The sequence below is a fragment of the Lytechinus pictus genome, chromosome 1, assembly GCF_037042905.1.
Source record: "Lytechinus pictus isolate F3 Inbred chromosome 1, Lp3.0, whole genome shotgun sequence".
In the NCBI taxonomy this organism is placed as follows: Eukaryota; Metazoa; Echinodermata; class Echinoidea; order Temnopleuroida; family Toxopneustidae; genus Lytechinus; species Lytechinus pictus.
Genome location: NC_087245.1, coordinates 42,603,726 through 42,747,904, shown reverse-complemented (window position 1 = coordinate 42,747,904; position 144,179 = coordinate 42,603,726). Strand labels below are relative to the sequence as shown.

Below are 144,179 nucleotides of genomic sequence, written 5' to 3'. Positions count from 1 at the left end.
TTAAAATGTATAACGTTTAAACAGAAGTTTTTCTTGAGATTGTTCAATGAACGTAGTTTTGATATCCCAAAAACATTTTTTTCCAAGTTAGACTTTTGGGTTAAACCAAAATTTAACATGAATATAATATGGTAAAGATAAAAGTAGCTTATTATCAAGAATCAACTTTGCATTCAGTCTTTCAAACAAATAAGCATTTAATTCATGTGAACCATGAATACAAATGGACCTAAAATGTTTCACTGAGGAACATCGCATGTTGTTATGAATATTCGCTTAATACATATGCATTTTCTTGTCTATGATAATAGAACAGATACATTTCAATCCTTTTGAATATTTTTTTTTTATCAAAATGAACATTTTTATATCCATGGTAAACATAAATTCCGTTTTGATGTTTGTGCCAGCTGGAGCTGAGGACATGTGGCACAAACTAATGTAAATGAAAATTCAATTCAGACATCTTCAGTACTTCAACAGAGGCCTAAGTCCACCTAACGTCTATTTTTCTTACCCATGATATCAAGGAGTAGCAGTGAAATAAAACCCATTATTTGCCAAAATTGGGGTTCACTGCTACGTTAAAAGTAAATACATGTTTATCAGTTTATCGCGATGGTATTGAGTTGTACCGTGGTTGTGGAGGCGGCAAAAAAAAATAAACTAGAAAAAAAAATAGGGGCACAACATGGCGTATGTGACGAAATGTGATGAAATCATTTCGCCATAGATTTTGGCTAAATGTTAAAAAGATAATATAGATAATCATATTCCACCTTTTTTCTTTTCCTTTTCTTTCCTCCCCCCCCCTTTTTTTTTGGGGGGGGCGGAGGCTTGGTCGTGGAACTTAGGCCCTGTTCCCTGTTCCCTTTTTGGGAGGACTGGTGGGACTGGAAGAGATGTAGTGGAGGAGAACTGCTTCAAGCAAGTTCATCTATTGCACATGCATGTTCTTCATGCTTTATGTCCACTTTCATCCGTATATACCTCTATCAATCTTTGCTCAAATCATTTTTACATCTCAAAAGTATCTGGTGCTCATTCAAGTGAAGGCTATTTTTAACATTCCCGATCTTGGGATATGCGTCACTGTCCAAATCCCTGAACAAAATTGTCCCATGTGCCTCCCGGTGGTGTGAGCATTTCTTCTGCAACAGAGGATGGCTAATTACGCCACGGCTTATAGGGTATCAACTTTGCCCTTGCCCAGTAGTGGAATACCTGGGGTGAGCAAATTAACCATTGCCGGAGTCGCTAACTCGGATGATCTAACTGAATTGGCAAGAGTTACAGGAACAATCGGAAACCCAAGGTAACCCATACGTCAAACACCGGTGATTTTAGGCGGGATCGAGGGAATATTGGGAAAAGATGTTCAGCGCTCTCTCCCTCTCCTTGATGTTTGTTTTGGCGAGACTTTGAGATGGACGTTGTGCTTATTTTCCCGCCCGTGCTCGTTGCTAAAATCTACACGAATGATGCCGAGTGATTCGTGTGGTTTTTCTTTCGTTTTCTTTTTGGCTGACGACTGAATTTGGTGCTGATGTGTGAAGTGGAATGTTTATGGATGTGTTTCGGTTTATTGCGATGATTAAACCGCTCCTGGAGATAAAGCCACCTTTGTGCTTCGTCGATTGATTACTTGGATATGAAGATCAGGTTCGTTCCATCATTGTTCGTGCTGCTGAGTCATCGGAAAGGTCGAAAAACTACATAACTCCAATTTTACAAGATATATCTTTCATCCGAACCATTGAACAAATGTTATTTTCTGCATGGATGATAATGAACTCTCTTGAGACGAAAATATCGATATGATCTCCGTTTTCTGAAATGAATAAACAGGATCGTAACTGACGAAAATCAAATTCAACTGGCTCTATAAATAGCGTCACATGTAGATTGAGTCGGTAACAATCTCGAGACAATAGAAAGGGATGCCCCTTCAGTGACTTAATGATGATCTCTTTCGAAAGTTTTAATTTGGCGGGAATCGATGACTTCGAATACGTAGATAGTTTCCGAACAAAATTTGTGTGTGCAAGCCGCTGATCTCACTGCAATATGATGCGAGAAGGTAGGTGAATGATTTCGTCTCTTACTAAAATCATTTTGTCTAATAACGTTTTATGTGAATGATAATTATGTCACTTTTTTGTATCCCTACCATAAATGAGTGCCCCCAAACCATGAATGATAATTAAGGAGTAACTAGCAATCAACTACATGTTGAAAAATTCACGCTTAAAATGTTTATTTTCCACGTGCTATCTTTTGTCTATAATCATCTGTGACATGCTCCTAATCAACGAATTCTCGGTGCTTTAAGTGCAATAAAGAAAACTAATAAAACTAATTATTTCAGCTCGGGCTTTGCGCTCGCAATATTCTGTATAATGATGTCCAGGAGATATCCCATGCAGGATTATGACATGTGCTTAAGATGTTCTGTTTCCAGGTCAATGTATCTCAGTTTTTAACTCGCGCGATTCGCACTTTCGCATTATTTCGTTTAATAGCATGTCCCGGAAACATGTTTAATGTTCACAATGAAAAATTACGCTTATCAAAATGTCCCGCTCACAAATTTGAGCTCTTATCAATTGTTTAATGTACATGTTCCGGAGATACGTTTCATGTTCACGATTTAAAAAATGTCAATTTTACAGATCGAATTATCCAAAAATGTCTGCTCGCGCTTCGCGCTTGCACTATCAATTTATTGAGATACGTATTGAGTCCATAATTTCTGCGAATTGTCCCTAAAAATGTCCCATCTTGAGGTCAATATGTTACAAAAATTCAGCTTGCGTTTCGTGCTCGGATTATTTATTTAGTGAAATCATGTTAATGAATTTCAAATCATACCGTACCACTTTACATTTCCCTTTGATGGACTGAACTATATTGTGTGTCCTATGGCATTACTTGTGTCATATATACGATCTAATTAACTAATTTATATGACTCGCTTTTGGGTGTAAATTTATTTTCAGTAATCATAAAGAAAGTCATATTGGGGGAAATCAAAACTCGCATTTGTTAGTCATTTTAACTAGAAAAATATATATATAATATACTTTTTTAATTGCAGAAGGACCATCATCATGAACGTCGGGATCTGATGAATCTAAATCTTCATCATGCTTTGGGAGGTATGGCATTTTTTATGCGGTTTATTTCTCTGCAGAACACGCAGTTATAAAGTCAAAATTTTAATGGATTTATTTATATTATCAAACTTCTAAAGTTGCCATTAAAAAATATGTCAAATGTTGGTAAATATAAAACTACTTGTTTTCAAAGTTTGAATCCAATGTTAAATGAAATGAAAGCGTATTCTGTTAACTATTTTATTTCATTTCCTTTTTCATTTCATTTATTTTCATATTTTTATTTTGACATTTCATTCAAATCAAAAAAGCAGCAACAATAATGCCTAACTATTAATGCAGATAACATGACATGGCGATACGAGATAAAAAGTTAAAGCTTGATTCAAGTCACTGGCGTAAATCCCGGGGGGGTGGGGGGATATATCCCCCCCCCCCACTTTTCGAGGAGGGGGGGTGGCCTGTAAAAACACCCCCCCCCCCACTTTTTACGAAATAAATGATAAAAAAATCACAAGAGATAATTGTTTTATTGGTGAAAATTCTTCCTAAAATACCGCTTAACAAATGAAACAATATTATTGAATCATAAAATGCAAATAAAGAGCCAGTTCACCATTTCCAAACGAAATACTTATGTCCTTATTATAACGTTGAAGAGAAACCCCCGTTTCTTCCAATTCATCAATGTTGGGTTCTTTGGGAAGGGATTATAATGGAATGTCAAAAGAATTTGAATATAATCTCTAATAAAACCATTAAACCATCATGGGGTAAAAAAGATAATAATATTGGAGGGGTATTTGCCATATGGACATACAGTGGCGTAACTACGGGGGGAGGGGGCATGGGGGACACACACAAAAACGGGGAAAAGGAGAAAAGAGGAAGAAAGGAAGAGAAACGTAGTGGGAAAGAAGAAAATATTATTTATTATAATGTTATATTATATTATAATTATGTTATGTTACATTACATAACAAACATTTTTACCATAACTTTATGAAACACAATTTGCCCAGGGCCAACGTCTTTATTGTTCCTGGTGCTCGCATTGTCTTTTTAACGAGATATATAATCCTGTTGTACTAAAACATCCCGTTTTCAAGTCAATATAAACCAAATATATTTCCTAGCACTTGAGTTATCATTGTTTTATGTAGTGACATATGCTTCTTTTACATGACTCAAAAAGTGGTTGCCCCATGTTAAGGTATTCGTATATATATGAAACATTTTCTGTCCGTGTTTACGTTCGCATTAGTGGATTGGTGAGATATGTCTGCTCTTCATAAATTCCTAAATTCAGTCCTTAAAATGTCCCTTCTTCTGATCTGAATATCAAAAATTTTCAGCTCGCGCTTCGCGCTCGCATCATTTGGTTAATGAAATACGTATGGTCCTAGTTAATTCCTACAAAGAAACCTTAGAATGCCCCACTTCAGGTCTGAATTATCTAAATTTTCAGCTCGCACTTCGCGCTCGCAATATTTGATTAGTGAGATGCGTATGATAATCATGATTGCAATTACTACAAAAAGTGTTTCATGTGTTCAGATATAATTCTAATAAAATCAGCAAGCGCTTGGCACTCGCATTAGATGACTATGATGAGATATGCATACTCTTAATGGATTCCTAAAATATATTCCTTAAAATCTCGCTGTTTGGGGTCAAAATATACGAAAATTTCAGCTCGCGCTTTCGCGCTCGCATTGTTTAGCGAGACAGGTACCTATCATGATTACACAAATTTGATTATAATGTCCCTTTTTAGGTGTGAATATAAAAAAAATTCACCTCGCGCTTCGCGCTCGCATTATTTGATCAGTGAGATACATATCCGTTTAATGACATTGTCCCTAAAATGTCTCTATTAGGTCAGCATAACTGGCAACTGAGCGCGCTCACTCAGTGATTCAAAAATGTATTTGCTGGTAAATGCCGTGACCCACGGTACGCCACTGTGGACATATCAATGACAATTCCTTGCATATCTAAAAATATGATTGCAAAAAAATGCCAAAATATTTCAGTCACCCCCCCCCCCCCACCCATCAACACGGATTTACGCCAGTGATTCAAGTCAAAGAAATGATGGGACCTACAAAAAAAACTGCGGGTCCTGGTGCGACCAACAAACAGTATCAAAATATAAATACAAAGATTGGGTCCTCGATTTATGTCTCTTCATCAACATAAACATTACCAAATCAGTGGCTATAGCCTTTAAAGCCATCAGGCCACATCATCTTTGATATATAGCAACGGCCCAAAATGGGGCCCTGAATATTGAAAGGGATATATTTGGAAGTTTTCACTGGTGAAAGTGAAAATTTTTAATCTTCGAAATTGTCTATAGGCAGATAAGACATCGTAGTGAACGGACGCTCGGATGTTTACGCGTACGAAAAAGCGTAGCGACCAAGAAAATATACCGTTTCTCCTTTGAATATATGATTTTGAACACACACGGTGTAAATTAAAAAGGGGGCTCAAGTGAAATGCCGTTCGTGAGTTTATACCAGTGAAAATCAGCTTGTTGAACCCACAAATTGATTTAAGAAATTCCAGATAATAAGAGATGTCTTCGCGCGAGGCAGCATAACGACTAAACAAGAACATTTGATATTTTCACCAGTAAAGCTTGGCATTGTGAAGTTTGCTTACGTCAATGGTAGTAGACCAAACAAGAGCGTTTCTTGGTATTAACACCACAGACCTAGGTCTTTGGTATAACATTCCAAAACAGTGACTGTTGCACGAATATGACTGCAACGCACATATTTGGGCTACATTATACTCGAGACAATATATGCTAGAGAATGATGAAAGAAGAGAAAGTATAATCATGTAAAATATTATACACACATGACATTATAAATGCTTGGTGCATATTTTAAGAATAATTATACTAAAAAGGGACACTGAAGAAACAGAGAGAAAGAAATAGAGAGGGGGGAAGGGGTAGACAAGACAGACAGAGCAGAGACAGAAGTTCAGGTGCGAAAGAATGTAAAATTGTTTTCGTTATGTCCCGTAGCTAGGCATAATTTCTTCGGAAAAGAAATAGACCATGCACACATCATAGGGACTCACCTGTAAGCTTAAAGGGAAACACTGTCGGTCTTTCTTTTGACTTTCGACACAAAACTAAAACGGAAGACCTGTGGTGCTAGCACTGATACTCTACTTCTACGTGCCTTGGTTGACAAATGCAATTAAATGCAATCAACAATTTTTTTGTTGAATAGATGAAAAAAAAATCTTTGGAAGAGCCTCACCAATAATTAGAGACGGCCAATGCTACACTATGGTATTTTAGGCGGTGAATTTTCGGCGTTGTGCACTATGATTTGCGAGAAAGCGCAGCGAGCCAAAATGTGCTATTTCTTAATTTCATGAATAATTTCATGGCGAAATTCGCGCTAAAAAGCTAATTGAATCAGTCCAAAATATAAAGGAAATTTGAAATTTCCTTAAATCAGTTTTGTGGAAAAAAAGAAGAAGAGGGGTAGATGCTTTCTGAAACACACCACCATTATACTCCGGCAACGACAGCATATTTCTAGGTAGTAATAACAAAAATCTAGAGCTGGAGTTATGTTTTGAATAATATTAATGTTTACATTGTACATGTTGTACAAGCCGTTCTTGTACGTTGCTTCGAGACTTACTGGAATATTGCTGGGAAATGCGAAAGGGAATTGACCAGTCTCGGATCATTCAAATAGTTCGTGCAGTTTAAACGTTTATTGCTTTTATTGATAAGTCCAACAGTTTGCTTGGATGAAGAAAGAGTAAGACACTACAAAACACCATTATTAATCTAACACCAGCCCGGTATCTAAAAAGAAAATTACCAGTTAAGAATCAAATCAATGTTGTTTTAACACTGATTGGTGTTGTTTAAACGCTCATCTGGAGTGGGCCCAAAGCAAAACCGGTGTTTGCTTTAACACTTCTCTGGCATGTCTGGTCTTTTCCTGTATTGATATCGGGCTGGTGTTAAATTAAAGGACAAGTCCACCCCAACAAAAAGTTGATTTGAATAAAAAGAGAAAAATCCAACAAGCATAACACTGAAAATTTCATCAAAATCAGATGTAATATAAGAAAGTTATGACATTTTAAAGTTTCGCTCATTTTCACAAAACAGTTACATGCACTTCCTGGTCGGTATGCAAATGAGGAGACTATGACGTCATCCACTCACTATTTCTTTTGTATTTTATTACATGAAAAATGAAATATTCTAATTTTCTTCTCATTGTCAAGTGCTACAACGATTAATTCTTCCCTGAACAAGTGGAATTAGCATTGTTTAATACTTTATGGTTCAGTCAAGTTGGTCCTTATCGTCAAACCTATAAAAAAATGAAATATTGTATAATTCAAACAATAAAAAACAAAAGAAATAGTTAGTGATGGACATCATCGACTGACTCACCTAGTTGTGCATATCACTGTTTTGTGAAAAATAAGCGAAACTTTAAAATGTCATAACTTTCTTAATTTACATCCGATTTTGATAAAATTTTAAGCACTATGCTAGTTTGATTTTTTTCTATTTATTCAATTAAGCATTTTCCTTGAGTAGACTTGACCTTTAACAACGCTGTTTTGCAGTGTATAACTTACAAGGAATTGACAGGCCTCGATGCCACTATATTAACCTGAACGTCATAGATGGCTAGTCCCCATTGGCGTATAGACTTTTTTGAGGGGGCTTGGGGCGCTTGCTCCCCCCCCCCCAAAAAAAAAAAAAAAAAATCAACGATTAAGAAGAAAAGAGAAAAAAGGAAAGAACATGAAAGGTAGAATAGTGAAATATGATATTCTTTACTGAATATTTCATGAGTCAAAATCTATCACAATTTTGTAATAAGAATGTCGAAATTCTTGCTCGCTCACTTCGCTCGCTCGCAACTTTTTATAAATTTTGCCCGATACGCCATTTCTGACTTCCTCAAAAATTTGAACTCATTACGCCACTGCTAGTCCCTTTAAAACATGAAGGAGCAGTCATGTCAATGTCAATTTGGAGCCCCTGTCTGACCTGTGGTGAAACTGTTGCCTGCATGGATGTCCCAGTCATATCACGGAAACCAAACCCACCCGTGGTATATTGAAAAATAAGGTAATAGTTGTAAATCAGTCTGGATCAGTTTGTTGAGTGTGACTGCGACATGACAATGATCATCCTCCGCACGTCTGACATAAGAACTTTGGAACAACAACTGTCTGGCACAGGCCACAAAGTGCAAGTTCAAACTTTTTTTTTATAACATGACTAAATGACAGTCAGCTTGTATGTACCTCAAGGTCTTCCCGGAAACAAGAAAACTCGTATTTATTTAATTTGGTTCAAATCATCTTTTAACATGATTAATCGACTGTCAGCGTATACACATCAAGATCGTCCCGGAAACAGGAAAATATTATTTGTTTCTTAAATTCGAAACCTTTTGAAAGATGATTAAAGAACTGCCAGCTTATTACATGTCAAGATTGCCCCGGAAACAAGAAGGAAATAAATTCAATACATCATAATCAAACATTAACCGCCTATCTCACCAAACATGCCAATCGTACACAATGTTGTCAGGTCCAAGCTGAACAAATTCACCAAACCACTTGCAGATGATTTTTTTAAGCAGTACGTTAACCGCAAATCCCACAATTTTCACTTTAGATCACGGGTTTTTTTTTACTCTTTCTTTTATTATTCTTATTGTGTTTTCTATCTTCCAGTGACATAATGAGCTAGCATTCTGTATGCAGTGTAATTACTTATAATGAGAGTGAGCGAAGCGAGTGGAAAAAACAAACAAACGACTGTCAGCGTATCAAGATCGTCCCGGAAACAGGAAAGTGTTTTTTTTTTCTTGTATCCAAAATCTTTTTAAAAGAAGATTAAAGAACTGTCATCTTATTCCATGTCAAGATCGTCCTAGAAACAAGAAGAAAATAAATATTAACCGCCTATCTCACCAATCGTACACAGTGTTGTCAGGTCCAAGCTGAACAAATTCACCAAACCCCTTGCAGATGATTTCTTATTTTAAGCAGATAACCTCAAATCACACAATTTTCACTTTAGATCATATCCTCTTTTCTTATTATTCTACACTCTAAAAACATCGAGTAAAAAATTCCCCAATTTTGGGTAAAAAAAAGGGAACATGCATGTTTGCTGGGTATTTTTCCCTCCAATATTGGGTAAAATGCATGTTTTAAGGGTAAACGTCATCGCAACATTGCGTAAAATTTACTGATATATTTTTACCCAACAAACATTCATGTTCCCATTTTACCCAATATTGGATAATTTTTGTTTAAGTGTAAAGTGTGTTTTCTATCTTCCAGTGGCACAATGAGCTAACATTCTGTATGTAGTATAATTACTGAAAATGAGAGTGAGCGAAGCGAGTGAACAAAAAACGACATCTTTTTCTCCAAGCACTGTGATTTTGTCAAAAATCTGAGGAGCGTTTCATAAACAGGATGAAGGAACTTGTCGGATGTAGGAAATGTGCTTCTCAATTAATCAATATAAAAGGAATTTGTCGGATCTGATAACTTGTCAGACGACAATTACGTTGAAGAAATGCCATCGAAACATTCAGTCGATAGTTTTATCGATAAAAAGGGTTTGAATTTTGATATTTTTTTTATACCAAAAGTTAAACCACTTCAACAAACGCAAACAACTATCACTAAATGTGCCTTTTTCACCATTAGATTCTTCATTGGTCACCTTAAGCATGTTAAGACTAACCTACTCCGATTCGAAAATGACAAACGTGGTGACAAGGATCACCAGATGGCAACACAAGGCAAGATTGTCGAAAACAAATGATCTACCAAATGTCAAAATTTGCAATCGTAAAATTGTATTTAACACGAGATACCATTATTTTCATGACTCTTTTATCGACCGCTTAATTTTTTTTGAATGAATATGAATTAAGGAATTAATAATTGGCAACTTAATCGAAATCGGATAAAAAATAACGAATTTGAGGCATTTTTAAATAAATCATTTCGGTGAAGCAGTTGTGATCATATTACCATGGTTGTACTACGAAAGCTATAACCCCACTTCGTTGGATTTTGATATTGAAATTACAGTCATTAAAATTGTCTACACCAAGTAAATCTGGATTTACTCCGAAATAATCAGGATAATGTATAAGGTCCCGATTTTGTTGCAGGGAGATATTATTTACAAACAAGCGTAAAAAGGAGTTTCAACGATTTTCAAAGGGAAAGTTCATCCTAAGAATTTTTTTGGGGTAAAAAAGAAAAGAAAAAAAAACATTGTTAAAGGTTTGAGTAAGAGAGTTATTACAACTTTAAGTTTTGAATTTGTGACGTCATAAACGAGCATGCAGCTGCCCGATATGTTATGTAATATAAATTTGCATAAATTTCAAAATTTTGATGGTTCTTGATGACTTATTTTTGTTTTCTTTTTAGGAAAGGGTGTGAAATAATTTGCCTATTGATAAACTGAAGGTACAGTAATTTAAACCATTTTCATTTTTCTGAGAAAATGACATTTCATTGATTTTTTACCATACGATATGTAGGAAAGCTGCTCGCATATGACGTCACAAATAAAATGATTAAAATCATAATAACTTTTTTATTCTTTGATGGATGTTTCTCAAACCTTCGGCATTTTTAAAATTATTTTTCTGCTATTTTTCAATAAACTTTTTGTCAGGGTGTGCTTCCCCTTTAATACACAAGACGAAGTGTTGGCGGCATCATCGACCTATACACTCCCTGCCTAATTATGCAGGGGGAGTATCGGTTCCACCACAATAATGCAACATTTGCTAATTGTGTTATTTTTTTATGCGATTTCTATTTAAAAAAAGTAACATTTTCAATTTATTTGATTAAGCTATTTTTATTCATTTCGTTTCCATATCAGGCATGAGTACCCCGATGACGGAACGCAGAATTTTTCGGGGAGGGGGATTGGACAAGAGGCATACAAATTATCGAAGACATTCTCTGCAGCCCCGTCTCCCTGCGTTATAACCTCAAACTGATCCCCCAATTTTTCCTGGTTCGGTGAAACTCTCCCTCGAATTTCTTCACATTGCATCACCTAATAATATATAGGTTATTGTTGATCAATGCTGACAAGCTAAATCATGTTAGAGTTTACGGTCCCTTCAAACGACAAGTCCACCCCAAAAAAAAGTTTATTTCAATTTGAATAGAAAGTCAAACATTGAATATCACTGTGTTATGAATTCAAATATTAAAAAAAAAAATAGGCAAAAATTGTAATAATAGGCCAAAAAGATTTATTCATCATTTCTTATGAGCGTCATTTATCATACTTATCGCTATTTCATAATCCGAAATTGTGTTCGTTATCCTTAAACTTTAGACACTTTGGGTCACTAATCATAACGACCATAATTCATAATCGTATAAGAATTTACGCCAAAATTAATGGTATTACCAATTAAGGTTGATCAAATAGCAATTAAACTAGGGCAATCTATGCTTTTGGATAAAATGATCCGTAATATAAACAATCATTCTTTCCTGTGACAGTGTGATGCAGGCTCAGGGACCATTTACTGAATGGTTTTCCCTTATCTTGTAATGTTTTCGTTTTTTATCAAATGATTACTCAATCATACGATAAAGTCTAAAGTTACGAGTCCATTGTTATTGCTATGTCAGTCAATCAAGGAAGTAACCTTTTCAGATGGAAACGGAATTTGTGCTAAAGGAAGAAAAACAATAATTTAGTCTGGGAACATGATTTACCATTGACTCATCTTTCTGAGCTCATTTGGTCTGAACCTTAAAATAATATCTATGTCTCAGGAAACGTCTATCAGCTGGCCCCCTCGAGAACGCCCCTTTCGAAAACGCCCCTCCGGTACTATAATCTACCCTTTTCAACCAAGATAAATAAAATGACAAAATATAGGTGTACATTTAACAAAAATATAAGCTTACACGTTAAGTAGCCGCTGACGCTTCTACAAAATGGAAAGGCCCAAAAAAATATATAAACGATGTAAATAAATATATAAATATGATTACAAAATAAATGAATAGTAATTTACCGGGGCTTATAGACATTTCTCAAAATGAACCATACAAGTGTAGTTTTATTATAATCTAGTTCATGGGTCGGACACTACCATTCGGGGTTTATGGGGGTTGCGCTCCCCCCCCCCCCCCCCCTTGGAAAAGCCTTATTTTAATGAAGAAACATTCTGACTGATTTTGTCCACTAGAAGCTAATTTTGAAAAAGTGAGCACCCTCCAGAAAAGCTTATACAAGCTCCTGTCATATCGAAAGATATTAAAGTTCATGGGGGGCACAGCTATAAACACCCTCAAAAATGGCAACGGATCCCGCTCCCATAAGAAAAAAAAACCAAATCCCCTGGTCACGAGGTATAGAGGAGGGGGTGGGTCTTATATTGTGTTAGTCGGCATATCAGGTGGATGTTTCATAAAGCTGTTCGTATAAGTTAAGTGCGACTTGAAGAACGACTGGTGAACCTTTCTTACGCGCTAAACTATCGCCAATGGACATCTTGGTGTTATCACACTTACCACAAAAAAAAAGGATTACCAGTCGTTCTTAAAGTCGCTTTTAACTTACGAACAGCTTCATGAAACGGCCCCTGGGTGAAGAGATAAAGCAGTTGGATGGGGAGGCTTTTTTCGTCAGCCTATGTCGCTTAAATTTTTTTTTTAGTTTTGATTGCCTGAGAACCACATGGGTACGACTCTTGTAATAATAAACGTTGGCTAATGCTTGATAACCTGTCAGTGATGATATCTGTCATAAAACAGTCCCCGGTTTTTCATGCTTATGCCATTGGTTGTGACGTATAACCCGAGTGAACATTTCATTTAATCAAGGAGTATATGCGGATGTTTCGATTCATTGTATAGAACAGAAAGTGGCTAGTTCTCATTTAGTATAGAATGGTAGATGCCAAGATAAAAACATTGCATTGTCCATCAGAGTAGTCCTCTGATAACTGGGTCGATCCTAAGTGTAAGCAGGCACGAAATTTGCGTGGCTGTACGTTGCACGGAATGATATACATACAAGCAGACACTCATATCCTTCAGTAGGGAAATGCCTTGCGAATTCAAAATTTTGTGCCTGTTATTACACTAAGGATGAACCGATAACTGAATAAACTTGTGCTCTATTATATACTATACTAGATATCAATTTCGTTTCTATTTTTGTTTCTCCCTGGATGCATATAGCGCCCTCTACAGGTATTGGTGATCATGGCAACATACTCTCTCATTTTCTCTCTCGTCTATGTCACCCTCATTTACAAACCGACCGGAGAATTGACCGAACCCGCCTCCAACGACCGATCACGTTCCATGCGACAAAAGCTTGAATCCCGACGAAAACATAGAAATAACAATCCAATCTTGGGGACAAACTCAACATCGAATTCAGACCCGATTCCTCAGAAAGTCAAACCGGCTCCTGAGAGGTTTCGCAGGGCTCAGCATGAGGGATATATTGACATATTGTCAGGGGAGGTAATGAATTGAAGATTTGATTTGTTCTTATTAAAGTAATGCAGTATCATTCCCAGTACCTTCAAATCTCCAGTCACACAATAGGGGGGTTCGCAATCACGACGGAGACGGATTCTATACAACACAGAAAACATCTTGTCAAAAGCCCTTCATGACAAAGCAGTCTTTGTCGAAATCGATGAATCAAATCAGCAGTTTCGACCTGGACTCCCGGGAGGACCACTTCCATTGACGAGTGGATACCATTCGCGACCATGGGGTCTCGAAAAGCACCCTAAATAAGTATTTTCCATATTCTGAAAATGCACCCGTTAACATGTATTGACGTGTAAAACCCCACCCGTAACAAGTATTGGAATTAAAACGACACCCTTGGGAAGTATTCCTTGAATTGATCCCCTAATCAAGTACAGCGATGTTTTTTTTAATGAAAATGACGTTCTTTTTATGTGTTTTTTTTTTTTTGTTTTTTTTTTGGGGGGGGGGGGGTCGCGAATGGTATCCAATCGTCAATGTAAGTGGCCCCCGGGCCTGGACTCTGGACAAACGATATATTTGCAATTTTTCGTCAGCTGAGAATCTTACAATGAAGAGCTCTCCCGGTTTACCAGTTCTCGACAAAGTTTTCGTCGCTGTTCATTGTGATTTGATGGGCATTGTCAATAGATTTTTTATGTTGTAAAAACCCCTCTCCGTCGTGATTGCAAAAACTCGCTATAAGCTTAGATACGCGTACCTTTTAAACCATTATGCTCTATATGCCGCCATGAAAATACACCAAGCTTCTGTGTGCCAGATCTTCCTTTCAGATGAATAAATAAATAAAATCTCATACAAGTACAAAGCAAAGGCCATAACCTAATATGAGGCATTGTTCATTGGGAAAATCAAGGGCGAGACTACAGGGCCCTAGATTTTTTAAGTAGTGAAAAAAATAAAGGAAGAAAAGGAAAGAGGTATGGCTGTTTTTGTAACTATACATTACCAATGTGATTCATGTCAGGAAGAAAAAAAAACCGATCCTCTTCCCCCTTCTCCACCCATGAAACTATACCCTTGTGGAGAAAATAATGGTAATGGTATTAGTGGTGATGAATTTTAACATCTTTCCCCGATCTTGTTACTTCTTGGGGGTGGGCCGGGGGCTAGTTGTTCACGCGAAACGAAGTATGACTCATATTATGATTATGATTATTATTATATCGTGTTATAGCCACTCCGACTCTTCTGCAGTTCATGTGCTGTGGTATCCAGCTCGGGCCATCTCCTCAACACTAGCTCGGGATCCGAGATCGATGCGACCGAGTGTGTCTTCCGAATGAACAATGCTCCCGTGAGGGGGTTCGAAAACGACGTCGGTACCAGGACGACACTCAGGTCGATCGCCCACGTCAATCTGGTGAGGTCGTTTGAGAAGACGGACAAGGCGCGTAAAGAGTTGCTCCAAGACGTGGACACCAAAAGTGATTACTTATTGATAAATTGGATGAACAGGGTAAGAACATTGCAAAACACCGATGTTAAGTGTAGGGGAAGGCGGGATAAGTTGTGACACTTTTTGCATTTTGCATGTTAGAATTGATATGACTAGTAATATTGTAGAAATAAGTACCTTGCCTTTAAATTTGGTTCTTGGGAAATATTTTTCACCTATATATAACTTTCTACCCCCACACTAAAAATCGTTGTGACCTTTGAAAAAATTGATGTCAAATGGCTCAACTTGCCCCATCTGTGGGGTAAGTTGTGCCACCGCCTGGGGTAAGTTGAGCTACAAAAACTATGTACAAAATGTATGCGGGAGAACCAGGATGTCAATTTTTCATTTAAAGTCTTTTCACTTGCTAATTCTCTATAAATACTAACATGTTCTAAAAGTAAAAGAACTGTCATGTGAATTTGCTCCTTTCTGCCTGCATAACAATGGCTTTTTATGTTTTTTTTTTTTATATATTATATATTACCATAAGAGTTACCATGGCTCAACTTGCCCCATGTTGGTTGGCTTAAATTAGCCCCGTCAGAACTTTTTGCGATATTTCACATCCACACATTTCTTATGCATCCATCATGTAAAAGACTATGACAAGAGTGAGAATCCATACCTGGACTAAAAATATTGTTCTAATTTCTATAATATATTTAAAGACGTGTGTGGGTAAAAAGCACTTATCTATTTCACACCCTTTTTTACTTTTTTGGCTGAAATTTGTATTTTTCCCTCTAAAAAAGTACTTTTTGTTTCAAAGTTGAAAACAATGTGGTGGGGTTGAGGGTTATGCAATTGGTCATCAATAAATGACACCAACACAATGTCTGACTCATGCATTATTAGCCTGGGGGTGGTGGCTCAACTTGCCCCTATGCTCAACTTACCCCGCCTTCCCCTACCGTTTGGGTCCCGTAAGCATGGCAAGACAAAGCTTAGTAATCATCGTTGAAAATTTTTTTACGATTGATTGTATTGACTTCAATGTACAATTAATCAGGAAAAAAAAAAGCTTACGACTAATCGTTGACCTTTGTGTTACGGGACCCACATGACCACTGACACCATAGAAGTGTTAAAACGACGCGAGTTTGAAGCTGGTCTGCCACAACGAAACAGTTAGTTTTAAAACAAAATCAGGTTGATTCTAAACTGGTACTGTTCCAGCACCTCTCTGGTGTGGTCATCTAGTGTTAAAATTGACACTGGCGTCGTTTACAGCGTATAAGCATTAGAATTGTCTGTATGTTAATTCATAAAAAGAATATTCACGCCTTCAGCAGCTTTGTCAAAATTCGACATGATATTAATCATTTCTTTCTCAATTGGCAAGCAATAAACAGATCCCATGCAGAGACAGATCTGAAGCAACAAATTTTCATCTTCAGATTCGTACCTTTTCAGTGTCCTAACATTTTTTTAGTTAATACTGAAATGTCTCAAGTCTCAACATGTCATAAAAAAGAGGCAAACAAAAAGTGTTATTTGTCACCAATGTTATGCCTACAAATTTTAAAAGGCCTAAATACCGATAGGTACACTATTTTCATATCTACTTTTTTATTCAAACAAACTTCTGCATCTAAACAGACTTAAAATCAGTAACAACAAGGAATACCAATAAATAAAATATGTATTATTTAAATACTATGTTTATAGGTGAATGTAAGGAAACTACAAGACCGTGAATACCGCTATGCCGTGCTACTTGCACACCTATACCCCGGAGTGAAGTTTTATGCTTTCAATTCAGATCAGATGAGATACGCAGAGAAGGTCTTCAGAGACGAGACAGGACTCACAAGGTAGCAATTTGGCGTATTTTTTCGTTGTAAATCTGTATACATTTTTTTTTTTGTAAATTCACATTTCCTTCTAGGAGAGGAATTAGACATGAGTGCACGATTTAAAGAGTTATGGTAATATGTTTTGGTTACAGTATAGCGCTTAGAGAGAAAGTAAGTGTAAAGCGCTATATAAGTCGTCGTCTTTGATCGTCATCCGTTCGTCTCAAAAGCGCCGTAGCACTAGGTGATACATTTTCTTAAGTGGCCTTATATAGAGTCCCATTATCAAATGGCAGTACCTCGAGCAATTTGTGCAGATGAAGGAGGCAGGCGCTGCTGAGAGCGATATGCTGATAAAAATGCTGCCCTCGCCTTTCTCCTAGCTCTTTGGTCTGCCAATTGAGCATTCCGGTGTAATATCCACCGTCTATCTTACAACTACGTCACTAACAGTAGCTCTCCATTAGATGACGGCTATCGGCTACATCTTCCCATGTGTTAGTGTTAGGGGCAGCTGGCTGTTGCTCTAAACTCCCCCTTTTTTGTTTGGAAAAAGTGCCCTAATAATATATCTACCCATGTAAGCCTTCACTAGAGTTTTGTCTTTTTTTTCCAAAGTTGTTATGTATATATTTTTTTTTATTGAAACTGTTTATTTGCAGGCAACAAGCCAACACGTGGTTGAGTACTGGTTGGTTTACCATGCTTGCTGCTATGGATATCTGCAATGAAATTAATGTCTATGGAATGGCTAATGATGATTACTGCTCATCTACCAGGTGAAGGTCAGAACACTGCAAAAACTCCGGTGTTGATTTAACACCAGCCCGGAATCTATATATGTCCACACCAGAGAGGTATTGAAACAAGTTTGGAATCAAACCGATGCTGTTTTAATACTAATTGGTGTTGTATAAACACCTATCTGGTGTTAGACCAAAACGAAACTGGTGTTGTTTAACACTTCTCTGGTGTGGACATATATAGATTCCGGGCTGGTGTTAAATCAACACCAGAGTTTTTGCAGTGTATTCTTAACTCCGGTTCAACTCAGGCCATTATTCTGCATGTATCTGTGCTTAGAATTTAGACCTTAGATGCCATTTTCAGAATTTTATTAACTTCGTATGTCTCTTATATAATACTGCGCCCTTTCTTCATACAGTATATAATTAAATGGTGAGGGAAAATGACTTAGTTATAATTGTCAGACATTCGAATACTCAAGCTTATAATTGATTTTAGTATCGATTGAACCGATAAGTTGCTGTTAGAGATTTGTGTCATAATTGACTGTCCATATCAAAACCGAGTTTGGACTCAAGAGTTCACCTTTTATTCACATCAACTCAGTTTTCAAGAGAAGATTTATTGGAATTTTATTGTAATTTTAGTAGAATATAGGCCTCGAAAGAGAAGTATTTCGGGATTTTTTCATTGATCTGCTGACACAATTTAGTGTACTGTAAGCCTGTCTCAAACATAGAGAGTCAGAACTCTTGGAATAAAACAGTCATATTTTTTAATAGAATCGGGCATCTTTTGCTCCAGGTCATTATAATTCCTGATCAATAATTACTATATAAAGCTTGTAATATATTTACATTATTCTTCCTTTTTTCTTGTCGGCTTATAAATAGCAATGAATCAATCCCTTACCATTATTACGAACCAATGGGAATAAAGGAGTGCACCTACTACAATGTGAGTGAAACGCGCCTTGACGGGGGACATCTTTTCATCACAGAGAAAGCTGTTTTCAAACGATGGGCAACGAAACATCGACTTTCTTTCAAGTAATTTCTATCAATCATTACCATGTTTACTATGAATTTACTATGAATTACAGTTTAAGCCAAAAGTTTACATACACCAAGGAAATTCAAAGAAAAGTTGACACTCGCCAATCATCATAAAATTTACTGTATCTTATAAAATATTTGTGCTATCATGACGAAAAGAGTACGTCATGCCCATTCATCACATTGCTTTGTCATCAGGAGCTGAAAAATATTTACGTGTCATTTTTCCCAAAAATATTCATATTTTAGACAAATTAAAATTAAAAACTTGACAAAAGTATTTCATATTTGTGCTAGTTACGTCTCAACACAAACATTTCAGATTACACTCTTTTGTTCAGTGGTGACATATCATATAAATCATAGATTTGACATTTATATATTTCTATGAAATGATGTTTGAAATGATATTACTTTTTCTTCAAAAAAAAAACTCCACCTGAAATATACTTCAATTCCAATAGCATCCCAATCATATGAAAGAGCTTGATACAAGATTCGTCATGGTAGTATTTATATTTCTGAAGATCGTAAATTTTATTTTGTTTGTAAAGCGAACAAATTTCACTGAATTCCATGGGTGTTTGTAAACTTTTGGCCTCAACTGTATATTAGATGCCTTCTAATGTAAACGTCACATGTATTGGGAATGAAATGTATGTAGAAAACCAAGTTAAATGGAAGGACTGAGTTAACCTCAATAGGCCTACGCAAAAAGGACAAAGTACAATTTGGGATTTTATCCGATAATTTGTCTTTCCCCCTGTGTGCACTTTCCCTTCTAAAAGTCTATTTGTGTGAAATCAATTTTCTCTCTCTCAATTTCCAACTGTTCATGAGTGGAAATGTGGAAGGAGTGACTGTGGCAGGAGTGTGTTAATTGTAAAAGTGTGTGAGCAATGCGAAAGGTGTGTAAGCACAGTGTGAAAGGAGTGTTGTAATTGTGAAATGTGTGTGATCACAATATAAAAGGTGTATGAGCATAGTAAGAAAGGAGTATATTAGTATGAAAGGTATATGAGGACAGTATGGGAGGTGTGTGTGAGCACAGTATGGTAGGTGTGTGAGTACAGTACGGAAGATGTATGAGTACAGTATGGAAGATGTGTGAGTTCAGCATGGTAGGTGTGTGAGTACAGTATAGAAGATGTGTGAGTACAGCATGGTAGGTGTGTGAGTACAGTATGGTAGATGTGTGAGCACAGTACGGAAGATGTGTGAGTACAGTATGGTAGATGTGTGAGTACAGTATGGAAGATGTGTGAGTACAGCATGGTTGGTGTGCGAGTACAGTATGGTAGATGTGTGAGCACAGTACGGAAGATGTGTGAGTACAGTATGGAAGATGTGCGAGTACAGTATGGAAGGTGTGTGTGCACAGCATGGTAGGTGTGTGAGTACACCCTGGTAGGTATGTGAGCAAGCATGCTAGGTGTGTGAGCACAGTATGGAAGGAGTGTGAGAGCACTTAATGGTAGGTGGGTGACCACAGTATGGTAGATGTGAGTACAGTATGTTAGGTATGAGAGCACAGTACGGAAGATGTGTGAGTACAGTATGAAATATGTGTGAGTACAGTATGGAAGGTGTGTGAGTTCGGTATGGAAGATGTGTGAGTACAGCATGGTAGGTGTGTGAGTACAGTATGGTAGATGTGTGAGCACATTACGGAAGATGTGTGAGTACAGTATGGAAGATGTGTGAGTACAGTATGGAAGGTGTGTGAGCACAGCATGGTAGGTGTGTGAGTACACCCTGGTAGGTGTGTGAGCACAGCATGGTAGGTGTGTGAGCACAGTATGTTAGGTATGAGAGCACAGTACGGAAGATGTGTGAGTACAGCATGGTAGGTGTGTGAGTACAGTATGGAAGATGTGTGAGTACAGTATGGAAGGTGTGTGAGAGCACTTAATGGTAGGTGGGTGACCACAGTATGGTAGGTGTGTGAGTACAGTATGTTAGGTATGAGAGCACAGTACGGAAGATGTGTGAGTACAGTATGAAATATGTGTGAGTACAGTATGGAAGGTGTGTGAGTTCGGTATGGAAGATGTGTGAGTACAGCATGGTAGGTATGTGAGTACAGTATGGTAGATGTGTGAGCACATTACGGAAGATGTGTGAGTACAGTATGGAAGATGTGTGAGTACAGTATGGAAGGTGTGTGAGCACAGCATGGTAGGTGTGTGAGTACACCCTGGTAGGTATGTGAGCAAGCATGCTAGGTGTGTGAGCACAGTATGGAAGCAGTGTGAGAGCACTTTATGGTAGGTGGGTGACCACAGTATGGTAGATGTGAGTACAGTATGTTAGGTATGAGAGCACAGTACGGAAGATGTGTGAGTACAGTATGAAATATGTGTGAGTACAGTATGGAAGGTGTGTGAGTTCGGTATGGAAGATGTGTGAGTACAGCATGGCAGGTGTGTGAGTACAGTATGGTAGATGTGTGAGCACATTACGGAAGATGTGTGAGTACAGTATGGAAGATGTGTGAGTACAGTATGGAAGGTGTGTGAGCACAGCATGGTAGGTGTGTGAGTACACCCTGGTAGGTGTGTGAGCACAGCATGGTAGGTGTGTGAGCACAGTATGTTAGGTATGAGAGCACAGTACGGAAGATGTGTGAGTACAGCATGGTAGGTGTGTGAGTACAGTATGGAAGATGTGTGAGTACAGTATGGAAGGTGTGTGAGAGCACTTAATGGTAGGTGGGTGACCACAGTATGGTAGGTGTGTGAGTACAGTATGTTAGGTATGAGAGCACAGTACGGAAGATGTGTGAGTACAGTATGAAATATGTGTGAGTACAGTATGGAAGGTGTGTGAGTTCGGTATGGAAGATGTGTGAGTACAGCATGGTAGGTGTGTGAGTACAGTATGGTAGATGTGTGAGCACATTACGGAAGATGTGTGAGTACAGTATGGAAGATGTGTGAGTACAGTATGGAAGGTGTGTGAGCACAGCATGGTAGGTGTGTGAGTACACCCTGGTAGGTGTGTGAGCACAGCATGGTAGGTGTGTGAGCACAGTATGTTAGGTATGAGAGCACAGTACGGAAGATGTGTGAGTACAGCATGGTAGGTGTGTGAGTACAGTATGGAAGATGTGTGAGTACAGTATGGAAGGTGTGTGAGCACAGCATGGTAGGTGGGTGACCACAGTATGGTAGGTGTGTGAGTACAGTATGGAAGATGTGTGAGTACAGTATGGAAGGTGTGTGAGCACAGCATGGTAGGTGTGTGAGTACACCCTGGTAGGTGTGTGAGCACAGTATGGTAGGTGTGTGAGCACAGTATGGAAGGAGTGTGAGAGCACTTAATGGTAGGTGTGTGAGTACAGTATGTTAGGTATGAGAGCACAGTACGGAAGATGTGTGAGTACAGCATGGTAGGTGTGTGAGTACAGTATGGAAGATGTGTGAGTACAGTATGGAAGGTGTGTGAGCACAGCATGGTAGGTGTGTGAGTACACCCTGGTAGGTGTGTGAGCACAGTATGGTAGGTGTGTGAGCACAGTATGGAAGGAGTGTGAGAGCACTTAATGGTAGGTGTGTGAGTACAGTATGTTAGGTATGAGAGCACAGTACGGAAGATGTGTGAGTACAGCATGGTAGGTATGTGAGTACAGTATGGAAGATGTGTGAGTACAGTATGGAAGGTGTGTGAGCACAGCATGGTAGGTGTGTGAGTACACCCTGGTAGGTGTGTGAGCACAGTATGGTAGGTGTGTGAGCACAGTATGGAAGGAGTGTGAGAGCACTTAATGGTAGGTGTGTGAGTACAGTATGGTAGGTGTGTGAGTACAGTACGGAAGATATGTGAGTACAGCATGGTAGGTGTGTGAGTACAGTATGGAAGATGTGTGAGTACAGTATGGAAGGTGTGTGAGCACAGCATGGTAGGTGTGTGAGTACACCCTGGTAGGTGTGTGAGCACAGTATGGTAGGTGTGTGAGCACAGTATGGAAGGTGTGTGAGCACAGCATGGTAGGTGTGTGAGTACACCCTGGTAGGTGTGTGAGCACAGCATGGTAGGTGTGTGAGCACAGTATGTTAGGTATGAGAGCACAGTATGGTAGGTGTGTGAGCACAGTATGGAAGGAGTGTGAGAGCACTTAATGGTAGGTGGGTGACCACAGTATGGAAGGAGTGTGAGCAAAGTGTGAAAGAATGTGAGCACATTATGTATGAAAGGTGTGAGCACAATATGGATGGTGTAAAAGTAGTGTGTGTAGGAGTGTGTTAAAGGAAAGTGTGAAATGTGTATTAACACAGTGTGGATCGAAGAATTAATTCAGAGCACGGCATATAAGTGGATGAGCAGTGTGGAGTGAGAGTGAGTATAGCAGTGAGTGAGAGCAGTGTCGAAGGAGGGTGAACACGGTCATTGGAACGTGAGTGAGTAGTGTGAATGAAGTGAGAGCATCGTGAAATGTGTGTGGGCACAGCATGAAGGTTGTACGCACAGTGAGGGTGTGTTAGCACAGCATAAGTGAGAGCATTGTGAAAGGTGTGTGTCCATGAAATAAGTGTGAACAACACGAGAGCTTAAGTTTCACGGATCTTCCGAGAAAGAAATGCGAAAATATAAAAAGCTCTTCACGGGGATAAAATGTGTCATAATCTGCATTTGGCTTTTCTACTTTATGTTTGTATTTTTCTGTAGGCTCTATTTTATGTTAACTCCTTCCTTAACAGTGAGATAAATCAAAGTTTTATTTTTCTTTGCCTTCCCAGGCATCCATCATGGGAAATAGGCCCAGAATCGGACGAACCACTAGATTCTCCCTTTTTAAGGAAGTATCACCAGTTGATGAAAGAAACCAACTACGCCATCCGGAGTGTAAGGGACTACATGAAGCTGGAGCGCGAAGCTCGTCGCAGAGTCCAAACAGAGGATCGACTGGTTGAACTGAAACGCGGGAATGAGACCTTCATTATTGAGAAGGAACAGTTAATGCAGAAAGTCCTGGAACTAGTTCCCGGGGCCAGGCCCATCCCGCATAAAAATACCAAGTCAAGAATGGAGGCGAAGGCCCGGAAAAGAGATGCTGCATTTCATAAAAATAGAGACCGAGATAAGAGAAATAAATCGAGAAAGAAACAGAGGGATGACACAAAAGAGAAAGTACGAAACAATAACGGCCAAAGGAAGCACGAGGAAAATGTTAAAAGATAACAGCAGCTGACACCGTACAATCGTTAAACTGAACAGTTCTACTCCGTTTTATTATATACAGGGGCCGCGGAACGGTTTTCAAAGTGGGGGGCTGAGCCAAAAGTGGGGGGGGGGCTGACCATGCAAAAAATCACAATCATATGGTCATTTTTACGTTTTTGTACATGGTTTTGGAAAAAAGTGGGGGGGGGGCTGAAGCCTCCCCCCTCCCCCCCCCCCCCCCCGCTTCCGCGGCTCCTGATATACCCAGAGACCTATAAACATGATAAACTATATGATAGTTTGCCTGCTCTTTCGCAACAACAAAAAATACCGTACAGAAAGGGAGCTTGGGGGCCTTGCGCCCCCATAAAAAGTTCACGACCAAGAAATAAAAAAGGAAAAGGAGAGGAAAGGAAAGGGGAAATGATGAAATAGGGTATCGTGTACTGTGTTCTGACTATTATGTCAAAATCTATCATTGAAACATAATATTTTTGTGTTAAACAAGTGAAAACCTTTGGCGCATTTGAGAAATTTTGTTCTAACGTCATCCCTGGCCGCATACATTCGTAATTCCGACGCTTCGCTATTGCGAAGGTTCCAGTATTCCGAAGATTCGTTTTATTCCGAAAGTTCGTAATTCCGAAGGTTCGTTAGTCCGAAAACGAAATGAGGTTCGTAACAGCGGCGTAACAGGGGTCGGTGGCCAGGGGGGGGGGGGGGGGCAAGAGCCAAAAATTTCCCGGTCATATCATGGAACAGGCAATGGCGTCATAAGGCAAAAATTTTGAGGGGGCGATATGGCGTATCGGGCATATATATATATATATATAAGCGAGCGAACGAAGCGAGCGAGCAAAAATTTTCTGACATTTTTATTGCAAAAATCAAATTTTGTGATAAATATTCACCCTCCTCTCTTTCCTTTTTTCTCTCTTTTTTTGTACGCCACGGTGAACACGATTTTTGTTATGATTGTGAGCATCGGGGCGAAGCTCTATATGCTCGAGGGGGCCGAGTATGGCGCTTCTGGCAAGAAGTAGCTTAATATAGGTCCCGAGCGAGCGTAACGAGCGAGATTTAAAAAAAATCACATTTTCATGAGAATCTAACATGAAGATAGATTTTAACGTGATATTCAGAAAAATATAATACACTTTTCTTTCTTTCCCCATTTTTGTTTGTTTGGTTGTAGAACTTTTGGGGGCCATGGTCTAAACTCATCCATATAACACTGCTCTATGGGTGGGGTCCAGGGTAGAGCCCCGGAACCTCTTGATATCAAAGCCATTTAAACCTTACAGATGGCCACTTATTTTAATCAAATTGCGTGTATATTTATATAGCTTTAACACAACACATAAATTCAATGCAGTTGTGTATCGTAATCATCCAAATATTGTGAGGGGCACACCATAGCAAATGTGGGAAAATTTGTAAAAAGTCGCCAGCGAGCGAAGCGAGCAAGGAAAAAAATGGCCTGTTAAAATGAAATTCTAATTATGTGATAGATTTTTACATCATTGTAGCAAATATCATGTCATATATATTTTTTTCATTCATCTCATTTCGCTGCCTCCTTTATTTTCTTTTATTTCCTTGGCTGTGGAACCACCCCCCGGTACGCCAGTCCTTCAACGTAAAGCTTAATGCAGGAAGGGTCCATATAGGGGCCCGTTATAGAACCCATTAAAGGTTACAGATGAAGAGCCCCCACTGCACGGGGTCTTGGCTCTTGGACAGAGCCTTTGGAGATTTAGCAAGTTTATGATAGACTTTCATACGACATTATGCTATATACCATCCATTTTTCTTCCCACTCGTTATCTCAATCCTCGGCAGCCCGGTAGTGTACGTTATCTTGTCCCTATTCTTTATTTCCAATTTAGATTTTGGCTAATTCCATTCTGCCTTTATTTCCCGCTTTTGTTTGCCTTTTTGTCATCTTTAATTTATTTCCCTGTCTTACTAATCATGCTAATGGATTTGTATATCGGGCCGAATTGTTCTTTCTCACATGTTCTTTTTTCCTCCCTTTTCCCGTTGTCTTTCCGTTTTCCCTTTGTTATGTTTTTTCTTAGTTTTCTTTTCCCTTTCCCTTTCTTCCCCCCCTTTTTTTTCTTTTTCCCGTTTTTTTTTATTTTCCCGGTGAGCTCCGCCAGGGGGGGGGGGGGGGCAGCTTGCCCCCCCTGCCCCCCCCCCCCGCCTGTTACGCCACTGGTTCGTAATTCCGAAGGTTCGTTAGTCCGAAAACGAAATAAGGTTCGCAATTCCGAAGGTTCGTTAGTCCGAAAACGAAATAAGGTTCGTAATTCCGAAGGATCGTTAGTCCGAAAACGAAATGAGGTTCGTTAATCCGAAAATGTAAAAAAAAAGCCCAAAAGGGGTCTTTATCACCCCTATTCTGGTCCAAACAATCACCCCCCCCCCCCGTGCAGAGCGATTTTTTAAAATTAGGTTTACAAGTGGTAAACATTTAATCAAGAATGGATCTTTTAGTAGACATTTTGAACTTTTACAAAACAATTTCAAAATGCATCAACGCGCCCCTATCGAGATATGATTCGATGACTTCTATCTGCTCTTATACTGGTTTTCGTTAATAGGTTAATAGTAGTTTTCTCGTTGAATGCATTTTATTTGTTTGATGTTCTGTAGCCTGTGTTTTAAGTTGTACTTATCGTATACATGTTCAGTTTGGTCCTTGTGCCTTTGTATCATGTACATTTATTTATGTTTAAACCGGATAAATGAAATGAACAATCAAATAAATTTGCAGGTCTAGCAATGAGAGAAAAACATGAACTAGACTCATAAGCCTATGATCATTCCTTTGAGACATTTTTGCGTACGTAAACGCCCCTGGTAACGATAGATCAACCCTTTCCCACAGGGGCGGTGAAAGTGGATGGGGGGGGGGGTGGCAGGGGGCACTTGCACCCTCCCTCCCCCCCCCAAAAAAAAAATGAATAATAATAATAATGATAATAATAATAATCCCGTAGGAACGAAATACTATTTTCCTAATAGGGAAATTCCCTTTGTTTTTTCAAAATAAAATGTGCCGTTTTTCAAAATGACATACCCTTTTTAAAGTATACATGTTAGATTAGAAAATCCAAATTTTTTGGTTATTGTTATAATTTATTGTTTAGTAAGGTACTCACCGTTTCCGGTTATAAAAAGGCTTAGAATGTCCAGTTTTCAGACTGGAATATTTTTTTAGCTCGCGCTTCGCACTCGCATTATTCGATGTATCCTATTCATGAGTCACTAAACGCAGTCCTTAACAGGTTCCTTTTCTGGTCAGTATATTTCAGCTCGCACTTCGCGCTCGTGTTAATTCGTCAGTTAGATGCACATCTTTTTAATGATTGCAAAAACTGCTCAAAATGTTTTATTTTCATTTCTTATTGAAATGTCCAAAAGTTTGAGCTTGCGATTCACGCTCGCAACACCTTCAAAGGATGCCCTATTGGCAGTTGACCAAAAAACGAGTTTTACAACATCAGCTTTGAAATTATTGGGTGCAGTGGCGGACCGTGACCCGGACGAGACAATTGATTGGAGGGGCACTGTATTGTTTGTGAACAATGCTGTGCCCCTCCAATGCTTTGTCTCCTCCGGGTCACGGTCAGCCACTGATTGGGTGTATATATTAAAACAGTTGTTGCTGCAATAATGCTAAAGAAAATGATGTTCATAATGTTAGTAATATCAACACTAAAAGATTGCATAATATCGATCCATCTTTCAACTCTCATATGGTCTATGAATTGACAAACATAGTGAAATGATAAACAATATACGACAAGTTAAAGGGCATGTCCACCCCGATAAAATGTTTATTTGAATGAAAAGAGAAAAATTAGAGAAGCAGAACCTTGAAAAAATCATCAAAATCGGATGTTATTTTTTTTAATGGTGATGTTCTAAAATTTTGCTTATTTTCACAAAACAGATATAATGCACATCCTGGTCATTGTGTAAATGAAGGAACCGATAACGTCACCCATTCGGTATTTTTTTTTTCATCAAAGGAAACTATGAAATGTTTAAATTCCCCCTCATTGTATTGTGACTCAAATTTGGATTAAAAAGTCCTGCTTGATCATGTGGATTGGCAATTATTCTGATTTGATGAAGGGTCTCCATTATTATCAAAGCTGCAAAAAAAATTAAAGTAAATTTCAAAAAATGAAGACACAAAAGATATAGTTGGTGAGTGACATCATCAACTTTTAAAATGGCCTAAAGCCTTCCATTTTCTTTATTTTTTCCAGTGATATCATTCTATTGAAAATATTCCAGAATATTTCAATTTGCAAACTGGAAAACAGGAAAATGAACGAAATGTTCGACTGTCGTCAGGCAAACGGCTGAAATATCTGTCCACATAAAATTACGTCATAGCATTGCAGCTGGTGAGTTGCGCAAGATTACGATGTTTTGAATTTGCCCGTTTCTATTATTATGGAAATCTGTGAAAATGCATTAACCCTGTTTAACTTGTTTTTCATCGGTGTTTGATTAATCAATTAAATTTTGTTCGTCGCTTCCAATAAAGTCTTTTTAAAAGTATACATTTAGTCGAGTGTCTTTGCGGCAATAGTGAGATTGGGATTTTTTATAATAATAATGTATGATTTAGAAGCCCCCCACTTTTTTCCAAAACCGTGTACAAAAAAGTAAAAATGACCATATGATTGTGATTTTTTGCATGGTCAGCCCCCCCCCCCCACTTTGAAAACCGTTCCGCGGCCCCTGCCTAAAAATTTGAATGCATAACTTTATGTAAAGTAGTAAAATTTACCGATTTTAAATGACCCGGTAGTGGATTTAGCTCCTTTTGGAATAAAACTGTTTCGGATTTAGCTCTTAATTTTTACCAATCTTCCCAGATTTTTTTTTCAAATGCGATATGGTGCATTTGATTCCCAGGTCTAAGATACATATTTGTATACAAAAAGCAATTTTGGTCAAAACTGGATTTAGCTCCATTGGAATCAAGCTCTTCATATATTTAACAATTTTACGTTTTAATTATGAAACGCTACATGTAAATAGATTGTTTTTTTTAATACTTAGCAGAATGTTTGTGTTTCTTTGTATTATTGTTGTAATAACACATTACACATAATGATCTCTTTAGTAATTTAGTGGTTTTAAAGATTTCAATGGTGGGTATTTCCCCTGATGAAGAAATATGAATGTTTGTTAGTATGAAATCAGGGAATCGTTGGCATTAGATAATCTCTGAGGCATTGGGTAATGATACAGTGCTTTGAGAAATTGTGAATTTCATTACAGGAATAAAGTACGCCAAATGTAGGGAACGAGTCATTGTAAATTTGAGTAAATACTCTTTTAAAATTGAAAAGAACATTTTTAATTGTAAATAAGTTGACCTGGGCCCAGCTGCATAAAAGTTACTATTATGGTTACTCTGCCTTGTAACGTTGATCAACAGCCAATCAAAATCAAGAATTCCATGCAAACTACCATTGCATGGCATAGTTACCATAACGTAACTTTTATGTTACGGGCACTGAAATGGCGCCCAAGGTCCCGTTGCATAAAATAGTTGTTTAAATGCAAATCGAATATTAATTCAAAGTCCGGTGACAGTTTACACTCATTATGTGACCTGGGTCCCGTAAGCTTGACAGACGCCATTCCATTAAAATTCAACAGTATGATTACAGTGCAGTGGTCGTACACAGCCAGGGGGCTTCGCAGAAATTTTGAAAATGTACATTCTTTAATTGGAAATTTTCAGGAAAGAGTGAGCAATAACTTTCAATTTCACTTATGAAAATTCAAAAGCCCCAGATGACGAGACAAGATCGGATTCACCTAGTACTCATAGAGATCACCCTCACCCCTCCCTAAACTTAATGTTCTTCAGTACTCCCGCAACCAGACCCTTTCCTCCGCCACTTGTTCTTCTTTGGTTATCCCCCTTCCCCTCTGACAAGCCACTTCATACACAAGCACCCTTCTCAAAACATGATCATTATCCCCCATCAACACATGACCATACCAACGTTCTTCCTTCGCTATCTATTAAACATCTGGATCAAAACCTCAGTCTTTTTCCGTTTCATCAGCTTCACACCACAAATCGCCCTCGCAATTGGTTTCTCATCAGCCCTTCTCAAAATTCCCATCTCTTTTTCACTCAAACACCACATTTATCCAATCTCGCTAATCTCACATATTACAAAAATTCAAATGGTACAAATAATAAGACATTCAATCATATTCAGATTTCTTTTACCCCAAATGTAATAAAAAAATCTCTTCTATGTAGCAATATTTACAAAAGCATTTCATCAACACGACATTAAATATTCAGATTCAATTCGATTCATTAGCATGTACAACCGTGTACATAACTAATTACCACACACAATACATCTTGGCAGTAGACTCGTGCCATTATGACACAACTCTATGCTGACATCAATAATCATTTAAAGCTTATTCCAGTACTATGCAAATAAATCTTTGATAAAAACAAAACAAATAGGTATGACATGTTAGGAATTGTGACAGAAACACAGAGAATGTTCATGAAATTTAAATCTTTATCAGAAATAATATGATACTGACCAAGTTTAAATGGGAATAAAAGCCCATTTAAATTCAAAACGTCATGGCCTAATGAAATTACCAAATGTAATGATCAATAATTGAAATAAGAATGTGGTTTTCTATACTTAATGCAACAAATATTGAATACATATAGGTAAGTACATAACTTTACACAGATAACAAACTGGCAAAGTAAGATTCGCATATGGAAGATTGCTGAAGCTTGCTAAAGGCATGATATGCCGTTTTATTTTGGTCAAAACATAAATCGTTTATGTTCAATATTAATGGATGGAACATAATTCACAATTAAAAGCCTATCGGCTTTGTGTAAGCACTGTTCATGCACATACATATTTCTAAGATTGCAGAAATCCACAGCTTAATTTTACATAGAAGGCAACAAAAATAATCAGCTGGCAAAGAAATCAGTTTTGAAAATGGCAAAAAATCCATGAAAAGAAGAAAGTAGACACATAAAATCACCAAGTAATTTTCCATGACATATATTATGCTCAGAATGAGGCAATACATGTATGTAATTTGAAAGATAATGCGGAAAATCTGAAAAATTGTGTACAGAACAATCGGAGAGTTGTCCACAAAATCAGCCATTTTGAAGCATGTTTACCAATTTGAGGATCCCATAGAAAGTACAACAAGACCTTTTAAAAGTCCATAACTTGCTTATTTCACAACCGATTTTGATGAAACATTTCACTTTTTTCCAATAAGATTGCTTCTCTTCTTGGGTTTTGGTTTCCTTTAAGAACTAGGAATAAATGCTAAAAGGGCTTGCTATATGCCGTATGTCGCTGAGCGAAAATTTGCTAATGATGATTCATTAGAGATAGCAATTGCTGTGCATAGCACCCCACCACTTTAAAAGCAATGGCACGACATAAAAACAAGATTTAAATGATTACGGACTCATATACAGGAGGGCAATTGATGGGCATAAGTTTATGGGCATCGGGGCCCTTTTTCATCAAACTTTTTAAACAATAATATGCAATAACAGTTTAACCCTATCTAGGCCGGGGGGGGGGGGGGGCCTCCGAGGCCCCCCTCAAAGAAATTGCGCGATATTTTTCTGACCGCGCCGCTCGCTGACTATTTACTTTCAAGTCTTGCGCAACTTTTGAGACCAATTTTGCGTCACCCGGGTCCGTGGTTCCGAAATTACGCAACATTATGTAAGTGCATGACAGACCAAAAATTGCTCAAAAACGTGGTTTGTGTAAAAAGTCAATGCAAATTGTGTTTTTCAACTAAAATTCATAAATGTATGATTATTTTTAGTTTTGCTGGTCTAAATGTATTTATTTTATGTTTTTTATGATCTCAGAAGAATCCCCAACAAATTCCATTGAAAAAACAATGAAAAAAAAAGGTCCAAAAAACAAGGAAATACATAAGAAATTGCAAAAAACAATATAATACATAAGAAAATGATTTGATATTGCAATTTTTTTTCATGTACACTTGCTAAGAACACCACAAAGAGTTTCTATACCAAGTATTAGAACATTTGGAGCTTTATTTAGGGAGTTAGAGGAAAAAGTATGATTTCGCATACTAATTACCCATAAATTAGCATAATCACTTTATAGCGATTCGCATGAAATAAATTACTATACAATTTAGTAGATTATGTCCCAGGCAACCCGCGTGCCAATTTTCCACACGACCGCGCGGTCGACGGCCATATGAACTCCCAAAATACCCCGGCTGATAGAAATTTTGTATATTGAAATTATGCCTTTGTTATTATAACCATATTTTATGCAATGAGCAATGAGACCCCCCCCCAAAAAAAAAAAAAAAAAAAACCAATATAAACATTGAAATACTCTAATTCTTTTTCAACAAGGAAAAAAACCAACCATTGCAACAAATAATCAAAGTTATGTTTGATGTATGGCACTCATCCACTCAAAATTAACACTTGAAACTTCATGTCTTTGTATTAAAGCTAAACCCCCAAAACAATGAAGGATGTGTGTAGCAAAAATTGAGAGGGTTTCCCCCTACCCCGTCAAATTAATAAATTGAAGTGGAGTGAATGAATTACACTGTTTTCAGAAAACATTGCAGTATTTTGAGCCTATACCTGTTATTCATAATAACACATTATGTTCATTTTTTTGGACTTGACATTAAACAGTGAAGGGAATATGAGAAAGACTGATCACATTACAAGATAAACTAAAAAAGAAGTTGTAAGGATCAAAGAATTGGAAACATATGGATAAAATTGAGCAAACTACATGACTTGTGGAGTTTAGCGCCTAATGTGGAAAGCCTGATTTCAGTACAGCTAATTGAATTATAAAATTTGTACGCGAAAAAAAGTAATATGGAAAATGGAAATGAAATAATTTTACTGATAAAACATTACAAGGAGCAAATCACATGTGGAATTTAAACCCCATGTTGAACCCTGATTTCAGTGTTATGCAAAAATAACTCATTAAATTCTAAGTTATATCTTAGGAAATCAACAAAGGCAAACAAAAATATATCATCAAGAAAACAAAATTCAGAAGTGCTTTGACATGTATATATCGACTCGTCTTAACCAACAAAATATACAACACTTTTCGATAGATGGACACTTACAAAATTTACACAACGGCATATTAAACTGGCTAGTCACCATGTTAACACCATACACCAATAATTGCACTTATAAGGGTCACAAACAGCATAAAGATATTTGGTTTCTTTTGCAACAATGACAATAACCAATCTTTTACTAAAAAGAGTCATAAATATATTCAATTTCATTCTTTACATTGCTATTTGTTTATGCCAGCCTCCAAATGATTTAAGTTAGTTTACTAATTGCACCTAATTTGCATGATTTCAAAGCAGTTATTAAGCCAAGTCAATTTTCTTCAATTATTTACAAATCATGTTCCATTTTTCATGCAAATAGTTTGTATAGTCTTACTGAATATGTCAAGTGAGAATTTGTGATATAAAAGGATACATCAAAAAGGATACAAAGTGATCTATGATTTTGCTGGCAGCATGGCTACAATTTCAGACATAATAGAGTGCAGGATTTACTATATGGATAGGGGGAAATAAACAATGGCATCATGCACAGAAGACATATTGGGAAAATAGGCAGTACACATTAATACTAATTCTGTTAAAATTTTATAGATAAATATGTGAAATTTTACATTATATAATAGAATTTGATTTTTTTTTAATAGGCACCACCCCCAAAGTCAAATAAAGAAAATGCTGGAATGCTATTGGAAATCTTAAATGATCAACTTGCACATTCATTAACCCTAAAATGGCCAGGGGGGGGGGGTTGAATCAACCCCCCCTCAACATTTTCTGCGATCATTCCGCCGCGCGAATTTTTTTGACCGCGCCACTCGCAGAGTTTATACTTTTAAGTCTTGCGCATCTTTTGAGACCAAATTTACGACGCCCGGGTACGCAGTTCCGAAATTACGCAACATTTTGTAAGTGCATGTCAGACGAAAAATTGTTCCAAAACGTGATTTTGTGTACAAAGTCAATGCAAATTGAGTTTTCTTATCTTATTCATAAAGATATGATTATTTTTACTTCAAACAGCTGAAAGCAATTGATTTTAGCATAATTATGCTTCAAAAAGGTTGTGCAATAAATCTGGTGAAAAAAACAAAGAAAAACAAAAGGTTGAAAAACAAAGAAATACATAAGAAATTCATAAAACAATAAAATACATAAGAAATTGATTTCCAAACCGAAGTTTTTTTCAATTGCCATTGTTAAGAATGCTACAAGGAATATTTTTACCAAAAATTAGCATTCTAGGAGCTTTATTTAGTGAATTAGAGCAAAAAGTATGATTTATGCATAAATTAGCATAATTAATTCATATAAAATAAAATCTCATTATTTTGGAAAATTTTACCATACAGCCTTGTAGATTACATCGCACACTACCAGCGTGCAAATTTTTGCGGCGCTCGCGCGATCGGCGGCCGAGATCTCAGGGGGGGGTTGAATCAACCCCCCCCCCCCCCGGCCACAGAACAGCCAAAAAAGCCCGGCCTAGTTACATGTAGGGTTAAAGTATGCCTGATTACAGATATATTTGATTATACTTTCAATAGAATGATTGTCAGATTTGGGTGGATATTCAAATTGTCTTTTGCAAATTATGATTGATTTTATCATTCAATTAGGGTAGAATCCACGGAAGTTATATCTCTTTGGACTACAAAATCTGCACAACTTTTGAAAAATTCAAGTCAGGCAATGTACATGTATATGACAGGTTTGCATATTCTGGTTTGGAAAATGCTTAGACTTTGGTGATTATTGGAATTTTGGAAGGTCGACTTAAGGCTTGGTCCCAACCGGCCGTACTTGCACGTGCGTGCCGTCTATTTGCAAAAATGTGAGAAAAATTTTGGGATTCGTACATGGCGAGTACCGCCTCTATACAAATTTGGGAACACGCAGACACGACATAGCACTTTTACTGTATGAGGAACTTTCACTAAAGTGCAGTAAGTGTGGATGACACGCACACCCTCTACTGCCAATGTTCATTGCACTTGGATGCACTTACAACTTGCGAGTGAGCTAGGACACCGTACGTGAGAAGCATGTACTTCCGAAGGATAACATGGCAATCGCAAGTTGATTGAACATTGTAAGCAGGTACAACTCACTTACCAAATGCAAAGTACAATGCATGCAACCGCTCACAGCCGTGCAAGTGACATACGTAGGCCTCCTCCTTCCCTACTCTTGCCACTCTCTCCTCACCTTTTTCAGAAAAACATGGAGGCCATAGCCTCAATATGCACGGCAGATTGCGACCGAGGTTATATGCGGACTCTACTGTAAGTCTACCGGATTGGGTTAACAATGCAAATCAGCAAAGGCAAATAAATAAAGAATATTCAATGGGGGGGGGGGTAAAATCTTCATTAAAAAGGGGGGGGGTCAGCATTTGCTTCCCTTGAACTACTGCTAGTGTCTCTGGAGTGTGTTCATTGACAAACTTTTGCTTTATGATCTAGAACAAGATTGCATTTCACTTCATCTAATTTACCAGTTCATTTCCAAGAGTTATATTCCATATTATGGCACAATACTTATGCAACATTAAATAATCTCATTACTGTATAATTTTTTGTGTAAGTACATCAAGCCTCCTTTAAAGAGTGAATACGTCATGAAATTGGAACAAAACATTTTTTTTTTTTAGAGAATAAGAACTATTATAAAGATATCAAGAGATATCAAATTGTGCTGATAGTGTATTCAGGCAAAATCAAGTCGACAGTTTGGGAGCGTTAAATTAAATTCTGTAATAGTACAATCATAGAGCAGCAGTACAAGTAAAGAGATACCATCGCTTGCCATATATATGTAACATGTATATCAAAATTAGAGCTTTTCTACCTAATTCAATCAATTGCTTGCATGAAAATTTGTTGCATGAGCCATGTTGAGGTAACCATTGAAATACATGGTCCTGTTTGACAAAGCTAATTCTCATAGGCTACTGAAACCATGCATTTTGACTGGCCAATAAAACATCTGTCATTAACATTTAGCAGTATTGTAATCAACAAGATCTATAGAATGCATCTAGACATTTGTGACTATAAAACTGATTGAAACAGTAAGAGATTTGTCAAAATCCATTTGTTATCCTATGAAGAGGGCAAGACAGACAATTAGTCACATTCCTATTTCAAGGATTCCACCAAAAATATGAAAGGATACGGGATATTTTAAAATGCTATAAAACAAAATTAATGATCATTAGTGGAAAGAAAAAGTAACATAAAAAGAATTTAAAACCATGATTGTCTCAGTGCATGATGTTTGACAATGTAACAGAGTATAAATGTTGGGGACAGTTTCATGAATTTAATAGAAATTAACATGGAAAGAAAATTATAAGAACAGCTTAAAGAATAAAGTAGATTTGCAAGGTCTTAAAATTGGACAAAATAAATATTACAAAAGACTGAAAATCTTCCTTTTTACAATTATCAAAATGAGGCTACAAGGCAAACCGGAAAACAGAAGAAAAGAAGGAAAAAACAAGAGAGGATGAACAGAATGAAAAATGGAAATGAGGAGGATAAGAAGAGAGAGAAAGAAATGTAAGAGAAGCAGAAGGAGAGGGAAAATGAGAAGAGGGAGAGATGAAGAATAAGAAAGGGGAGGACACCAAGATCACATGAAAAAAAAATTGTAATCAAATAACATATCGTGTTAGCATTTGATAGTCAACAGTAAGGAACCATTTCTGATGCCAAGATCAGTTTAGGTAACACAACAATATACAATTAATAATAAAAGTAAAATGTAATCTGACAGCAAAGAGAATGTTACAACCAGACATTTATAAATCCCTTTGGCAAAATGAAAATTATACACTGCAATGACTTCAAAAGCAATGTATAGAACACTACTAACTTCTTAAGATACATGTATGTAAGTTCCAATGACGTCGTCAAAATTTCTGTTCTTGGCAAACCCACTTCGGTTTGATAAAAATTGGTTGGTCCTCAACTAAAGAACAGACTTCATTTGCATAAATGGGTTCAGAAAGGCTGCAGGAACCAAAAGTCAAATACATATCATCAACATCACCCCCTCCGCGTAACCCTTTCCCCCTTTGGTCCAATGGCACATCCCAACTCTCACTGGATGAGTGTACAGGAGTGGAAGAATCTATTCCTGGTACAGGGGGTGGAGTATGGAAGGATAGATCATTTTGTTCATTTTCATCATTGGTTGCATCCCTGCCAGCCTCTAGTGGACCATTCCAGCTATGACTTGTTCTCAGGATGGTCCTGGGATGTTCCATTTCCTGGGAGGGGAGATACACTAGGCGATCATCTGTAGCACTTCCATCACAAGACAAATCACCTCTGAGAAATGGATTCTTCCTCCCAACACTAGGCTCTGCAGACCGGTTCAGTGCTGTAGTTACATCACTATGGAAGACATCACTTTTTGGAGGGGTGGATTTGGCATCGGTAGCTGCGTGGGGCGGTTCCGAACGACGTCTATTTATCTTCTCTTCACTCATCTTTATTGCACGATGCCTCTTCTGAACATAATAAAGAGTTTTTGCCTGCAGGGGTTACAAAAAAATCAAAGAGAAATTGTAATTTGAAACATATCTGCACAACTGAAGGCATAGATATAATCGATTTAATCAGTAAATAACGATAAATAACCATATGTATGTACAAATTTTGTCAGGAAACATAATTTAACTTTACAAGAAATCCCACCATTGAGAATATCTCATGTGTAGATACAACACAGTGAAAAGCTTTGGGACCGATGGCAAGGCATCATTAATTTTGTCTTAAAAACATGCTGAATATTTCAAATCAAAATGCCATGAATTGCTTCCACAGGATTAATTATTATGAGAAACATCGGGGGGGGGGGGGGGGGTCATATTTCATTACACAGATTAATGAGGAAGTTCTCCCTCACATAAAACTAGTTTTAATAAAAGAAGAATAATGATAGAAACACAAAAATCATGGATAGGTGAAATTCTTCAAAGAATAAGAGAAGAATAGATTTTTTTTAATTCCACAAAATGCCATTTTCTCAGAAAATGTGAAATTATTCTATAGATCTGTGCATTCACCGGCAGATACACTATTTTATACATGCTTCTGTTAGAAAATATATTTTCAGTCATTACAAGCCATTAAAGAATGAGAATTCATATGACATTAAAATTGGGCTGCTTGCATCATATGCCATTACAAATTCATAACTTAAACAAGAGCGTCACTAAGGCGAGCACATAATACGCCCGCCTGAAACATGGAAAATGGAGTTATTGGTCAAGCAAGAAAAGTGGAAGGTGGAGACTTCACCTTTGACCTTCAGACCTCAAAATCAATAGAATTGCTGGAATCTATGCTAGTACCATACACACCAAATTATATGAGCCTAGGTTAAGTTCAACTTAAGTTATCGCGTTAACCAGGACTTCAGAAGGGCAAGATGAAAACATGTCACTGATCTTGACCTTTTGACCTCAAAATCAATAGGCTTCCTGGAATCCATGCTAGTATCATATACACCAAATTATCGCGTTTACAAGGGCTGCAGAAAGGCAAGATGAAAATATGTCACTGTGACCTTGACCTTTGACCTCAAAATCTACAGGTTTCCTGCAATCCATGCTAGTACCCTACATGTACACACTAAATTATATGAGCCTCGCTTAACTTTAACTAAAGTTATTGCTTTTACAAGGACTTCAGAACGGTAAGATGAAAACATGTCACTATGACCTTGAAATTTGACCTTTTGACCTCAAAATCGATAGGTTTCAAAGGATCCATGCTAGTATCATACAAACCAAATTATATGAGCCTACATGTACATGAAGGTTAAGTCAAACTAAAGTTATCGCATTTACAAGGAAAAGTTAACGGACGGACAGATAGACAGACAGACGGACGGGCGGACACCGAGCGTGATACCATAATACGTCCCGTCTAGGACGGGCGTATAAAAAAGTAATTAACAATGTCATTCTTTGATAGCTGGATTTTCATCAAACTTTCTGTAAATATGTTCCTCTCATTTTTCCTACATTTATCAGAATCAGCTTACTGACTCGGTGGACTTGCCCTTTAGCATTTAATAGTCACATCAAACAAACCTCTGTTTTCACTGAAATTGATATTAGTAATGAAAGCATAAAACCTTGTTAATACATACCAATAAAATGGTACAGTGAGTGTGTGTTATAGGGGCAAGCTCCTCCTTGGCTGTGATTGGTTAGAAGAGCAAAGGAAGGAAACCAAAATGAATGAATAAAACAACTCCAAAAACACTGCAAACATAACAACAAATACCTTTAATACAGGAGCCATAGAATCAGGAATCTAGGGGGGGGGGGAGATAGCAGCCTCCACTTTTTTTCAGTTAACATGTACAAGAAATATGAAAAATACCAAATTGTGATTTTTTTTTGTGTATGGGTGGGTGGGGGGTTGAGTGAACAGCCCCCATTTTTCCCGAGTAAACATGTACAAAAACATGAAAGTTACAGACTAATTGATTTTTTGTATGTTTACCCCCCCCCCCCCCCACTTTCCATATCATTCTGAGGCCCCCGAATTAAAAACATTTTAGATAGGTGCAACAATAACAAAACCAACAGCAAAATTCTGAATTGTATCTAAAGTATGACTGGATCATTTCCAAACTGTAACTCGGTAATGGAGCTTTGGACTTGTTTCAAATGAAATGAGAGTTCAACCAATGTTGGATAGTAAGATCAGGTAAGGGGTAAAATTTGTATGGTGTATTTATTTGACACCATTTCACAAGCCATCCCAAGAGAAAGAATGAAATTTCTGTGATTTAAAGACTATTTAGGGGGCTTAAAATTTGTAATCAAAATGAAATATTCAAATCATGACAGGACAATACATGTACAGTGTATCTACCGAATAATCTAGAACAGATTTTTTTTTCCAAATTAAAGGGATTCACCAGTCCAGTTCAAATACATGTGCATGTATAGGAAAAACAGATCATTCATTGATTTTTCATAATTTTTTCCCCCTCCTCTGAAATTTTGTAAAAATAATAATGAATTTCTGAATAAAAATGTTAAGAGGGTTGCACAAACAAGGAAACAAACAAACAATATAAAAATACACATTCATAAAGAAAACTGATTAGTATAACACTGCAAACTTTAACACATAAATTTGAAATTAGGAAAAAGTCTTGAATGTCTTATACACAAATTGTTGTTGAAACTATAGAAAATGCATCATCAAGATAGTACATGTTCTTTAAGAACAATAAAACTAGAATGAGAAGATTTTTCACTAAAAGTAGCATTTGAGCAATTCATTTGCTGTTTGGTCACTGTTGAATCCAAACAGTAATGATTTAAATGAGCTACATCAATAACATATGCTGCACTTGTACCATATGTACTGAAACTAGAGCTCATTTATACTAATATTATGCATTAATATGTCAAAGCTTTTTTCAAACAGTAGCTGATACTGGGGAAAACATGGGGTGTCCCCCCCCCCCCCCCCCTCCTCTAAAATAAAGCTGAAATTGTGTCATCCTTTTGGTTATTGCTTGGCAACATGACTATTTCAGGACCAAGTCTGAAGACTTCCTGGGAAATAAATCAATGCTTTTGTTAATGAAGGAACTTCATTTCTGCATTTAAAAAACCCTTTAGGAACATGCGAATCAAAGAACGTATAAGGCTGAATAAATCCTGCAACACTTAAAAAAATTCTTCAGAAAATTAAATCCAAGAAAAGTTTGATAAAATTTGATGCAGATCGAGAGCTAGGTTATGTAGGATTAGGATCAGGGGGAGTTTCACAAAGGTTTTAAGTATGACTTGGAGTCATGCTTAAATGCCTTTTAGCGTGCGGTATAAAAAGCATGACCGCATTGGTCAGATCATACCAAGAGGTCATGCACTATTGCGTATTGATCAATAAGATTGCATGTTGCATATCATGTACACATCAGTATTTAAGTGCCACTCTGAATCATACTTAAATCTTTGTGAAACACCCACCACAAGGACTGTAAATGAGTTTTAGTTAAAGGTCAGGTTAAGATGTAATGTCGGGCCAAGGAAATGAAGCTAAAATTGGGGAAGGCCGTTAAAAATAGCCATTTGTTTGCAATAACAGTGGAAGCAAATTAGGGTTGGTGCCAAATGAAAGGCCATTTTTTTTTGTGTGTGTGGAAGGTACTCCTCTCTATCGAGCCATATAGTATGCAAAATGAACATGAATGGAGATCAAGGGTCATCTTGACTGTGTCATTCGCCAGTTTTCTAAACTTTATTGTAAAAAAGAACTTTTAAAAAAATAGTAAAGTTAGGGTTAGTCAGAACATATATATTTTTTCCCAAAACTGAATTAAAAGATTAAATTTGAAAAGCAGTTTATGCTGTCGGGGAAAATATATAACCTAGTTCTGTACAGTACTTTAAAAAAGCCTGATATACAAGTCAATATGAGTTGCGTGAAAAATAGGTTTGAAAATTGAAATGGGATACCTGAAAATTATTCCTTGTTTAATGAATTATATGAGCTGGGTTTTACACTTTCAAATTTCATGCATTCGACACCGAAAAGATTTAGTCACCTCGATCCAGTGATTTCACTCGCCTAACAGTTGTGAAATACAAGGTTATGTAATCCAAAATATAAGATATTAACCAGAATTAAACGACTATCTTACTTCCATCTTAGGTGCTGACCTAGCCGCCCTGGACTCCTCTTGGACTGGTCTAAGCTGCTTACCCCCGGGAGACTTGCCAGTACTGGATCTCCTTGGATTGGCCGTCCCCATGGACGGGAGCAAGGGGCTCATGGAGGGTAGTATGGGACCCCCGGAAGGGTGGACTCCACCCATCAACGGGTGCGCCGTGGAAGTCATCCCTGGATGGGCGTGGCTCATGTTTGGATGGGACGGGCTAGCGCCCGGGCTGGAATTGAACTGCATGCTTCCGGGGGAGCTGCAGTAGTCGCTGGTTTCCGATTTGGAGTCGGAGGAAGACACCTGGAGCGTTCTGGGGCGGGATGTGGCCTTGCTATACACCACCGGACTCCCGGCACTTCCTGGAAGGGTTGGTGAACTTGGAGGTCCAAGGTTTCGCAGACTCTCCCAACGCAGTATCTATTACAGAGGATTTTTCAATATTTTTTTTCAGTTCATCATTCAAGCATATTTACGACTACAGTAGATAGAAAAGAATAATACATTTGTGCACAATGTACAGGTGGTTGGGCACATGAAGGCATGCGTTGGTAGCAAGGTTACATCTAGTAAAAAAACCCATACAGGGGTAACTATCGTTCAAAACAATATTGGTGAAAGTGGTGAATCGAAACCAACAAAGGCGACATTACATTGATGAGTACACAAATGTACAAATCACAGCTTTTGACAGTTATAAATTATAGTTATATCGAAAGACAATAACACAATTGAATACAATATTTTTCATCAAAAGATAGGTGCATGCACAGTATGGTTCGTTAGATAAATTAAAATCAAAGGAACAATTAGAATTTTTCACAAATTAAAAAATATATATTGATGGGAAACAATTGGGGAAAAATGAGTGTTTGATATTCAATAATGATATTACGCAGTGTTTTGTTGACAGTATATACCAATGGCGTTTAGATTTAATGCAAAACAAATTCAACAAATAAACAGTTCATACATTTATAAATTACAAGATACTTAAATCAACAAATGGTTACAATGATCAAGGATATCACAAATATAATACATGTAGATATAAACATTATGCCACACATACATGTTTGCAATCACAGAATATTGAAAATGTACAATAACCATTCAAAAAAATAAAACAGTAAAAATAATATCACCGGACAAACCAATTTGACATCATGTGTTTAGTAGGAAAGAATTTGGAAATAAAGTAAAAAGCCATTAGAAATTGGAAATTTCATGAACTGAAGATTCACAAGCAAAGCCCCTATTCTTTCCTAAGCAATGAATGGATAAACAAAAAATAAGACTTTTAATTCTACATGTAATTTTTTTAATAACACTTATCCCTCTTCATATATTTTGAAATAAATATGAATGTTGATCTTGTTTAACCTAACATTTTGTCTTTATTGACCTAACATTTGATCTTGTTTGACCTAACATTTGATTTTGGTTGACCTTTGACCTATTCACATGCAAGCTTTGATGTAGAGCTATGTATATGGGAGTGGGGGGGGGGGGTAAGTTCGTTTATGCCTGGTCAAAATTCCAGAAGAATTGACCTTTCATGATTTTGAGTTCTGGGGCCCGTTGCATAAAAGTAACCATTATAGTAACTTTGCCATCCAATGGTAACTTCCCTGAAACCCTTGATTCTGACTAAATGTTGAGCATTGTTGCCATGGAAGTTACTATCATTGGATGGCAAAGTTACTATAATAGTCACATGTCTGCAACGGGCCCCGGGATGAGGGGGGGGGGTGAGGAATGATTCTTTTACAGCCTAAATCAATATCAAATGAGATAAAAGCAAATTTATGTACCTAAAATCTCATCGCTCTACAGCTTTTAAAAAGAAAAGTTTCACTGTTAGTCAATTATCCCCGTACAGAGCAATATCTGACATTTCCAAGAAGGTTTTCTTGTCCACCATACCACAACTCATTATAAAAGCTTACTTTTTGAATGCTTGAATTGTTCTCTGGCTGAGGCAGATAGTGCTGAGTCTGGGAATTGTGACTGGTAGTGTATTTTATCTCTAAACAATTTTGTATTAATGATAATTCTGATTTTAAATGTTATTGAATTCACTCATTACTGTACATTACCCAAGTTTCTCTTTTATCTATTATGTATATATTGTTATTTTATGTTAACAGGACCAGGCTGAAAAACAGTTAATCTGAGCCTGTTATCCTGTATAAAGATATTTTAATAAATAAAAATAAATAAATAAATAAATAAAAATTGTATTACTCTCTGTTTGAATGATGTCAAGTGTTACTTTTAAGACATGAACTATTGTACATGTACTGAATCAATAAAATAAAAATAATGAAGGATGAGATGTGCCTACCCTGAAATCTTCGTCGAGGCAGTCCATGGATCGACTCATGTCAAGGTTGCGTGAAATGGAGCCCTGCATGGAATCATGGGATAGCAATGGAGGAGGAAAAAAACTCAAGGTGAAATGGATGCAATATGAATGATGAAACAAGAATGTATTGGATAATGGAAAATTATATCGTTGATTGAACTTCAAAATGCATCTTCGTTGAGATATTGAAATGAAATTTGCGGATCAGTTGACGAAGGCAAATGGGGTACATTGGTATGGACATGTATTGAGGAGGGATAATGGGTATGTTTTAACGGCTTTTGAGTTTGAGGAGGATGGGGGAGGGGGCAGTCAAAAAAGAAAAGCAAGTAGAGAGTAAGAGTGTTGGGTTGATGGAGGAGGATGCAGGGGGTAAGGGCGATTGCTGTAAGTATGGGGGTGAGTTCGGCCATCCCGCTAAACAGGGACAAAAGCGGACTTAAAACTCCTGCCTGACTCACATGATAGGTTATCACACAGAGATGCATAGACCCAAAATTTTAACATGCCTTTTTCGTCATCTTATTCTTAGACTTTTATCTGATTGAACAGAGATCAGCCTAGATAATAAATTGTGCAAACATGATTGGACATTAAATAGATAGTACATGGCATAAACAATGCATATTTCCCATACATACTTGTTAGCATACAACAAAAGAATGAAGAATATAGAGGATTCTGTTTTATTTCATTCAGGCAGAGCATTTATCATAATGAACAATTTAATAATACAGCATTATACACAAGGCAAACTAAAACATCAAAGAAATGTATGGAAGGTAAATTTCTCCCTCTTTTTCACTGTATTTTGATAGTTCTTAATAAAATGTGTAAAACATATGGAAATAGCTCTTTGTTTTAGTTATAAATTATTAATAATTTCATGTCATTCCCATTTCTAATCAGAAATTGCTCAAATATTTTAAACCAATGGGCAATTCCATAAAATATGTACATGTATGTCCGACCCCTTATATGTGGGACCTTCATGAAATTTTCTGTCTCTGATTTCTGGTTCTTATGACAGTCTGTAATGCTCAGAAATTATCATGACTTGGTCAGTTTATAAAATGAAGTAAAACTTGAGAAAAATGGGGGTGGGATGTACAAAAATGTTGATCATTTTATCGATTTGCCCCAATGTAACATCAGGAAGGACTTTCTCTTTTCAAGATGAAACTGTACTTAGACCTCAAGTGTTTCATCATAACATGATAATGGATTTAGAATGTTATAAATGAAAGCCAAATATTTAATTCTTTATTCTTTAATTCTGTTAACACATGTCATGAAAGGCAATTCACATTACATAATTACCGTATGTATATCATGCAAATACACTCCATGACATAAAGCTTTGGATATACATATGTTGGCATTAAATAGATTTAATTTGTAAATGAAAAAAATAACGGCCATGGAATACAAAAAAGTTAGAGTGTTTGATTATCATGAATAGATACATGTACATAATAGAGATGTAATTGTGAAGTAAGCAAGATTGGAAAAGAAAATCTAAAGACTTACATCTTTATTTGAATAGTAGAATACTGGCTATAATTCAGTAATAAGGAAACACATTTCAATTTCCAAGATAAAATAACTGTTGTAATATAAATATACAATAGAGAAGAATCCCACTTAAAACAAAAAACAAAAAACAATCACAAAACTTGAGCAAGCACACACTGTATGATCCATTTTGCAATCCATTTTTGGAGAAATTTTTGATAACATTTGAATTATAAAGTCATAACAATCAAAATTACAGTGGTATAAATATTACTTCCAGTCAATTGCGAGTCTCCGGTAAAGAAAAAGCAAATCACATTTCAACTCCTGGTGACATCATAGCATATTGGCCATGATTTGAAGCTGATTCTACTCCTACCACAAGGCTTGCAGGATAGCAGAATTTTTAAATTTTAGTATTCCTAGTAAGCACTATTCCAAACTTCAAAATGTGATGAGTTTACTTGATTAAATTTTCATATCTGATACAACATTCTATCTGTTACAATTTTGGGCCACAGCTGGATGTAGCAGGCTTCACATTGACAAGTATATTTCTTCTGTCATGTGTTTACTTTGAATAGTAAAACACATATAAAATACACTACATACATATACATGTATAACTGAGGGTAAGGAGAGAAATATTGCGAGGGACCAATGAAGAAAGAGACAGAGAGTGGAAGGGGAAGGAGCAAGGGAGGATTGGAGAGAGAAAGGAAGAGAAGGAAAAGGAAACGGAAGAAAGGAGCAGCAGCAGAATGGAGTGATTGGGGAGAGGACAGACTTCAAAGTAAATTGTAAGGAAGGATGATCGAAAGATATTAACATAGGCACAATTTACAAACAAGAGTGTTGCTAAGGCGAGCACATGACACGCACGCCTGTAACGCGGAAAATGGAGTTATTGGTCAAGCAAGAAAAGTGGGAGGTGGCGACTTCATCTTTGACCTTCTGACCTCAATTTCGTTAGAATTCCTGGGATCTATGCTAGTATCACACACACCAAATTATATGAGCCAAGGTTAAGTTGAACTAAAGTCATCGCATTAACAAGGACTTCAGAAGGGTAAGATGGAAACATGTCACTGTGATCTTGACCTTTGACCTTTTGATCTCTAAATCAAAAGGCATCTTGGCATCCATGCTATTATCATACACACCAAATTATATGAGCCTAGGTTAAGTTAAACTGAAGTTATCGCGTTTACAAGGACTTGAGAAGGGTAAGATGAAAGCATGTCACTGTGACCTTGATCTTTGGACCTCAAAATCAACAGGCTTTCTGGGATCCATGTTAGTATCATACTCACCACATTATATGAGCCTAGGTTAAGTTAAAACCACGTCACTGTAACCTTGACCTTTGACCTTTTGACCTCAAAATCAATAGGCTTCCTAGGATCCATGCTAGTATTATACACACCAAATTATATGAGCCTAGGTTAAGTCAAATGGACGGACGGACACCGAGCGTGATACCATAATACGTCCCGTCTAGGACGGACGTATAAAAATTACAGAACGAGAAAAATATACTTACAGGTATGTTTGGTACACTGGACGTCTTCCTCAAATTGCGCCCCCTACTGGCCAACTTCTCCTTGATGATGACCTCCTGCCGTAACCTATCAAGTGCTAGGATACTCTCGACGGCGGAGACCCCTCTTGTGTACTTCTCAATGTAAGTTTCCCCATCTCCAGTACTGCCGTTCTCTTCCGCTCCGGCTGCAGCCATCAAGGCCAAGGATTCCCGGTCTTCAGGGTCTTCTGATGCCTGTTAAACATTGAAGAGGATTCTTAATTTGGTAAATGAATATTAAATACCCCTTTACCTCATAACGTAAGATTTTCAATTTCCGTTTAATAGTCTGTCCTTTTTTTCTTCATGTTTTGCAGGTATATCAAACAGCAATGAGTGCATGTGTGCAGTACACTAACGGAAAAGTTTTTGGTAGTTGATAGGTTGTTGGAAAAAAAGTTGAGGGGGAAGGGATTACTTATTAAACATTTATTAGGCATAATAATAATAATAATAAAAATAGCTATTTTTTTATATAACGATTTCCCATGATGGCCCAAAGCGTTTTACACAATATTATTACCCTGGTCATCGGATCCTTGCATGCCTGCATACAATGTATGCAACTTCTCCACTCCCTGGGGAGCATTCTAACAAGAGTTTCAAGACTCAATTGCTAGGCATACTACATGTAGATCATCCTACAGGGTACCCATTTAGCACCTGGGTCGAGAGTGGCAAAGTGTAGATTTACGCCTTGCCAAAGGACGCTAGACCGCAGTGGGATTCAAACACACGACCCTCTGTTTTCAAGGCGAGAGTCAGAACCACTATACCACGGCTCTTCCACACATACAGGCAAAGACTTGAAAGCTATACTTGTCAAATCTGCCGATGCTTCCATTTGCAGACAAGTGTCAAGTGTGAATTCATATGGCAGAGTTCTATATGGAGTAAGAAGTTATGATTGTTCTCAACAGTGTTCTCCATGTATTCAAGTTTAAATCAGTATTCAATTACCTGTTTAAAATACACAATGTGTGTGTGTGGGGGGGGGGTGTAATTGGGTCTCATATGTGTATAGAGACTTACATGTACCTTAAACACAAAAATAAAAAAGATTGACCCTCGGATCTATACTTTATTGTCTTAACATTCACTACTAGCTGTTTACAGATGCATACAGCAATGCCCCACAAGAAGTTATAATGAATATTAAATGCCAGATTTAATATCCACCTGAACTGAACCTTTTATAGTATACTGACACAAGTGACCATTTACCTTTGGAATGTTTGAGACAATCTCATAGGTCACACCACAGGAATGAACTGTGTCCTGAAAGAGAAAAAAATCAGAAGAAATATTATACAAGGATTACTGACCATAAAATGCCATTTGCATAATTAGATGGCTTCTCAACTGCACACATGAAATTCTTCAAGGTTTCATGTTTCAGCATGTATTCAATAGAATCTTCTGCCAAACACTGAATGTCATTTGCAATTAATGTCCATACACTATGAATTAATAGCTTATGATTGAGTTTGATGTGATTCACATTCGTTAGTTCAAATTAAAGATAATCAAATGTCACTCAAAGATACTGTACCATCATCAAATACAACCTACCCCTTTCCCCAGCCGTCTCCTGAATGCCGTTGCAAAACCTTGTTTCTTGTAGATATTGACACAGATGCGTTTCCTGACAACCAATTCCATGGTTGCCGGGTGACTAAGCTGAACCACCGCCTTAACGATGAGATAGATGCGCTCGTTAGGGTTGGTATTTCTGTTCAGGTACGGTGAGTCATGGAGGGAGGAGTCCCATGACGCACAGGCACACACCTAATACAATGTATGAGGAGTAGAAAATAAAACAATAGAAAGAGAATATAGATAGGAGTGTGGCCTTGTCAATTAAACACTATATTTTGGCAGTCCTTGACACTCCTGGTATCCATACCTGCCAGCCCTGACAGAAATGGAAACAAATTACTAGGCAATTTCCAGATTTATCAACCTTATAAAATTTCCTTTTCAGCAATACAGAAAAGTTTTCAAAGAAATAGAAACACACAGGTTTAGTTGCCAACTTTCTTTTCCCAAAAATAAAAATATTCCTATTTAATAGGAACTCAAGGCATGTATTGATATCCCAAGTTAAGAGACTTTACCCAACCATATTGGTATATGAAATTACCGGTAGTGTCATATGACTTCTTAGAAAATTCTGGGATGGACACTCAGTTGACCAATATCATTTATAAAATGGTTAGTTGTTGTATGGCACTTTAAAGTGTTTCATTTGACACAGAAAAGCTTTGACTCAAAACATGATCTTATTCTATAGCAATGAAGTAACTTACATCTTTTTCATAGTACTTGATAATGGGTAGATTGACCATCTTAGTTCCAAGTTCCTTTGGTAGGATGGAGTGATAACCAGCTGCATGGATTCCTTCTAGTAAACCTGATGTACCCATCTCATCAGCTAAACAAAACAAAATAGAACAAAAATCAGTAAATGATTGCAATGCAATATGTAGGAAGCAGTGCTTCTTTTTATTGTGAGAATCATGGAGGTCACTCGCCGTTGGAAAGTAACCATATTGAATTTTACTTTCAAAGTGCATACATGTAATAATAATATTCCGCATTTATATAGCGCTTAACACATGGGAACGACGTCTCTAAGCGCTTTACAGATATATTATTACCCCGGTCATCGGATCCTTGCATGCCCGCATACAATGTATGCACCTTCTCCACTCCCTGGGGAGCATTCCAACAAGAGTTCTAAGACTCAATTGCTAGGCATACTACATAGGCTTTCGCATCCTACCGGGTACCCATTTAACACCTGGGTGGAGAGTGGCAAATTGTGGATTGACGCCTTGCCAAAGGACGCTAGGCCATGGTGGGAGACGAACACACGACCCTCTGATTACAAGGCGAGAGTCAGAACCACTACACCATGGCGCTTCCACCTCCAGATATTCTGTCATCATATATACACTCCTCAAACAATGGGTGAAGTTGGTTCAACTCACTTTCAATATCAAGGAATAGTACTGGTATATGTGTCTCCATGCCCGCGGGAGGGTTCCAGTTAGCAGGTGCCCCTGGTACCCCGCTTTCTGGGGCTGGGACCAAGACAGCATTCCTCTCCTCCGTGAGGGAGACCCACTGGTTGATCAGGCTGGCTTCTCTCTCAGTGTCTTTCTGTGTTCTCCCTGTGAGTTCAGATGAGAACAGAGAATAATGATATAAAGAGAAATTCCATACAATAATCAACCCTTTTTGTACATCTTACCCCACATTTTACTCGTTTTTAACTTCACTTCACAATCTGCTAAAGTCATGATTACTTCAAAGCTTTTCAACTTATATACAAAGTAGAAAACAGAGACCTATGATTTCCAGAAAGTCCCGCATATACATGCAGATGGGTCAGAGTAATTAAAATACTTTATGGAATTACCCTATTATGATATTTTGTATTATTTTATAGAGTGCATATCACATTTATCTATCCAAGGTCAAGTGTGGCAAATGTAAATCAATGCCTTGACAAATGAACAATATTGCTCCAGTAGCCAAACTTGGAATTCATAAAAATATATGCACAAAATGTAAATTTAAAATTTAGTCATTTGCATATTTCTAAAAATTATTCCATCCCCATATAACCCTCTTGACAACAGTCCCTATTACAACTGAGGAAATATAAATGAAGGTGATGAATGTTTTTGCCCTATGATGACTATATTGTCATAATATACCGTTACCCTAGCAATATAGTTTCCAACACATTCAATACATGCTTTTTTGCATGTCTTCACTCAAAGAAACATATGTGTCATGAGCATCAGTTGAAAACTGAGGCACTAGTTCTTACCCGGTTTATGCATAATTTTATGAATCTGTTCATCAAGATACTCTCTCCTCTTCATCAGGGCGTCCGACCATCTCTCCCTCAGCCTGGTCAGGTCTCCGTCTTGGTAGCTATCTAGACCCTTCTGGAGCTTGGAGCGAGCGCAGATGCTACCAACGGAGATCGACGTAATGGCTTCACAGATGATTGGTAGTGTCCCAGAGTTCTGGACTGGTTTTACCCTCACTAGTATCCTCCGAGAGTGACCCTGATAAACAAACAATTTCCATAAATAATAATATTGATAATGATAGTGGTCTTGCCAGTTAAATAGAACACTCCATAGTGGCATTCCACAATTATTACCAGGAGGCATTTCATATAGCTTTATAACTTAATGCACAATTGGAAATCCTTTCTTGTGCTAAATCATTTCATAAAACCAAATTGTAATATTAAAAAAAGATTTAAGCTTCTAAACTCATTTGATTTGATTGGCTGATTTTTTATCAGAAATTGTGAATTTGTATTATAACAAGCCTTTATGAAACAGGACCCCAAAAACCAAACATTTCTGTTTAAATACTATAGCACTGAATTTTCTATCATTCCTTTAATACCGAATACTTATATGCTTTTCAACAATGAGATATTAATCTACATGTATACATATCAGAATTCAACTTGAGCTGATGAAAAAACAAGTTATGAAAACATGATTTAGAACAATGAAATGGTCACCAGTCACTAATACAAACAGTTTATGGAATATCCATCACATCACCAGATCATGTGTTAAGTAATGCATAAGCTACAATAATAATAATATACTAATTTATATAGCGCAGAATCTATGTGCATATATTCTACTGCGCTGCAATTAAGAGCTTGTCAAATGCTTGAGAACAGATCTAAAAAATGTACATGTATGGGAATTATTTGAACAGATAGGTTTTAGTCTAAGTTTGAACGTTTCTACTGATGGACAGGATCTTATTGCATATGGCAAACCATTCCATCATTTTGGGGCTGCACAGGCGAAACTACAATCTCCCAAAGTTATCTTTGTATTACGAGTGGGGATGTGAAGGAGCAAATTATCATGAGAACTGCGCAGGTTGTGACAGTGTCTGTGAACTTTTCTTTGTAAAAGCTCAGAAATATAGCTGGGGGCTCGGCCACTTAGTGCCTTGTATACGATTAACAAAAACAGTTTTATGAAACACTAGCCTGATTTGATCTTCTTACCTGTCTGATTTGGAAGATGCCTCCGGTTAGAACCTCAGGCTTGGTATGGCTCTCGACAGGTACGTATTCACCTTGTTCATTCAATTCATGTATCTCAACCCAAAGCTCAATCTTCCTTATTAACTCAGTCCATCTACAAAGTGAATGAAATGTAGAGAGACGGTCACAAAAATATCCAAATATAATTTCTCAAATTCACCAAATGTTGTATGCATTCTGATATGAACAGAACTGTCAAACTTCAATCTCCCTAAATATTGGACCTTCCTAACATGGGTTGCCTCTGTTTTGAGTCCACATGAAAAGTTGAACATATCTCAACATTTCTCGGATTAGTTTTTTTAGCCCAGGGTTAAAACTGAAAGTTCAATAAAAAACAGAAGGAAATGTCAAAGACTCTTGAAGGCAGGGAAAGGGGGGGGGGGGTTAGATGAAGTATAGATTGGTGATTTGAAGAACCAGCGATGGCATTATGAGAATTAATTACCTCTGTAACAAATCTATTCTTGCAATAAGGTCTTGTGAAAACCATTTCAACAAATAGAGTACATCACTTATTATCTACTGAGAATTTTCATTTCATCTCAAAGTTATTTGTTATCATCATATCATTATAGAAACAAAGCATATTCCAGAAAAAGTCACTTCAAATGCTATGCCATGTGGATCAACAGCTAAATCTGCAGTGTATTAGAATGCGCAGTGAATCACACAATGTTATGAACTCCATTTATAAGCATATGAATATTGTTGGCAGTTCTATAGAACAAGTGCAGATTAACTCAGGTGTACTGCTAAGGCATCAGGTATATCAAATTTTATTTTCAAGATAGATTTGATACTACAACAAACTTCTAAACTATCTCACATATTTGAATAAAGCTGTAGTGTGGTTAATTATGCATAAAGTATACCATATTCTACATATCAAACTTTACATTCTATATTTTCAAGTTTACAAATTTCTACAATAAATTGATTCTGCCCCCCCCCCCCCCCCCAGTTGCAAGATATTTTGGATGTCAGACATTGCAAGACAATATGGAAAGAAAAAACACACATCACACCATACTCTAAAGTTCCCTTTTTCAATCATTGTAACCAAATAAATGTTGGAAGTAAACAAAATAATCAGCAGTGATCTAAGTTGCACTAGAATAATTACATATTAGATTAAGAAACATTCAGTGATATTACATGTTGAGATAATTAGTCATCATCCAAAACTAATTAAAGTGTTTAAATTTTTTTACAAAAAGTTAACATTGTTAGAATACTGAAAACTGTGATGAAATAATTTTTAAAATCCCTCAACATTTGCTTCTTTACAATAACCAAAACTAGTTAGCATTGTATGACTTCTGAGGACATGTATATACTTGGAGAAATGTGAAAATAGTGAGAATGAATTAATATTGCAATGTTAGTATCCACATGCTGTTAGTATCTCTATCTTTGTGCTGGTGCAAAATCTAATTATCTGCACGAATCAACTCATTGGATACTTACCCAAAACTTTCATACTCAGCCACTGGTCTAATAATTTGAGAAATCATGCAGGAATTTACAAAAAAACAAAAACATCAAGATTGGTCGCATGCTCAATTTAATGGAGGAAACATGTAGGAATGAGCAAAGCAGTACAGACCAGTTTTCACAGAGCAAAACAATCAAAGGAGCAATTGTACAAAGATTGAAAAGTCCAACATCTATTTATAAATCACCCAAAATCATAAATATGTGTTGTGGTCAAGAAGCACTGCCAAATATCCATGTACTTTTTATAGTAATAATATTTTTTAATAGTTCAAGAAATTTCTGTGAATAATTATTGCAGAGGCACCAGAACAATATCTGGCAATGCCTTCAAACCAAAATAATTTTATAGCCCCTTTGAAATGATTCAGAGCTTATTAATTCATTTTGAATAATTACATCCCTGTGCGACTGTGAAAACTAGTCATTATACATATAACATAACTACATAAATGCAGACAAAAGGAAATGATTGTTTTAACCTGGCTCACAAAAAGTTATAATCAATTCTAAACTTAAACTGGAGGGAGACTCCTTATTTGGTCATCTATCCACTTCAATCCTATGAGATGATATGGGTTTTAATATTGTATGATTGATGCAATTTCACCGGCTGAATGTATGCACAGCACTTTTTTTTGTATGATTGAAAACCTTAATTTTGACATGCTTCAAAGCTTGTACAACTATCCAAGGCAATTATACACACCAGTTAGAACCTGTGTGTGCGTCTCCATGTTTGTTATGATAGTATGAAATACAAAAGACTTTTGCCAACAATACGTTTTTCAGAAAACAACCAACATTGCTAAATTTTTTAATACATACATGTATTAACTTTTGACATGGTCCAAATGCTCAACAGAATTGTGATCAATGATCCTCAAAAATTAAGGGTAAAAAATAATCTGACCTACGTTTGAAATGGTAACTTTTAAGGTGGGTGAGATGGGGATATAGGCAAACATACTGTACAATATGTACAATGACTACATGCACAAGATGCAAGCTGACATGCAAACAAAGCATCATGAATGTCAACAGGATTTCAACAATAGACATTAAAAGCTATGATTGTTTACTACATAAAGGGCACAACATGATTACTCATCGAGGGTGTGAATAAAATACCTGTTCAAAAGTCAGAGCCACATAAACATCTTTTTGTTATTAATTCTCACTTTTCATTGGCACAAACAAATCAATGAGAAATGCAAGAAAGCCACTATGATAAAAAAAATAGTGCCTTAAGAGCAGGATTTATCAGGTGCAGATCCAAGGGGGGAGGGCCTAAGGGTGCACGTGCCCCCCATAGGATTTCAACCAAAAAAAAAGAGAGAAAAATAGGAAAGGGAAAAGAAAGGAGAAAAAAAAGAGGAGGAAGGCGAGTGAATAAAATAAGGTGAGGGGAAGACTTGGAAAAAAACATCTTTCATGTCACTACAAAAAGTTTCGCTCGCATTGTAATTCGATAAGATACACATCTTTCTCAATAAGCTGATCTGGAACTTAAAATATCAAGTATTAGAGTCAATATACAAATCATATTTCAGTTCGGACATCGAGCTTTCAGTATTTTGTTTGATTTACAAATTGATTTTTAAAAAGTGTTCTGTAAAATGTCAGTTTTATTGTCTGAGTATTAACATTAACAGCCCGCGCTGCGCGCTCGCATTATTCAATTTGTCAAGTACCTTTTCTCTTTGTGTGTTTCATAAGATTCTCAAAATATCCCATTTCAGGTTTGATTATCAAAACCAATCAGCTAGCGCTGCGTGCTCGCATTTTGATTGGTGAGTAATGTAAACCTCTATTGTAATTCTACAACAAACTACTTAAAATCCCATTTTCCTCAGTGACGTTTTATCAAAAATTTTGGCTAGCGATTTGCGCTCACATTAATTGTTAAAAATATGTTAAACCTTGCATCCTATTCAAAATTACAAAAGTGCTTAAAATGTCAAGTTTTCAGGCCTAAATATCAACAAATTTTGCACTCTCATTTAGGGTATTAGATTAATAGCAAGATAGTAACATTTTCATGAATCCTTACTAATAAAATTTTCATTTTTTTCAAAAAAAAATATCGACAAGTTTTATCTTGCCCTTAGAGGAAAAGTAATACATGTAGGAAGATATATAGTCATCATTTTCATCAAATATGATGACAAAATAACCTTAGATTTTCCCGTTTCTAGGTCAAAATAATAATTACAAAAATATCAGCTTGTGCTTCTCGCTCACATCTTTTCTTAAGTGCAGTCCATATCCACTTCAGATTTTTCCTACAAAGTACTTGAAATAGTGCTTAAATTGATCCTATTTCGGATCGGAATATCAAATATTTTCTGCTAGCGCTTCGTACTCGCAGTAATTAGTAATTATAGGCCTATAGTTACATACGCATCTGTTCAGGATCAAATACATTGCTCAGAATGTTCAATATTAAGGACAAAATACATGAAATTTCCTATAATTTCAGCTCGCGCTTCTACCTTTTAAATAGGGCTTATGAGATTATAATAGCTAAAAAGTGACTGTTGTAGGACTACCTTCAAAGAAACTAACAAATATCAACTTTGAGCGGCCAATCTGGGAAAATTTGGTTGAAATCCCCCCCCAAAAAAAAATAATGAAAGCTGGATCCGCTCCTGTTTATCTATATTAAAAGGTGAGGGTAATTTGACAATTTATGTGAATTTGCATCAGGCAAAATCCATGCATAAGCATGGGTTTGTATTATTTCTTAAAAAACAGAAGGTTCAATTTTAATGTAATTGCTAAATGCTGGAAACTTGCAGATTAAAACTTTCATTTAAAAAAATAATATTATATCAATTTCAAAATGATTAACTTGCAAAAGCTGATACATTTAATTCCATCAGAGCAATGGAGTAGGTCAATTAAAGCAAGAAAATGATCGATACAATAGAAACAATGTGTCAAATAACATAGAAGGTCAATTCTTTTAATGGAAGGATGTGAAGCGTCATGGCAAGTTCAATTCTTGAAAGTAGGTCATAGGTGATACATGTAAAACGTATTCGTTTTCTACATGTAAGCAAAGGGTTTTGTGTTGAAAACTCAAAATAATGCAAGGAAATATTTGATATGGTTTTTCATGAATTTCAGATGGTCAATTTTTAGACAATAACAATCGAGAAATTTAAGAGAATACACAAAAGTATAAAAGGGACACAAAACATTAGAAAATCATATTGAGTAATTTTATTGCAAAAATTACTTGTACAGTGTATATTTATGTTGCATTGTCTGTCTTCTCTCTCTCTCTCTCTCTCTTCTCCCGTTCTCTTTCTCATCACTCTTTATTTAACAATTCGCCTAGTTTCAGTTTTCTTCAAAAGATGCAAGATACATCTTCTTTTGAGTTGATTTTTGAGGAGATTAAAAAAAAACTCCCCCTCCCTGCATCCTCCCCACTTTGCACGCTCTCTAAGTGTTGGCACGCTTTCCGTGCATTAATAAGCCTCAGTAAAGTCCGACTCTGGATTCGCGCCTGTTCATGCTAAAAGACGCAGCTCAGACTATTGACGAGGTACACATAGCTAAAAACTGCTTCAACTGTGATCAATTTCACTGGTAACAATCACTCCCTACATGTTCTCTCAAACTTTATGATTTGCTTTGGCCAAGGATTTAGGTTTAGATATGGAGAGACACATAACTGTTGTAAAAAAAGAAAACCAAAAAAAAGGAAAATGAACAAAGACTGTGGCTTCTAAAGAAACTTGAGGAAGTGATTAAAAGAGAGAGAGGATTAATATGGAAAAGTCACTGTTGACAATGGTATATCACAGGAGAGAATTGAAGAAAATATACAGGAAGAATCAGAACAGGCAAGGAGAGTATACACAAAATGGAAGGATGTGGTAAAGAAAATACATTGTTTATAAAATGAAGAGGATGCATGGGAATGGAAGAGATATAGGGAATGACAGACATCAAGTCAACAGCCCTTGAAAAAACATCAACTGAAAAAAATGTTGTTGATAGTAAAGACATCATTTCATACCGATCGGCCAGCGATCTTGACTTGGAATGCAAGCTGTCAATCTCCCAGCCAGGTTTGGAGACGAGGCCATGGTTGCCGACACGATGACCCCACACCTCCACAGCTAGTGATCCCTCGAGGGCGTGCTCTATGAACTCTTCTGTCACATTCACTGTGAATTCCTGCAAGAGATACAGATATCCCATCAATCTGTAACATTACCAAGTAAGACTATTAGGCCCGTATTCTGAAGTCGTGTTTAACTTAAACTCAGGTTTAAAGTTGTGGTTTAAGTATGGATAGCCAATTGTTACATAAATCAATAACAGTAGAGATATCATATTTCAGCTCGTTTGGCTCTCAAATCATTCATAATTGTCAAGGAAGTATGAAAAGATGATTGTCTTCTCCATCGATGAATCAGAATAGAGCACAGCAAACATAAAATACATACAACTTTGAAATTTTGACTCTTTTGGCTTCCCATAATTTTAGTACAGAGTTAGACCATGGTCTAAGTTAAACCTGACTTCAGAATACGGGCCTTAGAGTTCAGGGCTCGATTTTCTAAACCATCACATATCTAAATTCCTGGACAACCAAATAAAAAAGTGTGAAAATACAACAATATTCCTAGCTTGTTTTCAAGATTAGACTTGCAATGCGTTTGTTACACAATCCTAAGTTAGAGTAAGTCAGGTTTATTTGCAACCAAAGTTAGTAACAAATTACAGGTACTGTAAGTTGGATAATTATGTTAGTTGGATATCTCTAGCAAAATTGTTCTCTGAAAGACTGAAAATTGTACATGCCGCTGGATAAATATATAATTTTAAACATATAAATCTCTGATAGTTTAATACTTTTTTATAAAATCACATTCTTGATAATTCAAAGGCTAAGCTTTGAAAAGTAAACAATGCTTGTCAGGGTCCCTTTTCCTCAATTTATTTGCAGAAAACAAGAAGTTTCTCGGAACAGGTGTACTAAAAATTGATTTGTCCAAGATTTGAACAGAAAAAAGTTTGCAATATTGAAATTTACAATGTTGGACTCCCAACTCGAATGTGAAATACACAAGGTATTCAGGATCACATAGAATGTGGATTATTAACAATGCATTTTAACAAGCATTAGGGTTCCTAATAGAACAATCTAGAATATAGACAAATTAAAATATCAAATGTATACAAAGGATTCTCAAAGAAGTAAGACACAGAAAAAGTTTCAAGTACCTTTGTATGGTTGAACTTCATAACACCCTTCATAGCTTCGGGGCCCCTTCCAGGTTCGTCATCAACATCAGGATTTATATAGGGTGGGACTACAGTAGGACCATCTTTGCCAAAAAATGTATACTGGCAGAAGACAAAATGGGCTAGACTCAGTGGTAGATCGTAGGCTTCCTTGATTTTTAACTGTGGATAAAAGAATATGACAAGAATGAGCAAGGTTATTAGAGGTAAGGTTATTTATGTACATTATACATGCAGTGACTAGGATGTAGGCAATGCCTAATCAATATTTTCTATCTCTTATATTCCACAATATGCTTGAAACATGGCACTTTGAAGTATCTAACACACTCATTTTACTTTTAGTCTTACATATATATGTCTTCAAATCAATGCGTGTGCCTAGTTGGAAAAAACAAAATGGTTTGGTTCTTCCAATTTACCAAAGACAGATGGACCACCTGCCTGGCTGACAACATGCTGATTCCTATGTTACCCTCTTCAAAGTTTGGCTGGTGGTGCATAATGTTTTATTAAGATAAAAATGTCAACAACCAATTTTAAATCACATTTCTGCACTTTATATTCCTGTTGTTCAAAAGAATTATGCACTTTACTTTCCCTATCGTTCATAAAATACATATTAAAGTGTTTATTGATATATAAATTAATTTATACGATTACAAGAACTAGAGTAAGTAAAGCGGGAATTATTCCTCTTCGGTTGTACTGGCAAAATGCCTATTTTTCCCTTGGAGCTTTGCCCCTCGGGGTGAAATAATAATGCCTGTCCAACCTTGGAGGAATAATTCCCGCTATACTTACTCAAAGCCTGGTATATTTTTATATAATTTGTCATTTTGATAGGGGACCTACATCTTACAAGCTTTGGTTTTCAGTAGACCCCTCCACTTTTTCATTTTATAGGTACATGTCAAAATCTGCATATTTCATGCAGATGATATATCTTTTCCAAAGATTGAAATGTAATGAATAATTTCTGGAATATGAATTAATAAATCAATGAATAAAGCCATTGACACTTTACAACCATACAAGGCGCCATACAGGTTTTATATAAATATGTGTAATTGAAAAGGATTCTAATTCAATTCACATGTTTGATACCTGCCAGCCATGAACCCCAAGAAAATGAATGAACTGGAAGACAAAGGCTTACAATACGGACATTACTTACCCTGCAGGTGAGAGGTGCTCCTACTGCTAGGCTTCCCTCAGGGTCCGGTTCTTCCGCCCCTTCTGATCCTCCAGAACTACCGTTAGAGGTGGTAGACTCTTCTTCTCCACTCACATCTGGTATAGACCCACTTATCCTTTGGATCTCTATGTTTAGTTTCCCAGCAACCTGTTAGTAAAATATAAAACAACCATTGACCTCTATATGATCTGATATATCTCACATTTTAATGAGACCCACATCATCATCATCATCAAAACAACCACCACCACCTCCATCATCATCGTCATCATCATCACCACCATAATAATGACAACCATCATCATCATCACCATCATCATCAACATCATCATCATAATCATCATCACCATAATAATGACAACCATCATCATCATCATAATCATGAGCATTGTTATTACTATTTTTATTAAGCAAAAGAGATACAAAATACAATTTTAGATCTACATATTTAAGATGATTTAGATCTCCATTTTCAGTTTCTCAACCAGCTGTCCAAGGGAGAGCAATAATGTTCAAAGATTCATGATCAGTTCACCCATATTTCATATCTTTTGGACTGCAAATGGACATTTGGAACAGGATGCTTCTAGATAGACAACATCATAGACCAATTAGTTTGGGCGCTGTTTTATGGTAATTTATAACTGGGGACTGCAAGTACTGGTATGCCTAATAATTTATACATTGACTTAGCAGTAGACATGGCTCATTGCAAATCCACTGAAAGTGTTTATATTCTCCTATGGAAGACCCCAATTATGGCTGTCAAAAGTTACACTAAAGTCAGATTCAGATGTTCTTATTATTGTTATGATTGCTGAGACTCGCATATAACTGCTAAGAAGTAAGAAAACAATTAATCTTAATGCAATAACAGAAAAGGAAATATACATGTACATTCAATAACCATCAGCAATACTTCAATATTAAGAATAGTGTAAAAAAATAGCCAAGCAATTAACGTTGATCTAGTCTCCATTAGTTTGTACTAATAATCCAACAACATTCCTTGCATTGATCATAGCAATCCTTTATGTCCATACCTCTCCTTGTTGGCTGATGATCGGCACACCGTAGTTGAGTTTCACGTCATGAAATAGCACTTCTAGGAAGACATTAGCAACCCCGATGAGGCAGTGATTTTCTTGAGATTCGTAAAACGGATCTTCATCCTATTAGATGCAAAGGAAAAAACATGTCAAAGACAAATTACAAATTAACTAAGGTTGTATTCCAATGTTTAGAATGGAATAGAATTATCATACATATTTCAAAGGAACAGCAATTCTTACAAGTATCAGCACACTGATGAAAGCTGAAGAAATGATGATATGCTGTCATAAAGATGCTGCAAAGTGCAAAATAGCTCAAAGGATCACATGATACAATGTGCAGATGTACTTGTAGCAATGTGTATGGTACAATGGTACAAAGTAAAAAAAAGTTCTGAAGTTGTGTTCTACAAGTATTAAAATAGATGTAGATATTTGTTGGCCTCTTCTGTTAGGTTCAAGTAGCTAGATGAACTGACAACTAGATACAATTTCATTTACAAGTAGCCCGCATTTCAGACCAGGGGCGGAATTCTGAAAACTGTCCAAACACAAATATTCTTGTATCTTCATAGTACTGATAAAATCAATATTCAGAAAAGTATCTTATATAAAACTTTTCTTGTAACTTTCACTAAGCGCACATGATGTCAGAGCTAAAATATGCTCAAGCAAAAAGGTATTCTGAGAATTCACTTATCCTTTTCTTCATAATAGGAAATAAAATCAGCTCAAACATGTACATCAGTACCAAATTAGCTCAGCATTTGTAATGTTAGATGATCGGATTATCAATTTTTTTCAAGACCAGGGGGTGTTTCACAAAGATTTAAGTATGACTTAGAGTCGCACGTAAATGCCGACACATACAGTACATGTACATGATTTGCAACACGTAATTTTATTGATCAATACGCAGTAGTGTGCGCCCTCTTGGCATGATCTGACCACCGGGCCATGCCTTCTATACCGCACGCAACCAGGCATTAACATGTAAGTGCGACTTTGAGTAATACTTAAATTTTTATGAAACACCCCCAAGGTCACTGCAGTACCATATAATCCCACATACTGTATATCGGTGCAAATATGTGACAACAAAATGATGGTTTATAAAAAAGACCTACATTTATGAAGAAAAATTACAATCAAATATTACACACTGTACCATGGTGATAATAGTTCTGCATTCATAACTTGGTTTTTAAATTGAATTTTGTAGGTTATGAGGTGAAGAGTTTTCTGACTCACTTGGTATAAATAAAGCCCCTGTACTGCTAACAATATAAATACTTGGTGTAGACACAATATGAGGGATTGTGATCAAATGTATGAAAACAAATATCAATATTAGAATGTTTTATAGCAAATTTCTATGCTTCTTGAATTTTGGTACTCTTTTTTTTTTCCTTCTTTTTGTTTCAGTTGTGCATAAGGTGCACACAAAAAGACTTTATGAAACAAGGGTCCTATTTCATAAAACGTGTCATCAATGACAAATGCTATTATTCCCTTAAAATTCACTTGAGTTTACATCAATCAAATTATACCACTCCAACACCTAACAAGGAAACAAGAACTTCTATTTGTCACTGACAAGTCTCATGAAAGAGGGATCAGTAATTTGTAGCAATTATAATGTGGATGACAGACAAATATAGCATTCAAATGATTGTAAACAAGAAACAAAAGGAACTGGAAAGCAGATGAGTGGGACTACACGGTGGATCGGGTGCATGCAGCTACAGGATGGGTGCGGTGGCACAGCACACTAAAGGGTCAAAGGAGAGGTCAAATAAAGGTCAAAGGTCACCTCTGATGCTGGAGAGGGAGTCTGGACATTGCTTGGAACAGGAACTGTCAAATTCTGGTCCTTTTCAGGAATGCCATGGGTAAGAAATATATAGAAATTAACTGAATTAGATATTAGATACAGTATGTTGTTAAAGGCATATTAAGTAGGGCTGTTATCGTTGAGAAAATTCTCTGTCGATATCACGTTAAAATATCTTAACGATATCGATAACTTTCGACAAAAGAATATAATCAATATGCATTTTTTAAGCATTATAGCGATGTCACATACTCGCGTTGGTCAAAATTTGTATCTGCCACTGTAGGACACTTTAAAATCATCGGATGTAAATGACTACATAGCATCTTTTAACAAACATATTTAGCACAAATACATCCTCACCTTTCACATTATTAGCATTATTTTAGGGTTGGATGAAGTTTTATGGATAATTTTGGGGCTTTTTGGACAATGTTCTGAGCAGTCAACGTCTTTCGCCTATCTGCCATTGTGATATCGTGCTGTACATCTTCGAACGTAGAGGGCAGCGACACACGGCTAGGCTGCGTGATAAGCTGCTTCTACGTTAGTTGAGCTTGCGCTTGTGATGTTTTTGATTCGATCGAATGCATGGAGTCGAGTGCAGTCACGATGTTTGGATTGTCACGATCTCACCCCCACTTGGCTATAAAAATAGCGAAGTGGGGGTGAGATCGTGTTTTGTGGCTAGTATTTTGATGAGATTTTTGGAGTAATTTCTGTTGCTGTTCTGTGCAGTTTGATGTGATTTTCCGTTTGAAAAGCCACTATCAAAGGGCCATTTTTGTGAATTCCGTGAAATCGCGGAAAATCAGTGTCCCTACATAATAGCGGGTATTATCAACAAAGAGAGAAAGGTTATCGGTATCGCTAAATGGCAAAAACAAGCGATTATCGACAGGACTTTCGATAAAGACGTCATCAATAACAGCCCTAATATTAAGGCAAAAGGCAGAAAGGCAAAAAAACAAAGGAGAGATGAAATAGGTACAATGTACATGGATGACTTTCTATCAACCTTGAAACTCAGAAACCAACAAAAAAAATCAAAAGAAATGCTTTTAATCGAAGATTTTGTGTAATTTCTTATCGTGCCAATAATAATAATAGAACACATAAGTGTATGTGATGAAATCAAGATGGTATTTCTGGTCACTTTATATTGCAAGTTTTTTTGAAGTCAAATCAATGTTAGTCAATGCCTTTAGATGGAAAGTACATCCTGGTATAAAGTTTAAATATACAAGCAGAAAAATAAAAGAAATGTATAAGGGTTTGGTGAAAATCCATCAAAGAATAACCGAGTGTCAATTATTTTTATTTTTTATTTTGTGACATCACAAACAAGCAGTTCCCCCATACATCATCTAATACACATTTCATATAAAAATGCGATTTACAAGGTAAATTGAATTTATTTGAAATTTTCAGCACCAGACACATCATTTCTCACCCCTTGTCATCAAATATTTTTATTCATCATTTGAATAACAAAATAGGAGTTTATGGATTTCATGACACAAAACAGGCATGATAGTCCCATCTGAAAAAAAGATTTAGCCAATGGTCTCTGCCAAAGTCCGAGGAGCCCCAGTTGGGGTTACAAGCTCTTGCATAGTAAAAAAATTGATAGTGAAGGTGAGTCGAGGGTGAGTCTGCATGATAGTTTTATCATTTGACTTTAAAAAACAGTAAAAAACAGCATGAGAATGTTCTTGGGCAGAGGATTTCACATTAAAAAAATAAAAATATATATATTTTTTTTTAATCGGAATTACGATTTTAGTAGAGAATATCATGCCTGATAAATGAGACTGATTTCACAGTTTAGAAACTTCGGAAATACATGATTCCCTCATTCTTTGATGAGTTGTCATCAAATTTTCTTTCGATTTTGTTTTCTGCTTTTATTAAAAAGCAACTCTCTAATGCCCTTTTTGTCTCCTTGTTTCTAGTGTTGCTGTTGCATGTCTGTGGTCTATATTATGGTTGTTCCACTTTATATGTATGTCATTTTGCCTCGTACGAAGATTCTGCTAGGATCGAAAGCTTAGGCCCCTTTTGACTCTCTTCTTTATTAAAAGCAATCTATTTCGAGGTAAACTTGCAATTTAATAGTAACAATAAATGTCAAGAGATTAAATACTGAAATGGGTTGAAGTCATTTTGATTGGTTAACCACGCATACATGTATCTAAATGCTATCTCTATTTGTACCTTTGAAATGATTAATCAATCAGTTACAATGAAAGATAATAAAAATTAATACTGACTAAACAATAAAACATATTCATCAAAACATTTGAATAAGTGGTATACTCAAGCTCACAAAAAAGTGAAGAGGAAAGAAGAAAATTGACATCGCAAGGGAATGAACTATTGATTCAAAAGGATTTTTTTTTTGTTAAAAAAAATAATTTACAAAGTACACTATATCATTGCAAGTTAACTGAGAGATTGTTTTACAATTACATGCAGTTAAGCTATATAATTGAAAGATGAATTGTTTCTTCACAGAAATAGTGCAATGACATTGAAAGGAAAAAAGTAAATCTATACTTCTTCTAACAACATGCGACATAGAGAACATGGTTTACTTATGAGCATGTTCATATGAATTTATCTATATGTAAAAGAGAAAAAACACACACATAGTTGTCAAATAACGTAAGCATCATGAGCATGAACAAAGTAAACATAAGTTTCAATTCATCATGCCAGTTTTAAATGTGACAAATGCATGCTCTTGTGAATGATTTGAAAAGATAACTACAAAACACAAAATAGCTTTTAGGGAATATAAAAACAAAAACCTTACATCAAGTATAATATTCAGAAAATAACATGTGAAACAGTAACAATGGTGCAATCATTAGGGGCATTGATTTAATTTGAACTCAATCCCCTTTTTTTAAAGCTAATGTATTGTCTGCAGTCTTCATGTACTTGTACATGCATGGGTAATAAACCAAATTTGACACAAATATCAAGATTGTATACTAACTGTAAAGAACAACTTTCTAGGAATGATAAATATAATATAGTCAACCTGAACATACAGACCATCAAAGAAAGGCAAGAAAATTGTCTCTAAGGGCATGACCTTTGACCTTGATCATGTGACCTGAAACTCGCACAGGATGTTCAGTGATACTTGATTACTATTATGTCCAAGTTTTATGAACTAGACCAACACACTTTCAAATTTATGGCTGTAATTCAACAAATACCCCAATTTGGCCAAAGTTCATTGACCCTAAATGACCTTTGACCTTGATCATGTGACCTGAAACTTGCACAGGATGTTCAGTAATACTTGATTACTATTATGTCTAAGTTTCATGAATCAGATCCATAAACTTTCAAAGTTATGATGGTAATTCAACAGATACCCCCAATTCGGCCAAAGTTCATTGACCCTAAATGACCTTTGACCTTGGTCATGTGACGTGAAACTCATGCAGGATGTTCAGTGATACTTGATTAACCTTATGTATAAGTTTCATGAACTAGGTCCATATATTTTCTAAGTTATGATGACATTTCAAAAACTTAACCTTAGGTTAAGATTTTGATGTTGATTCCCCCAACATGGTCTAAGTTCATTGACCCTAAATGACCTTTGACCTTGGTCATGTGACATGAAACTCAGGCAGGATGTTCAGTAATACTTGATTAACCTTATGGCCAAGTTTCATGAACTAGGTCCATATACTTTCTAAGTTATGCTGTCATTTCAAAAACTTAACCTCAGGTTAAGATTTGGTGTTGACGCCGCCGTCGCCGTCGCCGCCGCCATCGCCGTCGGAAAAGCGGCGCCTATAGTCTCACTCTGCTATGCAGGTGAGACAAAAAAAACTAATTGTCTGTACTGACAAATGGTCACTACAGCAGGTTGGGCTGTACAACTCATTAAGGTAAGATATGAGGAACCTAACTCCAAAAAGCCACATGCAACTTGATTTTCAAACAAAAAGTAGTGCCCATTAAAAAGACTTGTCAAAGATCTTTGGGGAAGCAATTGATTGCAACTCTTTCTCCATAAATACAATCAAGGCACTGGACAGTGTAGATGGAACAGTCACTATTGGTAGACCATAGTTAAATGTTAGAATTAAACAATACTTTTTCTTATTTGTGAATTAGTCGATGAAGAGAGAGAGAGACAGACACATAGATAGACAGACAGACAGAAAAAAAGAGAGAAAAAAAATAAAAGAGCTATCCATGTGCTTTTCTACAACTGCAGTTCATTGACTGAAGACTTTTTCTGTATTTGATAGGAATTTTTTTATTGTAATGCTACATGTACATGTATATTTGTCCTAATGGGGGATAGAAACATTTCTGCAATGTTGATGACGAGACAGATAAGTGATTTCTTAATTCTTCTGAGTGAAGTAAAGAAGAAGCTTTCTAACATACACTACCATGCCACTGTAATACAAGACTTTGTACACTCTTTTGACATCACAAGTAGAATAACTACATATATGTTCATTATAAGCACATATTGCATGAGCAAAATATAGCAAGATAAAGAAATTAGAAACAAATTTCTTCAATAGATGAGTGATAAAGAGATTATAATTTCAAAAAATATTGTCATTCTAAAATGACAAATTTATGTGAATACATGTACATCTATAACAAATTTTTATAGCCAAATATAATTGTTTGTTTCAAAATACAATTTACGCATGATTTTATGTGAACCTGCTGGGCCTATAAATGAAAGTCACAAGTTTGAATGATTTTTTTCAATTAATCCTAAGTTGCTGTTATTTTTCTTTCATTTGTTTGAAAATGTTTCTTTGTACATTAATCAAATTGGTTGGTTTGACTCAGTCCTATTTCAAACCATCAATAAAGTTAGTTTGGGACACAAAAAAAATGCCTGTACGAGTTTGCAATTATCCTCACTGCCATTATTTCATTGCCAGAAAATCATTTTCTAATGTTCAACTACAGTTGCCTGAAACGGAGTACATACATGTAGGCAACATATCATGCAGTCTATACACATGAAAGTACAAGATTTCAAACCTTAAACAGTGGCAATGGCAATGGTAGTAGACACATTGGAGATGCGAGCGAGTCCTAGCCAAAGATTGGCAAGCAATGTCAAGTAAAAACAAACCATGATGCACATTTTATTTTCCACTCTCTAGTTATAATTTTATCTAATGTACTACTTAACTATTTTCTTCTTCTTTTATCATATAATTAATATAGTCATTTTACTCAATATCTGAGAAACCAAAATCATCAAAATGTGACTTTTTATCACCTTAACCACTTGACTGCGTAGCACGTAATATTACGTGCTGGGCGATCGTACGATCTGTGCGTTGCCCGTAATATTACGTGCTCAACCTTCCTTCTCTTTGAGGCGTCAGCACCGCGCTGTTTATACCCCCACAACGAAAACAGCACATGCATATCAAATTTAAGATTATGGACAACAGATGGCGCTATTCCACAAAAGTTATCGAAACTTTTGCAGTGATTTATAAAGGTTTGTATTCACTTTCTACAGTGAAAGTGTATGGCGTCTCAGTTCAAAATGGCGACGCACAGTGGAGAAGCAAATCAAAAGGATTTTGATGAAACTTTTGACGATAGGAGCGATAATTTTAGTGAAGGATCTGTGTCAGAAGGTGAGGATGATTTTTTAATGGATATTGGAAGTAGTGATGAGGAAAGTGATGCGGAAATAGACAATTTTTTCCCCCAAGTTTCTGTTGGTTGCAGTCCCAATAGATCTAGTCCCATTCAGAAGAAACGGCGTAGAGATACTGACTTTCAACCCAATCTCTCTGACTCTGCTGCACAAATGCAGGCAGATGGAGATGATAGTGGAGATAATTCTTCAGATGATGAGTGCAATGAGCAAGTTATCAGTGCTTGCACTCGCAGGTCTTCAGTGAGACTTTCTAGAATTGACATTCCATCAACAAGTGCTGCATCACAGCCTTCGCCTGGTAGATCAAATGTTAGTAATAGTAGTGTCAGTGATTCATCAGATGAGGAATACAGACCACCATCACCACATCCCAATTACCAAAATATTTCTGATTCTGATAATTCTACCGACTCAGAAGATGCTCCAGGACGTGGTCAGCCAGCACAACGAGGACGTCAACAAGCAAGAGGACGTGGACGTGGACGTGGGCAGGGTGGACAAAATCGCAAGGCTGCACCAACAAGATGGGACAAGGTTCGAGCCCATATTCCAAATATTTACCAGTTCACGCCTGTACCAGGCATTCCAGGGAATATCAAAGACAGTATGCCAGACAATCCAACCCCTGTTGATTTTTTTGAGCTGTACATAACAGACAACATTGTTGAGCATATCGTTGATGAAACAAACAAGTTTGCAGTCCAACTAATTCAAGCAGAGACAGCATCAGGAACACTGAAAGACAAATCTCGACTGAGAAGATGGCAACCAACTAATCGAAAAGAAATGAAGAAATTCCTAGGGACTTTGTTCCTAACTGGATTGGTAAAAAAGGGCAAATATAGTGAATACTGGTCCAAGGAATTTCTGTCATCTACACCTGGATTTAGTTCTATAATGAGTCGGGACAGATTCATGTTACTCAAACGTTGTTTACATTTCAATGACAACTTGGCACCAGGATATGATCCTGCAGCAGCTGACAGGGACAGACTTTACAAGATCAGACCATTCATTGATGCTATCAATGAAAGATGCCAACTTGTGTTCACACCTACAAGGGAACTTTCAGTGGATGAATCCTTGGTGCTATTTCGAGGTCGCCTGATCTTCAAGCAGTCTATCAGGACAAAACGTGCTCGTGCTGGTATCAAAATCTACCCACTGTGCACTTCGGATGGCATCACCATGTCTCTTCGGGTTCATACTGGGTCTGATCGTGATATCATATATCAAGATCCAAACTATGTATTTCTCAAGAGCGAGCAAATTACATTGAACCTTGTTGAACCATACTTTGGTAGTGGTTATCATGTTTACACTGATAACTATTATACCAGTCCACAGTTGGCGACATACCTTGAGACAAAGCAGACATACCTTTGTGGAACTGTGAAAGCAAACAGACAAAGAATGCCAACTCAACAACTGAATGATGAAAACCTAGAGAGGGGACAGATTGTGCATTTCTTAGATGAAAACAAGAAATTGCTAGGTGTGAAGTATAGAGAGGCACAGGACAGGTCATCAGGGAAGCCCAAGATTGTTCATATGCTGTCCACTATCCATGATTGTACTACTGTTGATACTGGCAGAAAGACAAGGCGCGACCCTCCTCAACGCATAATCAAACCAAAATGTGTCTCAGAGTACAACCACCACATGGGGGGAGTTGACAGAACTGATCAGGTACTTGGGCTACAAAGTCTCTGTCCAATGAGGAAGACCTTGAAGTGGTACCAAAAACTAGCCATTCGGCTCTTACTCCAGATGCAATACAATTCATACAGACTGTTCTTGAAGGAGCAAGGGAACAATAAGTATTCCTTCAGATGGTTTGTGCTGCAAGTTGTGAAATCATGGACAGGGGAACATCAGCTTCAAGAAGTACAACCTCGTCTAGGACAACAAGCGCCGAGATGTAATTCAGAAGAGGGAGTGCGTTTGAATAACAAGCTGCACCTCCCAGCTTCAGTTCCAAGCACTGGAAAAAAGGGAACTACACAAAGAAACTGCCGAGTATGCCAAGCTAGAGGTCACCGTACATCCACAGCTTACATATGCAAGACCTGTAAGGACCATCCTTCACTGAAAACCAAGCCAGGGATTTGCATAAAAGTTTGTGAAAAGTGCCAGCACTCACCTGACAAAAATTGTTGGGAAGTGTGGCATACTCAGTATGACATTACAAAGAATGTGTAATTTCTTCGGAAAATAAAGTCGCCAAGATGAACAGGATCCCTTGAGCAGCATGACAAAGTAATATTGATTTATTGGAGAATTTAGCAGATAACTAGACATTTTACAAACCATTGGTGAATAAACATTGGAATAGACAAAGTTTGTGTTGTTACTTGTTGGAACTTGGAACCTTTGTGTTGTGTTACATTTTGGAAATTGGAACATGGAGAACTTGTTTGGATGACGAACAGAGATATTTTGATTTTGACTTGAAGGAGTGGATGATGCAGGGAACATGACAATTGGTAAGTTGAAATACAATTTTATTTTGTCTTTGCCCCTCATTTTTTTTTTAAATTACAATTTTATTTTGCCTTTTCATAAACAGGTTCCATGTGTCTTCATCCATAGTAAATTTTTAGCAACATGTAAAATAAACACCTATATCATATATCATATATATATATATATATATATATATATATATATATATATATATATATATATAGGGGCTACATGAAACAACATATATGCTATATTTATGTGAATGCAGTTATCAGTTTTATAATATAGATCTTTGTTTTTCAATTACAATTGCAAATTGAGTGATTTGAGCATGTGCATTTGTGTGTGTAAAAAGTGCCTTAGCACCAGGGGGTCAGAGCGCATTATAGCCTATAGCAGTCAAGTGGTTAATATTCATATTCATCATTTTCAATCCTAGCATGTTCCAAAAAACTTCATCTTTATAAAATCAGAGGGATTTTGAATAATGATAGACTTATATGAATAAATATTAAATTAACCATATTTTACCCTGAACTATTTTTGGTAAATTAGGTTAACTTTATAGAATTTCAACAGTGTATGAAGTCATGTGTGTTTTGTTCATATAATTTTTCAGGAGAGACCAACATCATTTTCAATAACTTGATTACAAGTAAGATATATATGCTATAATTCAAAGTAACCTCCCGACACAATCAAAATATCAACCCCCGCACCCTTCTCAAATTACGAATTTCATTAAAGGGATGGGCCGGGCTGAAATATATTTATATCTAAATAAATAGAGTAAAATTCACAGAGCAAAATGCTGAAAATTTCATCCAAATCGGATGAAAAATAACAGTTATTAAATTTTAAAATTTATAAATATTTTGGGAAAAAAGTTATATGCACATTGTCATGAATATTCATTAGGTGGACTGATGATGTCACATCCCCACTTTCTTTTTTCTTATGTTATCGCAAGAAATCATTAATGTTTCATTTTTTCTTACATGTGTAAATGATGTGTCTCCATTATGATGAAATAAGTTGCGGCAATAAATAACTAATGCACTTAATCAGTTGTCAATCCAATTGTTTTAGTTCTTGGTTGAAAGATTTTAAATAAACCTAATTTCATATAATAAAATACAGAAGAACAAGTGGGAGTATGACATCATCAGCCCATCTAATGAATATTCATGACAACATTCCTAGAACTGTTTCACTGGAATAATGCAAATCTTTAAAATTCAATAACTTTGTTATTTGTTATCTGATTTTGATCAAATTTTCAGCATTTTGCTCTGTGAATTTTATTCTATTTATTGAGATAAAAATATCTCCAGCCTGGACCATCCCTTTAAATTAATGGCCTTATCCTAAATAAATCATAAGCGTGTCTACATGACTTATTTGTACTTCTACTGTACTAAGAACAGCTACAACAAGACCTAAAAACAAAATAGAAATTCAGATTGAAAAGTATACCTGTGACTCAAAGAAGGAGAGCTTGCGAAGCGAATCTGTTTCTTCATCCTTTTGAGTGCAACAGGAATGCATAAACAGAACCAATTAGTTACTTCAAAATTCACATTTCTTTTCCTTTTCTTTTTTTTAGGGAGGGTGGGTCTTTTTTTCAAATAAGAGTAAATTTGTACTAAAATGTGTACAATTTAAACCATAGGAATACATGAACACACAAGTCTCCCCATGAAAATAAAAATGACACACATAAATTATTTATATGAAAATTATTTATATAAAAAAATATATTTATAAAAAAGAAAACAATGGCCACAGTTTGCTGATTTTAAGGTCATCTTACCGATGTTCTGTCCAAAGAAGTCCTGTGCTTCTGATCTCAAAATATTCTACTTCAATATAACAACATACCTGATATACAGTACCTAACAGATGTGAGTACACCCCTCATGGACATGATGATTAATAAAGCACAACTTTGTACGTAGCTTCTTATAACAGGAATAAATTCTTCATGGTCAAAATAAATGAGGTACATGTTAAAAAATAGGTCTCCTATATTTTGGGGTCAATGCTTGAGATAAAAAGAAACTTGAGCTGCACTGATAAGTAGATGTTTCTGTGAAGGAAGTACATGTACTCGCTCCTGTGTAACAATGAATATGTACAAACAAAATACAAATGACATCTATCATCAATAAATTTCAATGAAATACAGCATCTGTATGATAAACAAATCTTAACACTGTACCACTGGATTATTTTCATCCATAAACCATATCTTACCTTTAATGGAATGCCTTTATCTTTCCTATCGTTGTACATATCACGCATGTCAATGATCTTATTCTCTAACTTCTCCACGGACCAGATCTGTGTACCCCTGTCCTTACGCTTCACCTGAATGGCTGGTTCACTCACTATTGCTCCCCTCTGACCAATCAAATCAAAGGTTACAAAGATAGTTAAGTCAGTTCTTAACATGAATATTCATCATCTTAAGTTTAATATACTTTTGAATGTGGATTTTTCCATGATATTCAAAATCATGGACATAAGATATGTTTACCAGTACATTTATATTTCATATACACAGGAATATCGATTTTATTAAAGAAATCTGAAATTGTTGTGAGTATATAAGGTTTAATCTGATGTAATTCCCCTTGATTATACATTCAATTCATTTCCTGAAAATAACAGCTATATATGTAGGTATAATAACCACCTGTTATAATTAAACATACAAAAATAAAGCAATTCAGAGGTCTGGTTATTCATCTTAAGAGATATTTTCTTTATATTTTAGAACAACTTTGTGTACTTTATTGGCTCAATTCATCAACCAAATGACCACTGAATTGGTAAAGTTTATGTCAAAATGCATTGCATTGTGCTACAGATAGAGAGATTAATTGTGAAAGCACATGAATAAACAGGGCCGAAGTAATGAAACACATATTCTATTCCTTTTCAATCTAAATGATCATTCAATGAGAAAAGGCATAGAAATAACTTTAATAATATATCCTCTTTTTGCTTTGCAACATGCATTGCCACATGCAATTTTATAAAACTTGCAGAAATTGCAAAAAACAATCGGCAATTTTCTACAGCATCGTGATAGAGGAGTAAGTGTAATTGATAGAAGAGCTACCTTCCGATTTGGAGTAAGGTTACAGGCGGGTATTTGCAGTGTGACTCTGAACTCTGTCTGTTTCCCCATTTCCTCCCCCAGGAAGTTGGCCTCTCTGATTAGGGCGTTTGCTTTGACAACGTCTTCCCTCAGCTTGGCCAGGCTCTGTCTGAACATATCATCCCTATAGAAAAAAAATATATATCATAATACAAATAGCTTGCATATCACAATGAAGAATACTTAGAATAATAGCAAAGTTCAGTAGATTTGAAGTCTTACATCGAGCTAAACGTTAGACGGATATTCTGGACATCATTGCAGAGTAGGCCTGTTGCAGAGAAAGATTTGAATTTCCAAAAAGGCGTTGAACTTTCCTCTACAGAGTCAAAAGTTTAGTTCAATTCATAATAAAATCCTTTTGTCATGTCAAGTGTATGTGAGGTGAGTGCAAGTTTGCCAGAGCTAATTAATAGCTAACTTAACATGGTCTGGGAAACAATTTTTCATAGCATAATCAAACTAATTACATTAATGAAGTCATTTTCCATCTTTTTTATGTCATAACAGAGATATATTGAATAAATTATCAACAAATTCATTCCCCTTGAATTACTCCCCCCCCCCCCCTCTACATTATGACAAGTATTCTACATATGTTTTTGAATCAGGCAAACTTCTCTTTGTATCTACACACATCCTCACAATCGATCACCACCAACCTATCTTCGCTCCACTCCTCGTATGGCTCCACCCCTAGCGACGACCCCATCCCTAACGACGACCCATCCCCACTCTGGCTCTGGTTTCCCTCATCCTCTATCCTTCTGTCCTCCTGCCTGCTGTTGGTTTGGTGACCTGTGGAGTTCTTGGGAAGCAGCTGCTGCTTGAGTGCGGCCAGCTCCTGCTCGTACGCCTCACGCTGCTTGGAGAGGGCGCCATCTTTGTCCTTCTGGTGTTGATCTTCTAAGAGTTTCATTGCAGCTTGGACGGGATCTGATGGTATGAATATATACATTAAGGTCATAGGAAACATTCATCTGATAGGTGTGATCATAATACTAATAATAATAAAGCTTAATATATGAAGTGTATAATAGACAAAATCTATCTACTGCGCTTTACAAAATCGGAGAATTGCATATTTATGAAATTTAAAATAAAGTATTGGCAGGAATAAAAAAAATATTTTGAAGGGTAGAAATTACTGATACAACTTGAAAAAATGACATTGGATAATTGAAATACATGTAAATCTAGACACAAGATGTGTATCAATCACATGATGTGAAAAATATCTCCTTTTTTTTCAAAATCATGAAATTCTACCTGACTTGAACATTGAAGTTTCCCAATCTAGAATCTTCAGATTCCATAAAATGTGTTTTACTTTAATATACATGTACTTATATCATCAACATGAACTCAAAAGAAAAACTGATCTGTTTGTAATGTGCTTTTTTTAGCATGAAACTATCAGGTGAGACTTTTATGAATGTGAATAATAATAATGCAAGGTTCCTTTTTCTGAAGTAAATTAGAAACAAAAATATATAGAACATGTATGTATCATGTTAGAAAGGGTACATAGATCAGCTGATTCATATGTGTTTTTATTTCTATTTAATTTTTTTTCGAATTTCACATGATTCTTATAATTTGAATGAACCTGTTGAAATTGAATTCGGTATGAATTATGTGAGGTAGTCATACATGTGGATGGAATGCAGGTCTGCAGTTGACATGTTCACCAAAGTGTACAAGGAAAACAAAAAATTCAGTTTTGTTTCAATCTGTGAATTTCGCTAGGAATGATTTCCGTGAAAAAATTCACTGCTAAATACATGTACATGTATCTATCCTTGCACACAAAAGTTAAACCTAAACTACCAATATAACTTGCAAATGCTATAATAAAAAAGTAAAATATGTATCCTTAAAGATGTACTTAACATCAGCATATAAAGTCATTATAGTATGTGATTGTGTTACATACCGTTGTGTAGTTCTTGCATCATGACTTCATTCTGTGCATAATCAAAGTCAAAGCTTTCTGTAACAGGCTGGGCTACAGGTTCAGGGGTTGTTGTTCCACTTGATCCTAAGAATTCACCAAAAATACAAATGGCATAATGACCAGTTGTCAGATAAGGGGTGTAACATGAAAGGATGCAACTAATATCTAAAACTGATTGTAACTATTTGCATATGGTTTGCAGTAAACTTTCAATTACATTTCATTAAATTGAATTTTTAATTGTGTGGAAGAGTAATGGTGTAACTTTTGAAGGTTTCTATGACGAAGAAGAATAGTGTGGTAGGTTTCACGGTACACCATGTATCTTTCTTGGGCAAGTGTTGGTCCTGAAAAGGACCACCCAATCTCGACGTTTCGACAAGTGAATTCTTGTCGTCCTCAGGAGAAAGAGTAATGGTGTAGCCGTTTGGAATCTTGCCTTGTAAATAAGAAGGGCCTTGTGTTCAAATCAGACCGCAGCCTAATGTGCTTTGGCGAAGCGTCAATCCACACTATGCCACTCTCCACCCAGGTGTTAAGTGGGTATCCAGTAGCAAAGTTACCTAGAGCAGTTTTTAATAAAGTTATTCATAAAATTATGAAAAATTTATGAATGGCAGGAATCTAGCAGGTTCAGAATGTTGCCCAATTACCTTAATCACATCATTCTAATTGAGAATTTTATTACAGATGTCCATGTATTCATTCATCAATCTATCTAACTAACAAACTATAGCACCTAATGTAATTCCTTACCAACTCCTGGTGCACGAGGGCAGTTTATCCTGAAGAAATGGTAGTTGCCGAGTAATATCCTGTCACCGTGCCTCAATGACGTCTTGCTTGTGACTGCACTTCCATTCACATATACCCTGAGGAACACAACAGCAATAACAATTTGACTCTACAATCTATGAAACAATATACGCTAAAAAATAGAAAAGCAATAGTGATTTTACTCAACAGTCTATAGAACACAACCTTAGAACAAGTGGAATGCCTCTGGCCGTCTCACCTGCATCACGCGATTCAATATAGCAGCAGTGCTGATTTTGAAAACTACTATAACTCGCACAAGATGTTCAGTGATACTTGGTTACTCTTATTTCCACGTTTTATGAACTAGACCAATACACTTATAGAGATATGATGGCAATTCAACAAATACCCCCAACGTGGCCAAAGTTCTTTGACCTTACATGACCTTTGACCTTGATCATGTGACCTGAAACTCGCACAGGATGTTCAGTGATACTTGATTATTATTATGTCCAAGTTTTATGAACTAGACCAACACACTTTCAAATTTATGGCTGTAATTCAACAAATACCCCAATTTGGCCAAAGTTCATTGACCCTAAATGACCTTTGACCTTGATCATGTGACCTGAAACTTGCACAGGATGTTCAGTAATACTTGATTACTATTATGTCCAAGTTTCATGAATCAGATCCATAAACTTTCAAAGTTATGATGGTAATTCAACAGATACCCCCAATTCGGCCAAAGTTCATTGACCCTAAATGACCTTTGACCTTGGTCATGTGACGTGAAACTCATGCAGGATGTTCAGTGATACTTGATTAACCTTATGTATAAGTTTCATGAACTAGGTCCATATATTTTCTAAGTTATGATGACATTTCAAAAACTTAACCTTAGGTTAAGATTTTGATGTTGATTCCCCCAACATGGTCTAAGTTCATTGACCCTAAATGACCTTTGACCTTGGTCATGTGACATGAAACTCAGGCAGGATATTCAGTAATACTTGACTAACCTTATGGCCAAGTTTCATGAACTAGGTCCATACACTTTCTAAGTTATGCTGTCATTTCAAAAACTTAACCTCAGGTTAAGATTTGGTGTTGACGCCGCCGCCGCCGTCGCCGCCGCCGTCGGAAAAGCGGCGCCTATAGTCTCACTCTGCTATGCAGGTGAGACAAAAACCATCAGCAACAACAATTTTACCCTACAGAACGGAACAATAAAGTGTTAAATACATACAAACAAGTGGAATGCCTCTGGCCGTCTCACCTGCATCACGCGATTCAATATAGCAGCAGTGCTGATTTTGAAAACTACTATAACTCGCACAAGATGTTCAGTGATACTTGGTTACTCGTATTTCCACGTTTTATGAACTAGACCAATACACTTATAGAGATATGATGGCAATTCAACAAATACCCCCGACGTTGCCAAAGTTCTTTGACCTTACATGACCTTTGACCTTGATCATGTGACCTGAAACTTGCACAGGATGTTCAGTAATACTTGATTACTATTATGTCCAAGTTTCATGAATCAGATCCATAAACTTTCAAAGTTATGATGGTAATTCAACAGATACCCCCAATTCGGCCAAAGTTCATTGACCCTAAATGACCTTTGACCTTGGTCATGTGACGTGAAACTCATGCAGGATGTTCAGTGATATTTGATTAATCTTATGTATAAGTTTCATGAACTAGGTCCATATATTTTCTAAGTTATGATGACATTTCAAAAACTTAACCTTAGGTTAAGATTTTGATGTTGATTCCCCCAACATGGTCTAAGTTCATTGACCCTAAATGACCTTTGACCTTGGTCATGTGACATGAAACTCAGGCAGGATGTTCAGTAATACTTGATTAACCTTATGGCCAAGTTTCATGAACTAGGTCCATATACTTTCTAAGTTATGCTGTCATTTCAAAAACTTAACCTCAGGTTAAGATTTGGTGTTGACGCCGCCACCGCCGTCGTCGTCGCCGCCGCCGTCGCCGTCGGAAAAGCGGCGCCTATAGTCTCACTCTACTATGCAGGTGAGACAAAAACTATACATACTTTGCTATATATAAGATGGTGGGGAAAGAAAATAGCAGAAGAATGAACATTTGGAAGATGATTAAAGCATCGGGATTTCCCTATAAAAAGAATTCTACAAAAATGAATGCATGGATAAAAACAGATTCCATCTCTCAAACTCTCTATATTCAATCAGAGGTACCTCCTGCTACAAAACATGCCTGCTTAATATCACCCCCCCCCCCTCCCCGCTATACAGTATAAAACGAACCTATTCATATAATGGATTTAATACAACTTATTCCCCCCTGAACTTTAAAACATGAACTACTTTTAGAAATTCCCCCTCCCCCTTCAATACTGAGGAAGAATGTAATGAACTCCCCCTTCCTGTAATGAACATCACTACCTGCAATGAACATCATGCCCCTCCTTGACCTACATTCCAAATCAATAAGATTGTAGATTACATCTCTACACCTGCCACCATATTGTAGATTTCACTTCAGAATTTGTAATTAAAATACCAGTGTAATTTATTGCTTGTAGATATCTGCCAATCATAGCAAATCACAGGAGTGCACCCTCCCTATTTTACAAAGTCATTTTGTTTGAAGGGAAGGTTATAAGAAATGTGGAGAGAGTCAGGGTATTTATTCATTGATTTACCAATTCATTCATTTATTCATTTATTAATCTGTTCATTTATTCATTTATATATTTATTTATCTATCTTTTTTATTCATTCATCAATTCATAATCCGTTTCTCAAGTGCTACTCGCGTCAGCACTTCAAATGTACAAATCATCATCACATTTCAACATCCATCAAACCAATTGAAAAAAGTAAAGCAGTATCTCATATCAAGATCAAATAAATTAATGCAATCAAATAACCTTTTTTGTGTTTTTCATTAACAAATCACATGCATTTCTCCTCATAAAATGTTGTTATAATGATTCACTGAATTGTTTGTAAGAAAGTAGAAATGATTTTTTTTTAACTTAGCATTTTCACAAAGAAAGATCTGCATACATGTAGCATCTTGCAATAATCCTACAGTATGCTCATAATTTTCTTATTTATTTAACTACTTCTTTGTTGTGTTTTTTAATAAGATTCAAATCATTTCGAGGCTTTCATTCTCCTTAAATTTTTGTACGTAAGAAATGTGCATTGAATTACACTTACTTTGCATGTTCACAAGGAGTGATGTAGACATCGATCTCATTTTCTACATCAATGGTACAGTGTCTTGGCATGATGCCGAGTCCGTTAAGCTGGATATCCGTCTGTGTGTCCTCATCAGGCCTACCAGCTACATTGTGATCCTATAAAGAAACCAAAACATGTAGCAAAATCATTGATCAGCTGTGGGATAGTAAGAATGGCATGAATTTGATACAACTTCATTTGTACTGCTTTGCAGTGTCTACACTTGCTACTCACTCATCTTTAACCCCCCCCCCCCCCCCCTCTGTCGAGAGAGCAAAAGAAAGATCGGAAGAGCAAGAGAAAGAGAAAACAAAATCAACGGAATAAAAAAAAATTTACAACTTAACATTTGACTAGGTGAACCACCAATCTATAAATTGTTTGGAAATTCCTATACCTAGAAACAATTTCCAATTGAAGGAAGCTTGAACTGACATATACTATCAACAAGGTAAATTCCATCAGCCTTGTAGGACACCCAAATGGGGGGATGTTTAATAAATTGTGTGTTTTCTTTTCTTCTTTAAGGGATGAGAAAATAGAATTATTATCAATGGATAGCTCAGTTGGTAGAGCGGGGTTTCGGATTCCGGTGACCCGGGTTCAATTCCAACTTGGTGCGCTAGTGCCCTTTGGGATGGTATTTATCCTCATTGCCAGGTCCCTCGGAGAGGACCGTAAGCCGTCAGTCCTTTGACTGCTTGCTTACAAGCATTCATGCTTTCTTAGCTATCAAGTAATAAATCAGGGCCAATTTAAGGGATATGTATAAAACCAATTTGGCTACATTGGCTGCAATGATCTTTTAATTAACCATTTCATCTATCTATCTACATGTATGACATGGTTTAGCATTTAATTTTCAGCAAAATTTTAATTTCACTTGTGTCTCTGATCATAGATACTTTATCACATTTTATCTGTATATATTTTTCATCATTATCACATTTGACGGTGTGATCAAGAATCACCTGATATTTGCCATTGGTGTGAAATAGCAGTGCAATGAGTAACCATAATCACAATGGCCAATTGAATTCAAGGATTCCCCTGTAGTTTATACTGAATGTCAATTTATATCATTGATAGAAATGAATAGTCATCGACCCTTTTATATTAAGCATAGTAATTGACCGTGATCCTGACTTTTACGGTTGATCATACATAATAATCAATGCAATCAATGATAGAAATCAACCCAAAGATCAATCACTAGGCCTTGTCCTGACTTGCCTTGAGGTAGTAAACAAGCAGTTCATTGAGAGAAGGATCCGCATTGAGATTGACCAGAAAACATTTATTTCTTTCAACTTTGATGCCAGACGTCTGCACGGAGATGCCCATTTGTTCCAATGCTGCTTGCCTCTCCTTAAATCAAAGAAGTACATAAGTATGAAATACAACATTACAACATTAATAGATCATCACCTTCAGTATTGTCATTATCATCACCATCAACATAATTATCATTGTCATCATCACCAACAACATCATCATCAAAATCATCATAATCGTTGTATCATCACCACAATCATCATCATAAACATCACCATCTTCATCATCATCATCATCATTATCATCATCATTATCATCATCATAATCATCATCATCGTTGTCATAAACATCATCATCATCTTTATCATCATGATCATAATCATCATCATCACCATCATCATCATAATAATCATCACCACCATCATCACCATCATCATGATCATCATCATGATCACCATCACCATCATCATCATCACCATCATCACCATCACCATCATCATCATCACCATCACCATCATCATCTTCATCATCATCATCATAATCACCATCACCATCATCATCATCGTCATTATAAACATCATCATCAAAAGCAACCAAAATCATTTCCATTGGATTGTTAATAGAATTAAATCAGAGTACTGAAGGAGCTACCATTAATACCCTGGCAGAGGCTTTAAAGAAAGTGTTCATTTTTTTAACCTTCAGACGAAAGTAATGATCTTACTTTGTGTATTCTTTCTGTGTTGACTAGTTTTTCCTCCCAACTCAGTGACATCTCTTTCATAAGCTTCTCTGATTCCTCTAGTCTATCCTTCAGACTGTCTGCTTTCATACTCTTAACAAATAAATGGAAGAAAGAACATCTTTTATATACATTAATAATGAAATATTTGAAGGAAATAGATTAACCTGTAAAATACATAACATGTACACTGTGAAATTTAACCCTGAATTTTCCAATAAAGCAATCTGAATTAAATCACAAAAAACAAACAAATTACTAGTGGGACAATCTAAGATTTAACCTATTTCTTCCGAACTGAACAGGTGCGAAGAGTAACACAGAAAAGTATGATAATCATTCATACTCCTTATTTACTCATAAATGATTTATTTTTCTTTAACATCAGCCATTAAGTATGTCCATTAAGTATGTGGCATAGAACATTTCTGCTCTTTGCATGGTACAGTTTTGGATATTGTAAAGTTATTAAAACAGTCTATAGACATGTGGATCACGTTATTAAATATCCGTTTGGATTACTTTAAATATATTAAAGAGCAATTCAACCTTGTTAAAAATTCATTTGTGTAACAGCCCCAATAATAAAAAAAAAATGCTGGAGAAATTTCAATATATATTAAAAAGAAAATAGAAAGTTACAGACGTTCGGAACAGCGAAATTACTAAAAAAACATTTTGCCCATTCAAATTCCAATTTGTATTGTTTTCATGATTTCATATACATGTATCCAGAGATGCCAACCTAATCAAAAGCTTTTCAGTATTTTAAAGGCTGAAAATCAGTATTTTGGTTAAAAAATCAGTATTTTCACAGAAATACCATAGGACAACACATAAACTGAAACTTTAGAAATCGGAAATTTGCATGAAACCACCAGTATTCTTTCTCATTTTTCAGTAATAATTATTGAAAACCAGTACTTTTTGGCAGCTCTGCAAATCTAATTTTCATATTATCTATCTTTCATTTAGTCAAATTGGCGGGATGACTGGATGTACCAATCTGACCTTTCACTCCCTAATTTGACATACGTATTTCTTAATTTCAATTAAAAAACAGAAGTAAATGTAAATTTACCACAATTAAAGATACATAAGTGGAGCGCCTCTGGCAGTCTCACCTGCATCACGCGATTCAATATGGCAGCAGTGCTGACTTTGAAAACTACTAAAACATAATTATTCACAAAAAACACAATTCATATAATGATAAAATACTATGTTCATTGACAATAAATGACATTTGACCTCGATCATGCGAACTAAGACTTGTCAGTGATACTTGATTACCCCTATATCCACATTTTATAAACTATATCTATAAACTTTGAAAGTTATGACAGCTATCTAATAATAACCTCCAAAATGGCCAAAGTTCATTCACCTTAAATTACCTTTGACTTTGGTCATGTGACTTGAAACTCACATGAGATGTTCAGTGATACTTTATTACTCTTATGTCAAAGTTTATTAACTACATGTAGACCAATACACTTACAGAGTTATGATGGTAATTCAACAAAAACCCACAACATCTATAGCCAAAGTTCATTGACCTTAAATGACCTTTGACCTTGGTCATGTAACCTGAAACTCGCACAGGATGTTCAGTGATACTTGATTACTCTTATGTCTAAGTTTTATGAATCCGCTCCATAAACTTTCGAAGTTATGATGGTGATTCAACAAATACCCCTAACTTGGCAAAAAATCATTGGCCTTAAATGACCTTTGACCTCGGTTATGTGACCTGAAACTCACACAGGATGTTCAGTGATACTTGTTACTCTTAAGTCCAAGTTATATGAATCAAAATCAAATCAAACTTTCAGTTATGATGGTAATAAAAAAAAAAAACCCAAATTGGTCAAAGTTCATTGACCCTAAATGACCTTTGTCATGTGACCTGAAACTCAGGCAGGATGTTCAGTAATATTTGATTAACCTTATGTCGAAGTTTCATTAACTAGGTCCATATACTCTAAGTTATGCTGTCATTTCAAAAACTTAACTTCGGTTAACATTTTATGTTGATGCCGCCGCCGTCGGAAAAGCGGCACCTATAGTCTCACTCTGCTATGCAGGTGAGACAATAAAAATAAGGCAAAAATGTCACTTACACGTAGCATTCTCAAATAGAGATGACGTTGATCTATTGTGTTGCCAATTAAGGCGTTATAGTGATTAACTTTAGGTCAAAGTGCTCTTATTAAAATATGTATCCCAATATAATCCCAATTGTTAACTTCGGTTAAGATTTTATGTTGATGCCGCCGCCGTCGGAAAAGCGGCACCTACATGTATAGTCTCACTCTGCTATGCAGGCGAGACAATAAAAATAAGGCAAAAATGTCACTTAGCATTCTCAAATAGAGATGACATTGATCTATTGTGTTGCCAATTAAGGCATTACAGTAATTAACTTTAGGTCAAAGCGCTCTTATTAAAATATGTATCCCAATATAATCCCAACTGTTAACTTCGGTTAAGATTTTATGTTGATGCCGCCGCCGTCGGAAAAGCGGCACCTACATGTATAGTCTCACTCTGCTATGCAGGCGAGACAATAAAAATAAGGCAATTCTCAAATAGAGATGACATTGATCTATTGTGTTGCCAATTAAGGCATTATAGTAAATATCTTTAGGTCAAAGCGCTCTTATTAAAATATGTATCCCAATATAATCCCAACTGTTAACATTCTGGATCAAACGATACTGGAATAAAATACTCTGATTTGCCTAGAAATACAGCAATTTTTATTAGCTGAAAAATAAAACCCCAATCATCTTACCTCTGCTTCTTTGAGTTGCTTCTTCAACATATCAACCTCTTCCCTGAGTTCTCTGATGATCTATATAGAAATAACAGTGATAAGAATACATTGGACTTACATGTATATCGTGCCATAGCTAATCTATAGTGTGCTCAGGCAGGGGCAGATCCAGGATTTTCCAAAGGGGGGGGCAAATTTTTCAGAGGAAAATTTTGACAAGCCCCCCCCCCCCCCCCCCCCCCCAAAAAAAAAGGTCTTCAACCACAAATAAAGAATATTTCGTACCCGAAAAAACTAGACAAGCAATTAAAAAAAGAGAGAAAAAAAATGGATTTGCGCCTATGCTCAGGGCGTTTTTCAAGAAATTTTGAAGGAAATTGCAGATCTAAACATTTTTTAATGTCTTAAGGGTGACTGTTCCTTAACTTAAAGGGTCAGCGGTCAGTGATCTTTCTCCCAAGATTTTGGAAACTTTGGGGGTAATAGGAACCATCACTTCTAAATAGGAGCATGTACAGAATTTAACTGAAGTGTTTGAAAATGATTTGTAATTACCTTTGCATTGGGATCTTCATTGATGACGGCATTGTTGACGATCCTCTTTGCCCTGTCTGCGTACCGTAATGTTGATAACGATTCTTCGTAATTATCAGCTGCTGGGCTTACCGTGGCAACCATGACAGTTTTACTGTTTCCTCCAAGGCATTCCTACATGTACATTCAAAATACATTAGATTTATATTATTTGAAAAGAGTTAAATCTTTGTTGCTTAAAGAAAGTAAATATATTGTTAAATCTTTGCTACTAAAATACAGTAGTACTTTCAATAAGGGATACATGTATTTCAAAGTATGGACATTTTGTGTATTTTGAGCAGCTTTTGACAATGGTGTAAATAATAAAATCACAAGAAAAAATTCATTCATTTTTAATACATGTCTAAGATATTGAGGAAACATTTAGAGTTCACTCTTCATTGCTTAAAAAAGTGAAATATGATGTAGATTTATACCAAAGTGTTTCAAATATGGAATATCTCACAATATGGATTTTTTTGTGCATTTTCAACAGCTTAACAATGGCGTAAAAACAAATCATGGTACAGCATAACTATTCAGTACATTATCAAGTATACAGAGCTTCATCAGCACTGCACCAATTTGTTTTTATAGAAAGGATTCCAATAATTCTTGCAATTCCATAATTCTATAATTTTTACCTTCAGGAGCCATGTTAGTACTGAGTCTCTGTAAGGCACAAAACTGTTCTTCTTCTTCCCCGACGATTGATCGGCGAGATGAGAGATGACTAGACCTAGCGTTGTTAGGGATCTGCAAAGCAAAAATATTTACATGACAATTGTTACATGATATTTTTTAAACATAAAAAGAACACCAATAAAAATATACAAAATGTGTCTTCATTAGAGCAAAGCATTAATTAAGAAATTGTCTTATACTTGGATATATAGCGTGAATATCATTTGTAACTTCAATTGTGAAATGTATTCACTTGTCAAGAGTCATCAATGATAATGATGGTCATGGTCATGATGATGATGATGATGATGATGATGATGATGATGATGATGATGATGATAATGATGGTAGTAGTGGTGGTGGTGATGATGACAACAATGATGATGATGATTGATAACGATGATGATGATGATGGTAGTGGTGGTGGTGGTGATGATGACGATGATGATGATGAAGATGATGATCATCATCATCAGTAATAATAATGATGATGATGATGATGATGGTGATAATGATGATGATGGTAGTGTTGGTGATGGCAATGGTGACAACGATGATGATGATGATTGATGACAATGATGATGATGATGATGATGATGGTAGTGGTGGTGGTGGTGATGATGACGATGATGATGATGATGATGATGAAGATGATGATGATCATCATCATCAGTAATAATAATGATGATGATGATGATGACGATGATGATGATGATAATGATGATGATAAAATGATGATTAACTTACTTATTGATGTTACTGCCTTCTCGTAACCTTTCACCCGATGACCCTGTCTTGTGCACCCTTTCACTTCCTGCTAGGTCAACCAAGCTAATTTTGCTCACCTTTTCACCAGATACCTATAATATTGGTATACAAAAACCAGATCATGAATCTACCACCAACTAATAAACCTGATAAAACCATATGTATAAAGGAAAACAAAACAAAATACACAGTACTTTTCACTAAAACAATAATGTTAACATTTTTACAAGCAAAAAAAACCCAGTGCAATAAACCATTTCTTGATTGCTTCCAGTAATAATGAAAGAGAGAGAGGGGGGAATGAGATAATTCATGTTCTCACACATCATCAAAAGATCGCCATCAGAAATAGACCAGGGGAGCATTTCATGTAATAAATAGTCAGTGATTTTCATTCACTGGCTCTTCTTATAAGCTACTGAAATCCTTGCATCTGATAGGCCCAGAGCGAATATATCTGAAAATTAGCGACTAGATGCTGAACATGAAACACTCTCCAGCAGCACAAAAACATAAACAGATGATAACAATAAAGGATATTGACAAACAAATGGACAAATATGTAATGGAATGTACATTTCTTGTAGGTGTTGCTGCTGTCATGTGGCTTTGCATTAATCTCAGTGATGCAGCTAACCCCAATGCCTTGCAGGGTATTAACAAAGCTGTTAACTTTATGGATATGAAGCTCATGTATGATGAAAATCTGCACATGACACAGAACAGAAAATCAATTCATTCTGCCATTTAAAACACCTCCAAATGATAAACATATTGGGCATAAGTGAATAAAATAGTTCCAGCCTGCAAAACATTACTGACAGAATAGGTATACACATACCAAAAGGAAGATGAAAAAGGAAAGAATGAAGGTGACAACTTAAGTGTCAAAATAGTAAGATTTTTTTTTAATGGGGAAAGGCAATAAGTGCATATACATGAAAAGAAAACATGGCATAAAATAAAATAAAATACTTGTATATGCATACAAGGGATAGAGAAATTAACAGAGAGAATGACAGACACAGAGGGACAGAGGGAGAGACAAGAACACAAAGTATGCAGTGGGAAAGAGAGAGAGAGAAAGAAACAGACAGGCATGAACAAACAGAGATTGATGAAGAGAGACATGGACATACAGAGAGACAAACATGTAAGATACAATGTACATGTATACAGAGAAAGACAAGGAGGAGAGAAAGATAGAGAAAGAATGCAAGGGACGGTATGCTTCACATGTTGATAAAAGGTACATGAAGAGTAAACAAATGAGGCAAGAAGGCCGGAGAGAGTAAAATGTGTGTGATCATAGATTGAAAGAATGCTTACCACTCTAATGGTATCATTAGCATCCTGATGATAGTGTTGATGATGATGAGGTGAAAGAAGATGAAATTGGTGTTTGGTAGAAAAACAAAGAGATCACAAGTGCAGACAAACATGAACAATGAGACAAACAAGGGATTCATTTGCTTGCACATAGAATCGAAACACTAGAAAACACGTCAAAACACACTTTTAATCCAATTTCAATAGCTTTCATTACCAGCTGAAGCACATTTCATAAAAACTGCTCACATTTCTAATGTGTTATAAGGGCACTTGTTTAAAATTTGTTATTTTGTAGACATGTAGATTCAAAATGGAATACAAACATATACTTAAATATCTCCCTTTTCATTTTGTCAAGCATTTTCTAATAAAACAATACAGTGTAATTAAAGGACAAGACCACCCCAACAAAAAGTTGATTTGAATAAAAAGAGAAAAATCCAACAAGCATAACACTGAAAATTTCATCAAAATAGGATGTACATGTAAAATAAGTAATGACATATTAAAGTTTCGCTTAATTTCACCAAAGATGCACATCCTGGTCGGTATGCAAATGAAGAGACTGATGACATCATCCACTCACTATTTCTTTTGTATTTTCTTATATGAAGTATGAAATATTCTTATTTTCTCCTCATTGTCAAGTGAAACAATTATTAATTCCCCCGTGAACAAATGGAATTAACGTAGCATTGTTTATACTACATGCTTCAGTCAAGTTGGTCCTTCTTGTCAAATCTGTAAAAGATGAAATATTGTATAATTCAAACAATAGAAAAAAAAAAAGAAATAGTGAGAGAGGGACATCATCGACCATCTCATTTGCATGTCACTGAGTTGTGCATATCACTGTTTTGTGAAAAATAGGAGAAAATTAAAAATGTAATAACTTTCTTATTTTACATCCGATTTGGATGAAATTTTCAGCGTTATGCTAGTTTGATTTTTTTCTATTTATTCAATTCAACATTTTTCTGGGGTGGACCTGACCTATAATTTTGGTTGATGAAATAATATATTTTGAAAAAAAAATAATCACTTGGACAGTTTTATACTTAATATTTACAGCAACATATATTAGTCCAGACCAGCAAAAAATTAAACTTTAACAGGAAGTCGGAAACTTCCTTTACTACAGCAGGAATGTTTGTAGGAAGTCAATCTGTTAGAGCTTTGAGGCTTTTTTGTCCATATTTCCAGGAGTAAAACATTTTGAACACATTAATTTTTTTTAAAGAAGATTTTATGAAAGATGTTGCCAGTTGAACAAAGCAGAAGTAATGGCCCGTATTCTGAAGACCAGCTTAACTTTATAGGCCATGGTTTTAACTCTGTTAAAATTATGGGAAGGCAAAAATGTCAAAATTGCATTTGTATAAATTTTGCCATCTTTACACGGTTCCTTCCTCATGTTTTAATGATGGAGAGAACTATTTCAGCAATTATTCCCAGTCAGTTAAGCTGACAAATGTAACTTTGACGGTCAGAGATACATATCTCAGTTTGCAATCCATAGCAACCACAACTTTTGACCAGGGTTCAGAAAACGGACCGATAAGTCTTGTACATTAGATGTGGCTCCCAGACCAGGTGGATGTTTCATGAAGCTGTTTGTAAGATACGTACGACTTAACACACAACTGGTGATCCTTTCTTGTGCTATGCGACATCTCTATGTAATTGAGTTATAACTAACATGTTCCAGTCATGCCTAAAGCTGTGCGTAACTTTTCGAACAGCTTTATGTAACACCCACCAGGGGATCTTAATAGTCATTCCTTTATCCTCTAGAACCCACGCTTATCATATTCTATGTCTCATAATATATTCAAGTCTGTCAAAAGTCATACAGGGGTCTGTTACTAGGGTAACTCTGCCATGATGGCAACTACCATCATGACAGTAATCTTGCTTGTTATTGGCTATTGAGCTGTGATAGTTGCCATAATGGTAAAGTCACCATAGCTGTAACTCTTTATAACATTTTCCTTGAACGTTTTGAAAAGTTTGATGGAACAGTGAACACCAAAGACCCTGCATTCAGACATTTGTCCAAAATGTAATACCCCTCTGAAAACTTGCCAATTTTAGAGTGCTTTAGAAAAGACTGTCATCACAACCAATGTTATGTGATCAATGGTGCCATCAACTGTACCTTTGAAATTAACCCAAACTGAAACCCATAACTTAAAGCTTTATATACAATTGATAATGCAGCTGAGTTTTCAGATTGATCTTACACAATAATCTTATGCAATCAATGTTAGAAATCAATGATCAATCACTTAAGCCTAATATTCAGGGTCTAAAACTTACATCTGATGCTATATCAGTGAGTGTCTGTGTTAGGGTGATATTGAAGACTGCATGTGATCTACTGCTCTCTGAGTTCATGTTGGTCGCTGCAACAGTTCTGGACTTGTTACCTTCTGACATCAAAGCTTCTATGTTCTATAAATAAAAAAAAATCAAAGAAACATCCACATTAAATAAGGCAATTTCTGATTGAGAAAAAAAGATTGATGCATGTATTACTCTGGTTTTGTTTCAAAATATTGTACATGTATGTAACTCTCAACAGTTTCAACTAGGAGGGTTCTAAGCTTCTATCATGGACCTACAAGCTAGGAAGAAACATACAGATTGTGCAATGAATTGATCAGTTTTAGTGGTAAGTCAGTACATAAAATATCTTTTGTTGGTGTACTTAAGGCACTGAGAAAGAAATTTTCATTAAAAAAACTGGGCCCCATTGCATTAAAATTACTATTAACTTTGTCATCCACTTTCATTGAATCCTTGATTCTGATTGGCTGATGAGCATAGTTACCATGGTACTTACTATTGGATGGCAAAGTTACTATAATATATAATATTGACTGGCCTTGAGGGGAACATCAAATATATTGCCAGCAAAAGAATCACATTGGCCAGAGTCTTTAGACTGGGTTTTTTAAGGGGAAAATATTTGATACTCCCCGAAAGAAGAGCCAGTCAATATTTTTATTATCATCCAAATCAGATATCTAGAGCAAAAATCATGATAATGCTGATATTTCTTTTTAAGAATAGAGTTCTATTGTGTCATGTTAATATCAGGGTCTAGGCTCTGCACTCTACCATTGTGACGTACTTGCAAGCGTCCAGATCCAGCGTTGTCTTTATTATGATGTAGATTGTTGGTGCGCGAATCATTATGAAGCGCAACTCTTTACATGCATCCTCAACATGCTCAAAGGCCCAGATGTGAGACCAGGGAAAATACTACTTATATTTTGCGTCAGCTCTGCATGCAAAGTCAATACGCACATTGAGACCGAGGAAAATACAAACAATATCCCTTCGCAATATTCAGAAAATGTAGGGTAATACGGTTTTGTAAATGACCAGCTCAGATGTCTGATACGGGTGATAATAACCTATATGCAATGGGGCCCAGGACCCACATCAAATTGGTCTATTAATGGATGATTGACTATTTTATACCTCATTAGTTTTAAGATAATACATGTATTTGACATAAAGATGCTATTTGCATCTCAGCTGGATAACATCGATTACAATCACGTGGGCCTACGTTTACAAAGACAAAAAATCAAAATGCAGTACAGAAAGTTATGAATATGTATGTTCAGATACATGTATGACCTGACTATCACAGGTAATAATAAGATCAACAATACCAGATTTTTTTTTCTTGAGGACATTCTTGTCCAAACATATATACATGTACACATATCCTGATCATGTCATATTGGAACTTTGTCTTTGCTTAAATCTGTATCAAATAATTGTGTCTATTGTGATTTTAAATGTAAAAGTCACCACAATGTCACAATGGCATGTAAGATGAAAAATGTTATTGATCAATGAGAGCTGAACAAGCCTTTAACACTTACAAATTCATACACCTAATGTCTATAGGCCTACAGGGATACTGTGTACATGTATGTATGCAGACCTGAAGAGAAAGAAAATGGCATCCTCATAGAAGCTATTTTTTAAAGTAGCGCCACACTTTGTCTACGTACTTGCTCAAGAATTACAAGAGGGTAGTTTTACACATGTTGGCTTGCCCGGATCATGAACTCGGCTTCAACAAGTCCGAGACACATATCAGGTGTCCCTTTTCCAATTTAGTCTAGAAATCCCGAAACCTGAAACCTTTTCATCTGATAGTGAGAATTCACAAGGGTGCATGAGAACATTGGAAAGGCATGCATGAATTCTTTCCAAGACATCGTCTGGTGGGAGCTGAAAGGACTTTAAAGGGAGGAGTAAACCCCCGTATCAAGTTTAATCGAACTAATGGACAGTTTGAGAAGAAGAATTTGATAAAAAGTTTGTATTTATCTTGTTTCTTTACTTTTTTATAGCTTTGGGCAAATATTCAGCGTTCGCTTGATGAAGAGAACATTGAGGGAAGCATTTCATGGAACAATCAGTCAGAGATTTTCACTGACTTTTTGTTATAAGTTACTGAAATCCTTGCATCTGATTGGCTCAGAGCAGAAAATGAAAATCACTGACAAGATTGTTCATGAAATCCTCAACTGGTGGATGTTTCATATTAAAGCTGTTCATAAGATACGAATGACTTTACGCACGACTGGTGATCCTTTCTTGTGCTATGTAATATCCCTATGTAATTAATTTATGACCTATAAAGCACATGTTCCAGTCATGCATAAATGTTAATAATAATGATAATAATATTAATTAACATTATTTGTATAGCGCTTATCACAAAACATGTCTAAGCGCTTAGGAAAGCTGTGCGTAACTTTACGAACTGCTTTATGAAACCCCCTCCAGGTCTAAATACATATGGATGATGGTTAGTTTGGTTACCATTCAGCCCTTCACATAACAAGAAATTGGTGAGCTTAGCTGTTCCATCTTCTGAAATTGTGGCAAAACAAGTAGGTACATTTAGGCCTATACTAGGTACTGTAATTTTTATGGCAACTGTAATTAAGATGACATTAATAGTCAACAGGGATTGTTTCTAAAAGTTACAAACTAATACATGTATGTCTCGTAACTGGAGTATATGTGACTTCATTTTGGGAACACACTTTTGAATAATATTTGCAAAGAAAGGAGAAGCTCGGCCTACAAGCATACATGTACGTGTATACTGTACATAAGTTCCAAGTGGGATTCAAGATTAAGATGGATAGTATTACAAATTGCATGTAAAACACCCCAAGCAGAATTCAATCAATTCTATTTTAGACTCGACCCTGTTTACATCTAAAAGTAAAACTGAAAATGAAACTGAAAGCTGGCTCTGTTACACAAAGGTTTCCAATGGATTGCAAACATGAGAGAACAGTTCTGATTGGTTCATGCTCAGCATTTTGTGCAAAATATGCATGCAACAATGACCATGATTGGCCATTAAGTGATCGATTGCAAACCTTTGTGTTCAGGGACTCGGGTGCTTACTTCCGGAACTATAATTTCAGTCAAATGAAGAAAATTTGCAGGTTAATGTCTTTTAAATATAGTTATATTGTTCATTTCCTTTTCTTCACAAAAGTTTATTTCCTTCTCGTCACAACTGTCTACACAGGATCTAATGGTCTCTATAATGAAATACCATTATACATGAAAAGTAAATTTAATTACGTAAGAATATTTACATAAAGATTTTCAAATAAATGAGATTATTGAAAATTCATCTGAATTACAACTACATGTAGGCAGATCTATGTTATTTTTAGAGTTCTTGCTGAATATACTTTGAAATTAGTGAAGGTTGAGGCAGAAACAAAAAATACAGAACATGAAAACTTTGTTTCCAAAAAATCATTAAATTCTAATCTAATGAATGTGCTTTCAAAAACAGCTTGCTAAAAGTCAATATTTGGCTCCCTGTCTCTAAAGGCCTTTATTTACCAATCTGAATTAACTCCTCTGCAGTGTACCCATGCTTTAAAACATGGCTTCATGTGCAATGATTAAATACCATGGTACTCAATGAGGCATAACATTTAAAGCACAGTTGAGTGCACCTCGAAACAGGGTGGTATTAGTAATTCTGTCACTTGATTTGTTTATTCATATGATTGCAGAAGGGTTTGGGGTTCAAGTCCCTAATACAGTACAATATCTGCAAAAAAAATATTCCATATTTTGAAATGCTCGTTTCCAATCAGGGGCCCGGGCCACATTACATTAGAAGTATTTTGGGTTTTTTAAAAGCTTTTTTTATGCATTTTGTCTTGCAAACAAGTAAAATCTATCAGATAATTTATAGACTTGTTGTGTCTCTTTCGTGCAGAAAACATTAAGTACAAACTCTGGCAGCCCACACAAACAATAACAATTAAAAACTGTTTCTTGTCGAAGTTACAATGAAAAAGAAAGAATGAAAGTTTCTTTGGAAAGGGGGTAAATTTGATGCTATAATTATAATCAACCAGTAGACGGCATTCTTCAGCTCCCGAACTTCGCTATCTCTCACTTCACCTCTTGCATGAACTTCATTACAGCAATCATTCTTATGATATACATTGTAGCCCATGGATCCTCTTCCTAAGAATAGCTCTGTCTATCCTTCATCTAAGTTCATATCAAACCACCTTTTTCTGCATATCCACTGGATCCTGCAGTTCTCCAGGACCGCATGGAGGAAAACAACAGAAGAAGAAGAAGACTCTTCAACTAAGGTTTATTATTCAATAGTATTTGTTCATATTATTTGCAGTAACTCCAATGTTCACAAATGCTACATGTAAACAGTGCTAGTTAGACTATATCACTACACAGATTAATATATTTGCATACATACAAGGATCAACGTGTAAAATATATATTTGCAAACCCGGGGTGGTATTCTGGAACACTGTCATAACTTGTCATAAATTTTTTTCATTTCTCTCTGAGATGTGACACCGCTATGATTGTCACAAATCGGTATTCTGAACATTGTCCTTTCCCTGTCATATCTTTTTAAGTTCCCGCCCATCTTTTCGGAAGCAAACCAATCAAAATCATCGTTAGTTTCCAGTGAGAGCCCTTCTAGCCAATAGGAAGGCCCCCGTGGCAGGTAGGGCGTATTCCCAATACAGTTGCTTGCATCGCGCAAATATGCGTATGTTGATGCGCTTAATTACAAAGAGAGACAGGGAGCTGTGAAGGATTTTAGAAGAGAAATAGAAAAAGAAGGAAAGCAGAGAAAAAAAGGAGGAAATAATATGTAGGGCCTAACTAATTGTAGCATGAAAATTAATTTTGAAAATTGTCATGGATGATGAGTGAAACTAATACCACAATCTAATCTAAATGATATCATTATATGCTTGACATTCAGTCGGCAGGGTATCGGGATATTTGGTACTAAAAGATATGACAAAATTTATTACTGCTATTCCCTGTCATATATTTTGCTTGTATAAAGTATTACGCGCATTTAAAGCCGCATATTTTTGGTGCTACTAAAAAAGAGAAGAGACAAAATTTATGACAATATTTGTAACAAAAGTTATGACATCCACCAGAATACCGATTTTGTCATATCTCTGAGAAAAGATAAAATATAGAGAAAGACAATGTTCAGAATACCGCCACAGGGCTATAACACTACGGATCCATGGAACCAAAGTGTATAAACTCTGTGCATATATCAGGAATAAAATACAAGAATGGAGCAGAATTCAAGGTTATAAAATGCCTGAAAACTAGTGAGTATACATGTACATAGACATACTTTTCAAAATCCTGAGACTTCCACAACGATTTCTTGGCGTTTCTGGGAAAATTTGAAGAGTAAAAGCAAATTATTTGAAATTCAATGTGAAACAAAAATATGAATAATTTGATCTTGTTTCATGCATATCATGTTATCTTTTAATGTTTGTTTAGAGGTTTAAATTCATTGTTGTGATCTCGTGAGGTCTAAAAATTACAAATTCTTTTAAATGCACAATTCTTAAGAACATCCATTTTGGTGAACTTTGACGCTTTATAGCGAAAAATCAAGCACATAGACCCATGTTAATTTTTGCATATTTGGAATATTCAGGGGTGGTATTCTGAGATCCATTTTATCTCAGATAAAATAAAATATTTTATCTCCGTTAAAATCAGTGAGATAAAATACCCTTAAAATCTCTCCGAATTGGTATTCTGAGACCAATTTTATCTCTGTAAGACACACCTATTTTTTTAATCAATATCCAATTAGAAACGCGTTTTTATAGCTATCTCATATCACTCAACCAATGGAAATCCATTCCACTAGGAGGTGTGGCGAAGGAGTGAGATTGCGTCAATTTATTGACTTCAATACGCTTGCACTATACGCCTGCGCGTCTTTACAGAGATTTCTTTTTAACAAAAATGGCAATACTCTTTTTCGAAGTCTATATCGCATCTTTTCAAGCATCATTTCAAAGACAATATTAGTCAAGAAAAGTCTTATGAAATACTTCCTGATTGTACAGGAATAACTTTAAGGTGCTGTTCTCAATGAATATATAATTTTTCTTAATTTTCATGCCAACATTTGGAGTTAATTCACCTAGAAATATTGACGAAATCAACGTCGTGGAGATAAAATAGCTCTTACCCTCTTTTAAGTTTATTTTATTTTTTTCTTCAAAGTAACTTGGGCGCAAGCACATCACCCGCGTTGCAATGGCCAGATTAATCAATATCCAATTAGAAACGCGTTTTTATAGCTATCTCATATCACTCAACCAATGGAAATCCATTCCACTAGGAGGTGTGGCGAAGGAGTGAGATTGCGTCAATTTATTGACTTCAATACGCTTGCACTATACGCCTGCGCGTCTTTACAGAGATTTCTTTTTAACAAAAATGGCAATACTCTTTTTCGAAGTCTATATCGCATCTTTTCAAGCATCATTTCAAAGACAATATTAGTCAAGAAAAGTCTTATGAAATACTTCCTGATTGTACAGGAATAACTTTAAGGTGCTGTTCTCAATGAATATATAATTTTTCTTAATTTTCATGCCAACATTTGGAGTTAATTCACCTAGAAATATTGACGAAATCAACGTCGTGGAGATAAAATAGCTCTTACCCTCTTTTAAGTTTATTTTATTTTTTTCTTCAAAGTAACTTGGGCGCAAGCACATCACCCGCGTTGCAATGGCCAGATACGCGATGGGTATGTCTACGCAGCCATTGCTCTGTTGCGTATCATCATAGATAAGCAAGATAAAATTTATACTCAAGATAAAATTTTAAATTTTATCTGAGAGATAAAATGTCATCTCAGAATACCAATTTCATTTTAAGAGATAAAATAAAATATTTTAAAGATAAAATGACCTCAGAATATCGCCCCAGGTGCTTAAGTATATATGTGCAAAGTATGTTGAAAATGACATGGATTCACCTTAACTGTGGAACGTCCTTAATTCCATCTGCTTTTGTTATTTTTTCTTCTCTATTGTCAAATAACAAAATCTAGAAAATTTGTTGTATAAACCAAATGATGCATGTCTTCATTCGTTCATTATGCGACCTATCCCCTCTCGTTGAGGCTGTGTTCAATCCATTGCACGAAGCTGTTTGTTTATCAATGGATTGAACAGAGCCTCAACTCGCATGAGGATAGATCGCTTAATGAACTCATGTGCATGCATCATTTGTATACCAATTTTTCTATCTTAGGCATAGTGCCACATACAGATGTTCTTTATTGTCTAAAATCAATCATGCAATCAATAAATTGGGTCCTCCATTTAAAAGATATGGGAAATCTTATCCATCCTATTTGCCACTTGTGATTTTTTAATAGTGATAAACTCTTGTCTTTCCGACTTTTAATCTCTTAATATGAAATGAAAATATAAGAAAGTTCAGGGGAGGGTTACAAAGGGATCTCTGTCTCCCCCTCTTGCCTATTGGTAAGACTCATTTCTTTATTCCTTAATGCTTTAGCTCTTCCTTAATCAAAATGCGCTGACATACATAAACAACATCTCCCATATAGTATGTATGAAAATAAAATGACTAATCAGTATACTTGGGGTCTCTATTTCTCTGCAAACATCCCCCCCCCCCTTCTGCCCTTCTTTCCATCAATTCCATTAATTTCCCCTTGCCTCTTTATACTCAGCGCTTCAGCTCTTTTTTAATCACATTTCTCTGTAACATTCTATTCAGAGATGACTTCTAGAATTCTGGCATCCGAATTCAAAAAGGGAGAAAAATGACACTATACTAGCATAGACACGCATAATGCCGCATTTGATGTTTTCCCTCACAAAGAAAAGAGGCAGAGTATTACATTATCATAATTGGTGGATGCTGGGTACCATCATGTGAAACCACAGACTCGCATCATCGAGGATTGTTGGTGCGCTGAAGGAAGTCGATCCATGTACCATTATTACTCTTCAATCTTGATTACAAACATCTCTAGTTTTTTCAATTCATATGGCAAGCATCTCTAGTTTTCTCTGCCGGCACATACATGTACATAATAGTAGGTGAACCTGTGGGAGTACATTTTTTGTTTACATACACTGTATTTATATCTTTGTTGAATGTATTTCCCTATTTGTACAACTTTCCAGGGAATAAAGTTGGTTCTCATATTTGTTTCTTAAGCAGTTAAAAGCCGCTAAAATGTGTTTTCTGTACAGTTCTCCACTATGTAAAATTAATAAATTTTGTGTGTTAGTTATAGAAAAATGCAAAGCAAACAGAGATGCAATACAAAAAAAATTCAGACCTTCATTTTTGAGGGGCGCGATCGTGCCAGCACTCCTACTGCGCTCCTTAAAAAAAATAAGAACAAACTATCGTGCCCCTTATACTATTTTCAAAACTTGGCTTAAAAAATATGTTTTTCGTACACGCCCGCACCTCTTTTTGACTGCCGCATCAATTTTCTTGATATTTACAATTTTTATGGAAGCTAAAAAGCGAAAAATACACACGATTGACAAGCAATTTGCTCTCATCTGCTTTGGCATAGCTCCTGCAACTGCCTAAAACAATTCTCGCTACCCCAAATAGGAACAAAAATCTCATAATGCGCGAGACGAGATAATTTTCACTCCGTCGGGTCGTCATCACCACTTCCGGTTCAGAGTCATGCTCGCGCGAGGTTCGCGCACTGAACTAGAAATACATATTTATAGTTCAGTGGGTTCGCGATACTGAGTTTTCCACCACGCTGAAATCGATGCCAATCAGCGTAATATGTACAGATTATACTTTTTATTTAATTTGGTCAGTTTTTATTCCATTTGAATTATAAATAAAAATACAAAATATATTTCACGTGAAAATAATTTTTATTCATGTTTTTATTTGGTTATAAAAAAATTAAAACGAAAAATGAATATCTTAAAATTTTGCATTTAGCGACCGGCCTGACATCACGCTCGTATTCGACTAGACGCTAAATATATACACTACAGCATTCATTCCGTTCAATTTTTCGTCGACCACAAAATGGATAAAAAATCAGTTTCGGAACTTAAAAAAATCTTAACTGACAGAGGAATACCGTGCAAAGAAAAGGCCGTTAAACTGTATCGTGAAAGAGAGGGTTGTGATCACGAACTTTCCAAGCGAAAGCGACGTTGTGTTGTTGTGGATGACGGCACTGTTGATCTGAATGGCAAAACAGTGCATTGGACTTCCGAACAGGAAGTTGTAATACCGAAAAGCTATCCCATTATGCAATGCGCGTTACAGGGATTTTTCCCGGATCTCGGCGAAATCGCTATTTGGGGTAGCGAGAATTGCAAAGTCGGATATCGCTGTAAAAATGACTGCAATAAAGAAAAAAAATTCTGGTTTGGTTTTTTTATTGGTAATTTTGAAAATACAATCCTAAATTAGCAAAATAAAGTTTACCATCTCAGAAAAAATCACACATTTCTTAATTTTTACTGCATTTTCAGAGACTGCATGCATGCTTTGGAAATATGGTGCAGATAAAGCAACTTTAAGGACGTAATTTGTATTTTAGCAGGGATTTGGGTGAGTGATAGCGCCTGTTGATGTGATCGATGCGAGTTGCGGTGATTGACTGTGCTTGTGTTGCTGTGATGTCATTGACTGTGCTGGTGCGACATGTGAAATGAATAATTTTCTGGCTAGTTATCCAGTGGCAATGCATTGAATATATCAAAAAATATATATTTTCAAGTGAGTTATTTATTATAAAAAAATTGAAAATTATGAATAGGATTCCTGTAAGTACCAATCCTGTTTGAATTTGATGAACTTCATTCTTCCTTATCAGAAGCATAATAGTGCGAGCTATCGCTAGCATATTGCTATAAATCTATATCGTCAATTTGAGAAGAGCGATTTATTGAGCTCCAAGAAATTATAAACTTGAAGGGCTGCATATTAATCCCTAATACATATTTACTCTTCAATGATCTATGCATTACCCACATGTATGTTCATCTCTTAAACTGATAAAAGGAAGGACACATGTGAGGGATAGCGATTTTAAACTGACATTTACAACAAGCAGAAGTATGTTAAAATTTATGCAATATAGCCACCAAAAGAGCATAAAAAGCAAAAGCATCAGTGCTGTCAAGTGTGCTACTCAAACCATAGAGCTCTATACTCAAACTGTGCTCAATAAAGGTCAGAGATTTTCTGGGACATTTTCCATGAAACAAAACCTTTAATAGACAATATAGCCTGACAAAACTTACATGTGAAACAAGAGGCCCTTTGACCATTTGCTGTCTATTTTTATTCTCTAGTTCAATGAAACAATGTCTATTCCTGATTTTTTAGTCATTCAATTATTTCCACTAAGTTGAGACGATACTTTTTCCAATTGCAGTTTTCAAAGAATGAAAATGTTGTACTTATTTTTATTTTGTAGACAATATACTGGGGGATAATTCAATTTTCGAGAATGATGAATAAAAGAAAATGGGATTTGTTGACAGTACTCTCATCAATACGACAAAGTATCATTTCCTTCATATTAGATTTCATCTAAATTATGGGACTAATCCAGAGCTGCCAAGTTCTATTTTGCATTTTCAGTATTCTTATCCCCCAAAATCAGTATTTTGACAAAAAAATCAGTATTTTTACCGTGTGAGATTAATATTTTGGATTTTCCCCCAAAAAAGTGTATTTCATAATAAAATGCTTGGCGCACTCGCCCATCACGGCGCTCAAGCTGCATGCAAGCTAAAATGTGCACTGCTCTTGAAGATGAAAAAAAAAACATTGAAACTTGTGTATATCTCACCCTGGTTTTTACAAAATGATTGAAAAAAAAAATAAGTTACCTGAAATTACATTGATCTAATAACCATATTAGTGTACGTTTTATGAAATAGAGACATATAGAGATGATTTTTCTCAATAAATTTCGATTTTGTAAAAAAAAAAAAAAAAAAAAAAAATCGTACTACTTGGCAGCTCTGCTAATCTCCTGGGATTTCATACTGATACTTATTATTATACAGCATGCTATGCTTCAGCCTAATAAGGTAAAGACACACATCTGGGCCCTGTCTTATGAAGAATTGTGACTGATCCAATCAATCTCATCTATGGAACTGCATAGGCATCCCTAGGTGTATGACTATGGATTTTACTTGCTAGAAGGCAGTTGTGTAAAAATGGAGTTGCTGCAATCTGGGAGTTCATCTTTCATCTTTTTTTAAATAATTTGGTAATACTATTTTCATAGTTATAATTCTCAGTAAATATTTCTGAATTCAGGCTTTTTTTTTAACCTGTAAACAGTTTTTACAACTCTGCTCATTCTGCGAATCAGTCTTGAAATAAATATAATCTTGACAGTATATTAATATTGTTTGGAAACATACCCAGCATATTATGGAAATCCATGCTTATTTTGCTCATTTCTTGACATTTACATATTGTTTCCAGAGCAATTTGGCACATCTTGATTATTCATACATACAAACATGCACTTTGGTGGCCATTTTATTGGATTCTGTTCGAACTCATTTTGAGATCATTACCACAACTGGTAAATGCTGTAGCAGTCTTTAAAAAATATGGAGCAAATTGTGATGCGATACCAGGAAAACTATTCCCTGCAATTTAAAGTGTGAATGCAGCTGCTGTGGTTTATGATATCTCCTGCGGGATTATATATGGAGGTATTCAGATGGTCACTATACTAATCAAGTAAATGTGCTAATTAAATGTATACATGCAATAATACTGTACATGTATATTCTATTTTAAAAATCCTTATTTGTCCAAAATCCAATTTCAGGTATGAATCCGACTACTGTGGTTTATTATGTGGGATTATAAAGAGTTATTCGGGTTACAAACCGTTACATGCTAAAGAGGTACTTATGCTGATATTTCTTTTAAACATCCATATACATGTATGTGTCCCAAATACAATTTTTAGTGTGAATACAGCTACTGTGGTTTATTATGTCTCCTGTGGGATTATGTGGAGGTATTCAGACGGCATGCTAATGAGGTAAGGAGATCTCAACAACAATCCGTCTCCATAGGAAATTATCCATCCCATGGCAGGGATAGAGAAGGTCAAGTGGCAAAGATAAAACCTTCAATAGATATCTAAAGTTTACGAAAATATCAAAGAGGAGACTGGAGAGCAATAATTTCTTTCCATTTCACATTCTAATCATCCTCTGTACAGTCATTTACTCAAAAGTAATAAATAGTCTTGAACCAGGGAAAAATTACAAGGGGGCTCGGAGCTATTACGCCCCCAAAACACTCAAAAGAGCCCTGGAAATTCATTTTAAAAAAGAGCTTTGGAATATTCCCATTCATCGCAATGTTAAAGCTTATCCAATGTAGCAGATTTAGGCAGTAGGTTGCGAAAAGTAGCCCCCCAAAATAAAAAGAAATGAAAAAAAAATTGGCTGTCTTGAACAAAGATTATCAAGAGAAAAACATTTGAAAATGAACATACACAATATACAAGGTGAAATAACATCATTTTCCACTTTTCAAAGCATCCACATAAAAGGTTTGCCATTAAAGTCTGCAAATTAATTACAGCAATGGCCGGATGGTAGAGCTGCGGCCAGCCTGTGTACTGCTGGTTCCAAGATTTTTCTGACTTATTTCCTCCCACCTTGTAGAAGAAAAATACCCCCCCCCCCCCATGACTTAGCCTTAGCACCAACCACCATCAGTAACCTTTTCTTCTTCATTTTACTCTACTGCAAAGTTTGGAAGATATTCTACAAAATGAGTAAGGAACAAATAATGTAAGGGTAAAGTGGAATTTTTTAAATAAATGCCAGACAACTGAAGCAATACCAACCTCGAATGAGGAGACAGCAAGGGTAGATAGGCCATCCACATATGGACCATAAATCTTGTGTTCCCTAACTTTCAGATTCTGTTTGTTCCTGGAAGATAGAACATATGTGAAAAGCAAAAAGAAGAGAAATTTATAGAACAAAAACCTAAGTATGCCACAATTCACAAGTCATATCTTCAAATTATTAATCTCTAAGTACTGTGTACAGTGAAAACATCTCACTTGAGACCTGATATGAATTTGGACTACTTACTTTGTAATTCAACATTTGACCTACAGTTTCTGTTTAAAATCACAGATCAAAATGCATAGAATATAGCATGACCAAGCTGGGGCCAGTTCCACAAAGAGCTGTAATCAAGCACATCTCTACACTACATTGTTCAAGTTTTTAAAAACTTAAAATTTTTTTGTATTTTCAGTTTTTTCTCAGTTGATATGCACCTTTTTGAGCAAGTCATTATTGCATTTTTTTAATATTTGCACAGAATATGAACTAAACAAACTGAATTCAATTAAAACAAGTGGAACGCCTCTGGCAGTCTCGCCTGCATTATGCATTTCGATATAGCAGCAGTGCTTCCTTTGAAAAACAGCTAATGAATAATTATTCACAGAAGAAAACATTAATAAGATAATAAAATAGTATGTCCATTGACCCCAAATGACCTTTGACCATGATCATGTGACCTAAGGATTGTGTAAAACTATCATTCATACTTGATTACCCTTACGTCATGTTTTATGAGCAAGTACCATAAACTTCCTAAGTTATGATGCCAATTCAACACATACTCCCAACACAGCCAGAGTTCATTGACCTTTAAATGACCTTTGACCTTGGCCATGTTCCTGAAACACACACAGGGTATTCAGGGATACATTCCTGCTTTATGTCCAAGTTTCAGGAACTAAATCCATGGAATTTTAAAGATATGATGACAATTCCACAAATACCCCCAACATTACCAAAGTTTGTTGACCCTAAATGACCTTTGACCTTGGTCATGTGACGTGAAATTAGCACAGGATGTTCAAGGATACTTGATTGCTCTTATGTCCAAGTTTCATGAACTAGATCCATAAAATTTCAAAGTTATGACAATTCCTCAAATACCCCCAATATGGCCAGTTTGTTGACCCTAAGTGACCTTTGACCTTGGTTATGTGACCTGAAACTTGCACATGATATTCAGGGATACCTGGGGAGCGTTTCATCAACATTTTTGTCCGACAAGTTGTCAGATCTGACAACTTTCCCTGATTCTGATTGGGTGAGAGCTACTGTTACTATGGTAATTGTCGGATAAAACAGGACTTGTCGGATAAAATCCTTTCATGAAACGCTCCCCAGGTTGCTCTTATGTCCCAGTTTCATGAACTAGATCCATAAACTTTTGAAGTTATGACATTTCATAAACTTAACCTTGGTTAAGATTTCAATATTGATTCCCCCAACAACATGGTCAAGTTCATTGACCCTGAATGACCTTGGTCATGTGACCTGAAACTCAGGCAGGATGTTCAGTAATACTTGATACCCTTATATCCAAGTTTCATGAACTATGTCTGTAGACTTTCTAAGTTATGATGACATTTCAAAACCTAAACTTTGGTTAAGATTTCAATGTTGATAACGCCGCCGCCGTCGGAAAAGCGGCGTCTATAGTCTCGCTCTGCTATGCAGGGGAGACAATAAAAATGCATCTTGGTTTAAACAATTGTTTTCATGCATTTTGGACTTTATTTTTTATCTTATAATCTCTCTCTGCGACGGGCCATTGGAAAGTAGACTGGGTTCCTGCAGTAACCTTAGGATGTGGATTCGCGCATTACAAAAATCCATTTATTTACAAAACTAATAATAAGACCATTATAGATGAAGAAGAATTACTATACCAAAATTATCTGAGCTACAACAATGATATTTCATACGAATAAGAGGAAAGTCACAAGCAATGAAGAAATTTGATTGGTTGGTAGAGATTTGGTTGTAATTTAGCGATTTGACTGAAACAGGGATGTGGGTATTGATCTATCAAGGCGTATTCACACCGCTTTTAAGTTTGAGAGTACTGGTACCAGGGGAGTGTTTCATCAACATTTTCATCCGACAAGTTGTCAGATCTGACATCTTTCTCTGATGTTGATTGGCTGAGAGGTACTGTTACTATGGTAACTGTCGGATAAAATGGGACTTGTCGGATAAAACGTCCGACAAGTCCTTTCATGAAACGCTCCCCAGGTATTCTCTCATCAGGAAATTTGCCCTGATCTACCCTGATCGGAAATACCATCTTTTCTGCCAATGTGAAAACAAAATACTTGTAATATTCCTGAAAGAAAATGTACTTTTGCTAGGATTTTTCCAAAGTTACAGGTATTTTTGGCAGTGTGAAAATACATGATCACTTTTTCTAACCCAGCGAGTAATTGGTCACAGGTACTGTGGGTGGCTGCTTAGCTAGCGATTTTGAATCATACACTTGCCTGCCAATCAGACCATACTGCGCATGTTTGTAACTAAGTCTGTAAATGCAGAAAATAATTGACAGGTATTTTTGAGCCAGACTGCATGTGCTCATAATTCAACGGGGTACTCTAGTGAAGGAGGCAGTCTGAATACACCTTCTGTTATAGATTTTCTTACCCTTTCGGATCAAGCAAATCTCTGACTTTCTCATTGTAGATCTCCATGTAGGAGACCTCGACCTTGAAGGAAAGGGTGTCCTCATTAGCTTCCTTGGCCATCCTCTCAAACAGGGTATCACAGAGGCGAGGGATTATCCCCTTCTGATCCTCTGTACCCATCATGGTGTAAGATTTACCTGATCCTGAGAGCAGGAGGAGAAAGGAGTGGTTTAAGATTGAATTGAATATGGATAAATTAGAGCTAATAAGTGCACAGGAAAGATGAGATACTTGTGAATGAGAAGATAAGAAGTCCATAACAATGCCCTGTTCCTCATCTGTACAGTAAATTAGGGTGCCATTGCAGAAAGGTTACCAAGATTATGGTAACTTTGCCATGCAATGGTAACATGCATGGAATCCTTGAATTTGATTGGCTGTTGAGCATCGCTACCATGGTAGTTGCATGTACCATTTGATGGCAAAGTTACCATATTGCAATGGGGCCCAGGATATGAAGATAAGATCATGGCAGAATGAGAACAAAAAGACAAGAACTTCAATGTTTTTTTCTAAATAGTCATCATAAAGTCAGCTTGACAAGATACAGCAACTGAAGCCCATAAGATAAAGCTTTAATAATAGCAATCATCACACAACATTTTCTTTTTACAACTGATTGTGTTGACTACAATGTACAATTAATCATGAAAATCAAGCGTACGATTGATCTCTAACCTTTGTGTTACGTGACCCAGGTCTCTTTGCCCTCTCAAATTGACTTGATGAAGCCAAGTGTTCTCTCATCTTCTTCATTGTCTTTAATTCCAAAATGACATCAGTGTAATTTCAGGTTCCCATATATTTTTTCTGAAGTAGAAGTACTCTATATTCACATACATGTAATATGTTTAAGTACTAAATTTCTGTTTTCTAATATGCAATTTTTGTGTTCTTTGGTAAAGGTACAAACCATAGATGATAAAGCAATTACAAACTGAAAATCTTAGAAAAAAAAACCCTTAGTTGCATCTCACCAGTTTGTCCATATGCAAAGATGCATGCATTGTATCCTTCAAATGCATTGTCCAAGAGATCCCTGCCCAGGCAGTCAAATACTTTCAGCTGACCTACAAGAAAGAAAAAAAGGGAAAGATAGAGAAGCAGAGGTGGATAGTGAGTGAAAGAGGGACAAAATAGAGTGAAAGATATAATAAGAGAGGGACAGAGAGAAAGAGGTTACCATTAGTCATGGTCAAGGTTACAGAATTTTCACAACTGTTGTTTTATAATTGGCCAAGCAGAGGGGGAGGCCAAAACCATAGAATGTATTGTGCATTCCTTCCTTGCTCTTTAGAAACTTAGCATATATACTAAAAGCTATACTATACCTGTATACTACTAGTGTATGCCATTTTTGCAATAATTTGCAACGTTTCTCATACTGCTTTCATCAATTCATAATAAAATGTTCATTGTTACAAAATAGTCTGAACTATTTTTTGGCAAGTCGATCAAGGAAATAGTGCAGATTATTGCAATGGTATTCCTGCTTTGCTCCATACCCATGGATTTGGAAAAGGGGTATTAGATTAGAAAGGAAAATAGGAGCCAACCTAGAGCTAATACATGTGTACAAGAACTAAAAACTACTCCTTTAATTCAATTCATCAACAAAATTCCACATTCATTTAATATTTCGATAATGATGAGTTTTAATCATAAATAAGTTTAATAATTTTAATGTTTTTGATTAGAAATATATTGAAATAATCAGTATTAAATCCTAGAATTTAAGAAATTAAATGACAAGTCAACCCTAACAAAAAGTTCATTTAAAAAAAAAGAGAAAAATCCAAAGTAAGCATAACTACACTGAAAATTTCATCAAAATCGGATGATAAATTAGAAAGTTATGACAAATTAAGTTTTGCTTAATTTCACAAAATGCACATCCTGCTTGGTATGCCAATGAGGAGACTGATGACATCATCCACTCACTTTTTCTTTTGTATCTTATTATATGAAATATGACGTATTCTAATTTTCTCCTCATTGTCAATTGAAACGATTGATTCCTCCGTGAACATGTGGAATTAGCACTGTTTAATACTATATGGTTCAGTCATGTTGGCCCTTATTGTCAAATTTGTAAATGCATGATTCAAACATTAAAAAACAAAAGAAATAGTGAGGGACATCATCGACTGTCTCATTTGCATGTCACTGAGTAGTGCATATCACTGTTTTATGATAGGCCTAAATAAGCGTAACTTTGTGGAGCGTTGTGGCCCAGTGGATTAGTCTCCGGACTTTGAAACAGAGGGTCGTGGGTTCGAATCCCAGCCATGGCGTAATTTCCTTTCTTGCACAGAACTTTGAAAATCTCAGTCAAAGTCACATTTAACACCAATGAAAGTCCTTCTACAGTCTATATTACTAAAATCTGGTGTACCCTGATTATTTGAAAGCATTAGAAAGAGGAATTATGACCTCTCTTTTGACTCAAAAAGACAGAATTTTAAATGATTTAATACACACAAAAACCCAAAGGAGAGTACATTACAGTCCCACGTGTGCATTTGTATGTGTGTTGATACTTAGCTTCTTTCGAAGCTGTGTCTTTTCTAGCCAAAATTAAACAGATAATTTCTTTCTTTATTGTTTATAAATGACTTCTTAAACCACTCTAGAGAAACTAAATACTTTTGGAAGGCATTTCGTTGATATGACATGTGGATTTTTCCGACATTTTGGCAAATATAGGGAAGGACTTTTCTCACACTTTTTTTTCCGGATGTAACTTTCGCAAATCCCTTATCGTTATTTTTTTCTCTTCCATTTTTTGACAGAGGTTTAGCCGTTTCTACCCCTTCCCATTGACTGATTAAAGAATATGACAAAAAATGATTAATAATACAAACTGAAGGATATAAAAATAGAACTGCCCCATTCCCAAAAGGCAAGTGAAAATCATTCGCTTGGCTTTTAATTGTATCAAGTTCCAGTCAGAATAGACTTTTGGCACAGCTGTTAAAATATTTGTAATGGCTTCTTAATTTTCCCCCTTTCTCTTCCCCTTTTCCCCCTTTTCCCAATTTTTATTTTCATTTTGTTTTAATACTCATTTCTCTTTCATGTTCTTTTATTTCTTTTTTTTCTAAATTTTTTCTTCTTTTTTTTTTCCCTATTTTTTTCCTGTTCTTTTTTTCTTTCTTTGTTTCTTTTTTCTTTTGTTTTATTTCACTCCTTTCTTTAATTATTTTTGTTTGCCTCCCACTTTTATGCATTGTTCTAATTTTGCAGCATATTTTTCTATGATTTTCTCCTGCTATAATGTGCTGAAAGGCAGAGAAAACATAAATAAACTGGATTTGGGGCCTGCATACTTTATGTTTTGGGATTCAATGAGGAAGAAAGGGAAATTTATTGTTTTGTATCCAAGTTTGTTATGCATAATTTATTTCTATATATTACATGTATGCAAAGATCAAAGAAAAAAGTTCACACAACCTGGGAATAATACAATTGATTTATTCTCTTTCAATCATTTCATATTTAATTTACAATGATAAAATAAATTATATTTTACCACAAATCAATTTGCAAAATATAATAATAGCAAACAAGGTTTACATACAAGAGTAACAAGATACACAAAGTGAAAGTACATGTAACTTTAATAGTGCTCGTGGCTACAGAATTAATATTTTAGAAGTTTGTCTCATTAATTTTTAATTTTTTTTTTTCATATTTTTCGGGCCACCAAACTTTTATATCGGGCCACCAAAAAATAGTACATGAAGGTTTTGGTGGCCCGAACAGGCCACCACCAAAAAAAGTTTATGTGGAGCCTTGATGTAGGCCTATTAATGCAGTATCAATCTGCCCATAACTGCCAAGTGAGCACTAAAACCAAAATTAGACACCGTTCTCATTACGCTTTCTACAATTAGTTTACTGGAAACCGATTCAGGAAACCAGTTTGGAAAATCGCTTTGCTAGCGTTCCCATTTGATCACACGAAAGTGGTTATTCAAAATCACTTCATGTAAAGCAATTTTGTTGCAATGGAAACGCTCTGTGGGGTGACACGTTTCGCGCGAAATTTGAAACCACAGTGTAGGCATTCTAAACCTGTCGTGTAAAGAAGCACGCTCAAAATGTGCCAAGATCGCTTCCCGAAGAACTGTTGTGTCCTCACTTACGCTAAAACCAGTTTAACGAGGCAAAGCGATCTTGAAAACTACATCGCGAGGTGGTTCTCTGAGCCAGTTTGGAAGATCACTTCGACCGTTCTCACAACACGTTAAACTAGTTTCCACTAAAACTAGTTTCCAGTAACCTAGTTTTAGGAAGCCAGGTAGTTAGAATGGTGTCTTACACTTGTATACTATGATGACCTGTTGCATACAATGAATATCAATGGTTTATTTATTTTATTATGGCATCTGGGGCCCGTTGCAGAAACTCTAAAAATCATGCGCAACTTAATTTTCAACCAATCAACAGCGCGCATTTGTGACTTGCGATTGATTTTTTGGCTTGCGTTTAAACGCAACTCTTTCTGCAACGGGCCCCTGAACTCCCAAGAATATCACCAGTTGTATGTACACAGACAGCAGATTCATCATACACTGAGTCATCAGCTTTACACCCAGACAGAACCAAGCTTTCTGAGGTCATATGCATGCAAGGACACTATAATTTGCCACTCAAAAAAGAGAAAAAAAGGTTGCCATGGCAACTTGGCATCAGGAGATGCGTTGATTTACAATGCAGAGTTTGGAAGACTAGAGCTGGACTTGATTATCATACTATTTTTTTACAGATGCTGGTATAAATCTTATGTATGAGTAATTTGGTGTCCATTATGAAACTAGTAGGCCTACAGAGATCAACAGACATGTACGCCCTATAGACCCCCCATAAGAATCCTTGTTCTTGTTGTTTATTTTCAAGGTATTCTTTCAGTTACATGTACACATCAGGAATCATGATTTTCATTTTTTTCATAAAGGATTAATTCTTATATAAAAATACTAATTTTTTCAATCTTTTCATCTTTTTTTAGGGGGGGGGGGGTTAAACTGCTATTAAACTTGGTATTACATTTTCAAGCCTACAGCAGGTATTCACAATTGTTGTGGATCGTTATGTAGGTCAGCATGCTTAAACATAAAAGTTTTATCCTTTGATAATAATAAACAGTGTACACTTGTAGTATTCTAGATTACCGGTACTGTAATAATATGCCTTGCTTCAATGGCATTGAATTAATACTGGAATTGACATTGAACTCTCCAACGTTACATGTACACTTTAATAAAACGAGTGGAACGCCTCTGGCAGTCTCGCCTGCACTACGCGATCCGATACATATATGTAGCAGCAGTGCTGGCTTTGAAAACAGAGCTTTATTCACAAAAGAAAACACTCATATGATAATAATATACTATGTCCATTGACCCAACATGACCTTTGACCATGATCATGTGACCTAAGACGTGCAAAACAATCATTCATACTTGATTACGCTTATGTCTTTGTTTCATGAACATCATGTGTACATGTAGATCCATAAACTTTCTAAGGTATGATGTCAATTCAACAAATACCCCCAACACGGCCAAAGTTCATTGACCCTAAATGACCTTTGATTTTGGTCATGTGACCAGAAACAAGCACAAGATATTCAGGGATACATGGTTACTCTTATGTCCCAAGTTTCATGAACTAGATCTATAAACTTTAAAGTTATGATGACAATTCCACAAATATCCCTAGAACATTATCTAAGTTTGTTGACCCTAAATGAACTTTGACCTACATGTAGGTCATGTGACCTGAAACTCTCACAGGATGTTCAGGGATACTTTTTGCCCTTATGTCTAAGTTTCATGAACTAGATCCATAAAATGTCAAAGTTATGATGACAATACCACAAATAACCCCAACATGGTCAAAGTTCGTTGACCCTATTAAAGTGAGGTTTGACCTTGGTCAAGTGACCTGAAACTCAGGCAGGATCTTCAGTGATACACTACAGTGTATTACCCTTTATCATGTCCAAGTTTCATGAACTATGTCCATACTTTCTAAGTTATGATGACATCTCAAAAACTTAACCTTGGTTTTAAATAAGATTTTGATATTGGTTCCCCCAACATGAAAGTTCATTGACCCTATGACCTTTGGCCTTGGTCATGCGACTTGAAACTCACGCAGGATCTTCAGTGATACATTATTACCCTTATGTCCAAGTTTCATGAACCATGTCCATACTTTTTTGAGTTATGATGACATCTCATAAACTTAACCTTGGTTAAGATTTCGATATTGATTGCCCCAACATGGTCTAAGTTCATTGACCCTAAATGACCTTTGGCCTTAATCATGCGACCTGAAACTCAGGCAGGATGTTCAGTAATACTTGATTACCCTATGTCCAAGTTTCATAACCTAGGTCCATACACTTTCTAAGTTATGATAACATTTCAAAAACTTGACCTTGGTTAAGATTTCAATGTTGACGACGCCGTCGCCGCCGCAATCGCCGTCGGAAAAGCTGCGCCTATAGTCTTGCTCTGCTATGCAGGCGAGACAAAAACCGGCAAGTCCATGTGAAATTAAGTCTGTTTTACAAGGACATGAGAAATTCAGGCAAATAAAATAATTCTGTGCATGTCAGGGCCTGTTTTAACCACAATGACATAGTGCATTATGCAGTGAGAACGTGGCTATTCTCTTTACAGCACATGCACAGAGCAGTACTCATGTGGTCTTCAATTCTGAAATATAAAAGTTATTTAATCGTGAGTGCGAACGTATAATGTAGAGCACAGCAATCTCAATTCATAAAACTACTTTAATCAAATAAGGAATCCTACTTGTAGTTTATGGCAATTTTTTTCCTGCATCAAATACAGGGGGACAACAGTAGGTAGCATATAAATACAATGCAGCAGTCACAAATTAAAAGCTCTTGTTTGTTATATTTGCAATTGTTGTTTTTCTCTTTTGCTTGATTGTTTGTTTGTTTTTCTTTCAATCATGTCATTTTTTTTCTACCATAGTTTACAATCTTATGCAGCTTCAAAATGATATTACAGCCCAAAGAATTTTTTATTTGTATGTTGATCATGTGCACATTTTCCTCTTCATACACATATGTATACATTTTCTTTATCATGTTTACGGGAGCATGTTTTAAAAAATGATTGTCTCTTCTTTGGGTTTTGGGTTTTTTTTAAATGGAATTATATACATTATATGTCCAATCAAAGTTGAGAACATGTGTTCAACGTGTTTTTCTCATATACATGTACTGTATAATTTTATTGTACACATATAAATTGCGTGTAATGATTAATAGAGCTCTATCTTAGGCTGCAGTTTTCGGTATTTTACGTTTGTTTGTTGTTTTTTGTTTTTGTTTTTTGTTATTTATTTTTGCTGCTTTTTTTTTTTTTACATGTACATGTATACTGATTCAATGTTTGTAAACCTTTGAAAATGAATAAAACATATTAAAACAAAATTAAAAGCTTTATATATTATAGAACAGAAAAAATACACAGGGGCTAAGGGCAATTGTGACTCAAAATGCTCAAAAGAGCCCTGGATTCTTTTTTCAAAAAGCCATAAATTCCTATTCGATGCTTATCAGAAGTTTGTAGGAGCCGAAATTATCTTTTTAATTCAATTTTTTGGGGGGGGGCCTTTTAAAGCTTCTCAGAAGTTTGTAGAAGCCGAAATTGTTTTTTTAATTAATTTTTTTTTTTTTTTGGGGGGGGGCCTTTTCCAGGGTCCAGGTCCAGTTTCAGAGCAATTTCAGACAGGCCCTCTCCTTGAATTTTACAGGAAAAAGCACGTATTGGCTACAAAACATACATGAGGGCCTACTTGGAGGCCTATTATAGTATATGCAAACAATCATCTACATGTAGGCCAGTATGAAACTCAGATTTGGACATTGACTTCGCCTACAAAATAAATTCATGAATTCCTATAGATCAACCTTGACTTTTACCGCATTGTAAACTCGTCTTTCACAGAGACCCAAAATTCACACAGACAGTTTGTGCCAATCAAAAGCTGGTAGAAAATAAGTGACATTTCTCACACTCAATCAACTTCCTTCATAACACTACTCCCACATAAAACATACTGTAGTCTAAGCAGCAGAGCTCAGGACTGTGCCATGGCAGATTCACCCAAATGACATTACCAGCTGATGTAAAGGTAGTTGTAGAACATTATAAACTGTCTCTTCACATGACTGCATGCTTGGTGAAATCATGCTTTTCAGACTACGACCCTGTTCTCATTACCGACCTAAAACTAGTTAATACTGGAAACTAGTTTCCAACCAGTGTTTCCAGTAGCGGTCTCGAAAGCGATCTTCCAAACCAGTTCACAAAACCACCTCGCGATGTAGATTACAAGATCGTTTTGCCTAGTTAGACTGGTTTTAGCATGAGGACACAACCGTTCTTCGGGAAGCGATCTTCGCACATGTGGAGTGTAGAATACCTACGCTGCAGTTTCAAATTTCGCATGAAACTGCAGAGCATACCCATAGCAACAAGATCGCTCTCCATGAGGCGGTCGTGAAGAGGTTTTTAAAACAACTTTCGGGTGATCAAATGGGATCTTCCAAACTGGTTTCCTGAACTGGATTCCAGTAAACTATTTTTCATGATTGTAATGAGAACGGTACATGTAGCTACAGTTTCTAAACCCTGAAAATTTCATCAAATCTTAATTATGAAGCTATTGAATTTTAAAGTTCTTAAATATTTTGTAAAAACTATAGGCCTACATGTATATTATGTAACAAGGGGGGGGCTGAATATATCAGCTCCCGCTTTCCATTTTTCTCATTTTATCACATGAAATTCATGTACAGTACCTGTACATCTATGTATGCATGCATATCTCTCCCTTGTAACAACATAAGTTGCAGCAATAACATAAGTTGCAGCAATGACATCGGTTGTCTTATTTTTCTTTCTTTGCTCTGGGCTTTATTTCACAAGACGTAGGGTTAGCGTTAGAGTTGCAATATGGTGTTATGTTACATAGCCTTTTAACAGGGTTAGGTTTAGCATGGAGATATTTATAGCTCCATGGTTATTAAAAGTAAAGTCAATTGCTTAGTGTGTGAAATTTACAGCGGAGCAATTGTCGCCAGAGCAAACGTCATGGAATCCGGTAATCATTGCTTACTCTACAGTTTAGATTTGGCTTTATCTCTACCACAATTTGCTCACTGCACAGTGCACGCAATCTGCCAGCATGAAGTGACCATGAAAAATCCACACAAAATCAATTTTATAGGTCTAGAGCAATGATAGTGGTTTTGAGGCATTGATACACTTTTCAATGTAGAACTGTTCTGACAATAACACCTTTTATCATGATTCATCGACCTAGAACAATGATGACTAATTAGATTGTATAACTACAGAAATAAATGTGAACTCACTACTGATTTTTATAACAATATCATTATAATGAGTCATTACCAACAAAAAGTTGTCACAGACAGGGAGATTATTATTCATGTACATAGTATTATAAAGGATAGGATCACTCAAAATACAGAGAGAGAGGGGCGAGAGAGAGAAACTGAGAATGAAAAGAAAGTCCTGGCCTGGGAATGGAGAGAGATGGGGGAGAGGGATCAAGAGAAACAGAGGACAAGAGATACCCTTCTTTACAAGGATATTCCATGCAGCAAATTTTATCAGAATCTCTTGAAGAAAAATTGATTGACTATTATTTTTAATACCAGGCCTGTTTAATACTGTACATGTAGGTGGGCTGATGATGTCCCCACTCTCCTTTTTCTTATTTCATTGCATGAACTTCATCAACAGCAATTTATATTATTTTCTAATACAGTACTTGTGTAATGTATAAAATGTGTCTTCCCTGAATTCCTTGTAACAAAATAAGTTTCAGCAATGATAATGATTTTTTAAATACATATTCAATAGCCAACCCTCTCAAAAACATCCTTAATTTCATACAATACAAAATACATGTACAAAGGAAAGAAAATAATCAAAAGGAGTAGACTTGAGCATCATTCACTTTCTACAGCTGGGGTAATAAAATCCAAGTCCTTTGGAAGCGCATAGAGACATTATTCATGCGCTATACAAGAACTGTATTATAATTATTATTTCTTTAAAGTGGATACACAATCTACATCATACTCACAATGTAGGACTAGAGTTAGCATTTTTTTATTAGATAATTTTAAAAATCTGATTTTCCCAGTATTGCATTTCAATAATCAATCTTTCCTTTTTTTACCTAAATGGGCAGTGTCTACTGGCATGTGCGCATACACAATAAAACAAATAGTGAAAATGAAAATCAATAGTTCCCCACTTTTCTGATTGATTGCAGAATTTCATTTTGGTGATTGCAGCAGGAAGGTCATGCAGAAGAAAAATCATCACATCATATGATTGCAGGAAAAATTCCTTTGGAGTCCACTATGTATTTCCAATATAACCTTGCTGTCAAAGAAAACGTCTTTTTCTGTTGGCATTCTCGTTTTCTTTATTACCTGTATTGCCCTGCATAAAGTATTTAGACGTATTAAATTTGTTAGAGTAAAGATGATACAATAAATTGCAAGCATGGCGTTTAAATTTATATTGATTTTTTTTTGGGGGGGTATCCAATTAAACTAAATGTATATGTTGTCCCTTATTTTATGTTGATTTTTCTTTCTCAGCTTCCTCTCTCTCTCCATCATACTCTATCCCCTTTTCTCTGCCCTTTCCTCTCTCTCTCCATTTTTTTTTGTTTTGATTTTTTTCTTATCAATAAATACCAAGAATATACAGTATATTCAATGGAACAAACATTAACATAATTAGGTAAATATTTGATCCATCCAATATTTCTCTCACTATATCACAATGAAATTGCATTTGTAAATAATGTGATATTATTTGAGAATCAATGATTTGTTACAAACTCCATCAACATACTTCAGCTTTTAAATCAGTACAAATTTTGGGGAAGCATAAATCTCCAATATTGCAAAGGCTAAATTTCCGAATACCATAAATATTTGTCTTTTGTCTCTTGCCAATATTGGGAGGCATGGTATTGATACTGATTGAACCATGTCAGAAGCAATCTGGACAAACTTGTCTTCGTGGCAAACAGAGGGAGTGTTTTCATCAGACCAAGGATGTCTTTAAAGTAATAACACACAGCAAAACCGTGATGTTGATTGGTGACTTGATGACAATACATACATGTATATGTATAACATATACATGTACATGTATCTGGTGTTACATTGTTGGTGTTGGATGAACATCTTTTATACAACACCTTTGGTTGTTGCTTTATCACTCTTTGGTGTTACATGTATGCTCTATCTCTATAAGGTGTCATTTGAACACCCAATAGGGGTGTTGGTCTCTAGGTACACCAATTGGAGTCAGTTTTAACACACCAAATTTTACCTTACACTCTGAATTTGGCCAACTTGATCACAACATGGATTTTCTTGTGTGTGTGATGAAAAACAAAAAACAATCAACTGTAGTTCCCATACCTGGGTGATACAGCTACAAATCAATGAAACACATCTTATTTTATTATCAAAGGCAGCCAAACTCGGTAGATCTGGGGCCCAATTACACTTGTTATGATAAAAAAATGCAATATTTTTTTAGAGTGACTGAAATTGTTTGATTTGGTTGGCTGATAGTTAAACCTGTTTTATATAATATAGAAATTGTGCATAATTTTTTTAGTGGATCCACCACTGTCCTGAATGAGCTTTCGTTTTTGTATGCAGAATTTTCGCAAATCACAGGGATCCCAACAATTTTGTGAGTTCATGAATTTGCGATCGGAAGTGATACAGTACATATCTGATCTATGGTTGCTGGAAATACTAGCTTATATACTTTATGTTGGTTAGTGCATACTGTACATGCATCATGAGTGCTGATTGAATATTGTGGACAGGCATAAACAGTCAAGAGTTTGATGTCCTCTTTCTCCCCATTCAAATAATGCAACATATTACACGTAAGTCTGCACGCATGGGCAATTAGTTCAAAATGTCATAGTCTGAGTGGATCCTAACAGGCAAATTAGCTTGCCAATTGGTTTTAAAAAGCGGCTCATTTCATGAACAAGCCCTCGCTTTACTGATATGGTTAGCGTAGCACAGAATTAGATGGTTCATTTTTATAACAACCTCTGAAAATTCTTAAGCTGGAGTTATTCCTGATAAGGTTCCATTCCATGGAATCATCAATACCCATTTCCCATTCAGCTCAAGCTTTTGGCCCGCCAAAATTTATCCACACAACTGACAAGCCTTTCACAGTAAAAACATTTGGACAAATTACCATTGAAACCTTGTCCTCACATTTAGGCTTGACCTTGTATTTGGGTGGGCAAAAATTTTGTACAGTTTTTCACCAGAGTTTAAGGCATAGGCCTTTTTTTTATATGCCCTGGTCTTACATGTACAATGTACCTGAACCCCTTTGCCTGGTCAAAACGCATTAGACCCCGTTCTCATTACCGTCCTAAAACTATTTACTGGAAAAAACTTGTTACGTGTAAATATGAAAACAGTCGAAGCTGTCTTGGAAGTGATCTTCCAAACCATACCTTTCAAACCATTTCATAAAACCACCTTGCAATGTAAATTTCAAGACCGCTTTGCCTCGTTAAACTAGTTTTAGCAAAGTCAGGACACAACTGGTCTTCCAGAAGCAATCTTTGCAAATTTTGGGAACGCTACTTCATGCACTGTGTGTAGAATGCCTATGCTGCAGTTTCAAATTTTGCGCGAAACATGTCCCCCTACTGAGAGTAGCACTCCAATAGCGACAAGACCACTTTACGTAAAGTGGTTTTGAAAACAACTGATCAAATGGGAATGCCATATCAAAGCGATCTTCCAAAATGGTTTCCTGAACCAGTTTCCAGTAAACTAGTTTTAGAAAGAATAATGAGAACAGGGTACGCTTGAGATGAATTCATTTTCTACATGTATGTGAGACCTGTGGAAACAGACCTTGCAGACATGGGTTTCCTCCTCCCCCGTAGGTTTATTTTTATGTTTACGCCATGCTTTAAGGTCAGGCCTATTCATAAAAACAAACAAAAATTCAGATTGCAACTTTCAATCATCAGCGAACAAACAAAGGTCGGCAAGTTTGTATTAGTTTAATTTCTTATTAGATTTGAAATATCCCTACATGTTATCAATATCTCTCCATGCACTTGGTTATTTATTTGGGGGGGGGGGTTCAAATCAAATGATGGTCAAGTCAGCCAACAAATGTATAATGCATACATTTACATGTTCATATACATATAACTTGTTCCTTTTTTATCTGTAGGGTACATGAGTTACATTTATATGAATATGTTAACATCTACTGTAGAAAGTGCATTTTCCCTATTATATGTATATTTGTTTTTATTCAAACGATTGTAAAGTCAACCAACAAATTTTTAAAAAGCATCTACATGTACGTAATACTACATGTACATACATGTACATACATGTACATGTAGTATATTTTTTCAGTTAGGAAGATACATGAACTGTATGTTGCTATGTTAACATCTACTTTAGAAAGTGCATGGTGTTGTATTCAGTGCTTGGCCTTGACTTTTCTATTGCTAATGTATCCTTTGTATTAAAGGGATGGTCCAGGCTGGAAATATTTATATCTCAATAAATAGAGTAAAATTCACAGAGCATATTGCTGAAAATTTGATCAAAATCGGATAACAAATAACAAAGTTATTGAATTTTAAAGATTTGCATTATTCTGGTGAAATGGTTCTAGGCATGTCTTTATGAATATTCATTAGATGTCATATCCCCACTTGTTCTTTTGTATTTTATTATATGAAATTAGGTTTATTCAAAAAATTTCTACCAAAAACTAAAACAATTGGATTGACAACTGATTAAGTGCATTAGTTACTTATTGCCACAACTTATTTCATCATAGTGTAGACGCATCATTTACACATGTATGAAGAAATGAAACTTTTATGATTTTATGAAAATGGAGATGTGACATCATCGGCCCACCTAATGAATATTCATGATGATGTGCATATAAGTGTTTTCACAAAATATTGATAAACTTTAAAATTCAATAACTTCGTTATTTGTTATCCGATTTTGATGAAATTTTCTACATTTTGCTCTGTGAATTTTACTTTATTTATTTAGATATAAATATTTTCAGCCCGGACCATCCCTTTAAACCTAAATAGGAAGCCTTCATCTCTGTTCCAATTTTTTGCCTGCAATCCTCATTACACATTCACCATTCCAATTCTCCATCAATACATACATGTACTTCTTCACACTAAAAGATGTAATGGCTTGTTTGAACAGCCACCCCATCCCCCCCCCCCCCCCCACCTCTTGACTCTCTTTGTTTTACATACATACATGTATGTATCTCTCTATTCATTTGTCTGCAATCCTCATTTACATGTACATCACTGTTCCAATTCTTCATCAATATTTCTTCACACTGATTACTGATGTACACTTGGTTTGTTGAACAGCTCCCCCCCCCCCCCGACCTCTCTCGATTAAAGTGAGGATCCTTGATGCAATACACATGTACATGTAATTCTACATTGCACTGTTTATGTCTGGCTTTATTTTTTACTCTTTAATATCATACTGTATAAAATGCCCAGCTGCTTTCTCTGCTACCTGAATCACTTCACACCATCCACCCCACTACATTACACTTTATTACATTTCTATCAGTATGTAACTGTCTACCTGCCCCCTGATCTCAACCCCCCCCCCCCACACTTTCCCTCTCCCTCTATCCCTCTCTGACTCTATTTCTCTCTGTGTTGCCCCCCCCCCCCCCTTCTTCAGCCTCAATACTTTCCCTGACCCTCTCTTCTATAATCTATACTGTACTTCAGTTGTCATTTTTTAATATACCGGTACATGTATATGTATTTAACTGTCTTCTCCCCACCATCCCCCTCCCCCCTTTGCTCTGGCATCGCTGTTTGTCTCCAACTGTGGATAACTATCCCTTCAAAGAGTGATCATGCTGTTGTAATAACATGTGTTGGCAGTAAGTATTTGGAGCTGGTGAGATATCATTTTTGCCAAGCAGAAGGAAACGAAAATGAATCTACAGTATAGGGTAGAATACTGAATGTTTATTGACTAATTCTGAGACCAAAGCACACATCCATGTACAGTACATCGATAATTGCTGGTAGTCAGTCAATTAAATTTCAAATGTACATGTTGATATGTGTACATGTACATACAGAACTGTTGATTTCATTACACTGTAGCCTACATGTGTTTTGTTTTTTTTTTCTTTTAATATGCATATTCTTCCCCCTAACTATAATTCCATTCCAATTTGAACGTTACCAAAGTCTGAAATGGTACAGTATGAAAAAGCCTTACGAAAACACTTCATTCATGTACACAATCAATAGGAAATATGGGGCAACAGAACTTTCAAATGCACAGGACAGGGGACCTTTTTTCCTATGGCTACAATACATACATGTACAATTGTACATGCACGGATATTATATGAACAGTATGAATGTGTACAAAAATGCAGACCAATCAAATTTCTAATAACATTAGCCTAAAATACATAGTTTTATATGTACATATGAAAAAAATGCTGGGACAGACTTTAAACATGAAATAATATGAATCATGAAATCATAATGAAATCAATGTCATAATGGAAAAATATTCCACTTCAGTATAAATGCCAATGCACCAAGTGCAATATTCAATTCAATTCAATTTGTTTTTGTTTCCATTAAAAAACATCAAAATATACATGTACAGTACATTCAATATACCGTAGACAGCTGAACCATGTACGTACATGTACAAGTAGTATATATATTTTAAAAAAATCAAATACACAAAAGCATAGCAAATTAAGATTATAAGTAAAAACAAATAATGGAAAATGGAACACCTGTAGGAAGCTTTTTTTTAAAAGCTTGTAAATGACAGGAGTCCAACAGTACAAAATACAGAATGTAATGTAATAATAATAGATGGCGCATGTATTTGAATTCAACATCTCCTCCCCCTCCCCCCACCCCAGCCTCTCCCCCACTCTCCACCCCCAACCCCATCTCTCTCAGGTATGGAATGATTTTGAATGAATTGAAATTCGAACTGCTGTATTAAGTACAGAAGTAAGAGGCCTCCAAAATTGATATCAATTCTTGTACTGTAGAGATTACTAAACTTGATCATGAATTTATCAAATTTTCTTTATAATGAGGTACATGTATAGGCCTACCGGTACCTTAGGAGTACGGCACATTGCTTGTGAAAACTCAGTCACTTGTACCCATAACTAAATGTACATGTATATACATGTATGTATTGTGACCAGCCATTTTCTACATGTAACTGTTGAATTAAGCAATATAAACATTCACTGCATTCAATTACAATAAAAATGCAGGTCCTTTCAACCATTTAAAAGGACTCGAGTCTGATTGATATACAGCTGAATGTCAAGGATACGAGCCAACTGACTACAAAATTGTTCAAGTAACACATCCAAATGGATGATTGGTCAGTGTAAATGAGGTGGTTTCAAACCGCCTCGATCACAAGAATCCCCGTTAAATTACGAGAACATTTTTAGGATAAAAAATACCCATTAATTATTGCTGCATTCACACCGCCCCGAAACATATCCTACGGGATAAATTCCTGAAGTTAGGAGCATGCGCAGTATGGTCTAATAAGCAGGCAAGGCGCGAGATTCAAAACCACTAGCCCAGCAGCCACCCACGGCGCCCGCGCCCAACGACACGCTGGGCTAAAAGTTCCCGTAAATTGCTTTCACATTGCCAAAATACCTGCGACCTTGGAAAAATCCCCGCGAAAGTTCTCGTAATTTCGCCAAGTATCTACTATTTAGCGGGTATTTTCTTTCGGGGAAATTACGCGTAGTTTGATTTCACATTACCAAAATACCTGGTATTTTCTGATCGGGGTAAATTTCCCGATCAGAGAATACCTGGAACTGACGAACTTCGAGGCTGTCTGAAACCACCTATGGAGAAAACAACTCCCTACACCATTCAGTATAATGCGAAGATAACAAAAAATAGTATGGCACACCACACGGTCGATCACATGCATGCATGCCACCCTGGAGATATTTAAAGTATCCTGGAGATATTTAAAGTATGTAAATGAATGCCACAACCGTTGTCTCATTGAGCCTCATGTATGGAGGCTGAATCCAGCATTCAATTATTAACAGGCAGCCAGTGGCCGGCAAATTATGAACTTGAAAAATGATGCTTTAACATTTAAAATGAGCGCTTGTGACAAGGTATTTATAAAAGATTATATATGCTCTTCTTGTTTTGTTTTTTAATATTTGCATAGGTTTTCTTCCCTTTTCTCATTATCTCTCTACTCATGAGCCCGAATTCACAAAGGTGGTTTTTAAAACCCTTGGTTGATCCCATGGTTTTTATGCAGATTTCCTGTATACATGTAAATTACGCTTTACCGTGTTCATTAAAAATGTCCAATGCTGATGAGCGCTTTTGACGTCTGTTGCCATGGTTAAGTTCGCTATTTCATTCATGAGTCCACTATTTTGAATTAATGAGTTCACTCTTCAAACAGTGGACTCATGAATAAATTAGCATCTACATGTAACCATAGTAACAGGCATCAATTTGGTGCACTGTGACAAAAGCGCGCAACAGCATTGGATATTTTTTATACACGCGCCCGATACGCGGTAAATTAAGCGTAAATTATACAAGAAATCTGCATAAACCATGGATTCAACCGTGGGTCTTCAAAACCACCTTTTTTAATTTGAGCCATGAAGATTGAAGTACCATTAACAATTAGAATGCAATGCTGCCTTTATATGGACAAAGGTTTCAGAGATTGGGCTAGATTGCCTTCTTTCAAGCTATCCCAAATACAAAAATATGTATTTTAATACTCACTTGCAAATTTCTTATTCTTTTCATCCATGGAGAAGAAGCAGTGATCAAATGCAAATGTCTACAAGTGGAGATAGAAAAATAAATTTAATTTAATTCAATCATTTGAAATGAGAAAGGGAGAGAGACAGGAAGTGAGGGAAGGGAGGACTAAAGCTACAACATTCCTGGAACATCCTTTCTCACAAATATGGGAGTTTTAATGTTTTAATTGTTTTTAATTTTAAACTTAAGATCTGACAGTCAAAATATTCTAAATTTTTACATGTTTTTATATTAAGCTTAAAATGGGAGGTAATTTTTATGCCATGCAAATAAAACATATTCATGAATCAATTACTTCTAACATACATATACATGTAGGCCCTATTGAAATATTGTTATCTTCCTCTATGCATGATATTGATATCTCAGTTTACAACGTTCCAATAGAGTGGAATCAAAATAGAATTAAACATGCAATTACAGGTACATGTAGGCATGTACTACAGTATACTTATTCATCCCTTTCTATTTAGGAGTTAAAACGATTTAAATCTTGTCCATGAAGCAAATTCAAGTTATTGGGCAGAATGAACACCTTGAGGGGCATTGATACATGTACAAGATAGTACAATTTCCCCACAATTTTACATTAAAGATGCACAGTTTATTCATACTATCTAGTACTAAAAAAAAAAAACAATACACATTTTTTAATACATGTATCAGTACCAGAAATAAAATCTAATTTAGTTATTCATTATACATTGTACTTACTCTTATGCCTTTCCTGTAATTTGGTATTCCAACAGAAGAGAGATATGCAAAACAAACAGAAGAAAAATTGATCAACAATTTAATAGTTTTGGTGCAATTTTGAATGGTAGACTACTGTGCAGAAAATAAGAACAAGTGGAATGCCTCTGGCGGTCTCACCTGCATCACGCGATTCAATATACATGTAGCAGCAGTGCTGACTTTGAAAACTACTATAAAATAATTATTAACAAATAACACCATTCATATAATGATACAATACTACGTTCATTGACATTTGACCTTGATCATGTGACCTAAAACTTGTCAGTAATACTTGATTACCCCTATAACCACATTTTATACACTATATATCTATAAACTTTGAAAGTTATGACAGCAATTTAATAATTACCTCTAAAATGGCCAAAGTTCAATGACCTTAAATGACCTTTGACTTTGGTCATGTGACCTGAAACTCGCATGAGATGTTCAGTGATACTTGATGACTCTTATGTCCAAGTTTTAAGAACTAGACCAATACTCGTTACAGAGTTATGATGGTAATTCAACAAATACCCCCAACATGGCCAAAGTCCATTGACCTTTGACCTTGGTCATGTGACCTGAAACTCACACAAGATGTTCAGTGATACTTGGTTACTCATATGTCCACGTTTTATGAACTATACCAATACACTTTCAAAGTTATGATGGTAATTCAACAAATAACCCCAACTTGGCCAAAGTTCATTGACCTTAAATGACCTTTGACCTTGGTCATGTGACCTGAAACTCACACAAGATGTTCAGTGATACTTGGTTACTCATATGTCCACGTTTTATGAACTATACCAATACACTTTCAAAGTTATGATGATAATTCAACAAATAACCCCAACTTGGCCAAAGTTCATTGACCTTAAATGACCTTTGACCTTGGTCATGTGACCTGAAACTCGGACGGAATGTTCAAAGATACTTGATTACTCTTATGTCTAAGTTTCATGAATCAGATCCATAAACTTTTAAAGTTATGATGGTAATTCAACAGATACCCCCAATTTGGCCAAAGTTCATTGACCCTAAATGACCTTTGACATGTGATGTGAAACTCAAGCAGGATGTTCAGTAATACTTGATTAACCTTATGTCCAAGTTTCATGAACTAGGTCCATATATTTTCGAAGTTATGATGACATTTCAAAAACTTAACCTTAGGTTAAGATTTTGATGTTGATTCCCCCAACATGGTCTAAGTTCATTGACCATAAATTACCTTTTACCTTGGTCATGTGACCTGAAACTCAGGCAGGATGTTTAGTAATACTTGATTAACCTTATGGCCAAGTTTCATGAACTAGGTCCATATACTTTCTAAGTTATGCTGTCATTTCAAAAACTTAACCTTCGGTTAAGATTTGGTGTTGACGCCGCTGCCGTCGGAAAAGCGGCGCCTATAGTCTCACTCTGCTATGCAGGTGAGACAAAAATTATATTAACATACAGATACATGTACAAAGGGGTATTCAAATATGTAGATGTATTATTAAAAATAAATTGGAACCACTTAAAATGAACCTGTACTGAAGACAATGTAGTCATTCGAACATCTGTGAAGTTTAAAGTGATGGTCCGTGCTGGAAATATTTATATCTCAATAAATAGAGTAAAATTCACAAAGCAAAATGCTGAAAATTTGATCAAAATCGGATAACACATACAATAGTCAGGCAGCATATGTCATGATTTACCGGCTGCTGCGAAAAATTGGCTAAGTCTGATTTTTCACTTTTATGTGATTGGTGACATCACAAGGAACAAGTTTCAACATAGTGACAAATTTCTAATGGTCATCTTGACCATATGTTAGGGGTCAAAATGGGGTCAGTAGGGGTCATTTTTTTTTAATTGCCCCAATTCTGTCGAGTGACACATCAAATTGTTTGTCTTGTTATACTGAACAAGAAAATGTACACAACCATACACTCTTGACCTCCCGTTAAGAAGTTATGACCGGAAATGTCAAAAGGCGAACGAACTTTGGGTAAATGGCAAATTACACTGAAGGTGTTAAGAAAGCTCATTTTCTGTGTTTTTATGCATGTGTGTACTTTTTTATTATCGATTATGATAAGTCCATCGTCAGGAGTCCTTATCCAGAAGATATAAAGGGTCAAGACATGGTCAGGGAAAGGTCAAAAGGTCAACAAACTTTAAATGGAAGCCAAAATACATTAAAAGCGGTTAGAATTTTAGAAGTCTTATTTTCGTGGGTTCTTTATTTTGAAAAGTCTCTATCTAAGAAGACATTATATACAAAGGGGTCAATGAGCTTATTTAGGAACAAAATAGATAACAGAGATAGATAGATAAAAGAGATAGACGTCGAATACATTCAGTTTGGTATCATGGTATTGCAGGAATACCTTGAAACGACTTGACAAACCCTTATGCTCTTAAAATCTTATCATCTTCATGATGTGATAAGTGCAACCAGATCTTTCTGATTTTTTTTTATATTTAGGAATTCAATTCAAGTTCAATTCATTTTCAATTTACTAGTCTTTGATATGTAAAGAAGTATATTTCCTTCATTTGCTTTGTACAGAATATTTTAACTAACAGAAATTATTGTAATGTATTGGGGTATAAGTATAATACTATGTTAACAGAGTAAACACATCGATTGATCAGTGCTCCCAGTTCCTAGAAAGATGCCTAACATCAATATTTGGAATAACTTGCGAATAAGATAATGAGGTTAGGGTTGAGGATGATAAGTTCAATGGGCTCCGATTGCTCCTCAATTAATTTTTATGTGTGACGGTTACTACAGCAGACGCACTCGGGATTATTTATTCACGGCGTCAGACCATAATGCATCGATGCTTCGCTCGAGCAGGAATCGCTCTTCTTGCGATGGTGGAGACGGGGTTTCTTGAATCTCGGGATTAATCGCGAAGAGGGTCGATCGGGCTAAAATCTTGAGATCGGGCTAAAATCTTGAGATTGAGCAAACTCGGGATGGTGCAGCACCGCCTTCAGTGTTGAACTTTTCTTGAACTGTTCTCATGCTTCCCTTGCTCTCTCTTCACCTAAAAATGTTACAGCCCTCCCCCCTTCCTTCCCAGCCTTCCCTCACTCAAGAATAACCAATTTGTCATCATGAAGGAAAATGCACTGCATGAATACATTTATTGTCAACCCCTGGTACAGTATGGGATATAATATTAATGCATGGCCATTATCAAAGTCCTATTACCAGCCTTGGCTGAAAAGATCTGTCAATTACAGGTCGTTTGAGGGGAAATAAAAGCAATCAATGGTTTTCCTGGGCAGGCTATACGAACCACCCAAATGTATTGTTAGTGTGACAATGGACTTCCTTCGACACCTTGCTTGGAGCAAGAAAGTCCCCCATTAGCTGTGATCAGTAGGAAATGAAGATGAAGCTTTGTCAAGGTTGTTATTTTTTGTTGAAATAATCTTTAATCCTGGGTTCATTCTCACACACATGCAAGTTTTGTTAAAAAAGCTTTTGGCCAATATATCATTTATGTAGTTTGTCAATGTACCATGCTCCATGATGTACATGTATACACATACATGTAGTACAGTAAGTCAATAATTGATGCAAAATTGATGACATGCATAATCTGATAGTACTGAGATTAACGAGGCCTGCTGTGCATGTACAAGAGACAGACAAGAAGCAACAACTGTTTGTTGAAAGCAATTACAGTATTTCAACACCTGTACTAACTTATTTGATCCCCCTAGATCCATCACTATGCAAGTACAAGTAATTTCCAGGGTAATGAGGACAAGTGTGTGTACACAAAGTAGTTCAGATTTGGTTCAATCTGTGTTCTTTATAATAAATTATAGTGTTGGAACTCTACTCTGTCTGCCCCTCCCACTTGCAAAAGTCTTCACTCTTACGCCTACATAGTATTTTACAGGATCGATGGTGTATGCATTGAGGGTGTATGGGACTGTAGACATGTACATGTACATGTACATAGTGCAACTGGGGGTTTGGTTTGTTTTTGGTTTTATAATTAACCTGAATATAAAAATCATAACAAAATACATTGTACAAAATATTAAAATAGATACAAACACTATATGGATGGATCACTCTATTCAGAGCCATTGATATAATGGCTCTGTTCTTTTTATTTAGTGGGCGCATCTGGTCTAGTGGTTCTGACTCTCGCCTTTCAAACAGAGGGTAGTGGGTTTGAATCCTAGCCATGGCATGCTTTCCTTCAGCAAGAAATTTATCAACACTGTGCTGCTCTCGACCCAGGTGAGGTAAATGGGTACTGGCAGGAAGTAATTCCTCAAAAAGCTGTGCGCACCAGAATCGGTAAACTAGCTTAGCCGGGGTAATATAGGAGCGCCTTGAGCACCTACATGTAGCAAGGTGGTTACGTATGCTATACAAATCCTATATTTATTATTATTTTAGAGGTTCAAGGGGTGCAACCTGATAGCTTTAAAAAAAAGATGTATACATAATTTTTATTTTACATGTAAGTTCTCTAATTCTATCTAGCAGTTGCCTAAGTTTTCAAGAGAGTTACTGTAGGAATGACCAGAGTTTTGGCTCAGTTGGTAGAGCACCGGCCTCACAACCGTGAGGTCAGGAGTTCAAACCCTGGCCATGTCAGACCAAAAGCAGAAAAAGGTGGGAGTTGTTGCTCCCCTGTTTGGCATTCAACATTTAAAGATATAGCCTTGTTGATCTGGCTCTGTACAGTGGCTGCCAGTGGCAAAATGAATTTTCCAAATATTTCTATTTCGAACAATAAACGCAATCGTGATTTGAATCATGATTCTATGACATCACTGTATCGGGCTACTTTTGGTTCGACTCTTGCCAAGCTCAAGGCGCGCTATGCTCAGTGTATTTGTACATAATTATGTGCTATGCATGCATTTCTTGCCACATGCATTTAACTTTAAGTTCTGTGTTGGGCATCACATTGTCCACTTCTTTTCATCTTTTTTTTGTCATGTCTTCAACTTCAAGTGAACTAGTAAATGAAGTATAAACTGAACAGACAATGATATCAATTGTTGTTGAGTTAACAGTGTCAATATGAAATTGGATCTACGCTAAAATTCACTTCCGAACACCATTTTCACTAAACCGACAAGAAGAATAATAATAAGTAAAACAAAATGAGGTACATGTATAATAGACTGAATTCGGAAGGTAAAGGATTGATTTTTGAGAGCCAAAACACGTGCGAAAAAGATGACCTAACTTCCTCTGCCTAACTGCGCACTATGATGCGCACTGGATCGGCTAGAATCCAAGGAAAAACAGCACTGGAATGATGGTCATCTAAACCCGGATTCTGTGGTATTGTGATTCATGTTTGTGTTTTGAATCATGTTTCAAATCAGGTTTCTGGCTTGAGGTCGCATAAACGCAGCCCTATTCAAAGCTCTTAACATGAAATGAGGATCAGTTTACTTGGAAGAGTTCCTTGACTCAGAGATCTATTCAACTTATGTTGATACATTATATAAAGAAATTTGTTTTACTATCAGCAAAGTCATATTTCACAGGGAAAATTTTGTAAGTCCACTTATGAAAGTGGAGTGGGGGTCAAAGTGTTAACCGTGTATCTTTGGATTTTATTACAATAACCTGATTTTATTGATCTGATTTCAATTGTTAATGAGTAGATATTAATAATTTTTTCATGCTCTGAGAGCATAAAATTCATAAAATATTTTCTTTTGTGTAAAAATATAAAACTCCCACTTATATAAAGTTAAACCCAAAAAATTGTTGATCATTTGTACATGTTCCAATGGAAGTGATATAAATCAATGATTTTTGTAAAAAAATCATAGTGATTTAAATGTAAGGTACATCTTTGGTTTTTGCAAGATAAACCTGATTTTATTGACTGGATTCAATTGTGCCAATAAGATATGAAGGATTTATTCATGTTCTGATGATAAAGTTGATAAAATCTTTCTTTTTTCAATACAAAACATAAAACTGCTACACACAAAAAAGTTTCAATACTTTGTTCAAGTTTCAATGGGAGTGATTTAAATCGATATATTTTTTTAAAATCAAAGTGATTTAAATTGCAATTTAAATCAACGTGATTTAAATCATCCAACCCTGCTAAAAAAATCATCAAAAAATAATGTAGGTAAGCTTTTTTTTTTTAAGTCTACAAAAATCTTTAATACTGCAAACTATCTCAATATGGGAGGGAGTTCACGAGCAAGAGCCCCCACATAAAAGTCCATTCATCCCTATTATATTTGTATACAGGTGTATTGCTAATTAAATTTGATTATAAATCTCTCTCAAGTTTTCTTTCAAGAACCTACATGTATTCTATGGATATCGACATAAAGAGACTCACATGGCTTTCGTACTTCCAACGCATGCTACAGTAGTAACAGTACCAACTGGTTTTGCAAATACATTTACATGTAGTTCTATTTTTGCAAAATGGGGTATTACAGTACAAAACCAGCAAATGGAAATAATTACAATTGATGTGTATGTGTACATAAATTTGTAAAGTTATAATTTTCCCCTTCCTTGCTATAAGGGATGCTCTGGGCTGAAAATAGAGTAAAATTCACTGAGCAAAATGCTGAAAATTTCAAAACAAATAAGTAATTGAATTTTGAAGTTATTCATTATTTGGTGAAAACAGTTGTATGCACATCATCATGAATATTCATTAGGTGGGCTGATGATGTCGCATCCCCACTTTCCTTTTTCTTTAATATGTTATTACATGAAATAATAAATGTTTCATTTGTTCATGTACGTAAATGATGTGTCTCCATTGTGATGAAATAAGTTGCGGCATTAATAACTATTTGTTGTCAATCCAATTGTTTTAGTTCTAGGTAGAAAATTTTTGAATAAACCTAATTTCATATAATAAAATACAAAAGAACAAGTGGGGATATGACATCATCAGCCCACCTAATGAATATTCATAAAGACATGCCTAGAACCTTTTCACCAGAATAATGCAAATCTTTAAAATTCAATATCTTCGTTATTTGTTATCCGATTTTGATTAAATTTCCATAATTTTGCTTTGTGAATTTTACTCTATTTATTGAGAAATAAATATCTCCACCCGGGACCATCCCTTAATAACATACAATGGAACCATTTGGCCATGGACCTATATGATTTTGCGAAGTACTGAGTATTCCACAGATCATGTGATAAGAATGTGAACAACCCAAACAAACCAAACAAAAGTATAGCTTGAATGATACAATTTCAATTACTGAAGGTCAGCAACCTACACCACATTGAAAACAACAATAGATTGTACAGGGAATCAGGGATATTAACCCTTTCAGTGTCACAGAGCCAAAAGCACCTGAATACACATGTCTGGCACAAAGGAAATAATACAGTTACATGTATTACAGTTATCCCTCTATTCACTGTTCAGACTAGAGTAATAGCTGCATGGATATCAGGATGAGGTCTTTATGAAGTCATGCCTAACTTCTAATGTCTTAGGTTTTTAATCTTAATGTAACAGTTTCTTCTTTACATAAGTTTAATAGATTGCATCCTCATCTGAATAGGCTATCAATTCATTGCACATGAAACATTCACAGGAAATTGACCTTTCAGACTGTTCAGTCACACCACACCACTGACCACAGAGGAACACAATAGAACATTGGAGAATAATGGACAACAAGTTGACCAAAGGAACTCTCGATTGTCCAGACTACAATGATTTCCAGACACATGAAAGGGTTTATGGCCCCCCATATTGATTTAGAGCGCTTTTGTTGTCTTCATAATGGTCGAACCCAACCAACCCCATCTAAACCTCTAAATCTTAACAGGCAAGTTACATGTATAAAGGGGAATAGAAAAGAATAGAGAGCTACTGATTATCTGCCAGCAGTGTCCATAGAAACAATGAAGACACTTGATGCACATGTGTTGACATACACGTGCATACAGTAGGGGCGAATACCGGGCTACATGTTCATCATAGTTCATGCCATCATGAACAATTTAATTGTTCTTTAAAGGTCAAGTCCACCCAAGGAAAATGTTAATTCTAATAAAAAGAGAAAAATCAAACTAGCATAACGCTGAAAATTTTATCAAAATCGGATGTAAAATAAGAAAGTTATGACATTTTTAAGTTTCACTTATTTTTCACAAAACAGCGATATTGCACAACTCAGTGACATGCAAATGAGACAGACGATGATGTCCCTCACTTTTTTATTGTTTGAATTATACAATATTTCATTTTCTACAGATTTGACAAGAAGTACCAACTTGACTGAACCATATAGTGTTAAACAGTGCTAATTCCACATGTTCAGGGATGAATTGATAATTGTTTCACTTTACAAATAAGGAGAAAAATAGAATATTTCATACAAAAGAAATACAGTAGTGAGTGGAAGATGTCATCAGTCTCGTCATTTGCATACCGACCAGGATGTGAATATTAACTGTTTTGTGAAATTAAGCAAAAATGTCATAACTTTCTTATTTTACATCCGAATTTGATGAAATTTTCAGTGTTATGCTTGTTAGATTTTTCTCTTTTATTCGAATCAAGGTTTTGTTAGGGTGAACTTTAACCTTTAACAGTTTAATTTGTGACTCTGTTTATTGTTAGAAATGTTAATTTATCATTGTAAATTATGTTCGATAATTTGTAAAAAAAAATTGTGCATTTTATTTTTATTGTAATCCTTTATGTTTGGATTTGAAATCAATAAAAATAAACTTGAAACTTGAACAATTCCCCTTTATACCCTTTCCTACCTTGTACAAAAGTGTTGAACAAGCCCGGGGGGGGGGGGGGGCAGTCAAATATATTGCTGTACACACGCGTGACCAAAAAACATGTTTAAATGGGTGTTTTTTTCAGTTTTGGACGCGAGCCGCGCGTGCACTCGTTAAGGGTATCAAAAACACAGATTTTCAAAAAAAAGGGGTAGTTTTGAAAGACTGGTCAATCGCAGGGTAAAACGTACATGTATTTCATATGGTATGTTTTTTTTTTCCAAAGCTATTTTTTAAACACTAGCCAAACGTGTATTGTATTAATAGGGTATGTTTTTTTCCCCCAAGCTTTTTCCCCGGGGTCATATTCTGGCGACAACTTGTTTAGGGGCCAAAAAGGGCAAATAAAGCCTGCGAAAAACTTGTTTAATTTGCACACAGAGAAAAACTCGTTTAAAGGGGGTGTTTGGAAATAATTTAGCCATGCGTGTGTACAGCAATACATTTGACTGCCCCCCCCCCCCCAGGTGAACAAGCCTCAATTAAGCACTGATTATTAGGCCCTTGAATTAATCCAATCACATTAAGCCATAGGATGCCAATCAGGGGGGGGATATATTGGGACAGGGCAATTTAGCCCCCCCCCAAAAAAAAAAAAAACAAGTGGAATGCCTCTGGCCGTCTCACCTGCATCACGCGATTCAATATAGCAGCAGTGCTGATTTTGAAAACTACTATAACTCGCACAAGATGTTCAGTGATACTTGGTTACTCGTATTTCCACGTTTTATGAACTAGACCAATACACTTATAGAGATATGATGGCAATTCAACAAATACCCCCGACGTGGCCAAAGTTCTTTGACCTTACATGACATTTGACCTTGATCATGTGACCTGAAACTTGCACAGGATGATCAGTAATACTTGATTACTATTATGTCCAAGTTTCATGAATCAGATCCATAAACTTTCAAAGTTATGATGGTAATTCAACAGATACCCCCAATTCGGCCAAAGTTCATTGACCCTAAATGACCTTTGACCTTGGTCATGTGACGTGAAACTCATGCAGGATGTTCAGTGATACTTGATTAACCTTATGTATAAGTTTCATGAACTAGGTCCATATATTTTCTAAGTTATGATGACATTTCAAAAACTTAACCTTAGGTTAAGATTTTGATGTTGATTCCCCAACATGGTCTAAGTTCATTGACCCTAAATGACCTTTGACCTCAGTCATGTGACATGAAACTCAGGCAGGATGTTCAGTAATACTTGATTAACCTTATGGCCAAGTTTCATGAACTAGGTCCATATACTTTCTAAGTTATGCTGTCATTTCAAAAACTTAACCTCAGGTTAAGATTTGGTGTTGACGCCGCCGCCGCCGTCGGAAAAGCGGCGCCTGTCTCACTCTGCTATGCAGGTGAGACAAAAAAATGATCATGAAAGCCCTGGAAACTAAATTTTAAATAAAGAGCCCTGAAAATCTCTATCAATTGCAATGTTAAAGCTTATCCAATGTTGCAGGTTTAGGCAGTAAGTTGTATTAAAAAAGTAGCCCCTGAAAATAACAAAAAAATAATAATTTTTTGGCTGTTGCCAATTTAGCAGTGGATCTGAATTTAATATGGGTGGATTACCGGATTTGCAATCATACATTGTACAAAAGTTCTACAAACATACATAGATTTACATGAGAAAGTTAGATCCAGAATCCAGATTCATCTGGGCCTACGTGCTGGTGAAGTACAGTGCCTATGTACAATACAAAACACTGTCACCAGTCACCACTGAACTGACATCTGTGGAAATAAGGACTTCCTGTGTCAGGTCCTCTAAAAACAAACACTGTTGATTGATGACCAATTTTCCCTCAAATACATGTAGAGTAGGGGAGATTGGGGTTAGTTGGAACATTTTTGACAAAAATGGCTGTAAAGTCCAAATAGATTTTATTCAAGAAACAATCAATATATCAGCTTAAAGCATAGTATCTATAAAGGGCTACAGATGTACCATGGAGTTATTACAGAAATCCACCTTGAACAAGACCATCTCAAGTGTTCCAACTTACAATGTACCACATATATACAGTACAGGGTAAGATGGAACGTGGTATGGCCTGGGGTATTAAAGTTGGAATGCTGCATGGCAAATTAAGAATTGTACTAAAACTACTGCTTTAGCCTATTTGCTTATTTCTTTCAAGTTCAAAATATTAAAGGTGTGTATTCTGATTTGTTGAATTTTATGTTTTCTATTACACATGATATACATGTACAGCCACTCACGCAAGCACTGTGTAGTAGAATTCTGCATATTTGTGTGAATTTGCTTTTACAAGCTTAGCTATTAGTGTATCAGCAATTTCATGTACATGTACTTCTGCACCAAATTTACATGACATTGATCGGATAATTATTTATACAATGTAGTTTATTGAACTGTAATATGGATATGAAGGGAAAGGGAATTTGATAAGAAAATTAAGTAAGAGTAATAACACATTTGCATTGTCTGATTTTCTCAGAATTATAAAATATGGTAAAAACAGCAGACTGTTGATTTGTAGCTGCCCGACTTTTTCCCAGAATAAATCAAAAGAAAATATATATACATTTGGTGTACAACATTTACAATACGACTCTTTACAACTGCAAGGAAGGTTTATGATAAAAGGTGATATTGCAGCAAAAACAACTGATTTTGGCAATATTTTTGAAGTTATTTGTGCATACGTGTACTAGTACACTATACAAAGTCTGATCATTTTTTGTGATGTGAATTAATTAATAAAAAGTATTGACCTTAAGATTTTTTATCTTTCATTCTTTGCATTACGTTTATTTTATTAGTGACCACTGAACACCACAATACAATTGCAGCATGTATGGCATAGTGATTAGTGAGTATACAAGCCAGAGGAAAACTAATTATATTTATCCAACGTACTATCTAACCACACAATAAATCTGCAAACAAAAGAGGCAAAATCAAACCAGTATTCATTTCATTTAAAAAATCAAAAAGAAGAAAACATAGGGTCTAACGTTAGACCTACTCTAGATCTAGAATCTAGTCGTTAATAGAAAAATTACACTGTAATTGTAGTACTACCAGTCTAAAACTCTGAACCTTGATTTTACCTGGAGGCTTTATAGCCAAAAGGCTTCTAGAGAGTAAAAATCATTTACTAACGTTTGCTTACTCTCCACGAAGCCAGGAATTCCTTCCCATTCATCTGCACGCACCGCCCAAAAACCTGAAACTTTCGCCCCCGAGATTTCTACTTTCCTTCTAAAAGATCTAGCCCTAAATCATGTACATGGGATACAAATTCATTTCCGACATGTCTACGCTATTGATTTTATTTTTAACAAGAATTCATCAATAAAATGAGAAAAATATTATGAAAAGACGGAGGAGATTTGCCCGATGTTTACGCAGTCATCTTGTTTCCTATTGTTCTTCCCCAACGTTGGGGAAGAAAGTTTCAGGTTTGTGGGTGGTGCGTGCATATGAATGGGAAGGAATTCCTGGCTTCGTGGAGAGTAAGCAAACGTTAGTAAATGATTTTTACTCTCTAGAACTAAGGCTAAGCCTCCTGCCGTCCTGGCTATGGAGGCTGGAGCTTTACATTCAATGCCTAGATTGAAGTTCACTCCATAATCCAAATACAGTTGACTCTCCAACTCCAAGCAATGATACTTTTTTCCTAAAATAATTTGTATTCTGTCATGTAAATTTCTTAATATCGGATGACGGATCACTCAGTGAAAGACCATACAGCCAGATTCCCATTGCATGTGCAATCGGGCAAGGCCGGGGGACACGCCTACTTACCTATCCGATGATTTGCCCGTGACGGGGTGGAGAATCGTCTGGTTGTCTTCCATATCCACACAGCATTTCGTCTGCAATTCAACCTCTGAAACACAAACAAACGTTCATAAATCATCATAAATCAACCATACCATGTCAATTTATCACCACACAAACATATGGTACATACTTTTGCCAGTAACATAAAACAACATTTATATGTTTTTCATTCATTCGACTTTCATCAGAACTTACCTCGACGATTGAATGGCCGAACACGCACTGCAACATTTACTTTGGACATGGTTGCAATTTACAGGTGGTTTTTCACCGATTAAACGTGATTCTCCTGAGCTACTTGTCAGAATATTCCACTCTGATACCTTCCATAGAATAATATCCTGAAATAGTCCCAATCACTTGGTGAAATATGTCATAATCCAAGCTCGCCTACAGCCCTGGTAGTTCTCAGCACAGGACAAGAGAAACAGCGACAATGTAAATACATTGACAATCAGCAGCGCAGCCGGTCGATCGAATTCGCGAAATCTTTGGCGGGACAGCTAGCCAGCTCCGCGATCCGGTGGTGGTGGTGCGATATACCGGCGCGGCGATGCTAGCCACGGAAATTTCCTTGGCCGGCTGGCTCGATATCTTTTTTGTACTTGTGTTGACATTATAATGCAGATGTCGCAAGCTGGCGCTAACACAAAATGTGAAAGGAACAGACAAGGATCTGGGAGCGTTTCATCAACATTTTTGTCCGACAAGATGTCAGATCCGACAACTTTCCTTGATTTTGATTGGCTAAGAAGCAGTGTTACTATGGTAACTGTCGGATAAAATAGGACTTGTCGGATAAAACGTCCGACAACCCCTTTCATGAAACGCTCCCCGGATCGAATGTTCTTGCTAGTCTGCTGGGCAAACCCTTCACTCGAGTGAAGGGTCTGAATTGCAGCCTACTCATGCCTTGTGTATGTACTGAAGGCCCTCTCGCTCAGGCAAGTTTTGTATGTGCTAGTCTATGAGTGGAGACACACTTGTTGAACAAAGTTTCAATCATGGTCTGTGCCTGCAGACTATGTTGTTGCCGTACCGCCGTATCAGGACAACACCCACTGGACAATTACCCCCGGACAACTACCCCGGACAATTACACCCCGGACAATTACCCCTGAGGACAATTATCCCCCGAGGACAATTACCCCCCGTACAACTACCCCCTGAGGACAATTACCCCCGGACAATTACCCCAAGACAAAGGGAGAGCATGTAGAAAGTCATACGACGGCCGCACGTTTGACGTAAGACGAAGTACTCTCGAGTATCTTATACTCAAACGAACGCCGTAAGAAAACCGTAATAAGTGAGCTCGATCTGCAAATCTTTACAAAACCTAGAATTCGTTCGAAAGCATGGTACAATCATAATTTTATGTCACCGTAGCGGAAGATCATTAGTTTTGGCAATCTTTTTTCTTGGCTCGCCGTATACGGGCCACCGGAAGATGTTATTGAAGCTTTTTACATTGCATACCACAATGTAAATGTCGCGAAGCTCATACTGCTACGTACCTCCCGTGCGTTCAGACGTGGTAAAATAGATCGAGGGGAGGGGGGGGATAAGAGATTTGAATGAAAATATACAATTATGTATAAAGTGATACAATGGATTTCGTTGTTGTTGTTGTTGTTGAAACGCTGAATAGAGAATCTTTTAACGGGAACGGGGCTTGAACTTCGTTTGGAACAAGCTGATCAGCTCGACGTACGCGATGCAAATCATGCATGCATGATAGTTTGTCTTAAGGTTGTGTAAACAGAGTTATTATCATAATTTTTTTTTTCTGTTTTTTTTTATTTCCCTCCGATAGGGCATATATTTGCATAAACAATTTAACAATGATATAAATGTTATAATACAAAGCATATCATACACACATAGTATAATTTTGAATACTGCCTACAGGTCGTTTCAAACAAAAGGCAACCGATATACCGAGAGTGGCCATGCCCTACGCCCATCCGTTCCACCGCCGACACATGCAACACCAAAAACAAATGAGCACCACACACACGGCCCCTTCAACAATAATTGATCACCTCTCACCCGAAACACACTGCATATTCATCATGAAAATATGTTTACATTAAACAGAAATACATATCAAGGTCCGGAAATCTTATTACAAAATGACAAGTATTTTTTCAAAATTTACCAATTTTTTATCAAATTTATGTGTGTTGTTTTCCATAATACTAATTTGCCTCTCATTTTTGTAACATTTTCTTATATATTGTTTCAATTTTCTCAAATGTATAGGTATGGTCTTTTTCACACGAGCAGAGTATATACTTGTTGTTTCGTCCAAATTAATAAACAATTTAAAGCATCGGGTTTTTTTCTTCTATGAAACCAAACAAAACATGTACAGCAGTAAGATTTATTCTAAAGCTTGTTAAATTGTATAACCATGGCAGTCTGTAAATCGTTCCCAGATAAGATTTACCACATGACATTGATAAAAAAAAATGGACAGCGTTTTCTTCTTCCCTTCCACAAAAAGAGCATTTTCCGGGAGCATTTTGCATCTACAATTATTTTCATCTTTACAAGATCCTTATTCAAATATAATATCTTATTTAGTAGTCGGTACTGAAAGTATCTCATTGTAGTATAAGTTGGACATCGAAACATCATTTTAAAATAATTGTTCATATCTCTGATGTCCATCGAAATGCCATTGACAAGCCATCTATTAATCATAATTTTCTTTTAACATGATACAATATATACATGTCTACATCCTTTTTTTGTCCTTCAGTAAATGAGAGATATAACCAGGGCATAATGGTTCATTAGATTTCATATTACACGTATTCAACTGAGCTTTATACATTTAATAATCTGACATAGGGCATAATATTGAAGAAACTGAATTTTGATTGAAAATCTTTTTTCACACTCTTGTCTTTCAAAAAAGTTTTCCCTTTTCATCTAATAAATCGTTGATAAATCTAATGCCTTTGTCCCACCATTCCTTCAAGAATATACCTTTTCCACCATTTTTACATCAGAATATACCTTAAAGGGATAGCCGGTCAAAAAAGAGAAATACACTGAACATTTCGAATAAATGAGGAAACTATTATAAAGATTTCCTTCGAAAAACTGTTTTGGACCATGAGTGATAGTTTAGTGAAATATATATCCCCTTTACCCCATTCTAATGCATAATGGTTAGTTTCGGTCATTTTCGCTCATTTGGTTTACGTAGCAGACGATGCTAGCCTGCTAGTATATAGTATACTTACAAAGACCCTATTAAATCAAAATCAATTTCGGACTCGATATTTGCTTCCTCAAACTGTAGCTATATTATAAATATCAGAAGGCAAAGCTTTATAGTACAAGAACATTGTTACTTTCGACATTAAATGCGTTAATTAAGTTTGATTGGACTGTATTAATAAATTGTTTTAAATAAAAAGGGTCTCGGAACGGAAACTATCATACGTAATAGTCATGTGACGTTGTACACAGAAAATAATATGCCATGTTCTGCATGCTCGATCTTAAAGTTTGGGAGAAAAATAAGATGTAACCATTATACCAGTCATAAATTATTATACATCAACATGTAGGTAATTTATTTAGCATTGAGATGACGATCAATCTTTACCTTTTTTACCCTTAGGGATATTCCAGTGGGAAAACAAAGGTGCCAGCGTCTCGAAAATATGGGTGGTTTTAAACCGTTTGCCATAGCAATGGACACTTTCAAATGAACAGCGAGACGTTAATAGTGAATTAATTGTAATAATATTTACATCAAATTAATGGAATTGGATAAATTTTTCACACTATTATCAATCTGGTATGAGATTAATAGTTATAAAGATATACCCGGATTTCTGCAATATTACGTTCATGAAAACCACTGTTCCCTGTGTTGAAGCTGTGTGTGGGGACTTTCGGATACTCAAAATACACGCGACTAACCATTATGTACTAACGGCTTCAAAAATGTATACATTAATGAGAAACTTTGACAGTATTCTTCTTATCCAAGACAGTTTCAAAGCTCTAGAAAAGTGTCCAACATCGATCATTTTAAGTCCACCATTTTCATAGTTACAAACAATTTGTTTCCTGCTTATTTTGTCGGGTTTCCCCTTCCATATATAAATTTGTAGAAAGACACATTTACTGATTCTAGAAGATGTTCGGACGGATTTGGAATAGACATGAATAAATGATTGAATTGTGAAACAAGCAATGATTTGACAAGGATTACACGACCAAGTACAGAAATATTATGCTTTGACCAAGATATCATTTGTCTTTTTAGTTTATCAAATACTCTTGAAATCAGGGAGATTTTTCAGATCAATACAGAAATCGATTCCTAAATATAACGAATTTCATATTAATCAACGTTATATCAGTCCCAGGCAAATCAATCTGAATAGTTTTTTTCAGAGACCCGGATATTTGCGTTTAAAGATATTGTTTAACTCAGTGTGAGCAGCCGATTTGAAAAATTCTCAAATCAAGATGAAACATGTGTACAAGTGCATGTATTAGAACTAATAAACCCTGAAAACAACCATTATTGAGAATGAAAAGCTAAAACTACAAGGCAAACCCCGATTTTGTAAATAGGCGTCTTATAGACGCCTAAATAGTACACATAAGTGTATGGGATGATAAGATGGTGTTTTCGGTCACTTTATATTTCAATTTTTGAAGCACTAAATAATTATTTTCGAACGCAATTTTTTCTGGGCTTCATTTTTGTAACATATCACAGACACAGGTGACAAGTGTGACCTTCTAGCTCATATTTTTTAAAAGTCAAACCAATGTTAACCAATCACTGTTAACTAAGCTTTAAACCAGAACATTTCGAGAACATGTCTATAAGGTCTAGTGCATTATTATCATAATAATTATCTGGCGCGCACGAAATATCTGTAGAGTGGAATTCTCTACTTAATCAATGGCAAAATTAGGGAGGTTGGGAGACTTCTATTCAAACTATACGACCCGCCATTGTTTTGGTACACTTGCGCCGGCGGCTGTAGCTCAAGCAGCTATCTTCCAGCGCTCGGCATTTAAAGGAATAAATCCCTGCCAGGTATACCCATTCACCTTACCTGGATTAAGTGCAGCACAATGTGGATAAATTTCTAGCTGAAGGAAACTACGCCAGCATGGCTGGGATTTGAACCCACGACCCTCTGTTTCAAAGTCCGGAGACTAATCTACTGGGCCACAACCATGAACGCTCCAGCGAGTCTATGATATCGTTATCATTACCCTGCATGCTTTAGGACTGCTACCTTGATCGGGCACTCCAAGGGGATAAGTTCCTTTTTTTTTCTTCTTTTTTTTTTACACTTGACAACCTCCTTTTCTGTTAATTCCCCAACTCCGCCCGATTCCCTGGATGTGGGGCCCACGCAATGTCTTACCCCCTCCCAGTCATGGCTCTGCCTCTCTGGAAAGGCCCCGAGTATCGGGCAACTATAGTGACCCACCAATCAGGGGCGGATCCAGGATTTTCCAAAAGGGGGCACATTTTCCCGATGAAAATTTGACAAGCAAAAAAAAAAAGAAAAAAAAATGTCCTCATTTTCAAAGCGGGGGGGGGGGGGGCACACGTCACTTGGGTAAAAACGGCCATATACATTAAGAAATGATTATGGCTCTCAAGGGAGGGGGGGGGGCACATATCCGCCACTGTAATGGTGTATAGATGGGGATTGGGGCCATGGTCCATTTAGGCCTACGCATCAAAGAAATCTTTTCCATGCGTTTGCAAGAATTAACAAAAACTGCCGGCTTTTAATTATTTTGTGATATTATCTAGGATGGAAGTTACTACAAAGCATGTAGATCCAGTTCAAGATCACTGCCTATATAAAAAAAATGTCGAAAATATTTATTTTGATACTTTTCTTGAAAACCAATATACGCGTTGGGATGTGAATGGGTGTGCGGATCTATATGTGTGTGTGGGCGTGATAGTATTTTTCTCATTTACTTTCAATACTAGTTTATCAATGTCAATAATTTTTCTTTCCTCAACTTTTTCTGCTTTTTTTGATGTTTTTTTTTCAGGGGCCCGTGGCCCTTGAATTAAGCGTTACTTCGGCTATGGGGCCCAAAACCTAATCATGTCTTATTTTCATGTCA

At 36.1% G+C, this 144,179-nt stretch overlaps 2 protein-coding genes and 1 long non-coding RNA gene across 4 annotated transcripts; 1 reads left to right on the top strand and 2 right to left on the bottom strand.

Moving 5' to 3' along the window:
* The first annotated feature begins 13,398 nt into the window (after positions 1-13,398).
* Positions 13,399-24,309, top strand: LOC129267586 (alpha-N-acetyl-neuraminyl-2,3-beta-galactosyl-1,3-N-acetyl-galactosaminide alpha-2,6-sialyltransferase-like). The gene is made up of 6 exons (XM_064105802.1): positions 13,399-13,685; positions 14,899-15,180; positions 16,834-16,979; positions 17,624-17,740; positions 18,602-18,757; positions 23,503-24,309. The coding sequence occupies exons 1-6, from the start codon at positions 13,419-13,421 to the stop codon at positions 23,942-23,944; spliced, it is 1,410 nt and encodes a 469-aa protein (XP_063961872.1). The 5' UTR covers positions 13,399-13,418; the 3' UTR covers positions 23,945-24,309.
* An 11,832-nt stretch (positions 24,310-36,141) lies between these two features.
* LOC129263270 (kinesin-like protein KIF13A) lies at positions 36,142-91,147 on the bottom strand. 2 transcript variants are annotated; one of them, XM_064103447.1, is made up of 31 exons: positions 90,988-91,147; positions 87,316-87,428; positions 86,529-86,640; positions 85,864-86,016; positions 85,327-85,386; positions 82,512-82,622; positions 81,746-81,880; positions 80,489-80,628; positions 77,259-77,374; positions 76,482-76,586; positions 75,208-75,481; positions 74,507-74,669; positions 73,636-73,782; positions 72,856-72,903; positions 68,274-68,327; positions 63,207-63,266; positions 61,385-61,513; positions 60,321-60,488; positions 59,123-59,305; positions 57,909-58,069; positions 53,849-53,875; positions 52,340-52,472; positions 51,116-51,359; positions 50,268-50,450; positions 49,584-49,708; positions 48,847-49,062; positions 48,499-48,552; positions 47,236-47,469; positions 44,157-44,219; positions 41,792-42,229; positions 36,142-37,646 (listed from the first exon to the last, which is right to left on the bottom strand). In XM_064103447.1, exons 1-31 carry the CDS (start codon positions 91,105-91,107, stop codon positions 37,020-37,022), a joined length of 4,896 nt encoding a protein of 1,631 aa, XP_063959517.1. In that variant the 5' UTR covers positions 91,108-91,147; the 3' UTR covers positions 36,142-37,019. The 2 variants fall into 2 exon arrangements, with proteins under 2 accessions (XP_063959517.1, XP_063959521.1); XM_064103451.1 differs by lacking the exon at positions 68,274-68,327 and having other exon boundaries at positions 90,988-91,118.
* A 9,335-nt stretch (positions 91,148-100,482) lies between these two features.
* LOC135155729 (uncharacterized) lies at positions 100,483-107,706 on the bottom strand. Its single transcript, XR_010294915.1, has 4 exons — positions 107,614-107,706; positions 106,596-106,779; positions 102,066-104,033; positions 100,483-101,653 (listed from the first exon to the last, which is right to left on the bottom strand). It is a non-coding gene; the product is annotated as an uncharacterized LOC135155729 (long non-coding RNA).
* Positions 107,707-144,179: the final 36,473 nt, after the last annotated feature.

Bases quoted from the DNA above. Each gene is read 5' to 3' on its own strand.
- LOC129263270 (XM_064103447.1), bottom strand. From the start codon at position 91,107: ATGTCAGAAGGTAACAAGTCCAGAACTGTTGCAGCGACCAACATGAAC. The intron at 51,360-52,339 runs GTAAGAAGATCA...TTTGTTTATCAG, and splicing joins GCATCTTCCAAATCAGACAG to GGTCACTCTCGGAGGATACT. The intron at 37,647-41,791 runs GTAAGATAGTCG...TAACCCCTGCAG, and splicing joins GGTCAGCACCTAAGATGGAA to GCAAAAACTCTTTATTATGT.
- LOC129267586 (XM_064105802.1), top strand. From the start codon at position 13,419: ATGGCAACATACTCTCTCATTTTCTCTCTCGTCTATGTCACCCTCATT. The intron at 13,686-14,898 runs GTAATGAATTGA...ATCGTGTTATAG, and splicing joins TTGACATATTGTCAGGGGAG to CCACTCCGACTCTTCTGCAG. The intron at 15,181-16,833 runs GTAAGAACATTG...CTATGTTTATAG, and splicing joins TGATAAATTGGATGAACAGG to GTGAATGTAAGGAAACTACA.